The 129,431-nt window shown below is 43.8% G+C and overlaps 2 protein-coding genes across 2 annotated transcripts in view; both read left to right on the forward strand.

Moving 5' to 3' along the window:
* The first annotated feature begins 12,765 nt into the window (after positions 1 to 12,765).
* On the forward strand, positions 12,766 to 51,341 carry LOC309560478 (granzyme A-like). The gene is made up of 5 exons (XM_082264111.1): positions 12,766 to 12,835; positions 36,410 to 36,551; positions 38,852 to 38,993; positions 44,657 to 44,917; positions 51,104 to 51,341. Exons 1-5 carry the CDS (start codon positions 12,781 to 12,783, stop codon positions 51,260 to 51,262), a joined length of 759 nt encoding a protein of 252 aa, XP_082120237.1. The 5' UTR covers positions 12,766 to 12,780; the 3' UTR covers positions 51,263 to 51,341.
* Positions 51,342 to 119,513: 68,172 nt separating this feature from the next.
* The window catches only part of LOC309543547 (uncharacterized protein), a gene marked incomplete at its 3' end in the record, with an annotated part of 142,719 nt that continues 132,801 nt past the window's right edge, over positions 119,514 to 129,431 (forward strand). Inside the window, exon 1 of the mRNA XM_082242968.1 lies at positions 119,514 to 119,678. Within this exon, the coding sequence (XP_082099094.1) occupies positions 119,609 to 119,678 (70 nt within the window). The 5' untranslated portion in view covers positions 119,514 to 119,608. The remainder of the gene's footprint in view (positions 119,679 to 129,431) is intronic.

A 129,431-nucleotide genomic window follows, 5' to 3' on the forward strand; every position in this document is an offset into this window, starting at 1 on the left:
CTTACTGTTCTGTGTACTGTGAATGCCTACTGTACCTCTAGCCATCATATACTACGTTCTTTGCTGTCAGTTCAACCCATGTGAGCTCATTTTTGCGGCCTACACAGCCCACCACCAACTTGTGTATACTGTGAATGCCTTCTGTACCTCTAGCCATCATATACTACGTTCTTTGCTGTCAGTTCAACCCATGTGAGCTCATTTTTGCGGCCTATACAGTCCGCCACCTACTTGTGTATACTGTGAATGCCTACTGTACCTCTAGCCATCATATACTACATTCTTTGCTGTCAGTTCAATCCATGTGAGCTCATTTTTGCGGCCTATACAGCCCGCCACCTACTTGTGTATACTGTGAATGCCTACTGTACCTCTAGCCATCATATACTACTTTCTTTGCTGTCAGTTCAACCCATGTGAGCTCATTTTTGCGGCCTATACAGCCCGCCACCTACTTGTGTATACTGTGAACGCCTACTGTACCTCCAGCCATCATATTCTACTTTCTTTGCTGTCAGTTCAACCCATGTGAGCTAATTTTTGCGGCCTATACAGCCCGCCACCTACTTGTGTATACTGTGAACGCCTACTGTACCTCTAGCCATCATATACTACGTTCTTTGCTGTCAGTTCAACCCATGTGAGCTCATTTTTGCGGCCTATACAGCCTGCCACCAACTTGTGTATACTGTGAACGCCTACTGTACCTCTAGCCATCATATACTACACTCTTTGCTGTCAGTTCAACCCATGTGAGCTTATTTTTGCGGCCTATACAGCCCGCCACCTACTTGTGTATACTGTGAACGCCTACTGTACCTCTAGCCATCATATACTACGTTCTTTGCTGTCAGTTCAACCCATGTGAGCTAATTTTTGCGGCCTATACAGCCCGCCACCAACTTGTGTATACTGTGAACGCCTACTGTACCTCTTGCCATCATATACTACGTTCCTTGCTGTAAGTTCAACCCATGTGACCTCATTTTTACGGCCTATACAGCCCGCCACCTACTTCTGTATACTGTGAACGCCTACTGTACCTCTAGCCATCATATACTACGTTCTTTGCTGTCAGTTCAACCCATGTGAGCTCATTTTTGCGGCCTATACAGCCCGCCACCTACTTGTGTATACTGTGAATGTCTACTGTACCTCTAGCCATCATATACTACGTTCTTTGCTGTCAGTTCAAACCATGTGAGCTAATTTTTGGAGCCTATCTGAGTATATCTGTATTTGTGTCATGCAACAATATTGCCTAGTTTGCTGAGTGAAGTCTGGTACACACAGCGTCAAACTCACTGGCCAATTTTTTGAACAACTGGTGTGATAAACCAGTGGCCCCCCAATACCACATATTGACGTGGGGTGTTATCTGAGTATACTTTTACAAGTGTATTTGTGTCCTGCAACAATATTGCCTCTTTTGCTGAGAGAAGTCTGATACACACAGTGCCAAACTCACTGGCCAATTTTTTGAACAACTGGTGTGATAAACCAGTGGCCCCCCAATACCACATATTGACGTGGGGTGTTATCTGAGTATACTTTTACAAGTGTATTTGTGTCCTGCAACAATATTGCCTCTTTTGCTGTGTTAAGTCTGATACACACAGTGCCAAACTCACTGGCCAATTTTTTGAACAACTGGTGTGATAAACCAGTGGCCCCCCAATACCACATATTAACGTGGGGTGTTATCTGAGTATACTTTTACAAGTGTATTTGTGTCCTGCAACAATATTGCCTCTTTTGCTGTGTTAAGTATGCTACACACAGTGCCAAACTCACTGGCCAATTTTTTGAACAACTGTTGTGATAGACCAGTGGCCCCCCAATAGCACATATTGAAGCGGGGTGTTATTTAACAGTATACTTTTCTAAGATTGTATTTTAGTCCTGCAAAAATTTGGCCTCTTTTGCTGTTAACTGTGCTACACACATTGACAACAGATACTGGCCAATTATTTGTAGAACTGGTGTGATAAACCCCTGGCCCCCCAATACCACAGATTGAAGCGGGGTGTTATCTACACAGACACATGGTCTAGCAAACACGGGCAGGGAAGGTATATCTCTTTTACTGCCCACTGGGTGAACCTTCTGACGGCCGTTAAGCATGTAACCCGTGGCACCCATGTAGATTTAGTTGTACCGCCATGGATTGCAAGCAGGCCTGCCTCTTCTTCTCCTCCTCCATCCTCCCTCTACTCATCGGCTGACTCCTCCTCTTCCGCTACTACAGTCTCTTCTCCTGCGCCACCCAAGATCCCCAGAACCTATTTCACATGCCAGGTGAGACGTTGCCATGCTGTGCTTTGTCTGTTGTGCCTAGAAGCCAAGAGCCACACTGGTCCTGCACTCCTTTCAGCTTTGCGTTCACAGGCAGATCAGTGGCTGAGACCGCTGAATTTGTCAGTTGGTAAAGTGGTGTGCGACAACGGTGCCAATCTGCTGAGTGTGCTGAAACAGGGCAAAATAATACACGTGCCATGCATGGCACACGTCCTGAACTTGGTGGTGCAGCGATTCATTGGCAAATACCCTGGGGTCTAGGACGTCTTGCGCGGCAGGACAGGAAAATCTCGGGCCATTTCCGAAGATCTTACACAGCCATGGCTCGCCTTGCTGCGATTCAGCGGCGACACAACCTGTCCCTCAGGCGTCTTATTTGTGACTGCCCGATGCGAACTCAACTTTGCTTATGCTCGATAGGCTGCTCTAGCAGAAATGTGCAGTTAATGACTACCTGTTCAAACTCGACGGCAGGACAGGTTCTGGGGAGCTTGGGTTTTTTTCACCTCGCCAGTGGCCATTCATGCGGGATGCATGCAGACTTCTGCAGCCATTCGATGAGATCACCAAACTGGTCAGTCATGGCCAGGGCGCCATAAGTGACATCATACCTTACGCCTTCTTTCTGGAGCATGCATTGCGTTGTGTCATTGATCAAGCCATCGAGGAACAGGAGCAGGAAGATCAGGAAGTCACAATGTTGGATGAATTCCCAGGGGGTGCTACTCCATCTGAGACAAATCAACAGCAGGAGTCTGAAGAGGAGTCAGAGGAGGAGGATGGTGCTGGGGGGATGAGGAGGAGCAAGAAGAGCATGCTTTAAACCTTTCTGGGATCCCTGGTGTTATCCGTGCATGGGGGGAGGAGAACGAGGACGACATTATCCTGGATGATGAGCTGGAAGCAGGCCACTACACCGCTTCCAGTTTAGTGTGAATGGGGGCATACATGCTGCAGTGTTTTAAGGGGACCCCCGTATAAAACACATAAAGGCCAAGGACCAGTACTGGGTGGCAACGTACTTAGACGCCACGGTACAAACACAAAATGGTGGAAATGTTACCACCATCACAGTGGGTGATCAGAATGCAGCACTTCCAGGCCTTGCTGCGGGAAATGCTGCATTCTGCTTTTCCGTGCGCTGGCAGAGGAATTTCCAGTCACAGAGAGACAGTTGCGGGTAGCAATCCAACAGTACCTGCAAGAAGAGAGCGGTTGGAAGATGTCTTGGTCACTTCAGATATGAGATCCTTCTTTCAGCCAAACCATCGACAGCTGTACTCCAGATCCAGCATGAGGGAACGCCTAGACCGACAGGTGTCCAACTACATCGGGTTAATGGCCGATGTGGACGCTCTGAGTAGTGATGAACCCCTGGACTACTGGGTGGGCAGGCTTGACCTCTGGCCAGAGCTTGCACAATTTGCAATGGAAATGTTGGCTTGCCCCCGTCCAGTGTCCTGTCCGAAAGAACGTTCGGCGCAGCAGGGGGGCTCGTGACCGATAAGCGCACTCGCCTAGCTCATGACAGTGTAGACTACCTCACATTTATAAAAATGAATGAGGCATGGATCTCTGAGGAAATCAACACATGTGACCAGTAGACCAGTTTTCATCGAAATTCCTCATGCCAAGCCACAAATATCCACCAGACTGCCATCCACCCACAACAATTCCTGGTCCTTGGCTTCGCTACATACAGCGGCATAAAAAGGCATTTCATGTCCATTGAATGGCAAATTTTTGGGGCATAGTTCTTTGCTGTCAGCTCAACCCATGTGAGCTAATTTTTGCAGCCTATACAGGCCGACACTTACTTGTGTATACTGTGAAGCCTTCTGTACCTCTAGCCATCATATACTAAGTTCTTTGCTGTCAGTTCAACCCATGTGAGCTAATTTTTGCAGCCTATACAGGCAGCCACTTACTTCTGTATACTGTGAACGCCCACTGTACCTCTAGCCATCAAAAACAAAGTTCTTTGCTGTCAGTTCAACCCATGTGAGCTAATTTTTGGAGCCTATAAAGGGCCGACACTTACTTGTGTATACTGTGAACACCTACTGTACCTCTAGCCATCAAAAACGAAGTTCTTTGCTGTCACTTCAACCCATGTGAGCTAATTTTTGGAGCCTATACAGGTCGCCACTTACTTGTGTATACTGTGAACGTCTACTGTACCTCCAGCCATCATATACTACATTCTTTGCTGTCAGTTCAATCCATGTGAGCTCATTTTTGCGGCCTATACAGCCCGCCACCTACTTGTGTATACTGTGAATGCCTACTGTACCTCTAGCCATCATATACTATGTTCTTTGCGGTCAATTCAACCCATGTTAGCTCATTTTTGCGGCCTATACAGCCCGCCACTTACTTGTGTATACTGTGAACGCCTACTGTACCTCTACGAAGTACTTTGCTGTCAGTTAAGCCCATGTGGGCTAATTTTTGGGGCCAATACTGGCCGAGACTTACTTCTGTATCTTGTGAATGCCTAATGTACCTTCAGCCACAGAATACTATGTTCTTAGCTGTCAGATAAACGCATGTGGGCTAAGTTTTGGGGCCTGGAATGGCCGACACTTACTTCTTTATCCTGTGAATGCCTAATTTTTCAGACTGGAAATTAAAAACAATGGGTCTGTAAAGGTTCCGCCAAATTGGGGAATGGATGCGGACCCATTTTACAGATGTGTGAATGGACCCTATATGTATTTGACATTTACAGGCTGCAGTCAGTTCTGGCTGATTTATGAAAAAAATATATTTATTTTTTGCTGTAAAAAAAGAAAAAATTTAGGGCAACATTTTCAATTGCAATACTTCTGTTATGACATTGTCCATGTGCTGGGACTATTTGTGCACAGCTAGTACGTGTTTTGTGGCTGCAAATGTGACCTAAAGGTTTTTAAAGTTCGCCTCCCATTAAAGTCAATGGGGCACGCCGCCAACACGCGGTTCGTGGACTTTTGAGAAAATTTGCGGCTGGCGTTCGTGAACCACCCTGGCTGATGTTCGTCCATCCCTACTCAGGGCACACAGCTAGTAGTCTCTTGCTGCCCTGGATCCCACCTGTCTCCTAGGTAGAGCCTTTCTGAATCTTGGGCCAGACCTCTTGTCTGACGGGGTAGAGCCCAGAACCATGGTCAGGTCCTTACTAAAAGCCCACTCCTGACCAATTAGTATGCTGGTGGTTCTGAATACCTTTGCATTTTATAGTGTGTTTTCAGATTTTCTGAAACACTACAGTCCATTTAACATAGTTTCCTATGGGTCATGTTCACATCTGTGCATTTTATGGAAAGGGTCAGGGACCAGCAGGTTGTGTTTTTGGTCCTTTAGACTTCAATGGATCAAAAACGTGTATTGAAAAACACAAAATGCACCTGCAATATGCATCAACTGCAACCTGCATAGGTGTGAACCAGGCCTTAAACTCAACTTCATAAAAGAGCTTTGTCAAAAAAAGCCAAAAGCTCCTAAACTCAAGTTTAGAAGCTGTAGCGTACACAAACCTTAAATCAGAGAGGCAGTTGTCTTCTGGTTTGTACAATACAGTAAAATCTGTCTGTATATGCAGTAAAGTTTGCTTGTTATACTCATGATGGAAGTTAAGGGTTTATTCCTGCACATTGTGTAAAAAGTCTGTTTGATCCTGTCTTCTCTGATCCTCTCCTTTACTGTCCCCAATGCATCTGCTAATAGTACAGAGCCTTGGAGGCACTCTGCACATGCTCAGTTTGTTGTGTTTTGCTAGAGAGTTCTTTTTTTTTCCGGGGGGGGGGGGGTGGGTGTGATCAGCACAGGGCCAATCAGTACTGTTTAGTACTGTTTAGACAGAGGGACAGAGGGAGAGGACATGCAGCCACATAGGACAATCAAAGGAGAATGAAAGCTCCACCTACAAGTTTTAACCAGACACTGATAGAAGATTATATATTTAGTAATAAATTTGCATTTCCATGTTCCGTGTACTGTGGGAGGTCAGATATAGTGAATGTAGTGTCCTGGGTTTAGTAACATGTTAACAGGTTTAAACCTACTGATTCAACTGTTTCTCTAAACAGGTATGAAATATTCAAGGCATGCCTCAGGTGATAATTGTCACAGTTGGCAGTGTGATTATGTCAGCTTTCAACTGAACTAAGATTATGTCAACTTTCAAGCAAAACTAAACCCATCAATTTACAGCAGAACTCAACCCAATGATTTAATGGTTTCCCAAAACAGTTACACTCAAAGCATTCCCTAATTGCTAGCTGTCACATTTGTTTGTGCTGTCAACTGAGCTGTCAAGCAATTGAAAGGCTGGTGTCATAAGTGATCACATATACAGCAGCATGGCAACTGCAGACCAAACAGAGGCTAAGATGGCAGTTTCCTTGGCTATAAAGAATAGGAGGGTTTAATTCTATTTCAAGCCCTCAAATGGCTAATGTCATAGCTGATCACATGTGCAGCACCATGGCAACTGAGGATCTAAATAGCATAGAGAGGGAAGGTACGTTAAAATCAGCTTGTGGGTGAATATATTTTTGTAGCACCCTCCTAGTTAGGTGCTAGGTTCAAAGCATTGTATGCTCCATCTGCCTATCAGGGGAGCTTGATCTATTAGGTTAAATATATAAAAGAAATTCCGCACTCCAAACAATGTAAAATGATGAAGTCCAAAGTAGGGCTGCCATCAAATTCTGATATAGACAACTCAGATCAAGCAAAAAAAATGTGTAGGGTCGCCACGCTCAAATAACAGTCCGTTATTAATGATAGGGACAGTCCAGTCTGCTTACCAGATGGAAAATCAAAATGAACCAGACTCTAATGGAAAGTACACAGTTGTACGCAGGTTGTAACTCCTCCCCACATCCAATAGCAGACAAACTCCAGAAATCAGGATATCATCTAATGAGAAACCACCACCAAGATCCCTGTGAGCTGCAAGAAATCAACTGTGGATGTAAATAAATGGGCTGCTTACCAGAAACACTGTGATGACATGAATACAGGTTACAGGGATCCAGGTGGATTCTTAGTGGTAAAGGGGATCTCATATGAAGGATGATCCAATATCCGGATAAGCCGATCCACCAGAGGGGTTAGTCACCAATGAATTTCAATACCCAAAAAGAGGAAAGCGGCTCATGGTGCAGTACATATAAACAAACTCACATTTATTGTAGTCACTTACATGTAAGACTGATAAAAACAGCAGGTGCACAGAGGAAAACCGCGGTGTAAGATCAAATAGCGTGTCCCAGGATCTGCAGGAGGGTCATCTGATGCATCTATTAGGTTGCCTTTTGCATGTTCCCAGGTGTGATTCACTGGGTCTAAGGGAGTGTCCCCACTGCATCCAATAGGGTAGCCTGTTGCACAGTGGAGGAAACCTGACCAGTGACACATTGGCAGTGCATCCTGGGATTTCTCATAAAAGCCAGGGGGACATGTGACAGGGCATCTTTGGAGGGGTTTGCGGCGAATTTTGCTTGCTCGCTAGCCGCCCGTTCGTGGCAGCCATATTTGTTTACATTGGGGGAGAACTTTGACCCGTGACACAGCCGTCAGGTGGAACGGGACAGCCAATTAAAACATTTCAGCACATGGACAGTCCCCCTACCCTATAAATAGACCCGATCTGGTGGCCATTTCACATTCTGTTTTTTGCCAGTGTAGGGAGAGGTCTACTGTGCCCATCAGGGAGAGTTTGCTAGACACATATAGCACACATATAGCAAATGTGACCTAAAGGTTTTTAAAGTTCGCCTCCCATTAAAGTCAATGGGGCACGCCGCCAACACGCGGTTCGTGGACTTTTGAGAAAATTTGCGGCTGGCGTTCGTGAACCACCCTGGCTGATGTTCGTCCATCCCTACTCAGGGCACACAGCTAGTAGTCTCTTGCTGCCCTGGATCCCACCTGTCTCCTAGGTAGAGCCTTTCTGAATCTTGGGCCAGACCTCTTGTCTGACGGGGTAGAGCCCAGAACCATGGTCAGGTCCTTACTAAAAGCCCACTCCTGACCAATTAGTATGCTGGTGGTTCTGAATACCTTTGCATTTTATAGTGTGTTTTCAGATTTTCTGAAACACTACAGTCCATTTAACATAGTTTCCTATGGGTCATGTTCACATCTGTGCATTTTATGGAAAGGGTCAGGGACCAGCAGGTTGTGTTTTTGGTCCTTTAGACTTCAATGGATCAAAAACGTGTATTGAAAAACACAAAATGCACCTGCAATATGCATCAACTGCAACCTGCATAGGTGTGAACCAGGCCTTAAACTCAACTTCATAAAAGAGCTTTGTCAAAAAAAGCCAAAAGCTCCTAAACTCAAGTTTAGAAGCTGTAGCGTACACAAACCTTAAATCAGAGAGGCAGTTGTCTTCTGGTTTGTACAATACAGTAAAATCTGTCTGTATATGCAGTAAAGTTTGCTTGTTATACTCATGATGGAAGTTAAGGGTTTATTCCTGCACATTGTGTAAAAAGTCTGTTTGATCCTGTCTTCTCTGATCCTCTCCTTTACTGTCCCCAATGCATCTGCTAATAGTACAGAGCCTTGGAGGCACTCTGCACATGCTCAGTTTGTTGTGTTTTGCTAGAGAGTTCTTTTTTTTTCCGGGGGGGGGGGGGTGGGTGTGATCAGCACAGGGCCAATCAGTACTGTTTAGTACTGTTTAGACAGAGGGACAGAGGGAGAGGACATGCAGCCACATAGGACAATCAAAGGAGAATGAAAGCTCCACCTACAAGTTTTAACCAGACACTGATAGAAGATTATATATTTAGTAATAAATTTGCATTTCCATGTTCCGTGTACTGTGGGAGGTCAGATATAGTGAATGTAGTGTCCTGGGTTTAGTAACATGTTAACAGGTTTAAACCTACTGATTCAACTGTTTCTCTAAACAGGTATGAAATATTCAAGGCATGCCTTTTTAAAGTTCGCCTCCCATTAAAGTCAATGGGGCACGCCGCCAACACGCGGTTCGTGGACTTTTGAGAAAATTTGCGGCTGGCGTTCGTGAACCACCCTGGCTGATGTTCGTCCATCCCTACTCAGGGCACACAGCTAGTAGTCTCTTGCTGCCCTGGATCCCACCTGTCTCCTAGGTAGAGCCTTTCTGAATCTTGGGCCAGACCTCTTGTCTGACGGGGTAGAGCCCAGAACCATGGTCAGGTCCTTACTAAAAGCCCACTCCTGACCAATTAGTATGCTGGTGGTTCTGAATACCTTTGCATTTTATAGTGTGTTTTCAGATTTTCTGAAACACTACAGTCCATTTAACATAGTTTCCTATGGGTCATGTTCACATCTGTGCATTTTATGGAATCAGGGCACACAGCTAGTAGTCTCTTGCTGCCCTGGATCCCACCTGTCTCCTAGGTAGAGCCTTTCTGAATCTTGGGCCAGACCTCTTGTCTGACGGGGTAGAGCCCAGAACCATGGTCAGGTCCTTACTAAAAGCCCACTCCTGACCAATTAGTATGCTGGTGGTTCTGAATACCTTTGCATTTTATAGTGTGTTTTCAGATTTTCTGAAACACTACAGTCCCCCTACCCTATAAATAGACCCGATCTGGTGGCCATTTCACATTCTGTTTTTTGCCAGTGTAGGGAGAGGTCTACTGTGCCCATCAGGGAGAGTTTGCTAGACACATATAGCACACATATAGCAAATGTGACCTAAAGGTTTTTAAAGTTCGCCTCCCATTAAAGTCAATGGGGCACGCCGCCAACACGCGGTTCGTGGACTTTTGAGAAAATTTGCGGCTGGCGTTCGTGAACCACCCTGGCTGATGTTCGTCCATCCCTACTCAGGGCACACAGCTAGTAGTCTCTTGCTGCCCTGGATCCCACCTGTCTCCTAGGTAGAGCCTTTCTGAATCTTGGGCCAGACCTCTTGTCTGACGGGGTAGAGCCCAGAACCATGGTCAGGTCCTTACTAAAAGCCCACTCCTGACCAATTAGTATGCTGGTGGTTCTGAATACCTGGACCCAGGCTTGAATATTTTATCCCACCCGGATCACTTTTAAATCTCCAGGCTCCAGGTCCCAAAACTGACTTTACCAAACACTGAGGAAACTGCAAAGACAGTTCCCTCTTCATGACACAAGCTCCCTGGAGCCCCTCAACCTGCCTGGTTGAGAATTCTGGGTTATACTCTATTTCTAGGCCCTGGCAGGGCCACAACATCAATGGTGGTACAGTAGGACCAGGGCAAGATTTACACTTCTTTCCTTTTTTAGACCAAACTATTTGTGTTTACCCACTTTTAACCAGTCCTGGCTAGAGGTGGGGAAACTTTCCCACCATGTATCTGCACATGGACAGCTCTCTGCTACAAACTCTGCTACAAATTTGGTTTTAGGTGCAGTGACCTACACTGAGAAAGGCCGACCATGGGTGGAGCAATTTTCTGTCCTACAACTTATGATAATCGCTTGATTCCCCCATCAACAAAGTCAGTGTTGATGTGGAATCCCTCCTGCTATTTTGTTCTCTGTCAGGGGTGAGCAATCCCTGTCGGGAGAACACACAGTGATAATTGCTAGTGGCTACAGCCAGCAATAATCACATGACAAATTCAACAGGCAGGATGTACCCAAGTTGATCAATCAATCAACTTGGGTACAATAAGCATGCCCATACAGGGTTAGAATCTTTGGCCAATCTCTGGTGAACTGGCCGAGATTTTAAACCGTTGATGGCCATAGGCTGTAGCTGTAAAGACAATATTCCACCAATAATAGTGTACATAATATGAAAAGACATCAACAGGCAAGGTGACATTCTGGAACCTTTGTCAGGGTTGGTCTAGTGCTACTTAACGAGACACCTATTTCTTTGTGCTCAGAAGCTGCTTAGCTGTCAGTTAATTACCAGCCGCTCGTTGTTACCTTACAGCCAGCCCCTTTTTGCTAACTAAGCAGCTTAGCTCATTTTCTTGCCCTTGCGTGGTCTATGATCTCTAAGTGCTTCCTTTCTGTGCTCCTGTTTATGACTTGGCCTGGCTGACTTCCCTTCCAATTCCTGTTCCTGATTTTTGCTCCTGACTATGCTAACTTCTGGTTTCCTGACCCCGGCTCGTCTGCTTATCTGCTCTGGCATCCAAACCCTGGCTTCTTTTTTGTGACTACGTTCCTGAACTGTGTTGTTTTTGCCATTTTATTAAAGGTGTGATTTTAACTGCACTTTCTTCTTCCATCTGGTTTATGGTTCCTGACGACCTTGAATTATTTTCAGGAATCTTGCCCTGAGTCTGGGTTGTCTCATGGCTCTATCATGGTGTGCTATATGTGCTTTGTTCAATCCCTTTCTACATGTGCATTTTAAAGTGCGCTGAGGATTTATTCAAAGCAGAGTTCCACCCGTTTTTGTGTTTATTAAAAGTGAGCAGCTACAAAAAGTGTAGCTGCTGACTTTTAATAAACACATATTCACCTGTCCCAAGGCCCAGCAATGCAGCCGCCCAAAGCCTCGGATCTCTCCCTTTTTCTTCCCGCGGCGCCGGCATCTCTAGTGTGGGTATCTGGCTGTGAAAGCTTGCGGATTCACAGCAGAGCGCGCACTGCTCATGCTCGAGTTGCGCTGTGCATCATGAGTGGAAGGGCAATCTTCTGGGAACTGTGACGTATCCTAGAAGATTTCAGGGAGGGTGGAGGAGAGGAGAACTTCTGCTCGAGCCGCCTAAGTGGCCCGAGCGGAAGTGGGAGCGGGTACCTGTCAAATTTAGGTACCCCCCTCCCAAAAAAAAAAAATGGTATGCCAAATATGGCATGTCAGGGGGTCAGGAGGCCTTAAAGCAGAAGTTCCACTTTTGCTTTAAGCAGTCTTGTTTGAACTTCAGTATATTCGTGCACTTGTGTTTTTATCGATCACATACTGTAGTATCCTATAGTATAGTAATATATACTGTATGTATTGTTCAGAATGCCAGGGATGGGTCTCCCTTATTTGAATTATTTGGTCCTTTTACGAGAATGACAAAAAACAGAAGGGGATACTCAAACCTTCTCACCCCTGCAGGGTGAGGTGTTTCCGGGATGATCCAAGAAAAAGTAAAGAACTGATTTACAGCTTTTCTAGTTTTGGTAAGTTCTGGCAGAGGATCTGAATTGGAGGCTCTGAGACCATTTAGGTGGGAAAGAGCCTCCAACCCTGATTACAGGTATTTTGGTCCTGAAAAAGTTAACCCAACTGTTTGCTTTTATAAAGTTGGCTTGCTGGTGATCCAGAACCCCTCATTGTTACAGTACGTATTTCATATCTATCTATAGTATATCTCAAACACCTATATGAATGTGTCAACTGCATTCTTGTTACAAAGGAAACTGAAAAGGGAAGTGATATAGATGATAACATATATATTCGCCTCCACATGCCCAGAGTCCATTTATTGGTATCACACATTATCTTCCTTTCATTTCACAAGGGCCGAAGAGGAAAAAATACATTTGCTGCAGAAGAAATCCATCATGAGAACGGTCCTTAGCCTACTTCTGATTGCAGCTTTTCTACAGACCTGTTTGAGTAAGTTTTAGTTTACCTTATCTGTAACAGGGAACAGTGCATGTATAATGTGTAGAATATTCGTTTTTTTATGTTTTTTTTATTGGGTTTTTCATAGAAGCGAATAATAAAACAAGACATTGCATGTTCTTTATACAAATGATAAGCTACAAAGAGATAGGATAATGGAAGTATTTCTTACAAAGAGGAGCATCTGTCATTCCTTAATGAAAGTTTAGATATTGAGCCCTCTCAGTATCTCAAGGCTGGTTAAACCACAATATCAGAAGTCAGAATGTTTAATGATAGACATATCCCCCTGTTAGGGACCGTAGACCCAAATGGGAGAGAAGGTTTCCTCTTCCGTTTTTATTTGGATTTCAAGAACATACAAGTGTGCAAAACAGATGGTGTTTCAATGTCTATGCGATAACAACAATATGCGTACGCTTACCAAGTTTAAACCATATAACAGAAGTAAACAAACAACACATAAAGAAAAAGAATGTAAAAGAAAGAACAGAAGGTGGATGAGTCACCTAAACCACTAATGTAGTTATCAATTGCCAGAATAAACAGGGTAATACATCTAATATTCGCATCGGACACTATTAGTAAGAGAAAGTAATGCTACTAAAACTTAAAGGAATTCTGTAGAATATTAGTTTAATTACCATTTTAATGGCTTGTATAGAGGGGGAAATACTGCATGCTTTCAGGTAAATTTAGCTAAACTCTGCTTTTTACTCATATGTCATGAAAGATAACTAAACTGAAGAACAAAAATGCAATATATTGCAGCTTACAGGCCCTTGATGTGGTGTTTTTTTTTTTTTTTTTAAGTAAATCTTATTGCCCTAAAGCTTTCAGCAAATATAGAAAATACCTGTTGATTTGGCCAGAAATGCAGTGTCTTTGCCACTTACGGTAAGCTGAACCAAAGTATCTCTTTCTTTCTAGCTATCTAGATGTGTAAGAGCTGCAGGGTAACTAGGTTGAATTAAAAAAAAAGAACCCATCCATTATCAATGGGCTGGCAATACATCACAATGAGAAATATTAAAATATTATGATCCCCGCACTATGTGGAGTGTGGAATGTGTTTACAAGACTGGGATGTAAGGTGTATATTCCTCGCAGGTATTTTTATGTGTACCCCCTGCCCTGTCTAACCATAAAATGCTTAACCACTTCAATACAGGGCACTTTCACCTCTTTTCTGCCCAGACCAATTTTCAGCTTTCAGCTCTTTCACATTTTGAAGGATAATTATTCAGTCATGCAACGCTGTACCCAATCAAATTTTTTATCATTTTTTTCATACAAATAGAGCTTTCTTTTGGTGGAATTTAATTTTATTTTGTGCGATATAAGTGAAAAAAGAACAAAATTAAAGAAAAAAAAAACATTTTGTTTTAGTTTATATTATAACATTTTGCAAATAGGTCATTTGTTTCATAAATTTGGTCAAAATTTATACTGCCATTTATCTTTGGTAAAAATAACCCAAATTAGTGGATATTATTTAGTCTGTGTGAAAGTTATAGAGTCTACAGGCTATGGTGCCACTCACTGAAAATTGATCACACTTAAAGAGGAAGTAAACCCTCCTCTGACACTTGTACCTATAGGTAAGCCTATAATAAGGCTTACCTATAGGTACTGTAAATATCTCCTAAACATGTACCGTTTAGGAGATATTAACCTTAGATGCATCCAGTGACGTCACTGGCGCATGCGCTCTGAAGGAACGGCCGCTGGTGCCGTTCCTTCAGAACTCCGTGCCGTCACCGCGGCTCCGGCTAATCAGATGGCCGGATGCTGCAATCCCGGAAGACGGGCGACATCCAGCTAAGCGGGCGGCACGGCAGGGGCTCGTTCTAAGGTAAGTATTTCATAATGTGGTAAGTATTTACCTCATTATTTCATAATGAGCTAGTATGCGATGCATACTAGCTCATTATGTGTTTCTCTTGCAGGGTGTAAAAAAAAAAGGGTTTACAACCTCTTTAATCACACCTGATGTACCAACGGCCTATCTCATTTCTTGAGGCCCTGAAATGTCAGGACAGTACAAATACCCCTCAAATGACCCCTTTTTGGAAAGTAGACCATCCAGGGTATTTAGTAAGAGGCATGGTGAGTTTTTTGAAATTGTAATTTAATCCCACAGTTCTTTGCAAAATGATTTTTTTTTTTTTTTGTCATATTGCCAAGTTATTTTTCACACACAGTTCTTGGGAAAATGAAGAAATACATTTTTTTTTTTACACAAAATTGTCATAATAACAAGTTGTTTCTCACACACAGCATATGCATATTTGCAATTACACCCAAAAATACATTCTGCTACTCCTCGATACCAGATGTGTGAGACTTTTGCACAGCCTGGCCACATACAGAGGCCCAACATCCAAGTAGCAGCTTCAGGTGTTCAAGGAGCATAAAATACCAGGACAATGGAATTACCAACAAAATGACCCAATTTTGGAAAGCAAACACCCCAAAGTATATTCTATGAGTCATTTGAACATCTCATTTTTTTTCCACAAGTTTTTGGAAAATATGGAAAGAAAATGAAAACCTATTTTTTTACACACAGTTGTCAATTTATAAGATATTTCTAACATATAGCATGTACATAGCAAAAATTACACCCCAAAATACATTCTTCTACTTCTCCTGAGTATGGCGATACCACATGTGTGAGACTTTTGCACAGCCTGGCCACATAAAGAGGCTCAACATCCAAGTAGCAGCTTCAAGCATTCTAGGAGCATAAATTAAACATCTAATTTCCTTACAACCTATTACACTTTTGAAGGCCCTGGAGCATCAGGACAATTGAAACGTCCACAAAATGACCCCATTTTGGAAAGCAAACACCCCAAAGTATAATCTATGAGGCATGGGCTGCAGATAGGTGCTCAGATACTTTGATGAGCTGCAGATAGTTACTCAGGTACTCTGATGGGCTGCAGACAGGTACTTAGGTACACTGATCGGCTTCAGAAAGGTACTTGGGTACTCTGATGGGCTGCAGAGAGGTACTTGGGTAATCTGATGGGCTGCAGATAGGTATTTAGGCACTCTGGGCTGGAAACAGATACTTGGGTACTCTGGGCTGGAGACAGTTACTCGGGTACTCTGGGCTGGAGACAGGTACTCGGTACTCTGATGGTCTGCAGATAGGTACTCAGGTACTCTTGGCTGCAGATAGGTACTCGGATACTTTGATGGGCTACAGAGAGGTACTCGGATACTTTGATGGGCTACAGAGAGGTACTCAGGTACTATGATGGGCTGCAAAGAGATTTTCAGCTACTCTGAGGGGCTGGAGACAGGTGCTTGGGTACTTTGATGGGCTGGAGACAGGTACTCGGGTACTCTAGTGGGCTGAAGACAGGTACTCAGGTACTCTGATGGGCTGCAGATAGGTACTCAGATATTCTGAAGGGCTAGAGACAGGTACTCAGGTACTCTGATGACAGGTACTCGGGTACCCTGATGACAGGTACTTGGGTACTCTGATGGGCTGGTGACAGGCACTCGGGTACTCTGATGACAGGTACTCGGGTACTCTGATGAGCTGGTGAAAGGTACTCCGTTACTCCGATGGCAGGTAATCAGGTACTCGGTTACTACGATGACAGGTAATCGAGTACTTGAGTACGCCGATGACAGGTACTCGGGTACTCCGATGACAGGTACTTGGGTAATCCAATGACAGGTACTCATGTACTCTGATGACAGGTACTCGGGTACTCTGATGGGCTGGGGACAGGTACTTTGATGCGCTGGTGCCAGTGTCAAGGTCCTTCCTGCTGGCAGCCATCTTGGACATGTGCAGGCTGCTGTCTCTTATAAACTCTGTTTGCATCATCACTTGTCTGCTGCCTGGGCGTCATTTAGTGATGATGTTGCACACCTGACTATATATATATCATCTGATGGCTTTCAGACTTTGCCCTTGCGTTTGTGCTCCAAGGTGCATCACTGCCAGCAGTCCTCTGTTCTCTGTGTTTCCTCCGTGCATGAATTGGCTTGGCAGACGACCTTCCTGGCTTTTGATTCCGCATCGGCAGACAATCCCACATCAGTTGACAACCCGGCTTCAGCACACTACTCGCTTCTGGACTTGACCCCGGCTAGGATGACTACCTGCTCCTGGACTCGATCCCGACATAAATGACGACCTACTCCTGGACTCGATCCTGGCTTGGATGACTACCCACTTCCGAACCTGACCCTGGCTGTTCTTAATTTCGCTCCTCTCTCTTGCTGTGCATTTATTATTGTTGCATTAATAAACTGCTTTATTTTACTTGCATCTTCATGTGGTCTGGTTTCCTGGCACCCTGGTGGTACGCAAGGGCCATGAATCCTGACGATGCAAGTGCCCCTACACTTCCCATGCTGATTACCAGGCTCGATCAACAAGATCACCTTTTGGGTCAGTTCACTCACGCCTTGCAGACTTTGCTTGCACGCACAGCACACCTTGCTCCTGGTACTGCTAGGCTGGTGGTTCCTCCTGTTGTTGCACCCGCTGCTGCTCCTGTTTCCGCTCCTGCAGCTGAAGTTGCTGTTACCAGAGAGACAACAGCCACTCTTCTGCAACGCTATGGGGGTGAACTGAGTCAGTACCGTGGCTTCCTAAACCAAGTGGGCATTTATTTTGAGATGGCTCCTCAGGCGTTTCCCTCTGACAGGTCCAAGGTGGGCTTCCTACTCTTGTTTCTCTCATAAAAGGCCTTGGCCTGGGCGAATCCCTTATGGGAGAATGATAATTCTGTGATTCTTGATTACCCGAGTTTTGTTGCCTCCTTTCATAGGGTATTTGATGTGCCTGCTCACTCTGCTTCTGCTGCTAAGCTGCTCCTTTCCATTCAACAGGGTATACGCCCTATGTTGCCGAGTATGCCATCAAATTTCGTACCCTGACAGCAGAAGTGGGCTAGAATAATGAGGCTCTGGTGGCGGTCTTCTCTCATGGTCTCTCCGATGCATTGAAGGATGAGATTGTGGCCAAGGATCTCCCTGATGAGCTTGAGGCTCTCATTTCTTTCCTAATTTTGATCAAAACCAGGCTCAGGGAGAGACATTCATTTAAGGAGCACCTATGGAGGCCTCCTATCAGATTGGCTCCTACGTTTTCTTTTCCACCCATTCCTCCCTCACCTCCCATGCCTCATATGGGTGTTGCGCCTTGCTGTGAACCCATGCAGCTAGGGTTCACTCCCCTTTCTGAGGCTGAGAGGGCTTTTAGCGGGAGGGAGGACCGATGTCTTTATTGCAGCCTTGGTGGACATTTCCTGAAATTTTGTCCTACCCGTCCAGAAAACGCTCGCATCTAAGATCCTATCAGGGGCAGATCTTAGGTGGAATTTCCTCATCCCTGGTTTCCGTAAAGATAAACCACTAATCACAGTGATCCTCTCCTGGGCAGCAGGCTCGTGGTTACCCAGGCTCTGGTAGACTCCGGTGCTTACTTTATTGACAGTACTTTTGCTGCTGCGAATTCCATACCCTTGCAGCCCGGTGTTGCTCCACTGGTCATCGAGGCTGTGACAGTGGCGGGTATCAGATCCCTGCCCTTCTCACTAACTCGTGACCAAGGACCAGCCAATCTCACACCCTGCCGTCACTTGCGTAACAATGCCACTCTCAGCTGCACCCGACGCAAAGATTTTCCAGCTTGCGGGACCCCAATCTAGATGCCAACAGGCTGAGAGCGATTGTCAGCGGGCTAATTTAAGCAATTAACCCTTTCACTGCCACCACCGCTACGTTATGAGCCCAGCGGACGCTCGTAATTTTAGAAATACCAATTATGACTTTAGAATAATCATCTGTAACACGCACTGTCACCACAGACAGGAATGTTCAGAGGATTTATTCTATACAGTAGCACTCTTCAAGAGACAGGTTTGTTATTAGTTTGCATTAAGAGCTTAGGGACAAGATTAATACTTTTCAAAATAAAGTTTAATAACAAAAAGGTTAAAATTGGTGCAAATAAAATATTTACAGAAAAAGGTGTTTCAAAGAAATAGCGACATAATTCAGCAATTAGAAGAATAAGATAGAATTTAGAAATAAGAATACTTGCATTCAATGTCCTTGGTGTTACCAGAGTTCAGAGCTGAGCCAGTGATCGGTTCTTAAACTTGATAGATGTTCTTTCTTGATGTTACCATGAGAACTCTAACCCCATCTGCCTCTCTCTCTTTTTCTCTGAGACCGCAGGGGGTGGTAACAGATGCTCCTGACCAATAAACACAGTGGCCATGGGCTGCCCCTAAGGTTTATGACCATACCAAGGAACCTCCCGTATAGACAGATTTATAACATAATTCATATCTTCCAATATCTACCAGTTGCCTTCTTGAAACTGATAGATTATTGTGCAGCAGTGAATTTTATATCCATAGAGACCAAACACCGGCTATCTCAAAGTAACCTCTGACCCGTAAGGCATCTGACAGCTAACTTGTCTCCCATAGGAGCTAAAGTGGTCATGTATGATCTCGTTCCGTTCAGTATTTTATTTTGCATATAACTAAACACTTTCTAGATACATATCTTGTTTGTGTTTAAAGTTATGAATTTGTGTGTGCATGTGTTCAATTAACAGAGCTCTTGAATGGCTCTGTTTTACGATCCATTAGCCTTTATCTTTCTTTGCCCGGTTATGGCTTTACGACCGGCCTGAGTATCAGAACAGATATCCGTCCAGACATCTTCTCAGATAACGGCTTGTTTGAAGTCGAAACTCTCTGCATTCCAGGAATTAATTGAGGCAGGGAGAGAGGGGGAAGAAAAATATCTGAGTATACATTTACTCTGCATGTCATGGCAGAGCTCTGAACAAAATGGTTGTCCATGACAAAATGAATGCTTGCGACAGCTTCTAGTATATCCAGTGCAGGATATCATTACAGAGGCGATTGATGGCAGACTCCTGCAACCGACACAGGTTAAACAGGTTATATCTTCCCCACACTACTCTGTTGTTTTGGGGTATCCTTGGCTTCAGAAACATAATCCGACCTTTAATCGGCAGTCAGTTGAGATCCTCTCTTGGTCTCCACAGTGTGGCGCTGTTTGTATCCATGGGCCTGTTAAGGTACTTTGTACCTCCTCAGATTCAGTATTGCCTACTGTATATTATGAGTATCAAGATGTATTTGACAAGGTGCGCGCTGGTACTCTTCCTCCTCCTCGTCCGTACAATTGTGCTATAGACTTGAAACCTGGTGCCATTCCCCCTCATGGCAGGGTTTATCCTCTCTCGGCAGCAGAGAATAAGACCATGGAGGAGTACGTGGTGGATGCACTTGCCCAAGGGTACGTTTGCAAGTCCACTTCTCCAGCGGGTGCCGGATTTTTCTTCATAAAGAAGAAGGGGGGTGAGTTGAGACCTTGCATTGATTATAGGGGTCTCAATCACATCACGTTTAATAATGCATACCCGATTCCATTGATTACTGAATTGTTTGACCGCCTCAAGGGAGCAACGGTCTTTACCAAGCTTGACCTGAGGGCCGTGTATAGCCTCGTAAGGATCAAGGAGGGCAATGAGTGGAAGACCGCGTTTAATACCAGAACTGGCCATTACGAAAATCTAGTAATGCCCTTTGGCTTGTGCAATGCTCCCGCTGTCTTCCAGAAGTTCATCAATGATGTCTTTCCTGATATGTTGCAGCAATGCGTGGTAGTCTATTTGGATGACATCTTGATTTATTCAGACTCCATTGAATCACACTACCTGGATGTCAGACGGGTACTGCAATGGTTACACGGGAATGGGCTTTTCTGTAAGCTTGAGAAATGTGAATTACACCTGTTTCAGGTTGCCTTCTTGGGCTACATCATTTTTGCTGAGGGGTTCTCTGTGGACCCTCAGAAGGTTTTGGCTGTTCTACAGTGGCCTCGCCCTAGTGGTCTCCGTTCCACTTAGCGTTTCCTTGGGTTTGCCAGCTACTATCTAAAATTTATCAGGAACTTTTCCTCTTTGGCCAAACCTATCTCAGATTTGACCAAGAGGGGCAGCGATCCCCACAATTTAACACCTGCTGCTATCCAAGCTTTTGAGGCCTTCAAGTCTGCTTTCCCTTCGGCTCCCATTCTGTTTCATCCCAATCCTGGTTTCCCCTTTGTCCTAGAGGTGGATGTGTCTGAGACTGGAGTAGGCGCCCTCCTGTCTCAGCGTCGGACACCTGATGGACCCTTACTTCCTTGTGGGTCCTACTCAAGAAAAGCTGTTTCCAGCTGAATGCAACTACGAGATTGGAGACAGAGAGCTCTTGGCCATTATCCTGGCTCTCAAGGAGTGGAGACACTTGCTCGAAGGTTCTGTGGTTCCAGTTCTCATTCTCACCGATCATAAGAATCTGACACATCCCTCGGAGGCCAAGAGGTGTACATCTAGTCAGGCCAGATGGGCTTTATTCTTGTCTCGTTTTAACTACGTCGTCTGGCTCCAAGAATGTTAAAACTGATGCCTTGTTTTGCCAGTTTTCTGAGTTGTCCAGGGAGGACTCCGTGCCGACATCGGTCATACCTTCAGATCATATCCTGGATTCCATCGGCACCAACTTAACCTCTCCTCTTAAGGAACAGATATTGGCTACCCAACCTGTTTCTCCCACTGAGAGACCTGCTGGCAAATGTTTTGTACCTGAGGGATTGCGCAATAGACTGTTGATGTCCTGGGCTATTTCCTGTCAGTTCTGGTGGCCATCTTGCCGCACTTTTCTTGCTGCGTATGTGGCTGCTTCTTCGGTCTGTGCCCAGAACAAATCTCCTGCCTACTTCATCCCATTCCAATGTGGAGCATCCCTGGTCTCACCTGCCCATGGATTTTATTGTGGAACTTCCCGCTTCTCGGGGTTACACGGTTATCCTCATGGTTGTCAACCGGTTTTCCAAAATGTGCCACTGTTTTCCTTTTAAGTGGCTGCCTACCACTCAGGAGCTTGGCTCAGTGTTGGCCAGGGAGGTTTTCCGCTTACACGGGTTGCCTAAGGAGATTGTCTCGGACCTTGGGAGTCAGTTTGTCTCCAGGTTCTGGCGCGCCTTTTGCTCCCAGTTGGGTATTCGACTCTCCTTCTCCTCTGTCTACCATCCCCAGTCCAATGGTGCCACTGAGCGTTCCAACCAAGCTCTGCAGCTATTTCTCCGCTACTATATCTCTGACCATCAGGACAATTGGGTTGATCTGCTACCCTGGTCAGAGTTTGTCAGGAACTCTGCAATCAAATTGTTTTCCGGAATGTCTCCATTCATGGCCAATTATTGGTTCCAACCGGCTGTGTTGCCCGAGTCGTTCTCGCCACAGGACATTTCGGCTGTGGAGGATCACCTTCGTGCCCTCCGTTCCGCTTGGGTGCAGATTCAAGAGTCTTTATGGGTCTCTGCACAGTGTCAGAAGCTCCAGGCAGATCGGAGACGTTTATCTGCTCCTTCGTACCAGGTCTGGGAGAGGGTATGGCTGTCGACCCATAATCTCAACATCAGGGTGCCCACTCCTAAACTGGCACCTCATTTTGTGTCACTAATCGTTATTTCTATGACTCTACCTTTCTATCTTTTTCCCACTTACTTTGTATGTAAACTGTTTCACAGTGGCATTACACTTCTCCACATTCACATGAGTCATAATTACCTAATAAATGTGCAAAATTATAAACAACAATGAAAATAATAAAAAAAAAAAAATATATATATATATATATATATATATATATATATGCTTTTAAATATATTTAAGTTAATCATCATAATTTTTTTTTCAAACAAATGTTGATATGTTACTATCAATTTTTTTATATCAATAAAAACATAATTGTACATATGAATATGAATGTGAGTCTTCGAAAAAAAAAAAAACCTGAGTTTTATAAAAAATGTGAGTCTGTAAAAATATATACAGTAAAACCTCCCCTTGTTTATCCATTGTTCTTACTCTTTGTTCTATATTACGTTTAGATGCTCATAGATGATTTATTTCATATTTCTTATTATGAATTTTGGTTTCGTCATAGTATTGAGCCTGTGTATCCAAAATGTTTCATTTTGTGAAATTGCCTGTTTTTTATGAACCCCCCACCCAGCCAATAATCATCAAATCTATCTATGATTTATTTTATATTTTGAATTTTGGTTTCTACTCCCTAAACTTTGTGTATGAAACAATTTATATCTATTTCAACGTTTAGACCCACAGGCGTCATAGTATTGAGCCTGTGGATCCAAAATGTTTCATCTTGTGAAATGGCCTGTTTTTTATGAACTCCCCACCAATGATCATCAATTCTATCTATTGCACAAATTTTCAGGTCTTTTGGATATTTATTATTATGTTTCCCAAAATGTTCTGGCACGCTATGGTATTTTAAACCTTTTTTAATATTGTTTATGTTTTCTCTGTTTTTTAATCTGACTCTCAATGCTCGGGCAGTTCTTCCCACGCACTGTAACCCACACCTAAATTCTAATAGATAAGGGACTTGCGCGGTACAGCATGTGATAAATTTTTTAATCTCAAATGTATCTCCCGTATTATTAGATTTAAACTGTGTGATTTTTCTGTTGTTATTTTTGCATGTCCTACATGCCATGCATCTTCCGCATTTGTGAAAATCAATCTGATCTAAAAATGTAACAGTTTTGCATGGTGGTTCCAGAATACTTTTGACCAGTCTATTCTTTAATATTGATGGTCTTTTATATATGAATTTGGGGCCTTTAGGGAGGATTTTCTGGAGTATAAGATCTCTACATAGTATTGGCTATGTTTTTTAAAAGCTTTTTCTATCTGTTTTCTCCTGTCTATTGAATTCCGTATTAAATGCTATGCTTTAATCCTTTGGTTGTTTTTGTTTGGGTTGTAACAATTGTTCTCTGCTCATGTTTTGTACTTGTTGCTTTATTTTTCCAATTTCTGTGCCTTATATCCTTTCCCTATTACTCGATTTATAATCGTATCTGCTTGGGATTCAAAATCACTTTGTCTTGCACAATTCCTTTTTATTCTGATTAGCTGGCTTTTAGGTATGGCTTCCAACCACCTATGTACCCATTTCGGTCAGTTTTTTTTAAATGGGTTTTTGTACCCAGTTTTTCTTTCCAATGGAATATTTCCAAATATAAGTATTGTACCTTATATTTATCATAGTTAGCAGTAAAAGACGTGTTATTATCGCAATTATGTTATATGCAATTATCGCGGGAATTCTCACCAAAGAGGATATGGGCCCCCTGATACAACAAACCTAGGGAAAGAGGGGGTTATTGGGGACCACCGCGAGGCCTGAACAATCATTGGAGACCTCAGGGTCCAAACTATTACCAGAACCAAACAAGAGAAAATACAAGGGGAAATACAGAGGGTGCAGAAGGGGGCAGAGAAAAAAGAAAAAGGGAAACATAGGCCTAGGTATTTACAATCTTAGTAACACAATATTTACAGAAGAGGAACAAAAAGTATTACAAATAGGTCCTAAATATGCCCCACAGCAAAACATAAATATATTTAAAACATACAGTATATAGATCTTCTAAAATTTATGGGAAAATTAATATTAAAAAACATTTAGCGGAAAAAGATTGCATTAGCAACCAGGAAGAAATAGAGTACTGTATGTACACAGTGGTCTTAGAAACCAATCGAAATTTAACCCTAAAAAGAACAATAGTCATTGTTTAGAGGTTTTCAAAATGATGATGGAAAAAGAAATAGAAGCCATTAGGAAAGGAATAGAACAACTGGAAAAAAAAGAAAAATATAATTATTAGGCTGGCAGATAAAGGAGGAGGGATTGTGGTCCTCAACAAAGAGGACTACATAAAGGAACTTAATCGATTAGTTTCAGACACATATGAAAAATTAAAAGGAAACTCCACCAATAAACTGAAAGCCAAATTAATTAAATTAGTGGAAAAAAGCACAAAAAGAAGTAATAATTAATTAAAAAAAGAGGTACGCTATTTGATATCTGTAGTCCCAAAAATTCCTATAATATTTCAGGTCCCCAAAATACATAAAAATTAAAAGAACCCACAAGGGAAAACTATTATTACTGGAATTAATTCCATATTTTCTAGGATAGGGGAGTATTTGGACCATATTCTACAGCTGATAGCACAAAGCTATCCATCATACATCAAAGACAGTGCAGATCTTATTAATAAAATAAAAAATATTAAAATAAGTGAAAATTGCATACTTGCTAGCATTGATGTTAACTCACTATATACTAATATAGACCAACAGGATGCTCTTTAGGCTATAGAATGGGCTCCCAATAACAAAACCCAATTAAAGAGAAAACAAAAATAATTTATTATCAAAACACTTAAACTAGCCATTGGAGGAAATTTCTTTTGGCATGAGAAACAGTTTTTTTGCCCAGAAAAGGGGCGTGGCAATGGGGGAGAAATCTGCCCTGATGGTAGCTAATATTTCTATGACCAGGTGGGAAAATGAAGAAATTCATGAAAAAAAAACAGACAAGAATTAAAAGCATATTACAGATAGATTGATGATATTTTTATAATTTGGGAGGGATCAGAGAATAATTTAACCACTTGCCTACCGGGCACTTTCACCCCCTTCCCATCCAGGCCAATTTTCAGCTTTCAGTGCTCTCACGCTTTGAATGACAATTGTGCGGTCATGCTACACTGTACCCATATGAAAGTTTTATAATTTTTTTTTCACACAAATAGAGCTTTCTTTTGGCAGTATTTAATCATCTCTGGGTTTTTTATTTCTTACAAAAAAAAAGACAGAAAATTTTGAAAAAAAAAAGTTTCTTATTTTCTGCGAGTAAATTTTGAAAATAAATACATTTTTCTCCTTCACTGATGTGCGCTGATAGGCTGCACTGATGGGCACTGATGAGGTGGCACTTATGGGCATTGATGAGGTGGCACTTATGGGCACTGATGAGGTGGCACTGATGAGGAGGTACTAATATGCCGCACTGATGAGCACTGATAGGTGGCACTGATGAGCACTGATAGGCGGCACTGATGAGCACTGATAGGTGGCACTGATGAGCACTGAGAGGTGGCACTGCTGAGCACTGAGAGGTGGCACTGCTGGGCACTGAGAGGCGGCACTGACAGGTGGCACTGATGGGCACTGAGAGGCAGCACTGCTGGACACTGATAGGTGGCACTGATGGACACTGACGGGTGGCACTGATGGGTGGCACCATCAGTGCCCACACTCAGTGCCCATAGTGCTGCCAGTCAGTGCTCATCAGTGCCTAGATGAGCAGGCACTGATGGGCACTGACTGGCAGCACTATGGGCACTGATTGTGGGCACTGATGGGGGGCACTGATGGCGGGCACTGTGGGCACTGATGGTGGGCACTTAGTGTATTTTATTTACCTTGTGTAATCAGGGCACTGGTGATCAGTGCCCTGATTACATTCCTCTGTGTCCCCGAACGGCTGATCGGCTCTGCTCCTTCCTCACTCGCAGTCTCTGTGTGAGGAAGGAGAGCTGGTGATGAGAGATGATCTCATATGTTTACATATGAGATCATCTCTCATTGCATGGGCCGATCACGTGGTAAATGGTCGCTGTGATTGGCCATTTACCACGATCTGTGATTGGCTGTGTCCAAGGGACACGGCCGACACAGATTTTCCCCGATGTGCGCTCGCGGGAGCGCACGGGGAGCCTGTTACTGGGAGGCCGTTTAAAGACGGCCTCCCGGAAATTCGAGTACGCACTGTAGCCATCTTTCGGCTATAGCGCGGATCTGAAGAAGTTAGGGAATGTTTTGGAGGAAATCAATCAAAATAAAAATAACATATCTTTTACTGTTAACTATGTTAAAGATAAGGTACAATACCTAGATTTGGAAATATTCTACAGGAAGGAAAAACTGGGTACAAAAAATTAAAAAAAAACTAACCGAAATGGGTACATTCCGGTAGGAAGTGGCCACCACCCTAGGTGGTTGGAATCCATAACTAAAAGCCAGCTAATCAGAATAAAAAGGAATTGTGCGAGACAAAGTGATTTTAAATCCCAAGCAGATATGATTATAAATCGATTCATAGGGAAAAGATATAAGGCACAGTGTCAGGAACACACCAGACATGTTTCTGTAACATCTCAGAGGCGCACTGGAGTGCGCAGGCGTGAACTCGCTTGTGCCCGTTTAGCCGCAAACAAACATTCGCCAGTGCGCATGCTTATGCGCAAAAGCGCGCACACACAACCACGCACAAATGCGCACACGCGCACGCAATAGCCATTATGTTTGGCACCTAGTGGCCTGTATAAGGGCAACAGGCACACTTGTCCTTTGCTATTTTGGCTGCTCCTGTACTCCTGAACCTGATGTATCCTGATTGACGACCCGGCCTTTCTCCTTCCTTTCTTGATTGCTGCCCGCCCAGACCTCAGCTTGTTCCTGTGACTACTCTTCTGCCTCATCCCTATCTGTTTATCTGCTACCAGATCTGGACGTGCTCACCCCCTGGTGCGGCGACTGAGGACCGCGACCTGGTGCTAAACACGCAGCGAAATCCATCTTTACCATCAGGATGTCAGGGATCCACTGCTATACACAGGCGCACTGGTGCCGCAAACCGGCAAACGCCTATACGCATGTGTGTACGAAGAGGCGCCTTGAATAGCCAGAGGCTACCTTAGTATGGTTCCAGGCTACCTCAGTATAGCTAGAGGCTACCTCGGTGTGGTTCGAGGCTACCTCAGTATAGCTCGAGGCTACCAAATTGGCCTATTTAAACACAGCTGTCACTACAGGAAGTTGCTGTGTTATCTTCAGCTCTTCCTTGTGATCCGTGTTCCTGTGTACCTGTTGTTCCTGATTATTTGACCCGGCTTCCTCTTGTCTTTGCTACTTGCTGCCCGCCCTGACATTTGGCTCGTCTGACTACTCTCTTGGTTAACCCTTGTCTGCTTCTCTGCTTCTGGACCAGAACCTGCGCTCTGCCTGGCTGGGTGATCCTGGGGACCGCGACCTGGTGCTAGCTTGCAGCGTAGTCCAACCCCACCATTAGGGGCCATGGTGAAAACCAGCTAACACTTAGACTCCGCACCTCAGGTGAACCTGTGTCCTTATCAGAGTACTTACCTTGGTGTCCATACGGCATCCAGCTCTGCTACCACGGCCTTCTCATCAGGTGAGAGTTCTCTCTATTAGTCAGGCTCCACCTGCCATCCTGACACAGGAGCTCTGGTGAACACCAGTTGGCACTTAGATTCCGTACCTCAGGTTAGCCTGCGTCTTCTGCCAAGGGGACTTGTCTGTGTTTCTATACCACTGGATCCTGTGAGGCTTCCCTCTGCATGTCAGGCTCAGCCGTGAGGGGCGTGACACACAGAAATTGGAAAAAATAAAGCAACAAATACAAAACATGAACAGAGAACAATTGTTACAACCCAAAAAAAAAAAAAAAAAAACAACCAAAGGATTATAGCTTAGCATTTAATACGGAATTTAGTAGACAGTACAAACAGATAGAAAAACTTTTAAAAAACATTGGCCAATACTATGTAGAGATCTTATACTCCGGAAAGTCCTCCCTAAAGGCCCCAAAGTCGTATATAAAAGACCATCAATATTAACCACTTGCCGTCTGCTCACGTTGAGCCTACTGCGGCTAAGTGGTTCGTTATCATCTGACGACGTAGACCTACGTCGTCAGACAATCCCCTTTCTCGGCGGCGCGCGCGCGCCGCCGGAGGCTCGCTCCCGCTGTATTCAGTCACAGAGGGAGTCGGGCCAGGGGAGGAGCAGCGGCGATTGCCGCTGCTCTTCCCCGATCGTCGGGGAATCGAGTGTGGAGATCCGCCCGCCTGTGTAAACACAAGCGGGCGGATCTCTGAAGTGACAGGCAGGGTCAGATTGTAGGGCTCAGCATAGTTGAACCCTCGATCTGTCCTTGTGTCACACAGTCACCTCCCCCCCCCCCCTACACGTTAGTAAGCACCAGGCATACATTAACCCCTCCCTCTCCAATAAAATTAACCCCTTCCCTGCCAGTGTCATTTCTACAGTAACAGTGCATATATATAGCACTGATTACTGCAGTAATGTCACTGGTACCCCCAAAAGTGTCAAAAATGTCAGTCAAGGGTCCGATCTGTCCGCCGCAGTGTCGCAGTCCCGCAAAAAAAAACGCAGATCGCCGCCATTACTCGTTAAAAAAAAAAAAACACCAAAAATGACAGAAATCTTTCCCTTTGTTAGTAAACGCAATAACTTTTGCGCAAACCAATCAAAATACGCTTATTGTGATTTTTTTTACCAAACATATGTAGCATAAAACAAATTGGCCAAAAATTTAAAAAAAATTGGATTTCTTCATTTTTTTGGGGGGGGGGGGAATTTCATATAAAAAAATGTGAAAAGTATTGTTATTTTTTCAAAATAAGCGCTCTTTTTTTGTTTATAGCGCAAAAAGTAAAAATCGCACAGATGATCAAATACCACCAAAAGAAAGCTCTGTTTGTGGGGAAAAAAGGACGTAAATTTCGTTTGGGTACAGCATCGCACGACCGTGCAATTGTCCGTTAAATTCGCACAGTGCCGAATCGCAAAAAGTGGCCCAGACGTAAGACAGCAAAATCCTCTAGTGGTAAAGTGGTTAAAGAATAGATTGGTCAAAAGTATTCCGGACCAACCATGCAAAACTGTTACATTTTTAGATCAGATTGGTTTTTACAAATGCGGAAGATGCATGGCATGTAGGACATGCAAAAATAACAACAGAAAAATCACAACATTTAAATCTAATAATACGGGAGAGACATTTGAGATAAAAAAAAAAATGTATCACATGCTGTACCACGCATGTCACTATGAGAATGTAGGTGTGGGTTACAGTACGTGGGTAGAACTACCCGAGAATTGAGAGACAGATTAAGAGAAAACATAAGCAATATTAAAAAAAGGTTTTAAATACTATAGCCATACTCAGAAAATTTTGGGAGACATAACAATAAAGATCCAAAAGGCCTGAAAATGTGTTCAATAGATAGAATTGATGATCATTGGCGGGGAGTTCATAAAAAACAGGCCATTTCACAAAATGAAACCTTTTGGATCCACAGGCTCAATACTATGACGCCTGTGGGTCTAAACGTTGAAATAGATATAAATTGTTTCATACACAAAGTTTAGGGAGTAGAAACCAAAATTCATAATAAGAAATATGAAATAAATCATCTATGAGCATATAAAAGTAATATACAGTCAGGTCCATAAATATTAGGACACCGACACAATTCTAATCTTTTTGGCTCTATACACCACCACAATGGATTTGAAAAGAAACAAACAAGATGTGCTTTAACTGCAGACTTTCAGGTTCAATTTACATCCAAATCAGGTGAAAGGTGTAGGAATTACAACAGTTTGTATATGTGCCTCCCACTTTTTAAGGGGCCAAAAGTAATGGGACAGATTAACAATCATAAATCAAACTTTCACTTTTTAATATTTGGTTGAAAATCCTTTGCAGTCAATTACAGCCTGAAGTCTGGAACACATAGATATCACTAGACGCTGGGTTTCATCTGCCAGGCCTCTACTGCAACTGTCTTCAGTTCCTGCTTGTTCTTGGGGCATTTTTCCTTTAGTTTTGTCTTCAGCAAGTGAAATGCATGCTCAATCGGATTCAGGTCAGGTGATTGACTTGGCCATTGCATAACATTCCACTTCTTTCCCTTAAAAAAATTCTTTGGTTGCTTTCGCAGTATGCTTTGGGTCATTGTCCATCTGCACTGTGAAGCGCCGTCCAATGAGTTCTGAAGCATTTGGCTGAATATGAGCAGATAATATTGCCTGAAACACTTCAGAATTCATCCTGCTGCTTTTGTCAGCAGTCACATCATCAATAAATACAAGAGAACCAGTTCCATTGGCAGCCATACATGCCCACGCCATGACACTACCACTACCATGCTTCACTGATGAGGTGGTATGCTTTGGATCATGAGCAGTTCCTTTTCTTCTCCTTACTCTTCTCTTCCCATCACTCTGGTACAAGTTGATCTTGGTCTCATCTGTCCATAGGATGTTGTTCCAGAACTGTGAAGGCTTTTTTAGATGTTGTTTGGCAAACTCTAATCTGGCCTTCCTGTTTTTGAGGCTCGCCGATTGTTTACATCTTGTGGTGAACCCTCTGTGTTCACTCTGGTGAAGTCTTCTCTTGATTGTTGACTTTGACACACATACACCTACCTCCTGGAGAGTGTTCTTGATCTTGCCAACTGTTGTGAAGGGTGTTTTCTTCACCAGGGAAAGAATTCTTCGGTCATACACCACAGTTGTTTTCTGTGGTCTTCCGGGTCATTTTGTGTTGCTGAGCTCACCGGTGTGTTCTTTCTTTTTAAGGATGTTCCAAACAGTTGATTTGGCCACAGCTAATGTTTTTGCTATCTCTCTGATGGGTTTGTTTTGTTTTTTCAGCCTAGTGATGGCTTGCTTCACTGATAGTGACAGCTCTTTGGATCTCATATTGAGGGTTGACAGCAACAGATTCCAAATGCAAATAGCACACTTGAAATGAACTCTGGACCTTTTATCTGCTCCTTGTAAATGGGATAATGAGGGAATAACACACACCTGGCCATAGAACAGCTGAGCAGCCAATTGTCCCATTACTTTTGGTCCCTTAAAAAGTGAGAGGCACATATACAAACTGTTGTAATTCCTACACCTTTCACCTGATTCTTGTTTTTTTTTTTTTGTTTTCATTTTAAATCTATTGTGGTGGTGTATAGAGCCAAAAAGATTAGAAGTGTGTCGATGTCCCAATATTTATGAACCTGACTGTAGAACAAAGAGTAAGAACAATGGATAAATAAGGGTAGGTTTTATATATTTTTTTACAGGGAAAAGTTCTAAGACTCACATTCATATTCATATGTACAATTATGTTTTTATTGATATAAAAAAAATCATAGTAACATATCAACATTTGAAAAAAAGAAAAAGCATGATGAATGATTTTTAAATGTATTTAAAAACATATTTTTGATTTTAATTTAATTTTTTTATTTTCATTGTTGTTTATATTTTTGCACATTTATTAGGTAATTATGACTAATATGGAGTGAGTATTGTGGATATGTGAATGTGAATGTGGAGATGTGTGATGCCGCTCTGAAACAGTTTACATACAAAGAAAGTGGGAAAAAGATACCAGAATACCCCAGCTTCTGAGGACGCTTCCTGGGTGGAGCAAAATGCATTAAAAGGGTGGATACTTCTGAATATGTCACGTCCGCTCTTTGGAACGCAAATCGTGACTTTTGAATTCCAGAACGGCGTCATAACATGCTCAAATGCAAGAGGAGAGTTTTGTTCTTTGACCCACCGGAGTCACAAAAGAAAGAAAAAAACTTTTTTTGCCACTGGAGGATTATTTTTGAAACACATGGGTTTAACCCACCACTAGTTGGTGAGTAAGGGAACATAAGGAGGGTAGCACAACAGCATTTGTTGGAACATACTGGCACTGGAAGAATAAGATAACCAGCACTTTAAAGGACTTATTGTTCATGCACATTTTTTGCACAGATTGCACTTACATTTTTTAAAAAGTATTATGTATTGTGATTTAAATATTATGTTTCTGCACAAATAATGAACAGAGATACATATTAAGCACTTTATGGTTATACAGCGCTGGGAACACACATTAAAATACACCACAATGGGTCAGAAACCGCCCCTGACCCTTTTCCTGTGCAGTACACACAGTGGTGTATTTAGGTTTTGTGCTGCCCTAGGCCTGACTAATCTCGTGCACCCCCTAATTTAACTATGACCCACCCCTTCCTGTCAAGACCACACCCCTTCCTGTTTAAGACCCGCCCTGTCATCTGTAAACCACGCCCATTCCTGTATGTAAAATAAAATTCACCAAAAAAGAACTGGCTCTTTAACTGGAATTTCAGTAGCGCAGGGATGGTGATGACCTCCCACTATAACACACTGCCAAGTGCTAATACAATGTGATTACTCAAAATAACTGGATCTGATAAGATGCATAAATATGAGATAAATAAAATCCCATCCATAAGAGTCCATAAAGTCCATTAATAAAGTGCATAGAGCATTTCAAGGTGCATTCATGAGGAGTCCAAAGTGCAATCATGCAGGATCATTGGTGTGAATTATAGGACCACCCTTGCTTGCCACCACCTGTCCTGGCACTGAAGGTGGTGGCAAGCAAGGGTGGTCCTATAATTCACACCATTAATCCTGCATGATTGCACTTTGGACTCCTCATGAATGCACCTTGAAATGCTCTATGCACTTTATTAATGGACTTTATGGACTCTTATGGATGGGATTTTATGTGATTTTATTTATCTCATATTTATGCATCTTATCAGATCCAGTTATTTTGAGTAATGTGGAGCTTGTGGCGGTGGGAGGCAGCATGGGACAGGTCAGGGAGGGGCTTTTTTGTGTGGGGGGGCTGCAAAAAATCCCTAGAACAGCCATCGGCCTGGGCCTTGTCGGCCTAGGCCAAGATACAGGCAGCGTAGTAATAGTTAGAGCATACTTTGAAGTACATTTTTTTTTTTTTTTTTTTTTAGTTTTATTTTTTTTTACAATTTTTTTACAGTACTTTCACAGAATGTAAACTGTTTAATGATTTTTCATTGATTTCAGCATGCATGAAACACTTGATGAAATCACAATGTAACATCATTAAACAGTTCACATTCTGTTAAAATGTACTGCAATCAATGCACAGCTGCAGCACAGTTAGGTTATTTTTACAGTACCTGCTGCTCCGCTCCTGGCTCCTGCTGTCCTGGCCTGGGGGTTGCCGGGTTCTCCTCTGCTCTGTGGACTCCATCCCCTGCTGTCTCTCTCCTCTCGTCCAAAACTGTGTGCAGGGCAGCCCAGGGCAGGGATGTGCAGGGATGGCGGCCGCGCGGAGGAGGGTGGGCGGAGAATTTACTGGCAGCATCTATGGGGGTGGCACTGTCCCTCCCCTCCCTCCCCCCTGGCAAAGTACGCCGCCGTTGCCGCCGTCGCCACCCTTCAGCAGCTGAAGTGAAAGGCGAGCCGCAAGTGAAAAGTCTGTTTTTTTCTTCAAGCCGCCGGCCGCCTGGGACTGCTTGTGTGCGACGGGCGGCGGAGGGCGGAAGGATACAGAACGTTGCCGGTACCCGGCCGGGACTCGGGAAGACGGGTTGGGGGGGGTTTCGTGCGGGGGGGGGGGGGCGCTTTTTTGCCGCCCACCCGCAAAGTGCCGCCCTAGGCCTGGGCCTTGTCGGCCTAGGCCTAGATACAGCACTGAGTACACACCAAATCGCACGGCAGCACAAATAGAGAGGGTTAATCAAAGGGGGCCACAGATTGTGGGCCCACCGTCATGGGTTTGAAGCCACTGTCCATCTGCTCCCACTGTAAATGCACAGGTGAGGTTACCCTAGGTTTTTGGTGCTATCGCTCCTTTAAGATTTGTGTTACCTGTTCAGGTAAACAGTAATTGGTGTATTAAGCCACATGTTGTTTCCAGATTTTTCCAGAATTCAGGAATCTAGTATAAAAGGCATCATTCCATTGGGATCTTTTGCAGTTGGTCAGCAACACAGGGCAGTGAGCACTCCACCCTCTCTTGCTTGTCGTAGGCGCTTTATGTGTGTAACCTACAGGTGGGTGCTAGGTAGGGTATAGTGGGCCTTGGCTGCCTAACAGCAGGGCCATGATTTCAGCTGGCTGTCATGTCTCTCAGGTGTGTCTGCTGAGAGGGGAGTCCCCCCACTGGCTCCATGAGAGGATTCTCATTGGGCAGTGGAGGAAACCCAATCAGAGACACACTCAGGCCTGTGTTTACTCCAGAGGGCAGATTCTGCCGCAGAGGATTCTGGGAGTGGGTATAGGTTCTGAGGGGATGCATGGCATGGCATCTTTGGCAGGAAGCAGAGTCTCAGGAGGGAGAGTACGGCTGTCTCTCCTCCTGTCAGAGGAAGCGGGTGTCCCGGGTGGCGGCCTGGCAATCCAAAGAGAGTGGAACTGGGCTGTGGAGGGGATCCGGTGTGCCGAGAACCAGTGGAGAGAGAGAGGGGTCCAGTCCCAGGAAAGCCTACAAAGGTCATGAGTGCTGTGGATTGCCCCTGGGGGTCTGCCTAGTGTCAGAGGGGACCACTCCGGAGAAGGTTCTAGGGATCCAGGAGTCAGCTAACTGTTAAGGGGGGTGCCTAGTCAGAGGTCCCTGAAGTATTAGAGGGGGTACCTGCAGTTTGGACCCTGAAGAGTCAGTGTACAGTGTGAAGTGTACAAAGTTGAGAGTTGCAGCAGCACAAGTAGTGGCAAGGAGCTACCTCAGCCAGTGAAGGGTTAGAGGGAGCTGTCAGTGACTTTTTAAGCTACACTAAGTATCAGGAGTCAAGAGTTCTACAGTTCTGGAGCCTCTGAGCTAACAATCCAAGTTAAAGTTGAGGTTTCAGCACTAAGTCAGTCAAGCAGCATTTGAAGCGTGAGGAAGCCCTGGTCGGCATTCAGCTGGCACCAAGTCAGCGTTCGTGAGCATTTTTTGTACAAAGTCTGAGTTAAGCCTAGAAGAGCCAGAGGAGTATCCCACTCATTCCCTTCTCCCATCCCCTAAATACAATAAAACAAAACAAACCACAGATAGCAGAATGGTCACTGTCTCAGTTCTCACACCTGGGTTCACAACTTAAATGTGTTGGAAGTGTTACCGGTACTGATGGCAGACCCAATATTGCTGCATGTGGTTTGTCACCCTTGATCAATTTAATTGTATTTTTACCTCTCATTATGTTATATTTCAATACTCATGGAACAATTCATTTAAATGTGTATTCTGTTTTATTTTAACAAACCAATAAAGTGCCGTGGCCAATTTTCTTGCCAAATGCTTGTCTGGCACAGTTTATTCTTACATGTAATGTTCATTGTGGTATTGGGGGAGGGGCGCGTGGCCTACAATTCCATGCCTAACCCTTTCCAGATCTATCCAAAACTATAAAAAAAGTATTGCCTTTACATATACTTTAATTAGCATGGATCAATTTTCTCATTGTGTGTAGTGAATCTAAGCAGACAAAATGTAGTAACTAGTTCATCTGTAGAGCCACCTTTGTTTTTTGTATATTGAACCCCCTTTATGTCTTGATGGAAAACTAAAAAAGAAGATTGAATTTTATACCAGGTTGCCGGACCATCATATGTTTACTACAACAAATAAAATGTAGGACAGTAGACCCATATATTTTATTATGTAATGTATAAATTACCATTTAATGCTAAACATGTATAAACTTGGAATTTCATTGTGTTAAATGTGCGTTTCAAGTGAAATTTAGAGGCCTACTGCAACACTATTATCATAATAATTAGACTATAGTATTTCTGTGAACAGTCTAGCATTGTCATAATAATCTGTACATATAAAATCTTAACCGTCCATTATTTCTGTGGAGTTGTCTATGTAATATAAGTTGTAGTTAGGAGTACTCATGGAAGCTTAGCTCTTTCAAGTGCACACATTTAACTGTAATTCATAAATGGTGCTCAGTAATAATTCTTATGCATTTTTCCAGATGTCTGTTCTGCAATTGTAGGAGGGAGAGAAGCAATTCCACACTCCAGACCTTACATGGCCATAGTACATTCTGGGAACTCATTCTGTGGAGGCATTTTAATTAAAGATAACTGGGTTCTAACTGCTGCCCATTGTATTTCGTAAGTATTCTTTTTTTGTTAGTAAGATAATATATCTGTAAGGAAGAGGTGCAACTCGTGGTTGTTGCAGGACACACAGATACAGAACAATGTATAGGACAGCAACTAGGGTTGAGCGAACGCGGACTGTATTGTTCGGGATCGTACCAGACTTTTGGGTTTTCGGTACCTGGACATGAACCCGAACATTTTACTGTATATTCGGGATACAGTCCGTTGTTCGGTTATTTTTGGTGTGGTTTTAATGGCGCGCTTTCACCAGCTGCAGGGCAGCCAATTAACAAGCGTTTAACTAGTGTGCCCTTAGAAGCCATCACAGCCATGCCTACTAATGGCATGGCTGTTATTGCCCAGTGCAGCATGTGACCCAGCCTCTATATAAGCTGGAGTCACGTAGCGCCGCACGTCACTCTGCTCTAACGAGTGTAGGGACAGGTTCCTGCTGCTGCTGATTTGAGGGAGAGATAGGAGATTATTGTAGGGACAGTCTGGAGACATTGCTTTCAGGGAAAGAATAGGACACAGAACAGAAGAATCTTCTTTAATCAGATCTACATCGATTTTATTGTGTGGGGGTGCAGTGCACGATTTTTTTGCCCTGACCTGAGCCCAGTGAGGAGGAGGGAGAGAAAAAAAAAACTTTTATCAGTCTGTTAGGTGGGCGGCGTGCGGCGTGCGCTGTGCAGCGGACATTTAATGCAAGCTCAGTGCATATGTGTCTGCTTAACCTGGATTTTTAAAAGAACAAAGAATTTTTCCTTCATATTTTACTGTGACATACAGCGTTTATACACAGTGCTGTTCTAATCTGCTATTCAAAAATCACCAATTTAAAAGGGAATTTTTTTTTTTCAGTTTTTCCTTTATATGTTACTGTGAGATAAAGCCTTTAAGCTGGATACACACTATCCAACTTTTGTGGTTAGATTTCCTTCAGATTTACCTTTTCTATGTAGTGGAAGGGCCTGCCGGATTGCATACAAATTGAAAGTGTTTAGGTTTGACCTCATATTATATGGTTTTGGTAAGTCTAAAGGAAAAAGTCTTCAGAAAATCTTATAGTGTGTATGGCCCTTTAGACACTGCTGTGTTCTAATCTGCTATTCAAAAATCACCAATTTAAGGGAAAAATAATTATTTTTCAGTTTTTCATTCATACGTTACTGTGACATACAGCCTTTACACACAGCCTTTCCACTGCCGCTTCCACCTACACCGCTACATCCACCGCCACCTCAACCTCCCACTCCATATGGGCTTCGCCCTCCTAGATCAAGATGATTATTTATTATTTTTATGTTTTTTTATGTTATTTTAAGTTATTTCCCTATCCACATGTTTGCAGAGCACTTGCCATGCTTTTAACAAGATTTTGCTGCCATTTGCAGCCCTCTAGCCCTTTCCATGTTTTTTTTAGAGCCATTTTAGTGCTCAAAAGTTCGGGTCACCATTGACTTGAATGGGGTTCGGGATTGAGGTCAAGTTTGGGTTAAGTCCGGGTCATGAACCCGGACTTTTTTTTCAAGTTCGGCCGAACCCGGACATCCAGGTGTTCGCTCAACTCTAATAGCAACATATTTATCTGATCAGCCAGCAGACTGGCTGCATTAGGGTACAAAATCCATTTTTAGGTACAAAAATACAAATAATTAGAAGGGGGTATAGGAGGGTTCTTCTGCAAGAAAATCAGGGTGAATGGGACTTTCTATTGTGTTAGCACAATGACTAGACTGGCTTCGAAGGACTATAGCTTGAGCCTGGGTTCACACTATTGCGATGCCAGAACCAGAGCGATTCCACTGAGGGTTCCCGCAAAGCATCTCCCTTGCAGACAGTTCAGTTCACGCTTCCCTCTGCGAATGGCTGCAGGTGCCAGTACAAAGGTAATGACACCCCCAGATCGGTTCATAGATTGCAGTGCGAACTGTAAATTTGAACATGGATCGGATCGCCTGGGTGTGAGCACCCATGCTATCCGATTCCAGTGTGGAAAAAAAGGTTCCTGCAGCACTTTCATGTGAATACAATGCAAGTTCAGCCATACAAACTGTATGGCTGAATTTGCACCGCACACACATCCCATGTGATCTGCACAGCAATGTGGTGCGAATCACATGCAATGTCTGTGCTCGCAATAGTGTGAACACAGGCTCCAGAGTAATATGAGTATAACAATTAGGAAAGGCTAGGACACCTATACCTGACCTTTGCCAACCATTATTATTTTTTAGGCAAGGTATTCTGGGGTTTACTATCTTCTATTACATGTAAAGTTCATATTTCTAACATCTTATTTCCAGAACTGAAAATAAAACCACAGTGACCCTGGGTGCACATTACAGAGACAGTGGACCCCATATACAGATTATTGGTGTAAAAAGATCTGTCACACATGAGCATTTCAACAGGAAAAACTACCATAATGACATTCAGCTTTTGCAGGTATGACCTGTCTGTCTATCTGTCTGTCCCTCTGTCCATATATACAATTTTAACAATATACTTTGCAACAGGCAAAGTGCATGCATAGTTTAGTCTCTATAGGACCCTTTAAAAACAGAGTTTCTAGCTTAGATTCACTACTTTCGTAAAACAGTTCAAAACACAAACAACATCCCTCTTAGTGAAGTCAAGGGTAGCTCTCAAAACACAGGTTAACAGCTGTAAAAATCCAAGGGCAAATGGTCACCCACTGGAAATGGAGAACCCTGGAAGCAATTAGGGACCTCCCCACATTATCTGGGTCTTCTGGAGAAGCTGCATGCAATCTGGTTGCCCACACACTGGTTCTGACAGTGGAGAGCCACCACTTGCCTAGCTACCTCTTCATCAGGTATGTCCTCTTCATCAGGTATGTTCCTCCCTGTCTGAGGGAGGAAAGCTGAGAAACCTATGTAGCAGTATTTCCAGCATCCGTGCTGGATATGGGTCTGCCATGGTTACCGTTAACACCAACAGCACATTTAAGCTGGTTGCCCAAGTGTGAATACTGAGACAATGACCAGTCCAGCATCTTTGGTTTTAAGTTTTATTTTAGGAACTTGGATGGGAGAAGGGAATGAGTGGGGTACTCCTCTGGCTCAACTAGTTACAAGAATGGGACACTTGAGAAAAAATGCCTTCTAGCGCTGACCTGACGCCAGCTGAATGCCGACCAACGCTTACTGGCGCTTGTGAACACTGACCTGCTGTCACTAAACTGAAACTGACTTCTGACACTCCTGTTAGCTCAAAAGTTATTTTTCACTGCTTTCTCCAGTCCTCCCTGACTGAGGTAGCCACTTGCAATTGCTGGTGCAACACTTAACACTTTACACTTCAGGGCCCAGGGCCGGACTGGCCTACCGGGATATTTCCCGGGGGGGCCACCGGCCCTGGGGCCGCTTTAAGGGCCGACGCAGCCGCAGCGCCGCTTTAAACATTGGGGCTGCCTGTGACGGTCCGTCCATCCGATATTACCCGCGTCACGCGTGACGTCAGCCGATGTGAGCTGATCCCAAGCCCGGGCAATATTGGCAGGAGGGGATAAATCAGGGATTATTTTTACATAAGTCTCCCAGAACCCCAGCTTTTGTGCCAATTCCCCTCTTTCCATAGCTTCCTTGGCCTCCTTATCAAAGGTAACTGCAAGTTCAGGACCTGGGGAGCTGCTCCCAGCTTCTTACCCCCAGTCCCACGCTGTCTTTTCAACTGACCCCCAATTGTTCATTCCTTCCTCTATGTATCCGTATCTGCACTGGAAGGATGGGGATCCTATATTCACAGCTCCAGTATCCTCTTCACCCCCAGAGCTTGTGGGTGAGGCTTTAATGGCCGCAGACTGTGTATGCTGCGGAATGGTGATGGGAGCAGACCCGGCTACTTCTGCAGTAGATGCACCTTCCGGCCATCCGCTTGCCACTTGTGCTGGCATGCATCCTCTCCCCAGAGAGCCTAGGGACCGAGTCCCCCTCACAGATAATGCTGACCCACTGTCAACTAGCATGGCCTCCAGCTTCAACATTATACTTAGCATGACCCTTCCACCTCCGCGAAGGAACCTGGACTCTGTACCAGTCACCTCCTGAGTGAGTCCGGACTCCCAAGTCACATATAACTTCTTGGGCCGGCCCTCGCTCCTCTATGTCTGCAGCAGCAGATAGCCACATTGCCCACATTGGACCTACGCTTGCACTCTCAAAGTTATATTTGCACATTGGGGACATACCGCTCCCAGGTACTCCAGGTCGCCTCCCATGCACATCGCAAGTCCTCCTTCAGGCACCATCCAGATGCCTGTGTCCCAAACGACAGATGGGCTGGGCTGGGCTGGGGGATCTGCTCCGGTGTCTGCCAAGCTGGGTCTCTGCCGATGGATGCCATGATAGCGGTCACACTCTTTCGCTCCTTCACAAACGCCATGTTGCTCTCTCCTACATGTGTCTCCATCGCAGCCACACCCGAAGGAAGGGGTATTAATAGGACTTCCTTGGTCACTCCTGGTTGGCTGGATGTTTCTGCAATCTCCACCCCCTTTCCTTGTTGGGCGTTGGCTCCTCCTGTGTGGATCAGAGGCATACCTAGGGTCTCCAGCGCCCTTGGCGAGGAACTGTATCTGCGCCCCCCCCCGGTAGAGAGAGTTTGATAGAGAGAGACGGGGGGGTCTACAGAGAGAGGGGGTGACAGAGAGAAGGGATGACAGAGAGAGAAGGGGGGATGAGAGAGAGGGGGGTGACAGAGAGAGAGTGAGAGAGAGAGAGAGGGCGGGTGACAGAGAGAGAGAGGGCAGGTGACAAGGCGAGAGAGAGAGAGAGAGAGAGGGGTGACATGGAGAGAGGGGGAGCCCGGGAAAGAGAGGGGGTGACAGGTAGAGAGAGGGGGTGACAGGTAGAGAGAGGAGGTGACAGGGAGAGAGAGGGGGTGACAGGGATAGAGAGGGGGTGACAGGGAGTGAGAGGGGGTGACAGGGAGAGAGAGGGGGTGACAGGGAGTGAGAGGGGGTGACAGAGAGTGAGAGGGGGTGACAGGGAGTGAGAGGGAGGGCCTGATACACTGCCCCCGGTCCTTGTACCTCACCACATCCCAGCCCGGATCCCCGCACACACTCTCTCCCCCCGTGAACCTGTCACCGGGCACGCTCCCCCTCACCTTCAATCAGCACAGCTGCAGCATCTCGTGGGAACACGCTCCGGCGCTCATCTCAGCAGCCGCGAGCAGCCAGGTGGGTGGGGACAGTCACCTTCCAGCGAGTACAAACACAGAGCATGGGCGGAAGGCGAGGTGAAGAAAAGGGGGGGGTAATTCACTGCTACAGTGCCAATGTTTTTGCGCCCCCCCTCGGCCTGTGCCTCTAGCGGACGCCGTTCTGGCCAACCCCACAGTATGCCCCTGGTGTGGATCGCGCTTTCCTGCACGGTACAGTAACTCTTCCCCTGCCATGCTCTCTCTCTCTAGCCCACAGGGAAGTTACTGTAAAGCGGACCACGTCACTTGCCAGATGTGCATCCACTCGTCTTACTTGCACCCAGGCCACAACTGCGCCTTCCTCTCCTGAAGCCAACTGTCCCTCCTTGCTAGGCAAGAGAAATATCCCACTGACATAAGCATGGTCAATAGTCCACCCCCCAACAACACATGTGCAAGTAGAGCCCTCCCGCCTCTCCCGGCATGGCCGACTGCAATCTTCACAGTATCCATGCACTCACTGTATAAAATAAATGTCCCGCTGTCATGAGCACGGTCAACATCAGTCTATATAGCTTGTACACACACCTGGCCCTGGCACCTTGCTCCCTGTGCCCCCGGTCGCCATCTTATCCGTCTCCACCGGGACCTCTCCCTGTTAAGCAGTTGCAGCATTTGTACACTTTCCCTCCTTTTCCCCCTGCTTTCCAATGCCTGATAGCAGAGTACATGTCATAGTCCATGTGGAAGGTTCCCATCATTTTACAGGATTTGCTTGAACACTTGCGTTGCCATGGGCAACTTTCCATGTGCACTTCGATCTTCATCCGGTCTCACACTTGGCTTGACTTTTGAATAACAGTTCTTGGCACAAAAATTTAAGTTTCCGACATTTTCTTTGGCCGTTCCTAGGGGCAACCAACCCAGTAACCCATGGCAAAATCTCAGACAAGCCCCCAAATGTAGCAGTATTTCCAGCATCAGTGCTGGATATGGGTCTAGACAAAGAAAAGCCACTCAGGTGAGACAGAATTTCCTGGTGCGAGTCGGATCCGCCATCCAAAGAACTTCACAGTCAAAAGAAAATGATTGCACTCAGGATCTTAATGAAAGCATTGAAGTCTTTATTCCTCACCACAAGTAAAATGTAGACAGTACATCACAGGAACATGTAAAGGTTGACGCGTTTCATAATACTAGAGATCGTTTACTCATAACCACCTACTGTATATATTTATATATATATATATATATCCCCCTCCCAGAATGCTGTACGGCAGAATCTGCCCTTCCAGGATGGATACAAGCCCTGGTGTGCTATTGGTCAGGTTTCCTCCACTGCCCAATGAGAGCCCTCATTGGGTTACAGTGGGGAGACTCTCCAACACAACAGACACACCTGAGAGCACATGTCAGCTTAGCTGAACAATATGGCCCTGCTGTTAAGCAGCCAAGGCACCACTATAATTTACTTAGCACCTACTGTGGAGGGTGCTACGCCTATAATCTGTGGTTGTGTTCAGGAACCCAGGGAGTTTTGGGAAATGGAGTTAACCACTTACGACCCAAGCCAATTCTGGCATTTCTCTCCTACATGTAAAAATCTTTTTTTTTTTTTTTTTGCTAGTAAATTACTCAGAACCCCCAAACATTTTATGTATATATATATATTATATATACATACACAGTATCTCACAAAAGTGAGTACATCCCTCATATTTTTGTAAATATTTTAATATATCTTTTTATGTGACAACACTGAAGAAATGACACTTTGCTACAATGTAAAGTAGTGAGTGTACAGCTTGTATAACAGTGTAAATTTGCTGTCCCCTCAAAATAACTCAACACACAGCCATTAATGACTAAACCGCAGGCAACAAAAGTGAGTACACCCCTAAGTGAACATGTCCAAATTGGGCCGAAAGTGTAAATATTTTGTGCGACCACCATTATTTTCCAGCACTGCCTTAACCCTCTTGGGCATGGAGTTCACCAGAGCTTCACAGGTTGCCACTGGATGTCTCTTCCACACCTCCATGACAACATCATGGAGCTGGTGGATGTTAGAGACGTTGTTCTCCTCCACCTTCAATTTGAGGATGCCCCAAGAATGCTCAATAGGGTTTAGGTCTGAAGACATGCTTGGCCAGTCCATCACCTTTACCCTGAGCTTCTTTAGCAAGGCAGTGGTCGTCTTGGAGGTGTGTTTGGTGTTGTTATGTTGGAATACTGCCCTTTGGCCCAGTCTCTGAAGGGAGGGGATCATGCTCTGCTTCAGTGTGTCACAGTACATGTTGACATTCATGGTTCCCTTAATGAATTGTAGCTCCCCAGTTAAATCTGCTGGTGCCGGAAGTGATGTAATTAGGTTCCTTCTGGCCTCCAAGGCTCATAGAGATGTCCAGCTCTATAGTAAACTACCACCGCCGATTTTTTGGCTCCCTGATTTATTTTCCAGCTACCCGATCGCACAGGCGAGCCTGGAGAAGCACCGGAGGGCAGCGGGAGGGGACATTTCCCCTCCCCCCTCCCGCTACATGTAAAAGCAATTAAGCAGCTAAACAGCCGCTATGATGGCTTTTACATTTCAGGCAATCACCTTCTGAAAAAAGATATCTGGATGATGCCGGTAGCTGTATGCATCATCCAGATATCCCCACTCAAACTCCCCAACGTCATATGATGTCAGTTAAAAGGGGCCTACGCCTGCATTTGAGCATGGTTAGTGAATGGTCACTCAGCTACTCTGTAAATTATTCTCAATACCTATCATTGATGACTGATTGATTCATTTAATTTACCAGGTAGAATCACCCCATCACGCCCTAGGGTACACATACCAAACCACAGCTCTACAGTAAATAGTGAAACAAATTGTATGATTTACCATTATAATGGACAGATCTATTAAGCCCTAAATTATTTTTCATCGATTTCAGCTGGCAAATAAGGCAACGCTGGGAAAATATGTCAATTACACAATACTGCCAAAGACATATGAAGATGTTGCAGATGGAACAGTCTGTGAAACTGCTGGCTGGGGGAGAATTGAAAATAGCAGACCTGCTGATAAGTTAATGGAAGTCAATGTCACAATTCTAGACAGAAAGAAATGTAGCAGAAAATGGAAAAAGAAGTATGAAATAAATAATGAAATGCTGTGTACCATTGTAGGACCTGAAAGGAAAGATGTATGCAAGGTAAATGTAACTATTTGTATTAATATAATCACCCAACTCAATGCTACAGACATACAATACTCCAGAAATATTGTTACAATTAATACAATGTGCAATTTTGCTGCAGCCTGCAATTCAATATACGCAAAATAGTAAACACAATGTAACAATAAAAAAGGTGCTACAAACATAAGGCGTTATAACAAATACTGTAGGCACTGATGTAAAAACCAAAGCGACCAGGTGTATAACCAATAAAGAAAAAGAAAAACTGCGCTAAATATCAAAACCCTAATAGCTGCAACTGAAATGTGACAAACATATGTGTAACAAATAATGGGAAAAAGCTGCGCTAGATGACATAGACCATATATGATAAGATCTATTAGATTAATGTTGTGAGTCCCAGAAAATAATAATCCAAAGCATAAAATAATGGATAAAATGTAAAGTCCAATTCAACAAGACACAGATAAATTTAATGTGAATAGGTACTGCTTACCAGAAGTAGCAGTAAAGTGAGCGTTGATATAAGCAAAACCAAATCAGTGGAACTCTGCAGATGACTCCTTACAGATGATATCCGCTCAGAATTGTGGATCGGTGAATATGGTGATGAAACAAAAAATATACATAGCGTGATACTGTATAAAATTCTAATCTCCCGTGTGAATAAAGGAAATAGTAGGTGTACACTACCACCAACATAGGCCGCTTACCAGAAGTATGAAAAAAGTAAGCATAACATATCTCAGTGGAAGATTGGGAATAAAGAACCACCTCCGTGCTATCAGAATAATTACCAAAAATTGGTAGGCAGATCATGCGACATAAATCACTCAAATGGATAAAACCACCACCAGGAATTCCTGCTTACCAGATGTCAGCAACCAAATGCATGTATCAATCAGGGAAACTGATGTATGGCAGTCCACAGGTGAGTAGACTTGGACACTCCCTTAGCAATATAGCTGATCCACATAGATACTCCGCGATATTACATAGGATAAATAATAAGGGGGGGAGAGCCCATAGTGTAAAACCATTTATTAAAAATATATATAAAACAAAAGATTTGCACTTACAAAAGTACACGGGATTAGCGCTGAATTGGAGCCGCCGGCCAGTCGGCGTTCTCAAGGTACCTTGAGAACGTCAGTTTATGACGAAACGTACGTCGGTCGCGGCGTGCTGACGTCACCTCTACGAGACGAGACGATACTCAGGCGGGTGTTTGAAGCCGACTGGCCGGCGGCTCCAATTCAGCGCTAATCCCGTGTACTTTTGTAAGTGCAAATCTTTTGTTTTATATATATTTTTAATAAATGGTTTTACGCTATGGGCTCTCCCCCCCTTATTATTTATCCTATGTAATATCGCGGAGTATCTATGTGGATCAGCTATATTGCTAAGGGAGTGTCCAAGTCTACTCACCTGTGGACTGCCATACATCAGTTTCCCTGATTGATACATGCATTTGGTTGCTGACATCTGGTAAGCAGGAATTCCTGGTGGTGGTTTTATCCATTTGAGTGATTTATGTCGCATGATCTGCCTACCAATTTTTGGTAATTTTTCTGATAGCACGGAGGTGGTTCTTTATTCCCAATCTTCCACTGAGATATGTTATGCTTACTTTTTTCATACTTCTGGTAAGCGGCCTATGTTGGTGGTGGTGTACACCTACTATTTCCTTTATTCACACGGGAGATTAGAATTTTATACAGTATCACTCTATGTATATTTTTTGTTTCATCACCATATTCACAGATCCACAATTCTGAGCGGATATCATCTGTAAGGAGTCATCTGCAGAGTTCCACTGATTTGGTTTTGCTTATATCAACGCTCACTTTACTGCTACTTCTGGTAAGCAGTACCTATTCACATTGAATTTATCTGTGTCTTGTTGGATTGGACTTTACATTTTATCCATTATTTTATGCTTTGGATTATTATTTTCTGGGACTCACAACATTAATCTAATAGATCTTATCATATATGGTCTATGTCATCTAACGCAGCTTTTTCCCATTATTTATGTATAACCAATAAAGACTTATCCATTCTGCCACAGTTCTAAATAAGCTTCTCAAGAAAGTTCAATCTCTCCACCATGAAAAAAAAATGAAAAGTAGAACTATAGGCAACTATAGTTTTTTTTTTTTTTTTGATAGAATAAGTGAGGGCATTACCCCTGTCAGATTTTTTTTTTTCGCCATCTGTGTCCAATTTCAGAGATTTCCCTTCACTTTCTGTCCCAAATCCAACAGTAAGTGAGAGGAAATCCATGCAAATTAAGGGAATTCTTAGGGGACCCCCAGTTTACCAGAACTAGTGTCTCCATTGGAAGATTTCCCCTTTATTACTTTTCTGTGGACAACCCAAAATTTGGGATTTTCTTTTACTTTCACTTTCAATGATAATGGTAAACAGGACAAATAGAGAGGGGGGATCTCCTAAATGGGGGCACAGACAGCAATAAAAAATAACAGGTGTTCTCCACTCCAAAAAAAAAAAAAGTTTTGCCTTTTGTTATACTTTAATCTACCTTTACGTAGACTATCCTCCCTTCAGTCCATCATGAATGCCGCTTCTAGACTTCTACACCTCATCAACCTTTCTGTGTTTGCTATCCCTTACTGCCAATCCCCCCACTGACTTCCACTAATCCAAAAAATTTAATTCAAAACACTAACACCAACCTACAAAGCCATTCACAACTCTGCAACCAGCTACATCACTAATTTTGTCTCAAAATTCCAACCAAACTGTTCTCTTCACTCCTCCCAAGACTTATGTTCTCTAGGTCTCTTGTCGCCTACTCCCACACTCACCTCCAAGACTTCTGCATTCCCTCTCCTATCCTCTGGAAGGTCTTACCCCAAACTGTCCAACTATCCTCTATTCTACTGTGACCATAGACTGTGGGAAAGACCCCATGGCTAAGCCCTGTGGGTGGGGCGAAACACGCCAGGGTGTGGCCTGGGAGGAGCTAGGCTAAAGCTGTTTTGACTCTTGTATATACTCGATTGCTTTTCAGGTGCCCAGTGCTTCCTTCTTGCCTTCTCTACAAATCTCCTAGTCTAGCAACCTTTAACCACCTCCCACCCGGGCCATTGTACATATACGGCCAGGTGGGAGTCTCGTCCTTCTGATCGGACGTTCCGGCGCAATCTCGATGTGCCTGTGTCCCTAGGACACAGAGCAACAAGACTCAGCAGGAGGGCCCTGTGATTGGCCCTCCTGATCACATGACGGCTGTGTCCAATCACAGCCGTCATGTAATGTCAATACAGCCGTTGTAACGGCTTCGATCTCTTCTCCTCCTGACAGATCCTGTCAGTGAGGAGAAGAGGATCGATTCTGCAGCCGGGGTGATCAGTGAGTATTTCTAATTACTCACTGATAACAGGGGGGGTCTGTGCTGGTAATCAGATGATTGATTACCAGTGCAGCCCTGGGGGGAGGGGGTGCCACTAGAGCCACCAGGGATGCCCACCCATGACCACCAGGGATGCCCACCATGGCCACCAGGGATGGCAAACAGGGCTCAGAGAGCCTGCCAGTGGTGCCCCCTATCAGTGCTGCCCACCAATGCCATCTATCAGTGCTGCCCACCAGTGCCCGTTATTGCCATCTATCAGTGCTGCCCACCAGTGCCCATTATTGCCCACCAGTGCTGCCTATCAGTGCCCATCAGTGCCCCCCATCAGTGCCGATCAGTGCCGCCCATCAGTGCCACCTATCAGTGCCCATCAGTGCCGCCTATCAGTGCCATCAGTGCCGCCTATCAGTGTCCATCAGTGCCACCGATCAGTCCCCATCAGTGCTGCCTATCAGTGCCCATCAGCGCTGCCTATCAGTGCCCACCAATGCTGCATATCAGTGCTATCTATCAGTGCCACATATCAGTGCCCATCAGTGCTGCATATCAGTGCTACCTATCAGTGCCCATCAGTGCTGCATATCAGTGCCACCCCATCAGTGCCACCCCATCAGTGTCTCCTCATCAGTGCCTGTCAGTGCGGCATCATCAGTGCTCATCAGTGCAGGAAAAAAACGTATCTATTTACAAAATTTTATAACCTAAACAAAAAAACTTTTTTTTTTTTTTTCAAACTTTTCGGTCTTTTTTTATTTGTGCACCAAAAAAGAAAAAACCTGGCAGTGATTCAATACCACCAAAAGAAAGCTCTATTTGTGGGGAAAAAATTACATAAATTTGGTTTAGGTACAGTGTTGCATGACCGCGCAATTGTCATTCAAAATGCAACAGCGCTAAAAGCTGAAAATTGGTCTGGGAAGGAAGGGGGTTTAAGTGCCCAGTATTGAGGTAGTTAAAGCGGTTGTAACCCCCAGGAAAAAAAACAAGAACAGAAAAAAACCTGTAAGACAAAGGCATAATGAGCTAGTATGCATCACATTCCAGCTTATTATGAAATACTTACCTTAGAACGAAGCCCTCCCATGGTGCCTGCTCACTGCTGAGACAGCTGACATCTTCCCCAGTGTTTCTTTCAGGTTTGTGGGCTTCAGCGCTGTGAGTGGCTGGAGGCGCGATGACATCACTCCCTCACATGCTCGCTGGAGCTGCTGTTTACGGCATGGGCTCTGAAGGTCGGGCACGGTAAGCCGGACCTTCAGAGGGCATGCGCCAATGATGTAATTGGCTGCATGCACTCTGAATATCTGCTAAACTGTGCAAGTTTAGGAGATATTCACAGTACCTACAGGTAAACCCTATTATTGGCTTATCTGTAGGTACAAGTAAAAACTAAGACTTTACTTTCACTTTAAGTGATCCCTGAAATCCTATCTCTTCAGAGAGAGGCCTATCCAGCTTCTAATTAATAACTGTACTTTTATTTCTCCATCAGATCATCCCCCACAGTTATTACCTTATGTATCACTGAACCCTTCTTTTTAGCCCTAACAAACAAGGTCTGCGATTTCTCTTGTATTGAATTTTATTGTAACTGTACTGTCTCCTGTCATTTTGTTAAGCGCTGTGCAAATTGTTGGTTTATATAAAACCTGTAAAATTATAATAATAGTCACATGACACTGGTATTGCAAATGCTGAGCTCATCATAGGTGACAGGAAAGAGTATACGCGCGCATGCGCAGCACAAGAGGGCAGGACATTGCTCCTTCCTGGGACACTAGGGAGCACCAATCCCATAAGCTGCTCCATCCCTAAAATAACAGTGGAGCCGTCACTGGCTACAGAGCTTCTTTTAAATGTAGTTTTGGATTACATTGTAAACTCTGCCTGGTTAGTAGGATTAGCACACAATGCTTCTCTGCCCATATGGGACAGCTTTTTTTTTGTAAACCTGAACTTAAATTTTAAATGTATGTAGCACTACTGAGAATACACAGGTTCTCCAACAATAGGACAGGGGCTGCCAGTCACAAGCACAGGTATATGCACACTAACAACACAGGCTTAGTCTAGAAGATGTTTTTTTAGAATTTATTGCTGAATAACTTGAAACCTGAGAGGGGTTCGGGTGGTTCAGGATATTTCAAAATAATATTAGAATCAATAGGAAGACAAACTTCTTAGCACAAATCCTTATACTAAGAGGCACGCAGGAAAGTCCCAAAACCAGGTGTTGCCCATAATGTCCTAGAAGCTATCCGCCACCCAGCTTCCACTTCATCAATGAGGGAGATACAGGATCTTTTCCAAGGTCAGGTCTCCAAAGCAGTGCCCTCCAGCAAAAAAACAGTAAAAAAAACAATCCTGTAGCAATCTTCTCCAGGCCCTTTGCCCAGAACATGCTGAGGCCCAAACTGCAAAACCTATCTTTCATTATCTGCCTCCCATGGGCAGCAGTCTCAAAAAAATAGGAACCCTCCCAGCGGAGGAAAGAATACTCTGTCCAGGCCTCCCAAAAAATGTATCACCTCCCCAGCCACCCTCTGGACATCTCTTACCCAGGGACTGGTTGGAGTCTGATAAATTTTCATGAATCAGGGGTTGATCCTCCTGCTCTTTGTTCTGGAAGCTTTTTCCAGAGGCAGAAAGGAGCAATCAACTACTGACCTTAGGAAAACCTGACCAGACCAAAAAAATTGATCACTCCACTGAGTACAGTGAAGCTAAAGACTAAATTTAGTCTAACTTTAAGGGCAGGACACTACATGTATCCCAAAATTTTATTCAGCCTCATCTTGAAATTGTTTATTTTTTTCCAGGGAGATGCAGGAGGTCCATTAATCTGCAATGGAGTGCTCAGAGGAATCACATCATTTGGAGTCTTTCCATGTGGCCTGATTGGAGATGCAAGTGTCTTCTCTCGTCTTACAGAGGACTATCTCTGCTGGATTTATAGAGTTGTCAGTACATGGTCTTAGGGCTCTTTAAGATCATGCATTTTTAAAATGTGTAGCAGATGCATTTAAAGCAGAACATAACTATCTGAGCGCCACAAAATGAAAATGTTATTTAATTTATTTTTAATATTCAAAGCAAGCTTACCCTTCCATTCCTGTCTCCATGCTTTATTTTTCAATAAATCACTTAAAAAAAAAAGCCCCCAGCAGTACTAGCTACAGCTATCTTGAGTAGGGGAAAGGAATCTTGTAGCATTTACACTTCCTGAAATTCATCTGCCCTTAGCTCAAAAATGCAGGCAGGAGGGTGTGCTTAGCTGAGAAAACCCTTCCTCCCCTCCTCCAGATGAAAAAAAAATGACCATGAAGACTCCTGGGAAGAATTACATCATTTTAGCCTAGGCCAGAATCCAGGAAGCAACTGAAGAAATGTATAAAAAAATGTTTAAAGCGGAGTTCCGGCCTGAAAAAAAAAAAAAAAAAAAATTTAGATAAAAATACCCCCAGGACAGTCAAGGCTAGTGCATTTCAGCAATGATAGCCTCTGAACTGTCCCCGGGTTCACTTACCTTTTAGAAGAAATACTTACCTTGAACATTTCTTGTCCAGCGCTGCCATTTCAAGTGTGGGCAGCTGAAGCCAGGGCATCCTCTTTGCGTCCTCTTCGGTCCCAGAATGCCCTGCACCGGGCCCCGATTGTCAGTTCCGGCGCAAGCGCGTCATCCCTGCACAGCTTCTGGGCATGCCCAGAAGCTGTTTAGCAGGGAAGGACGCGCCTGCGCCGGAACTGACGAGTGGGGCCGGTGCAGGCACATTGATTCCTGGGAGCGATGACGTTCAGCTCCCAGGAATCAACGCAAGAAGGAAGTGATGGCGGCGGCCGTGTCCACAGAGGCAGGAAGAGGAAGTAAGGTAAGTATATTTTCTTTAAAAAGAAGGTAAGTGAATAAAAAAAAAATGTAATAATCCATTTGTTTTACAGGTTATTAAGAGCAAGTGGACAGTGAAAAAATGTTTTTAAGGGTGGAACTCCGCTTTAAAACAAGTAAACATAATACACCTTCCTATCTATTTACTAAGGCTAGCAGCATATGAATTAGACATTGTTGATTGAGAGAGTTTAGCTCCACTTTAAGCAACTTTTTACACTTAGGGCCTTTTAGGCCTAAGGACAATCTGTCCTTAGTGCACCATAGTGCACATGCCTTGTGTTGGTGCACTTTAGTTTAAAAAGAGTGTACAGGGCACATTAGGAGTTAAATATCACACACTAACATGCATACATCTAACATGCAATGGACCACAGAGGTATGACGAGGGCCATATGCGCTTGCAGTAACATGATTTCCAGGGACACTTTGCAGCACAGCTATCAACTACCACACCCTCTTCCCTGAAGCTCCGCCCACTCTGCATAATAAATCTTGCCTACTTATCAGATTATAGAGAGAATTATACAGTCTACTCAATATAGAGAGAATTACAGGAAATTAAAAAGGGAATTTCAAACTTAAGGCCACAGTAGCAGAGTTGTAATAAGTCTCCCATTCAGCTGCACTACTTCTGCGTAACATTTATGGGCAGCCTGATTAACAGGCGCTTCCAGGGACAATATAAATTACCTGGGACAGGCCTCTATTTGCAGGGACTGTCCCAGGAAAAAAGGGACAGTTGGCAAGTATGCTGTTTCTGCATGCACTTATGCACATTTTATGTTTTTATAGACATTACTTTTTACTTTATTATGCAAATCCAGCGAGTATTATTCCAGCGCCAATGTGGATCCTTTTTCTTATGCAATGGACCAAAATTGCACCATGCTTGGCTATTATGGTACACTGCAGCACAGGTGGGTTGGGGTACCATTCATAATGAATGGCACTGAAGTGTACCACCAAATTTAACATACATTATCGCAGTTCATTGATGTACCGTATATGTGAATAAAATGTAACAAGATCCTTTATACCCTTTTACACTGTTTATGATGCTATACAGTATATATTCACTGTAAACCCTACTGTATAATGCTTTGTGGCACAAAAGAAAAGGTATAAAAATAAAGATAATACCAATAACCCAAATCCTATCATAGACATTCTATGCCTCATTTTTCGATCAATTATTTTTAATGTACACTTTAAAGTTCTAAATGATTTAATCATGATAATTGTGAAAGAGTTTCCGTTGAGAGATGTGTAAAAAGGCAGATTGCCGAGATAAGATTGGTAGCTGTAACGTACAGATCTGTGGGGTATTTATAAGTATCACTGGGTAAAATCTCTGTATTATGCACAGTTCAATCATATGCAAGATTGTAACCTCCAGCATGAAGCAGCCAGTAACATTACACCTCTGCTATCTACTCACCGCTGCATGCTTCTTGCTGACCTGTGAAGGGAAGTGCTATGATATGTTTGTGGGTTGGGGGGAAGTTTTACTTGTGTTGACCTGGGACCTAACTTCCATCTAAATTGTTACACTTGAGAACTTTGCTATACGCTTTTTGCTAGCTATTTTGCTGATCTGGATTCAAAACATATGCCAGTGGCATAACTACTAACAAAAAAAGAAAAAGAAAAAAACCCAGGCGCATGTATTTTTGTCATTGTAGGTGGAAAATATGCTTTAATTATGGATGGGGCATAGGCGTGGTTCTACAAGAGGCACCTTGTAAAATCTGTTTAATTACTTGACCTCTTGAAGATTTAACCCCCTTCAAGACCAAGCCTTTTTTTTTGCTATACGACGCGGCATTATTTTAACTGACAATTGCGCGGTCGTGCAACGCTGTACCCAAATAAAGTTTATGTCCTTTATTTCCCACAAATAGAGCTTTCTTTTGGTGGTATTTGCACACCTCAGCGTTTTTCTTTTTTTTTGCGCTGTGAACAAAGACTGACAATTTTGAAAAGAAAACCAAAACAATATTTTTTGCTTTCTGCTATAAAATATATCTAATAAAAAAAAATTGAAAAAAATCAAATTTCTTCTTGAATCTGAGTAAATACGTATTCTGCTACATATTTTTGATTTAAAAAAAAAAATCCCAATGAGTGTATATTTATTGGTTTGTGCAAAAGTTATTGTGTTTACAAACTTTGGAATATTTTTATTTATTTATTTTTTAAGAATAGTAATAGAGGCATTTAGCTACTTATAGTGGGACTTTAATATTGCGGCTGACATTCTGACATTAACTGACACTTTTTGGGAACCAGTGACACTAATACAGTGATCAGTGCTAAAAATATGTACTGTCACTGTTCCAATGACACTGACTAGGAAGGGGTTAAACATCTAGGGTGATCAAAGGGTTAAATGTGTGCCCACCCAGTGTTTATGTGTACACAATGTGGTGCTTTTACTAGAGGAAGTAATTAATTTAATTCCCTGCTTTGTGGGAGTTGCTTCCCCGCTGACAGGACAGAGCTCTGCCTTGTTTACATAGGTAAAGCCCTTTCCTGTGTGTGTTCTGGATGATCGGCAGGTGCCGGAGGATAATCCATTGGCCGGCACCTGCTGATCGGCATCTCTTGTGTAAAATCACAGCAGAGCCGGGGGCCTCGGCAGCACGCCCCCTACCTGGAAGTGCCAGGTCTCATAATAGGTACGTGATCTGGCACAGCAGAGTCACCTTGCTGTCATTTATCTATGTTATACAGTCGGCAAGTGGTTAAAATACTGTATATACAGGAAGATTTATAATTTTTATGTACGTTTACATTGCCTTGAAAAAGTATTCATACCCCTTGACATTTTCCACATTTTGTCATGTTACCAACAAAAACGTAAATTTATTTTTTGGGGGGTTTTATGAGATAGACCAACACAAAGTGACACATAATTGTGAAGTGGAAGGAAATTATAAATGGTTTTCAAAATTTTTGACAAATAATTATTTGAAAAGTGTGGTGTGCATTTGTATTCAGCCCCCCTGAGTCAATACTTTGTAGAACCATCTTTCCCTGCAATTACAGCTGAAAGTCTTTTTGGGTATGTCTCTACCAGCTTTGCACATCTAGAGAGTGACATTTTTGCCCATTTTTCTTTGCAAAATAGCTCAAGCTCTGTCAGATTGAATGGAGAGCGTCTGTGAACAGCAGTTTTCAAAACTTACCACAGATTCTCAATTGGATTTAGGTCTGGACTGACTGGGCCATTCTAAAACACGGATATGCTTTGATCTAAACCATTCCATTGTAGCTCTGGCTGTATGTTTAGGGTCCTTGTCCCACTGGAAGGAGAACCTCCACCCCAGTCTCAAGTCTTTTGCAGACTCTTAACAGGTTTTCTTCTAAGATTGTCCTGTATTTGGCTCCATTGATCTTCCCATCAACTCTGACCAGCTTCCCTGTCCCTGCTGAATTAAAGCATCCCCACAACATGATGCTGCCACCACCATGTTTCACAGTGGGGATAGTGTGTTCAGGGTTACAGGGTGTAAGTGAAGTGTTAGTTTTCCACCACACATAGCGTTTTGCTTTTAGGCCAAAAAGTTCAATTTTGGTCTCATCTGACCAGAGCACCTTCTTCCACATTCTTTGGTGTGCCCCACGTGGCTTCTCGCAAACTGCAAATGGGTCTTCTTATGGCTTTCTTTCAAAAATGTCTTTCTTCTTTTCACTCTTCCATAAAGGGCAGATTTGTGGAGTGCACAACTAATAGTTGTCCTGTGGACAGATTCTCCCACCTGAGCTGTGGATCTCTGCAGCTCCTCCAAAGTTACCATGGGCCTTCTCGCTGCTTCTCTGATTAATGCTCTCTTTGCCCGGCCTGTCAGTTTAGGTGGATGGCCATGTCTTGGTAGGTTTGCAGTTGTGCCATACTCTTTTCATTTTCAGATGATGGATTGAACAGCGCTCCGTGAGATGTTCAAAGCTTGAGATATTTTTTTTATAACCTAACCCTGTTTTAAACTTTTCCACAACTTCATCCCTGATCTGTCTACTATGTTCCTTGGCCTTCATGATGCTGTTTGTTTACAGAGGTTCTCTAACAAATCTCTGAGGGCTTCACAGAACAGCTGTATTTATACTGAGATTAAATTACACACAGATGGACTCTATTTACTAATTAGATGACATCTGAAGGCAATTGGTTCCACTAGATTTTAGTTAGAGGTGTCAGAGTAAAGGGTACTGAATACAAATGCACTCCACACTTTTTACATATTTATTTGTCAAAAATTTTGAAAACCATTTATCATTTTCTTCCACTTGACAATTATGTGTCACTTTGTGTTGGTCTATCACAAATAGTGTTGAGCGAACACGGACTGTATTATTCGTGTTCGTACCGAATAATTGGATTTTTTGTACCCGAACACGGACACGGACACTTTACTGTATGTTCGGGTAAAAATCCGTGTTCGGTCGTTTTATTTCCGGGTTTTGCATGCTTTGGCGCTCTTTTCATGGCGGGCTTTCAACAGCCAATCAACAATCGTTTAACTGGTGTGCCTTAAGCCATCCCAGCCATGCCTGCAAATGTCTCAGTAGCTGTGATTGGCCGTCTGAAGCATGTGACCAAGTCTTTATAAGTTCGAGGCAGCCGCAGCGGCGTCATTATGCTGCTTAGATTCAGGGACAGAGCACACATCAACGTGCTGGCTGCTGATTAGGGAAAGATAGGCAGGAAAAAACCATTTGTGTCCGGATAGAATTGAGGGACAGGTCGGAGTGTTTAGGCAGGGCGAGTTGTAGGCATTTTAGGGATAGAGTCTGCTGAATTATATAGGGTCAGTGTCTTCTACAAACTACAATCGATATTGCTGTGTGGGGGGTGGGGTCTGCACTCAATCCTGATCTACGATCTCTTCTCAATCCTGTTAGGGACAGAGTCTGCTGAATTTTAGGGAAACTGTGTTCTACAAACTACAATCGATATTGCTGTGTGGTGTGGGATTGGAGATAGGCAGGTGTCAGTGATCCACATCCATTTTTCTGTGTGTGAGCTGCAGTGAACACAATCTTTTTGGGCTGCAGTGAACACAATCTTTTTGGGCTGCAGTGAACACAATCTTTTTGGGCTGCAGTGAACACAATCTTTTTGGGCTGCAGTGAACACAATCTTTTTGGGCTGCAGTGAACACAATCTTTTTGGGGTGCAGTGAACAAAATCTTTTTGGGGTGCAGTGAACACAATCCTTTTTGGTGTGCAGTGAACACAATCTTTGTGGGGTGCAGTGAACAAAATCCTTTGTGGGGTGCAGTGAACACAATCTTTTTGGGGTGCAGTGAACAAAATCCTTTTTGGGGTGCAGTGAACAACATCCTTTTTGGGGTGCAGTGAACACAATCTTTTTGGGGTGCAGTGAACAAAATCCTTTGTGGGGTGCAGTGAACACAATCTTTTTGGGGTGCAGTGAACACAATCTTTTTGGGGTGGAGTGAACAACATCCTTTTTGGGGTGCAGTGAACAAAATCCTTTTTGGGGTGCAGTGAACAAAATCATTTTTGGGGTGCAGTGAACACAATCTTTTTGGGGTGCAGTGAACACAATCTTTGTGGGGTGCAGTGAACACAATCTTTTTGGGGTGGAGTGAACACACAGTGAACACAATCTCATACTGAAGGTTTGAGGGTGCTGCCTGTTCCATACTCCCCCTACTCCTCATCTAGCCTTTTAGGGGTACAAACAATAGTAATTGGGGCCTAGTGTGGTTGTGTACGTGTGATATACATACACTTTTTTGGGATCATATTTTCTATTCCGCTATTTAATCAAAAACCTTTGGGGATCAGTTAAATTGGGGGATAGTCTGTGTTGGTACGTGTGAGAGAGATCCACCTTTCCAAGTTGTTGGGGTTCATCTCATACTTCTGAAGGTTTGAGGGTGCTGCCTGTTCCATACTCCCCCTACTCCTAGCCTTTTAGGGGTACAAACAATAGTAATTGGGGCCTAGTGTGGTTGTGTACGTGTGATATACATACACTTTTTTGGGATCATATTTTCTATTCCGCTATTTAATCAAAAACCTTTGGGGATCAGTTAAATTGGGGGATAGTCTGTGTTGGTACGTGTGAGAGAGATCCACCTTTCCAAGTTGTTGGGGTTCATCTCATACTTCTGAAGGTTTGAGGGTGCTGCCTGTTCCATACTCCCCCTACTCCTAGCCTTTTAGGGGTACAAACAATAGTAATTGGGGCCTAGTGTGGTTGTGTACGTGTGATATACATACACTTTTTTGGGATCATATTTTCTATTCCGCTATTTAATCAAAAACCTTTGGGGATCAGTTAAATTGGGGGATAGTCTGTGTTGGTACGTGTGAGAGAGATCCACCTTTCCAAGTTGTTGAGGTTCATCTCATACTTCTGAAGGTTTGAGGGTGCTGCCTGTTCCATACTCCCCCTACTCCTAGCCTTTTAGGGGTACAAACAATAGTAATTGGGGCCTAGTGTGGTTGTGTACGTGTGATATACATACACTTTTTTGGGATCATATTTTCTATTCCGCTATTTAATCAAAAACCTTTGGGGATCAGTTAAATTGGGGGATAGTCTGTGTTGGTACGTGTGAGAGAGATCCACCTTTCCAAGTTGTTGGGGTTCATCTCATACTTCTGAAGGTTTGAGGGTGCTGCCTGTTCCATACTCCCCCTACTCCTAGCCTTTTAGGGGTACAAACAATAGTAATTGGGGCCTAGTGTGGTTGTGTACGTGTGATATACATACACTTTTTTGGGATCATATTTTCTATTCCGCTATTTAATCAAAAACCTTTGGGGATCAGTTAAATTGGGGGATAGTCTGTGTTGGTACGTGTGAGAGAGATCCACCTTTCCAAGTTGTTGGGGTTCATCTCATACTTCTGAAGGTTTGAGGGTGCTGCCTGTTCCATACTCCCCCTACTCCTAGCCTTTTAGGGGTACAAACAATAGTAATTGGGGCCTAGTGTGGTTGTGTACGTGTGATATACATACACTTTTTTGGGATCATATTTTCTATTCCGCTATTTAATCAAAAACCTTTGGGGATCAGTTAAATTGGGGGATAGTCTGTGTTGGTACGTGTGAGAGAGATCCACCTTTCCAAGTTGTTGAGGTTCATCTCATACTTCTGAAGGTTTGAGGGTGCTGCCTGTTCCATACTCCCCCTACTCCTAGCCTTTTAGGGGTACAAACAATAGTAATTGGGGCCTAGTGTGGTTGTGTACGTGTGATATACATACACTTTTTTGGGATCATATTTTCTATTCCGCTATTTAATCAAAAACCTCTGGGGATCAGTTAAATTGGGGGATAGTCTGTGTTGGTACGTGTGAGAGAGATCCACCTTTCCAAGTTGTTGGGGTTCATCTCATACTTCTGAAGGTTTGAGGGTGCTGCCTGTTCCATACTCCCCCTACTCCTAGCCTTTTAGGGGTACAAACAATAGTAATTGGGGCCTAGTGTGGTTGTGTACGTGTGATATACATACACTTTTTTGGGATCATATTTTCTATTCCGCTATTTAATCAAAAACCTTTGGGGATCAGTTAAATTGGGGGATAGTCTGTGTTGGTACGTGTGAGAGAGATCCACCTTTCCAAGTTGTTGGGGTTCATCTCATACTTCTGAAGGTTTGAGGGTGCTGCCTGTTCCATACTCCCCCTACTCCTAGCCTTTTAGGGGTACAAACAATAGTAATTGGGGCCTAGTGTGGTTGTGTACGTGTGATATACATACACTTTTTTTGGATCATATTTTCTATTCCGCTATTTAATCAAAAACCTTTGGGGATCAGTTAAATTGGGGGATAGTCTGTGTTGGTACGTGTGAGAGAGATCCACCTTTCCAAGTTGTTGGGGTTCATCTCATACTTCTGAAGGTTTGAGGGTGCTGCCTGTTCCATACTCCCCCTACTCCTAGCCTTTTAGGGGTACAAACAATAGTAATTGGGGCCTAGTGTGGTTGTGTACGTGTGATATACATACACTTTTTTGGGATCATATTTTCTATTCCGCTATTTAATCAAAAACCTTTGGGGATCAGTTAAATTGGGGGATAGTCTGTGTTGGTACGTGTGAGAGAGATCCACCTTTCCAAGTTGTTGGGGTTCATCTCATACTTCTGAAGGTTTGAGGGTGCTGCCTGTTCCATACCCCCCCTACTCCTCATCTAGCCTTTTAGGGGTACAAACAATAGTAATTGGGGCCTAGTGTGGTTGTGTACGTGTGATATACATACACTTTTTTTGGATCATATTTTCTATTCCGCTATTTAATCAAAAACCTTTGGGGATCAGTTAAATTGGGGGATAGTCTGTGTCGGTACGTGTGAGAGAGATCCACCTTTCCAAGTTGTTGGGGTTCATCTCATACTTCTGAAGGTTTGAGGGTGCTGCCTGTTCCATACTCCCCCTACTCCTCATCTAGCCTTTTAGGGGTACAAACAATAGTAATTGGGGCCTAGTGTGGTTGTGTACGTGTGATATACATACACTTTTTTTGGATCATATTTTCTATTCCGCTATTTAATCAAAAACCTTTGGGGATCAGTTAAATTGGGGGATAGTCTGTGTTGGTACGTGTGAGAGAGATCCACCTTTCCAAGTTGTTGGGGTTCATCTCATACTTCTGAAGGTTTGAGGGTGCTGCCTGTTCCATACTCCCCCTACTCCTCATCTAGCCTTTTAGGGGTACAAACAATAGTAATTGGGGCCCAGTGTGGTTGTGTACGTGTGATATACATACACTTTTTTGGGATCATATTTTCTATTCCGCTATTTAATCAAAAACCTTTGGGGATCAGTTAAATTGGGGGATAGTCTGTGTCGGTACGTGTGAGAGAGATCCACCTTTCCAAGTTGTTGGGGTTCATCTCATACTTCTGAAGGTTTGAGGGTGCTGCCTGTTCCATACCCCCCCTACTCCTCATCTAGCCTTTTAGGGGTACAAACAATAGTAATTGGGGCCTAGTGTGGTTGTGTACGTGCGAGATACATACACTTTTTTTGATCATATTTCCTACTCCGCTATTCAATAAAAACCTTTGAGGATCAATTGAATTGCGGGATAGTCTGTGTCGGTACGTGTGAGAGAGATCCACCTTTCCAAGTTGTTGGGGTTCATCTCATACTTCTGACGGTTTGAGGGTGCTGCCTGTTCCATACTCCCCCTACTCCTCATCTAGCCTTTTAGGGGTACAAACAATAGTAATTGGGGCCCAGTGTGGTTGTGTACGTGTGATATACATACACTTTTTTGGGATCATATTTTCTATTCCGCTATTTAATCAAAAACCTTTGGGGATCAGTTAAATTGGGGGATAGTCTGTGTCGGTACGTGTGAGAGAGATCCACCTTTCCAAGTTGTTGGGGTTCATCTAATACTTCTGAAGGTTTGAGGGTGCTGCCTGTTCCATACCCCCCCTACTCCTCATCTAGCCTTTTAGGGGTACAAACAATAGTAATTGGGGCCTAGTGTGGTTGTGTACGTGCGAGATACATACACTTTTTTTGATCATATTTCCTATTCCGCTATTCAATAAAAACCTTTGAGGATCAATTGAATTGCGGGATAGTCTGTGTCGGTACGTGTGAGAGAGATCCACCTTTCCAAGTTGTTGGGGTTCATCTCATACTTCTGAAGGTTTGAGGGTGCTGCCTGTTCCATACTCCCCCTACTCCTCATCTAGCCTTTTAGGGGTACAAACAATAGTAATTGGGGCCCAGTGTGGTTGTGTACGTGTGATATACATACACTTTTTTGGGATCATATTTTCTATTCCGCTATTTAATCAAAAACCTTTGGGGATCAGTTAAATTGGGGGATAGTCTGTGTCGGTACGTGTGAGAGAGATCCACCTTTCCAAGTTGTTGGGGTTCATCTCATACTTCTGAAGGTTTGAGGGTGCTGCCTGTTCCATACCCCCCCTACTCCTCATCTAGCCTTTTAGGGGTACAAACAATAGTAATTGGGGCCTAGTGTGGTTGTGTACGTGCGAGATACATACACTTTTTTTGATCATATTTCCTATTCCGCTATTCAATAAAAACCTTTGAGGATCAATTGAATTGCGGGATAGTCTGTGTCGGTACGTGTGAGAGAGATCCACCTTTCCAAGTTGTTGGGGTTCATCTCATACTTCTGAAGGTTTGAGGGTGCTGCCTGTTCCATACTCCCCCTACTCCTCATCTAGCCTTTTAGGGGTACAAACAATAGTAATTGGGGCCCAGTGTGGTTGTGTACGTGTGATATACATACACTTTTTTTGGATCATATTTTCTATTCCGCTATTTAATTTAACTGGGCCTCCATGCGAGACCTGTGTGCCTTGTTGCGCTGTTTTGAGTACTCCACCAACATGGCCAGTGGCAATGACGCCGTTCTCAGCTTAACTATCCCACTTCCATGCCTCCTTGAAAAAACAATTCGGGCGATGATGGAAGAGGATGTGGCACAGGATGAGGAGGAGGAGGAGGATGAAGAGGTAACATTTCCAAGGCTTTCAGGGCAGTCATTTGCAAGGGGCTCCGAGGGTGGGTTCCTGCACACGCAAACGCCAGGGACGCAATTGTCCAGCAGGGGCACAGTTCTGGAGGATGAGGAGGATGAGGAGGAGGAGGAGCTGGAGGAGGAGATGGAACCATGTTCACAGCAGGGTGGCACCCAGGCCAGCTCATGGCCATCACTGGTGCGTGGCTGGGGGGATACAGAGGACACGGACGATACACCTCCCACAGAGGACAGCCTTTCGTTGCCTCTGGGCAGCCTGGCACACATGAGCGATTACATGCTGCAGTGTCTCCACAACGACCGCCGAGTTGCCCACATTCTAACTTGTGCTGATTACTGGGTGGCCACGCTGCTGGATCCCCGTTACAAGGACAACGTACCGTCCTTAATTCACTCACTGGAGCGCGATCGCAAGATGCGCGAGTACAAGCGCACGCTGGTAGACGCCATGCTGCTGGCATTCCCATCTGACAGCGGGGCCACAGTGGAAGCACAAGGCAGAGGAGGAGGAGGAGGAGGTCGCCAACGCAACCAGGGCACCGCCAGCACCTCAGAAGGCAGGGTTAGCATGGCCGAAATGTGGAAAAGCTTTGTCAGCACGCCACAACAAACAGCAGCACCAGCAGCTCAGATGGAACGTCTTAGCAGGAGGCAGCATTTTACCAACATGGTGGAGCAGTATGTGTGCACACGCCTACATGTAGTGAATGACGGGTCTGCCCCCTTCAACTTCTGGGTCTCCAAATTGGGCACATGGCTTGAGCTTGCCCTTTACGCCTTGGAGGTGCTGGCGTGCCCTGCAGCCAGTGTATTATCTGAACGGGTATTTAGCACGGCTGGGGGCGTTATAACAGACAAGCGCAGCCGCCTGTCCAGAGACAATGTGGACAAGCTCACGTTCATTAAAATGAACCAGGCATGGATCCCACGGGACTTTTCCGTACCTTATGCAGAATAGCAATGGATACCGACCTTACCCACCCATTGTTCCATTTTTGCTCTTTCTCACTCTTTTGGGGTGTACCCTCATTTAAAATTTTTGAAAAGAAGCAGTGTTGGCTACCTCGTCCTCCTCCTCAGGGCCAGATTAATGTAGGGGCTATTGGAGCTGCAGCTCCAGGCCCCTACCTTTTATATAGGCCCCGGGTTGGCCATATTCACTGTTACCGCTCTTCTGTCACTTGTAAACACAGAAGTCTGACTTCTATGCTCGCTTCCCCAGGCAGCACCCTCAGAACCTCCCCACACAGCGTGAAGGCCGGACAAGGAGGGACAGTTGGCGATGCATGGATGTGTTTATGGGCTTCAGAGACAGCATCCCATGTTGAATTAGGCATGCATGGCTGCACCCTTCCTCCTCTGGGTGCATGGCAAGGCACGGCCCTTAAGGCCCTTCAAAATCCTCAGCACCAAGCCCATGATGCTGTTAATCCGGCCCTGGTCCTCCTCCACCGCCGCTTCCACCTACACCGCCCATAGGTGTGCGCAGCCTATTGCATTAAGGTGTGCACCCCAAAGTTGAAATACACATGCATGTGTTTGCCAGCAGGGAGAGTAATGTATCGGGGCCATGTACCTGTAGGCAAGGAGAAATAGAGCAGAGCAGGTCCCAGGGAGATCTTTCCCATCTCCTCACTGGCAATGCTATGTGCCCTAGGTGATTAGGGTGTGCCCAGGCACACCCAGCACACCCTGTGCGCACGCCTATGTCACCGCTAGGCTTGTGACGGTATCAGATTTTCATGCTGCGATTAATTGATTAAGGTTTTGCCACGGTATACGGTATTATCACGGTATTCTATTATTAAATTTAAATTATTAAATTTCCACCTCACTTCAATTTCATTGCTGAATTTAGGGGCTTTGGTTCACTTATGCACATTATTATATAGTCAGTCAGTACAGACTCTGTGAACCAGGCCTAAAATAGGTCATCAAGCAGTGTCTGGCCTAACTGGTGATAACTGGTTCTGGCGCTCGGCTCCGATCCGATGGCCTGGTCATTAAGAGGGCAAATCCTTGTGGTCAAGAAGTGGTTAAACCTGAAGGAGGTGTTGTTTATAAATTACTTTACTATTGCTTTAGGCCTGGTTCACATGTATGCGGGTTGGTGGTTCACATTTGCACAGGCATAGCAGCCCATTGATTTGAATGGGCTGCTATGCCCTCATTTTCCGCAGAAAAAAGGTGCATGCAGCATTTTTTTAAAATTCAGTGGCCTTGAAATCCATCCTGCTTTTGCACCATGCGACTAACCTGCAGTTCCTGCTCTGGCAAGCTTTCTGCATTTTTTGTATACGTGGGCACGGCATTTAAAAATAAACAGTTTGCGTGTGCAGCAACGGCAGGTAAGTCGCATGGTGCAAAAGAAGGATGGATTTCATGGCCACTGCATTTTTTTAAATTCTGCATGCACCTTTTTTCAGCTGAAAACGCAGGCATAGCAGCTCAAGCCCATTCACATCAATGGGCTGCTATGCCTGTGCAAATGTGGGCCCCCAACCCGCATACATGTGAACCAGGCCTAAAGCAATAGTAAAGTCATTAATTGGTTAAACCTGCAGGAGGACCGGTGTTTTTATCTATTAATGACTTTACTATTGCTTTAGGCCTGGTTCACATGTATGCGGGTTGGGGGCCCACATTTGCACAGGCATAGCAGCCCATTGATGTGAATGGGCTTGAGCTGCTATGCCTGCGTTTTCAGCTGAAAAAAGGTGCATGCAGAATTTAAAAAAATGCAGTGGCCATGAAATCCATCCTTCTTTTGCACCATGCGACTTACCTGCCGTTGCTGCACACGCAAACTGTTTATTTTTAAATGCCGTGCCCACGTATACAAAAAATGCAGAAAGCTTGCCAGAGCAGGAACTGCAGGTTAGTCGCATGGTGCAAAAGCAGGATGGATTTCAAGGCCACTGAATTTAAAAAAAATGCTGCATGCACCTTTTTTCTGCGGAAAATGAGGGCATAGCAGCCCGTTCAAATCAATGGGCTGCTATGCCTGTGCAAATGTGGGCCGCCAACCCGCATACATGTGAACCGCCAACCCGCATACATGTGAACCACCAACCCGCATACATGTGAACCAGGCCTAAAGCAATAGTAAAGTCATTAATAGATAAAAACACCGGTCCTCCTGCAGGTTTAACCACTTCTGGATCGCAAGGATTTGCCCCTTTAAAGACCAGGCCATCGGATCAGAGCGCCAGGACCAGTCATCACCAGGTAGGCCAGACACTGCTTGATGGCTATATAATAATGTAATGTGGGCTGCTAGGCGTGTGTGTGTGTATATATATATTTATTAGAGCTGCACGATTCTGGCCAAAATGAGAATCACGATTTTTTAGCTTGGAATAAAGATCACGATTCTCTCACGATTCTCTGTGTAACAAAAAAAAAAAAAAATGGGATAACTTTACTGTTACGTTTTTTTTTTTTTTTTTATTCATTAAAGTCTAATCATTGCGTTTGAAAGACTGCTGCGCAAATACAGTGTGACATAAAATATTACAACAATCGCCATTTTATTCTGTAGGGTCTCTGCTAAAAAAATATATAAAATGTTTGGGGGTTCTAAGTACTTTTCTAGCAAAAAAAAAACTGATTTTAACTTGCAAACAGCAAGTGTCAGAAAAAGATCCAGTCTTTAAGAGGTTAAACTTCCTTTCTCCCTGGCAGAGGGAAGGAAAAGATACAAATGTAATCATTTTTGTTTATAGTTAGGAGACTTAATGCTGAAAGGTGTTAGCTGAGTGAGTGAATGAGTCATCCAGCTCACTGAAATGTATCAATTCACAAGTCAGGCAGACTTGACAGAGAAACTCGGTATTTTAAAAATGCCACAATAACAATACCGTGGCTATGCAATACCGTGATATATCGAATTACCGAAAACCGGCATATGTCTAGTCACCGCCACATCCACCACCACCTCAACCTCCCTCCTACTCCATATGGGCCTCGTCCTTCAGAGATGAAGAAGAACATTGTTTTATTTTTCTGTTTTTTTTTGTTGTTTTAAGTTATTTCCCTATCCACATTTGTTTGCAGAGCACTTGCCATGCTCTTAATTACGTTTTGCTGCCATTTGCAGCACTCTAGCCCTTTCCTTTGGTGTTTTAGAGCCATTTTAGTGCCTTAAAGTTCGGGTCCCCATTGACTTCAATGGGGTTCGGTGTCCGGGAAAAGTTCGGTAAAAGTCCGGGACACGGACCCGGACTTTTTTTTAAAGTTCGGCCGAACCCGTCGAACACGGACATCTAGGTGTCCGCTCAACCCTAATCACAAACAATCCCAATAAAATACATTTACGTTTTGGTTATAACATGACAAAATGTGGAACAATTAAATAATGATAAATACTTTTTCAAGGAACTGTATGTATTACAGGGCCGGATTAAGAGCATCATGGGCTTGGTGCTGAGGATTTTGAAGGGCCTTAAGGGCCGTGCCTTGCCATGCACCCAGAGGAGGAAGGGTGCAGCCATGCATGCCTAATTCAACATGGGATGCTGTCTCTGAAGCCCATAAACACATCCATGCATCGGCAACTGTCCCTCCTTGTCCGGCCTTCGCGCTGTGTGGGGAGGTTCTGAGGGTGCTGCCTGGGGAAGCGAGCATAGAAGCCAGACTTCTGTGTTTACAAGTGACAGAAGAGCGGTAACAGTGCATATGGCCAACCCGGGGCCTATATAAAAGGTAGGGGCCTGGAGCTGCAGCTCCAATAGCCCCTACGTTAATCTGGCCCTGATGTATTATGTTTAGCTAGCTTCAAATTGAATTTTACCAGTCTATATAAAGTGCCACAACCCAATAGCTTGTGAACAGAACACAGTGTTAAAAACCAGTTAAACAGCAAACACATTTGGCATAAAATATTTAGAAATCTTCATTGGACATTGATTGTTCTGCTGAACAAAATAGGGGAACATGCTACATTTGCCGTAGGCTTTGTGGCAACAAAAAAAAAAAAGTGTAATAAAACTAGTCAGAACTTAAAGAAGAAGTTTGTGGTATGTTATAAAAAAGCACACATACTTCATTGCTGGTAAAAGAGAGCTGTGAATGAGTGTGTGCACCTCTTCCTGTACCAGACCACATGCTTCTCAACACTGTGCATGTACCTTAGCAGAGCCTTGCACCTTGCTTACCACCTTTTGTTTCAATATTAAGAGACAGACACCTCTTCCCCACCTACAGTTCCTCAAAGTAGGAGGTAGAGGTAATGGGGGGGGGGGTCTGGAGGCCCCCTATAATTAGGGAGAGACCAAACATCTGCCCACTGCCAGGGGAATGAGTACAGGGGTATGTTTGTACTACTTACCCATACCAAAAAAAGAGTTAAAAGTTGTTATACACATTAAACAAAAAAGTCCTTTATTTAAAATAAAATGTCAATAAATACTTAGCTATTTTCAAAGTATTTTTTAATGCCCAAAAAAGTAACTCCATATCAATCATGCAATTCAGCAATATAAATCCAGGGTCAGTCATGCGCAAAGAACTGTCCCCTGCTGATGTGTAAACACTGCATCCCCATACCTAATTGTCTGAGGAACAGGAAACTGACAGCCAGGAATCCTGGGCAATGTCATTGACTAAATGTGGTCTGATGCCCTTATCATGAGGAATATCATTGTACAAGCTTTCAATATCAATTGCGACCAGCTATGTATTTTTTAGAAGATAAAGTCCCTCAATTGTTTTCAAAAGTTCTCTAGTATCCTTAATATAGGAGAAGAGAAACGTTTCATGAAGGCTTGAGCAATTATCAATAAAGATGGCCTTGCGGTTCGTGGCGAATTTTGCTTGTTCGCTACCCGCCAAATTTGCGAACACATGGCGTCGTTCGCGGCGGCCATATTTGTTTACATTGGGGAGAACTTTGACCCGTGACACAGCCGTCAGGTGGAACGGGACAGCCAATTAAAACATTCCAGCACATGGAAGTCCCCCTACCCTACAAATAGACCTGATCTGGCGGCCATTTCACTTTTCGCTTTCTGCCAGTGTAGGGAGAGGTTTTTTTTTTTTTTTTTTAAGCCTGTGGTGTGTGAAACACACTCAAAAGACTTACACCCAGTGCATAAAAAAGTGCACACACGCAAAACGTGAGACACACAAAAAGTGCACAAGGCGTACACATAGCCCTCCTCCGAAGAGGTACTCACTATGGCCTGCCCAGCCGAAGCCAGGCAGACCCTGTTCTCCAGGGGGACTGCCGAAACAGCCCACCCCAAGTACTTGATGGGGCTCCCCCGAAGGGAGACCCCATGAGAGAGGGTGAACTAAGCCAGAAGGCCATATCCACCCCCTCCCAAGACGTTCAGGGCAGGCCCGAGGACCTACGCCATACTAATCGTGCAGTGATCAACCAAAAAAAAGGGACAAACGTGACACACGACAAAGAAAAAGAGTGGGGAAAGGGGAAGTGGAGAAGTGCTGGGTAGTGTCAAAGTGCGAGACCTTGACAGGCCCCCCCCGGCAAGGAATAAAAAATTCCTCTGGTGCTGGCCAAAAGGCCCGTCCCAAGAGGCAGGTGCAGAAAAAGTGTGATGGTGCAGTGACCAAGGTGCCAAAAAACTCAGGAGAGCTGCCCCTCACCAGTGAGAATTGAGGCACTCCTGGGCTACCACCCCAGGGGCACATACACCACGGGCTTTTTTTGGACCCGGCCCCCAGCCAGACCCAGTGTAGCCCATCCTACCTGGAGGCATCAGAATTTTGGACAGCTTAGGGAGAGCCTACCTTCAACTGGGGACAAGCCTTTTGCAAGGCCAGATTCAACCCAGGAGGAAAGGCCCTCCCACCGCCATTCCTTACTAATCACATCCAGGAGCAGTACTAGCCAGAAATTGGCAAACCCGGCTTTCTCGCTCCCTTCAAACTGATAGGGGCGGACCCATCGGGCTTTCTCTGACAGTGCCTACTTCCCGGTCCCCCAGTTACGCCCAGGGCGCCCCGGTTCATTTCAGCCCCTGTCGATACTAACCATCAAGGTCCATACCAACTTATAAGATTTTTTTTTTTTTTTTTTTTACTACTCAGACTGGATATCACTGCCAAACTCTCATCTCATCAGCTCTCCCATGAAAGCTTAGCCGGCTCTAGCAATGATCCCATCATCATCATCATAGTTCATTTATTTTCCAAAACAACCATAAAAACACACGACCAAAAAAACTATACCTCACCACTAGACATAGACCAACTACTCTAATCCACCACACCCCACCACTACACCAAAGTCTTCCATTTACTCCTTCTCCAAAAGTCCATTGCCTCCTCCTCCCCCATTATCTTCACATCCCACAGATACACCATATACAGTCTAGCCATACATAATTTGACACAATCCGCTGGAGTTAGTATTATATTTTTCCTTACATACAGGCATCTTGCATTCCAGACCACTTCCTTCATAACGCACGAAAAACACCATACTCTTCTTTCCACTTCCCTACTCCCTTGTACCATACAAAACATCCATACCTCCAAGGAGAGTAAGTTTGCACCCAGCACTTCTTTCACAAACATGTCCAATCTCCTCCTCAACGCCTTCACAAATTGGCAATCCCAGAACACATGATATACTGATTCCCCTGCAGTGCACCCTCCTCTAGGACACCCCTCTTCCCGACTTAGATCTCTTGCTCTCAAAAAAGATTTTGTCAACAGGCATTCATGAAAGGTCTGTCAGGCAATTCCCTTTTGTCGATTAGACACTCCCCCCCAACTTAATTTGTTCCAAATGTTTTGTGATACTTTTGAAGGAAAACTAAAAATATTACATACCGTTTCTTCCCTCCTCAACCATCTTCTTAGCTTCACCTTATCCATTGCTCCTTCTTCCATTTCATTTAGTTTATTACTCACAAAATTTTTTTTTAATTTAAGATAAAAGACAGGGGTAACAAAAGCTCATGGTTTCGTCAAATCTGCCAGACACCATCTCCACTTTACTAACTCCCATCTACCAAGATACTGCATAAACTTTGCTGTTCTATTTCCACTCTTGAAAATTTTATAACAATTTAACCAATAATACATATCCAAAAAATTCCTTAGATCAGGAACATTATATCCACCATTTTTACACTCTTTTTTAATTGTTTCACGCCTTACCCTTTCCATTTTAGAGCCCCAGAAGAATCTACATATACACATTTCAAACGTCTTGCAAAAAATATTATTTGGTGGGAACACCATAGCAAAAAACAAAATTAGTGGTAGCAATACTGCTTTAGACACCTTTAGCTTTGAACAAAATTTATTTTCCTCTTTGTTTCAGTTCTTCATTCCTCCGCTCCCTTACTTCTCTTATTTCTTCCTCCACATCTAATCCTAAACCTTTACATTTATACAAGAAATGCAACTGACTCACTGTTTTGGCATTTTCCTCTCTTCTTTTTTTTGCCCTCTTCATACCCATCTTATTGAAAAAGTTCCGCACCTGTACTTTCACATGATCCCACCATTCAAATATATTTTCAAAGTCACTTTTTCCCGCCACCAACTTCTTAAAAAAAGACATAAATTCATTGTATACACATGGATCCTGCAAAACGGAAGTATTCAGTTTCCATACACCTTTCCCAAATTGCATTTCTGTATCTATCTCCATCTTACAGCACAAAGCCACATGATCAGAAAAAGAAACTTTATAACTTTGACATCCTTGAATCTTTATATCTTCTGTTACCAGCACTAAATCTATACGCGATTTACAAGTTCCTTTATCTGAAAAGTAGGAGAAGCGCTCCCCTTCCCCTCCTGCCTCCATCGCTACATCTTTTAATTAAAAATCATCAACAATTTCATTCAATTTTCTTGATGTTACATCCAGCTTATATTCTCCCACACCTTCCCGGTCACGTAATGAACGTATCAGGTTAAAATCACCTGCCACAATTGTTGGGACTCTTCCCATCAAGTGCATATTCAACTGTTCCAACAAACCCAATCTTTAATTTTTATCCGTGTAAGCATAAATATTAAATAATCTAAACGTTTTCCCTCGATATTCCAACTGACACACCAGCAGTCTCCCAGGTACAATACATTCATGGGATATAATTCTTATTTCCCTATTTTTACACATCACACCTACCCCTTCATTATGGGCAGCACATAAAGGGGACCACACACAATCTCCATAGCCCCACTCTGACAGTTCAGGCGTGTTCTCAATACAACATTCCTGTAAACAGAAAATATCTGCATTCAATCCTTTTAACTCATCAAACACAGCCCTCCTTCTCCATGCAGCATTCACAATTCTCACATTAACAGTACATACTGTAAGGAACATCAAGCATTGAAAAATAAAGGCAGCCATAATTTCATACAAAAAAAGGTATTACTTCTTCTCATCACGCCCACTCAAGCTTTTCCTTACAAACACAGGTGAACCGGCAAGGCCTTGGGATAACCCTGACCCCCCGTGAAGAGATACTGGTATTGCCCCGCTCTCTTCCCCCTCCTCCTCTTTCCTCAATTTCTTTGCAGACGACCCCCCTTCCTCCTGGGAGCTGCGCACTACCCCTTGAGCACACGCCAAACTACCTTGGCTCTCTTCCCCCATCACTTCCTCCTCCTCTTCCTCTTCTTCCTCTTCCTCTTCCTACACATCAAGCTTTTCCTTACAAACACAGGTGAACCGGCAAGGCCTTGGGTTAACCCTGACCCCCCGTGAAGAGATACTGGTATTGCCCCGCTCTCTTCCCCCTCCTCCTCTTTCCTCAATTTCTTTGCAGACGACCCCCCTTCCTCCTGGGAGCTGCGCACTACCCCTTGAGCACACGCCAAACTACCTTGGCTCTCTTCCCCCATCACTTCCTCCTCCTCTTCCTCTTCTTCCTCTTCCTCTTCCTCTTCTTCCATATCACTTGATGACAAGTTTCTCAACTCTGACAAGGAGGATGGGCTACACCCCTCCCAAGAAGGTCTCTCCCCCACCTCCACACTATTCTCAGTCAATCCAACCTCCATGCCCTCCTCTCCTTCCTTGGTCTCCTTTTTATTTTTGCCTTGCTCCGTGTCCGTGGTAAGGAGCCCAGTACCACCGTCATCCACTTCCACACGAACAGTGGCTTTACCGGCTTCCTGAACCCCCTCCACATCATTCACATCCTTGCTAGGCCCAGCACTTGCCACACTCGAGATTCCAGGTTCACCAGTTCCTCCCACACCCTCTGTGGCACTTGACTCAGTTCCCTTTTTTCCCTGAGATCTCACCACCGGTTCTACTGCCTCCTCATCCTCCGATATTGAATCTCTATGTTTGCCGCTCACCATCTCTGAAAAAAGAAAAATGCTTTTGTACATCTTGTATTCCCCACATTGTCGCGCCAAGTGTCCAGATTTCTTACATATATCGCACACACAACTTTCCCGACATTGTGCAGCCTGATGGTCATTTTTCCCACAAAATCTGCATTTCTCCTCCCCCTTACAGTTTTCTTTCGTATGGCCATAACTTAGACACTTTCGACAGTACATTGGTTGACCTGGATAGAATAGGAACCCTCTTTCTCCCCCCACAGAGAATACCGCTGGGGGTCTCTTCACACCACTGATACAGTCTGGGTCATCCTTAAACCGTCCTACAAAACGATATTTACCAGACCAGATTCCGAATCTGTTGCTCACCTTTTCTCCAACCCTAAGGTCATCACAGTAAGATGCCAGGAACGCTTTTATCAGTGCCACATCCGCAAATGGATTGTATAAGTGAACCGTTATCATTTTCTCCTCTCTCTGGAACATTGGTAATATCAGGAACTTCTCCAGCAATGGTACATCCTCCTGTGATCTTGCTCTCTCGTACACATTCCAGCAAACCTCGGAAGAGATGAAGGTCACATCATAAATTCCCTGGGAAGGGAAATCCTGTAAACATAATATCTGTCTCACCTTTACACTTAGAATCTTCTGCAGCAAATCTACGACAACTTCTTTCAGAGTAACTTCCGCTCCTGCCCTCACACGAAACCGGATTGTGTCCCGAAGACCATAGCTGGCCATTCTGCCCACGGCAGGAAGATGACGCCGTCAATTCTGCAGAGTCCGGCAGAGCCGGACCCCGAAAAGCAACCAGAAATGCGCCCTTAATAAGCTTAGTCCAAGATACGCATCCAGGATCCAGACAATCACAACTCGTACACATTAAGCAGCGACCTGCCCAATAGCAGCAAAAAGCGCAACCCTCGGGAAGCGCCTTAAGGCCGAGCAGGTCTGGTGCTAGACGTTACCCAATGACAAGACACTTGGTCGAAGCCAAAAGGCTGAGAAGCGATTTTGCTAGACACATATAGCATTGTGAAGATCCACAAAAGTCCTTTCCAGGGCTGGTATTTTTCAGTATAGGTCTACTAGAATCTTTTGAGCTTAGGGAGAGGTATCCAGTGGTTGCTTTAGGGGCAGTTAGAGATCGGCTGCAGTCACAAATCGCTCTGTCAATGTCCACAAAAGTCCTTTTCAGGGCTGGTATTTCGGTATAGGTCTAGTATCTTTTGCGCTTAGGGAGAGGTATCCTGTGGTTGCTTTAGGGGCAGTTAGAGATCGGCTGCAGTCACACAGAAATCGCTATGTCAATGTCCATAAAAGTCATTTAAAATGCTCCAATGTCGTTTTAGGGTCTATTACAATCTCTTTACTATAGGGCCAGGTATCCTGTGGTTGCTTTAGGGGCAGTTAGAGATCGGCTGCAGTCACACAGAAATCGCTTTATCAATGTCCACAAAAGTCATTTAAAATGCTCCAATGTCTTTTTAGCGTCTATTACAGTCTCTTTACTATAGGGCCAGGTATCCTGTGGTTGCTTTAGGGGCAGTTAGAGATCGGCTGCAGTCACACAGAAATCGCTTTGTCAATGTCCACAAAAGTCATTTAAAATGCTCAAATGTTGTTATAGGGTCTATTACAGTCTCTTTACTATAGGGGCAGGTATCCAGTGGTTGCTTTAGGGGCAGTTAGAGATCGGCTGCAGTCACACACAAATTGCTCTGTTAATGTCCAAAAAAGTCATGTAAAGGGCTGCAAATTTTTTGGTATTGCTGTGCAGTGCACTAAAAAAGGGGGGGGGGGGTGGGGGAGGGGGGTAATCCACAGTATAATATACGTTGTAGAAAGCATATTATAGTGGATTAGTACTATTATTTTGCACTGTGCAGCATTGTGACAGGTGTGGAGGTGAGACTGAGCGTTTCTGCAGCAACACTACACACAGTGACAAAAGCACTTATAATGTATTATAACTGGTGTGATAGACCAATTGCCCCCCCCCCCCCCAATGCCACATATTGAAGTGGGGTGTTATCTGAGTACACATTTTCAAGTGTATTTGTGTCATGCAACAATATTGCCTAGTTTGCTGAGTGAAGTCTGGTACACACAGCGCCAAACTCACTGGCCAATTTTTTTAACTGGTGTGCTACACCAATGCCACATATTGAAGTGGGGTGTTATTTAACAGTGTAATTTTCTAAGAGTGTATTTTAGTCTTGCAACAATGTGGCCTCTTGCTGTGTAAACAGTGCTACACACAGTGACAACAGTTACTGGCCAATTATTTGTAGAACTGGTGTAATAAACCTTTGCCCCCCCCCCCAATGCCACATATTAAAGTGGGGTGTTATCTGAGTAAACTTTTTCAAGTGTATTTGTGTCATGCAACAATATTGCCTAGTTTGCTGAGTGAAGTCTGGTACACACAGCGCCTAACTCACTGGCCAATTTTTTGAACTGGTGTGCTACACCAATGCTCCCCCCCAATGCCACATATTGAAGCGGGGTGTTATTTAACAGTATAATTTTCTAAGAGTGTATTTTAATCTTGCAAAAATTTGGCCTCTCGCTGTGTAAACAGTGCTACACACAGTGACAACAGTTACTGGTCAATTATTTGTAGAACTGGCGAAATGACGGACCGGCAGATAGGGAGGAGAGGCAGGCAGAACTTGCATTGCAGAAGAGGTAGAAAGCAGACTGCAAATGTATCAGGAGCGAGCCATCAACCATGTACAGTCACATCTGGCGCTCCCAGGACGCCGTCACATGGCTCCGCTGTGTGGGCTTTTTTAAATGTGTCCGTTGCTGACACCAGCTTTGCCATCTGCAGCCTTTGCAGTCAACGCATAAGTCGCGGTAAGCCCAACACTCACCTAGGGACAACCGCCTTAAGAAGGCACCTGAAATCCCATCACCAAGCCCAGTGGGAGCAAAACTGTCAGAACCCACAAAGTCACACTCCATGCTCTCACCGTCCAGCCTCTTCTCCTTCTCCTCCCCTTCTCCTTCTCCTGTCTCCTCACAGTTGTCCAACAGTCCACCTTCCATGATGCCTTCGTCACGTTGTTCTGGAAAAAGGCAGGCTTCTGTGGCTCAAATGTTGGAGCGTAAAAAAAGGTGTCCGACAGGTGTTAACGGCCGATGTGGACGCTCTGAGGAGTGATGAACCCCTGGACTACTGGATGGGCAGGCTTGACCTCTGGCCAGCGCTTGCACAATTTGCAATGGAACTGATGGCTTGCCCCCCGTCCAGTGTCCTGTCCGAAAGGACGTTCAGCACAGCAGGGGGGATCATGACCGATAAGCGCACTCGCCTAGCTCATGACAGTGTAGACTAACTCACATTTATAAAAATGAATGAGGCATGGATCTCTGAGGAATTCAACACATGTGACCAGTAGACCAGGTTTCTTTGAAATTCCTCATGCCAGGCCACAAATATCCGAAAGACCGCCATCCACCCACAACAATTCCTGGTCCTTGGCTTCGCTAAATACAGCGGCATAAAAGGAATTTAATGTCCATTGAATGGCTAATTTTTGCAGCCTATACAGGCCGACACTTACTGTTCTGTGTACTGTGAATGCCTACTGTACCTCTAGCCATCATATACTACGTTCTTTGCTGTCAGTTCCACCCATGTGAGCTCATGTTTGCGGTCTAAACAGCCCGCCACCAACTTGTGTACACTGTGAACGCCTACTGTACCTCTAGCCATCATATACTACGTTCTTTGCTGTCAGTTCAACCCATGTGAGCTTATGTTTGCGGCCTAAACAGCCCGCCACCAACTTGTGTATACTGTGAACGCCAACTGTACCTCTAGCTATCATATACTACGTTCTTTGCTGTCAGTTTAACCCATGTGAGCTCATGTTTGCGGCCTAAACAGCCCGCCACTAACTTGTGTATACAGTGAACGCCTACTGTACCTCTAGCCATCAAAAACGAAAATTGGCCTCTTTTGCTGTGTTAACTGTGCTACACATATAACTGTGCTATACATATGCACTGTTACTGTAAAAATGACACTGGCAGAGAAGGGGTTAACTTTATTAGTGATCAAGGGGTTAAGTGTGTCCCTAGGGGCGTGATTCTAACTGTAAAGGGGCGTGGCTAGTGATGTAACCACAGAGACATACGATCCTACATAGCAGGATCGTATAGTCTCTGCAGTTATATCAGGGAGAATGACAGGAGGCTTTGTTTACATTAGCCGCCTGCCTTTCTCCCTCTCCAGCGAGTGACTGGCAGCTCCGATGTCCGCCAGTCACTCGCGAGGACATGTCAGGGAATGAGCGGGGGCGGGTGCGCGCCTTCGGCGGCGCGCGCTCGCCCCCTAGAGGCTCGTAGGCAAGCGACGTAGCCTTACGGCGGTTTGTCTGTACGGGGCTGACTGCCGCAGTAAATAGTCATGCGGCGGTCGGCAAGCGGTTAAAAGGTGCATTTTATATACAACTATATAGATCAGACCAAAATGAGGGACACATGAGGAGGCAAGAAAGACAGAGGGACTTTGTTCCAAATTAAGGACAGTTCCTCAAAATCAGGGACAGCTGGGAGCTATGTGGTAATGTTGGAACCACTGAGTGCCAGCCAGATTTCAGCATTTCTCATCCAGCTACCTTTATAAGAGCAGTTCCTTACTGTGAATAAAGAGGAAATGCTATGACATCATCCCTGACTACCCCCACCCAATTTGCATGTAGCAAAACATTATTGCACTAGATAGTTATTGTTTGCTGATAACATATTAGAAACAATTTTAAACATATATTAAAGCAGTCATAAACCTGCACAGGGGGTGTGCACTGCAAACGGTGCAGATTTCCCCTAGTGCCCTCTCCCCCCCCCCCCCGTGTTGTCCCCTCTCCCCTCTCCCCCCCCCCCCCACAATGCTGTTGGCTCCCCTCCTCCCACCTGCTGTGTAGGATGATTCAGTTTGGAGATCGGGGGAAGGAGCTAGTAAATATGTTCTTTTTCTAAATGAACACAGTGAACACACTCACTGAAGCATAGTAAACAAACTGTGTTTACTATGTTTCAGTTTGCGAATGAACAGGAAACCGCTCAGCACAGAGCACATTCCATTCATTCACCTCTTATGCAGCTGAGACTACAGAGTAAAGCATGTGTGTTTGAGCTTTGGGGTGCACACCCTAATGCAATCGGCTGCACACACCTTCGAAAGCAGTTCAGATTTAAAGCTGATTTTCATGTTTCATTAAAGTATAAATAAAGGCAAAACTTTTTTTTCTTTTAGTTTTGGACAGAGTGGAGATGGATTAGAGCCTCTGTCAATTTTTATTGCTGTCTGTGCCCCCGTTAAGGAGATTCACTCTCTCTATTTGTCCTGTTTACCATTATCATTGAATAGCTCAAAAGTCTGGTGAACAGCTCCCTCCAACCCTTCACTGACTGAGGTAGCTCCTTGTAACTGCTTGTGCTGCTGCAACTCTCAACACTGTACACTGCACGCTGTACACTTAACTCTTCAGGGCCCAACTGCTGGCGCCCCCTTTACACTTCAGGGTCCTCTGACTAGGCATCCCCCCAACACTTAAGGGTCCTCTGACTAGGCACCCCCTTTACCGCTAGCTAGCTCCTGGATCCCAGGGACCTTCACCGAAGTGGTCCCCTTTAAGCTAGGCAGACCCCCAGGGGTAATTCACAGTACTCATGAACTTGGAATGCTTTCCTGGAACTGAACCCCTCTCTCTCCGCTGGTCCTCGGCACACCGGATCCTCTTTGCAGCTCAGCTCCCTCTCTGTAACTCAGGCAAGCCACCCGAGACACCCGATCCTTTTGACAGGAGGAGAGACAGCCGTACTCTCCCTCCTGGGACTCTGCTTCCCACCAAAGATGCTGCGTCATGCGCTCCCCTCAAACTTATACCCAGTCCCAGAATCCCCTGCGGCAGAATCTGCCTTCTGGGGTAGATACAGGCCTGAATGTACCTCTGATTGGGTTTCCTCCACTGCCCAATGAGAATCCTCTCATGGAGCCAGTGGGGGGACTCCCCTCTCAGCAGCCACACCTGGGAGACATGACAGCCAGCTGAAATCATGGCCCTGCTGTTAGGCAGCCAAGGCCCACTATGCTTTTGCCTAGCACCTACTTTGTATGGTGCTACACTAATAACTACTTCCAGAGCGCCTGCTGTATATATCCTACACAAAATCACGTACATGTATGTGAGTTTGTGCACAGAGACCCGCCGATCAATCGGCAGAATGACAGAACGACCGCTGTTCTGTCAGGCAGGAAAAGAGAGATCTTGTGTTTCAGCTAAGCTGAAACACAGATCTCTCTTTTCCGCTAGTATATCCACTACTACTACAGTTAGAAAGCACTCTATAGGAGCACACTTAACCCCTTGATTGCCCATAGTGTTAACCCCATCCCTGCCAGTGTCCTTTATACAGTTACAGTGCATTTTTAGTTATCACCGATTACTGTATTTGTGTCACTGGTTCCCTTAAAGTGTCACTTAGAGCCAGATTTGTCCGCCGCAATGTTGCAGTCCCGCTAAAAATTGCTGATTGCTGCCATTACTAGTAAAAATAATTAAAAAAATGAAAAGTCCATAAATGTATCTGAAAGTTTGTAAATGCTATACCTTTTGCGCAAACCAATAAATATACACTTATTGGGATTTTTTTTTTTTACCAAAAATATGTAGCAGAATACATATTGGCCTAAATTGATGAAAAGATTTGATTTTTAAAAATTTTTTATTGGATATGTTTTATAGCAGAAATTCAAAAATATTGTTTGTTTTTTTTTTTTTTTGTGGTTCTTTTTTTGTTTATAGCGCAAAAAAAAAAACACAGAGGTGATCAAATACCACCAAAAGAAAGCTCTATTTGTAGGAAAAGAAGGACATCAATTGCAGTGCCGTATCGCAAAAAATGACCTTGTCATTAAGGGGGTAAAACCTTCCGGAGCTGAAGTGGTTAAACATCATCAGAATCTAAAATATTAATCTAGCTTGCACACAAGAACAAGGACCATAACAGAAAAATGGGAATGACATACAAACTCCATGAAGATAGCAAATTTGTGCTAACTAAACCTCTGTTTTTAACCACTTAAGCCCTGGAAGATTTTACCCCCTTCCTGACCAGGGCCTATTTTGCGATTCGGCACTGTGTGACTTTAACGGACAATTGCGCGGTCGTGCGAAGCTGCACCTAAACAAAATTGACGTCCTTTTTTTCCCCACAAACAGAGCTTTCTTTTGGTGGTATTTGATCACCTGTGCGATTTTTTTGATCATGCGCTATAAACAAAAAAAGAGCGACAATTTTGCAAAAATAACAATATTTCTCACATTTTTTTATATGAAATTCCCCAAAAAAATGTAAAAATCAAAATTTTTTAACATTTTAGGCCAATTTGTTTTCTGCTACATATGTTTGGTAAGAAAAATCACAAAAAGCGTATTTTGATTGTATGTATATACCCAGCGTATATACATTCTCACTCAATGCCTTCACTTGATGCTTCTTCTTGTAAGTAGACATCTTGAGGGGAGAGGGGCTTAAGTTTGCTGTTTGCTGTGTGTTTTAATAAACGTTATTGGCGGAATTACACTATTGTTGCCCCCACTCTGTTCACTTACATGCACTTTTGAACGGAGAAAATTTGGAAATTTAAGAGGAAAGAGGGTCCAGTGTCCAGCTTAACAGCCGAGTGGTGGAGATTTTGAAGGATCTTTATTCACCTTGGTCTGGTGAGTTTTGAGTATAGGGGGGGAGCACAAAGCGGTGGTGGAAATCTGGTGTTGCAGTCAGGATCTCTCACACCCTTACCTCGCTTAAAGGACTGTGTATAACCCACTTGCTCTAGGACCGGAATACCCATCTGTATGTTGAAGGACTTGTGTTAATTCACCAAAGTTCGTTTATAGCGCTGCTAGTGTTTGAATATATTTTATTAACCGTTCAATATCCTCAGACACCTTTGTTCGAGTAAAATGCAAGTGTTTCATGTTCGGTTGTTTGTACATTGTGTTATAATAAAGACAGTCAATGTTTTGTAGATATGTGCGTTTTGCAACAAATCAAGTTTCATCCAAAAATTTGATTTTAAGTGCCCATTCACACTACCGCGACTTGTCAGGCGACTGGTCAGCCTTACCAGTCGCGGTCCATGCAGTGCTACGGGAACCGTTCTAATAGGAGCGACTCAAGTCGCTCCGACTTAGAAAATAGTTCCTGTACTACTTCGGGGGCGACATCGGAGCGACTTGCATTGACATTCATTATATTAAGTCCGTGCAAGTCGCGCCGAAGTCGCGGTGCACGCGACTTCATAGGTCGCCCCTGAAGTCGTGCCGTGGTAGTGTGAACTGTAACTCAGAGATTCGTTGTATACAAATTTCCAAATGGACATAGTAATTAATGTAAACAAATAGGAAAAAAGTTATAATTAAGTTATTGAATGCATTTGTTTCAGTCAGATGACATCCCGTGAGTCTTAGAAATTCAGGGCTATGGGGAAATAAATTACATTTTCTAATTTGTTCAATACTTCCGATTTAAGTAAATTTGTGATTAAAATTGAATTTGTAATTGTCACAGTCAGTCAGTTCATTTCCACAGTCTAATGCAACTCTTAAGTTTCAAAGAGTTGGGGCAGCTGAATTTTGAATTATTTATTCAGCTGCGTGCGAAAAATTATTATAGCCTTCTGAATAGTTTTGATATATAAATAAATAATCCACCTGAAATATCAAATTTGAAAACGAATATATGCCAAACTTCTGAAAAAAAACTGCAAAATATTTCAAATTTACCCGGATCAATGAATGTATGAAACAAATTCTAAACAAATTGAATCCAGAAAACCAATCAGTTCAACATAACGAAACAAAATTCTTAAATGAATGAATACATCTGAAATTAAATGAAACAAAACAAAAATTTCAGGCGTGCACGTCTAGTGTTTTGGTGGTAGAAACCAAAAGCTCCTAACTAAATTACTGTAGAGGGTTGGTGAAATTCTCGCGCTGTCTCTCTAATTATTGTCTACAAACTAGGCACCTTTAATGCTGCAGGTACTAAAATTGGTAACCTACACAATACAGATAAATAAAGTTGGGGGGAGTACCGCGCTTTAAAAGTGCTTAAATAACATAAATAAAAATATAAATATGTAAATAAGTGAAAAAGTGCCAAAGTGCTTCTTAAATAATATTAAAATTAATGTGTCTTAATGTATACAATAATACAATCCAATATAATTCATACAATAAATATAATAGGTGATGAAATATTCATTAAATAAAAATAGATCTTATTGAAACCAACTATATCAATCCATTATACAGTGAAAAATTTATATAAAATTAAAATCGGTGACTTATTTAAATATAAAAAGTGCTCTAAATAGGTGATATCCAATAAAGTGCTGAAGTGTCCTTTTAAAATTATTTTTATAAATATATAATGTGATGAACACAATCTTCTTAATCCAAATTTCACATGCAGGTGCTTCGTGCGGTGCCCACTAGGTGTCCTAAGCGCTCACCTCACTGCTCCTTTAAAAGAGCCTTAGGTTGTATTCCCCAGTATGCTGTTCCTTCCTCCTTATTGGCATATATGTACCATTATAATTCCTTGGTTATATCTCCCTTGTAAATGCAGCTATCTTCCAGGGGATATATGCGGTTCTTTGTATCTCCAAAAAAATCAAATTGGGCCCAACATAGTGAAGTACGTCCCATAAATTTTATTTAGAAAAGTAAGAGTAACACTCACATTGCTTTGCGTCTTGTTTCTAGCATAACATACGATCCTTTGCCGATACGTCACTTCCGGTTTAGCTATCCTACGCGTTACGCTGCGTCATCACGCAGCTTCTTCCAGCGATCCCTGGAAGAAGCTGCGTGATGACGCAGCGTAACGCGTAGGATAGCTAAACCGGAAGTGACGTATCGGCAAAGGATCGTATGTTATGCTAGAAACAAGACGCAAAGCAATGTGAGTGTTACTCTTACTTTTCTAAATAAAATTTATGGGACGTACTTCACTATGTTGGGCCCAATTTGATTTTTTTGGAGATACAAAGAACCGCATATATCCCCTGGAAGATAGCTGCATTTACAAGGGAGATATAACCAAGGAATTATAATGGTACATATATGCCAATAAGGAGGAAGGAACAGCATACTGGGGAATACAACCTAAGGCTCTTTTAAAGGAGCAGTGAGGTGAGCGCTTAGGACACCTAGTGGGCACCGCACGAAGCACCTGCATGTGAAATTTGGATTAAGAAGATTGTGTTCATCACATTATATATTTATAAAAATAATTTTAAAAGGACACTTCAGCACTTTATTGGATATCACCTATTTAGAGCACTTTTTATATTTAAATAAGTCACCGATTTTAATTTTATATAAATTTTTCACTGTATAATGGATTGATATAGTTGGTTTCAATAAGATCTATTTTTATTTAATGAATATTTCATCACCTATTATATTTATTGTATGAATTATATTGGATTGTATTATTGTATACATTAAGACACATTAATTTTAATATTATTTAAGAAGCACTTTGGCACTTTTTCACTTATTTACATATTTATATTTTTATTTATGTTATTTAAGCACTTTTAAAGCGCGGTACTCCCCCCAACTTTATTTAACTAAATTACTGTGTTATGTTCAGTTTTACCAGAAAGAGGCTGATTTGTAAAAACCAGTGAAAAAATAAATAAAAGCAAAAATAAAGTATTTGCCATTATACTAGGTGCGACAATTAAAAGGATAGTTTCATCTTTTTAAAAAAATATTAAATACACATTTTTTTGCAGATAAAAAAATGTGCAATTATTATTTCTTTTATTATGAGCCTGTAAAGCATTGCACCTGCAATGAAAGTCTTCTACAGACTGACAGTGTAAGCTGTCTGCTCACCAGTGCCCTAGTAATTCATTGTCAACTACAAGTCATCAGATGCAATTAATGATGGGAGTTGTAGTTCTCTCATTCACAAAACGCTGTGAATGAGTGATGCGGTCAGGTGGGCGGAGCCCTACACTGCCGCATTTTTAAAAAATTGTGACTGGGGGGTGTGGGGAGAAGATATCTGGCCTACTGTCGCAATGGAGGCTTGGGGGGGTCTGATTATTTAGTAACATGTTACATGTTACACCCTGAATACGGGTGTAACATAACATGTTGTGAAAGGTAAACTTATCCTTTCATTCCCGGAATGCCCTTGGCATAGCACTATGGTGGTAAGTCACAGCCATTCACAGTTGAGTGTGTGCCGACATGTTCTAACTTGCACTCGCCTGAGTTGCAGACCAGTTGACTCCATCTTCATGGAGTAAAAGAAAAAATAACGTGTGTGCATTGCACTGTTGGAAAATGAGTGAAAGGAATCTGAAGCAGCAGATTAACATCAAATTTTGCGTGAAATTTCCAAAATTGTGAGTGAATCGTTTAGCTCTGTTACAATTGGCTTATGGTGAACATTCCATGAAGAAAAGTGTTTTTGAATGGCATAGGAGGTTTAAGGATGGGGCAGGAAGATGTCCACCATGATGCAAGATTTGGGCAATCAAAGATGTAAAGGACGGATGCAAATATGGAAAATGAAAAGATTATGGGAATTTTTTCTGAGAAAAAGACCGGAACTCTGGCCTGACAAGTGGTTTTTCCACCACGACAATCCTCTTGTACATGATGCGGCAAGTGTTTGCGAGTTACTGGCCCAGAAATCCATTCCAAAACTCGACCAACCACCAACTACCTTATTACCCTGACTTAGCACCCTGCTGTTTCCAAAATTAAACAAATGCCATAAAAGAACACAGATTTGATGACATTCCGGACATCCAGTGTGCCGCAATTAAGATACTGCGCAGTGTTCCGGAAAACAAATTCCAGAAATGTTTCCAGTAGTTGCACAGTTGTCTAGAAAAGTGTGTTGTTTCAGAAGGGGACTGCTTTGAAGATGACAACAGCTGCTAGTGATTATAGGTAAGCAACATTTTTTTTCAGTCCATTCAGGGAATTAAATTGTCACACCTTATAGACCAAAATGTTAGGTCCAAATGGTTTCTGCCGATAACAGCTTGACTTTTGCACTCACCACTGCCTCACAATTAGCAGCATTGATTTTTGACCTGCTTTATGCACTCCTTTAGTTGGCCATTGGGCTACTTATCTTAGGGACCTGATTTTTGAGCATTAGTGAATGAAAGTTTATAATTTGGCTATCTATAGACATAGTGGTCTGTTTATAAAAGATTTGATGGCTGTTCAACAGCGAGTTTGTAATAACAATTTGCCATCTTGACCACATTCACAGTCTAGCATGTTAATATTTACACCAAAAAGGAGAATCATAATCAACACAGCATGCCAGGTATGCAGACTAATATCTCTGCAGTAGGTGGGCAGCCAACCTGCAGCCCCGGCCATGCTGATACCAAGTCCACATTCCTTTAAGACTGAGGTCCCCAAAAAAATGGGGATACATATCCTAAAGCAACGGTGCTTATGTGCAAGCTACATGCCTCCAACAGGAGACAAGTAGGTGGCTGCTACTTCCCTGGAGAACTGGCTTAAGGGGTCCTTTTGTACCCACAACCAGCTCACCATGGTTGCTGATGTGAAAGTGTAAAGAATAACACAGTTTTAGAGCAAATTTATAATTGCTTATTTTACTAATACTTAATTTTCAGGTTCTAGTTTGGAATTCTAAGAAATGGAACACCGCTTCCTTTAACCTAATATGTCTTCAGCCACGGTTTTGGTGTTGTTTTAGTGGGTAGTTGATTCCCCAATACTGTAGCTCATCCCAACTTTCCTGCTAGTATAAGGTGTGTAAAAACACCATATTTTGCCCCCCCCCCCCCTTCATTGTTTCTTGGGATGTTTCCATGTCGCGGGTGCAGTGACCCATTGACTATCAGGTGGATGGGCGTTTTCCACCTTCCTTAGCAGGATTTGATATTTCTGCATTCGCTTCAGGGCAACTCCTTGAAGCATTTCTTTATAACATCGTTTCTTTTTTTTTTTAAATCAGATAATTTTTATTGAGAAAAACTTTTTCACATACAATACAAAACCAAAATCAAACTTACAAGACAAAAACAGACAAGGAAGTCTCCAATTCCCAAAAATCTTACTTAGAGTGGCATAGACTATGTTTATGCGGCAGCGGGGGATCCGCCGCCTCGGACATCACAGTACGGTAATACATTATCTAGCAAGAAATTGCAGTGAAGTATCAACAATCTTATACTTTAAGCGTCCTACATATAGCACAGACTTCTAGGAGAAGACACCCCCCGCCACTGACAAAACACAAAACAATACACTGAAATTCCGGTGAGGTACTCCACGCACGTGTGCTACGGGGAGCCCCCAAGTACCAGCCGCAAGGAAAATGTGGTAGACAGTTCGAGGAGCCCCCCGGCGCAGACCCAGAGAAAAACCCCCAGGGTCGCAGCCACCTTATGTCGGAGGTCGTCGAACCCCACCCATAATCCTATTGGACACCAGGTGAAGTGGGGCTAGACCCGGGACATCCAACCACGGGCCCCATATGCGCTCAAATTTCATCACATTCCCTCTGTGTTTATAAGTGAGATGTTCCCTGTTCAAGAGTACCTTAACCTCCTCAACCCAGGCCTCACGCGTGGGAGCCTGAGCAGAGATCCATTTTCGGGCTATCAGCTTTCTAGCAATAAAAAGTACTCTGAGGATTGCAGTGTGTATCTCGGGGGGGTAGAGTTCCTCATCCAACCATCCCAGGATACACAATTTGGGTTCCACAGACAATGTCAATTTCCAGACATCGTTAATAGAGCGTATTATCCCATGCCAGTAGCGATGCAACTTCGGACAGCGCCACAGCATGTGCAACAGATCGCCCGTGTGAACTTTGCACCGAGGGCAGAGGGGAGTATCCCTCCTCTGCCAACTGTGCAATCGCGATGTAATATAAACAATTGAGCGAGTCTCTGCGAGGAAGACAGCGAGACCCTGAGTACATTGTCCAGGATGCCGGTCCATTCCTCAGCGGATATGGGACCCACATCCTCGGCCCAGGATTCCCTGCACTTAAATGTCATAGCCCTTGATATCTGTCCCATGAAGGCCATATAGAGTGAGGAATCCTGCCCTTTCTTGCTTGTGGTGTTAACCAGACTCAGGAGGATAGCAGGCTGGCATAACATCGTTTCTTTACTGATTACAGTTAAACCGCTTCTCTTCCAATTTCTGTGAATGGCCACGTGTATTTTTAAACTCCCTTTCACTGAAACATTTTTTTCCAGATGCTAAGGTTACAATTGCGGTATTTGTATATTGCTATCATATCTCCTCTCAAGCGTCTTTTCTCCAGAGAAGTTCAGTGCTTGCAGTTTTCCCCCATAGATGAGATTCTCTAGTCCCTTTATTAGCTTTGTTGCCCTTCTCTAAACTATTTCCAGTTCTAACACATCCTTCCTGAGGACTGGTGCCCAGAACTGGAGGCAATATGAGTCTTGTAGAGGGGGAGAATTATCGTTTTATCTCTGGAGTCAATCCCCTTTTTAATGCATCCCAATATTCTGTTGGCTTTGCTTGCAGCAGCTTGGCATTGCATGCCATTGCTGAGCTTGTCATCTACTAGAACCCCCAGGTCCTTTTCCATCCTGGATTCCCCCAGAGGTTCTCCCCCCTAGCGAGTAACTTGTGTGTGTATTTTAGGCACCCAAATGCGTTACCCTACATATTTCAACATTAATCCTCATTTGCCATGTCGTTGCCCACCCCCTGATTTTATTTAGGTCTTCTTGTAAGAATTTCGCACCCTGCAAAGAAGTTATTGCCCTGCTTAGCTTTGTATCATCCGCAAATATCGAGATTGAACTATTTATCCCATCTTTCATATTGTTTAGTAATAAATTAAACAGAATTTGTCCCAGGACAGATTCTTGGGGGACCCCACTTACCACATTGGACCATTCCGAGTATTAGCTATTTATCGCCACCCTTTGGACCTGCCCCTGTAGCCAGTTTTGAATCCAGGTACATAAGCTATGGTCCATACCAACAGATCTCAGTTTGTAAAGTTTTCAAATGCCTTTGCAAAATCCAGATATACTACATCCACAGGTCTTCCCTTATCTAGATGGCAGCTCACTTCCTCATAGAACGATAATAGATTGTTCTAGCAAGAATGATCCTTTACTTTCGGCCTTCTCTCTGTCTTTTGTAACCAAACTCCCTTCATCATCCTTTATAGGGCCATTATGTTTTAGCCTCACATTCTTACAGCATATATATTTAGAAAACATTTCTTGGGAAAATTCTTGGGATATTAATGTGCATACACTGACAAGCATGGGGGATCTTTAAAAAAAAAAACATATTAGGGGGACTGGAGCTCCGCTTTAATCTTACCCAAATGTAGCAGATAAGGAAGTAAACAAGCATCTATTATATGTTGCACCATACACACTATATTACCAAAAGTATTGGGATGCCTGCCTTTACACACACATTACATTTAATGGCATCCCAGTCGTAGTCTGGAGGGTTCAATATTAGATTTGCCCACCCTTTGCAGTTATAACAGCTTCAAATATTTCAGAAAGGCTGTCCACAAGGTTTAGGAGTGTGTCTTTGGGAAAGTTTGACCATTCTTCCAAAAGCGCAATTGTAGGGTCAGGCACTGATGTTGGACGAGAAGGCCTGGCTGGCAGTCTCAGCTGTAATTCATCCCAAAGGTATTCTATCGGGTTGAGGTCAGGACTGTGCAGGCCAGTCAAATGCCTCCTGATTTTTGGTTTTTTATTTTTGTTAAATTTGCAAAGATTTCAAACAAACTACTTTTACTTTGTCATTATGAGGTATTGTTTGTAGAATTTAAGGAAACTAATGAATTTAAATAATTTTGGAATAAGGCTGTAACATAACAAAATGTGGAAAAAGTAAATTGCTGTGAATACTTTCCAGGTGCACTGTATATCACTTGTAATAGATTAAATAAAAAAGGACCTAGTTCAGAGGCTTGTACCCTAGGCATACCACTAGTGACTGCTCTCTATTCTGAGTGAACCCCATTTACAACCATGCTCTGGTATCTATCCTTTAGCCAACTGCATATCCACTGAACCACCCAAGGGTTAAGTCCTAGCTTGTACAACCTTTGTATCATTATGTAGAACTGTATCAAATTTCTTGCTGAAATCAAGATATGCTGTCCACAGCACCACCCTGGTCCAAAACATTGGTCAAAAAATTCAAAAAAGTAAACGAATCTGATTAGTTTGACATGATCTGTCCTCAGTAAAGCCATGCTGCTTTGGGTCCAGAAAGTTGTGCACTTAAGTGATCAATAATCCTTCTTTTCAGGAGTGATTCCATTAACTTGACTACAACTGATGGAAAACTCAGTGGCCTGTAAGCAGGGCCGGTACATGGGGTGGGCAGGAGGGACAGCTGCCCTGGGAGGTAAAGGGGGTGCTTCCAGGAGAGTTTCTGTACCCATTAGCTGACAGGAGAGAGCGGGATGTGCTCTCTTTCTCTCTCTCCTCTCTAGCTTCACACTCCTGTTGCTGTAGCACTTGTCAGATCAGGATTTCTCCTTTGGCTCCTCCTCATCTTGATATGTCTGAGCGGAGGAGGAGCCTAGGAGAAGCCAATTTCTAAAGCTTTGCACGGACAGCTGGCGGGAGAAATGCTGAAGGGGAACAAGATCATGGCTCAGGGATGCTACTGGATGTCAGATCGAGACTATACAGAGTTTGTTACCCTATCTTCTACAAGCAAACAATGTGGTTAGGGGGCGAGTAACAAACTCTGTATAGCACCGATCTGACATCCAGTAGCATCCCTGAGCTGCGATCTTGTTCCCCTTCTGCAGCCGCATCTCTCCTGCCAGCTGTCTGTGCAAAATTTTAGAATTCGGCTTCTCTTAGGCTCCTCCTCCACTCAGACATATCAATATGAGGAGGAGCCTCAGAAGAGGGGCATCACAGAGTGATGTGCCGTGCTGTATCTGAAGTCTGCGTGCCTGAGGAAATCACTTCTAGGTGGGATCAATTTGGGAGGGGGAGGAGGAGGGGGAGGAGGAGGTGGAGGGGCAGTTGTGCTGGGATGGAGAATTTGAGAGGTGACAGGATAAGGTTTTTTCTAGCAGGGGAATTGGGGGGGAGTGCTAGGAGGGAGGATTTGTGCTGGGGGAAGGGGGGGATTTGTGCCAGGAGGGGGATTTGGGGGATTGTCCTTGAAGAGATTATTGGGATGGGGGATTTGTGCTAGAACAGGAAATCTTGTGGCTGTTAGAAAGGGGCATTTGATGGGGGGGTTGTGCTAGTAAGAGTGATGGGGGTGTATTTTGATGGGGGTGATTTAAGAGGGGTAAGATTTGTTCTAGGAGGGGACATTTTGGCGAGGGGGGTGCTAGGAGGGGAGATATGGGGGGTTGTGCTGGGGGATAGAGGGAAGAAGATTTGTGCTAGGAGGGGGGATTGGGGCAAGAAGGGTAAATTATTTTGGGGGCATTTAGGGCAGAGGATTTGTGTTAGTAGGGATGATTGATGGGTATTTGTACTAGGAGGAGGGGGTTATGCTAGGAGGGGACATCTGGGGGAGGGGAACATTTGTGCTGGGAGGGGGGATTTGGAGAGGGGAGAATTTGTGCTTGGAGGGGAAATTTGAGGGGTGAGAATGTGTGCTAACGGTGCTTTTTTTTGGGAAGGGATAGTTGTGCTAGCAGGGAACATTTGGGAAGAGATAGGCTTTGAGTTTAGAGAGAGGATGGGGGAAGATTTGTGTCGGGAGGGGGGATTTCAGCAGGGAGAGATATGTACTGGAAAGGAGGAATATTTGTTTGTGGAAATATATGGCTTGCAAAGGCAATATATGCTTAGGGCTAAGTTTGCCAATTAGTGCTCAATTTTTTTTTTGGGGGGGGGGGGATCTTTGCTAACACATTATGCTCCTGCATCTTGTGGGGGGCGCAGTTTGGGGGGGCACTGCCTGTAAGTGCCAGCTTTTACCTTGCTGCTCTTCTTGTGGATAGGTACAATATTAGCTGTCTACCAGTCATGGGGAACTTCTCCTGTTAGAAGAGACTGATTCAAAAGATCCGTTATTGATCCATAAACTATACCTTGAAGTTCTCTTAGAACTCTGGGATGAATACCAGGAATGAATACCATCAGGGCCCATTGCTTTATTAAGCTTTAACTGAGCCATTTCCTCTACTACCTGTCTCTACAAATCCTAAAAATAAACTGTCATTACTAGAACCAATATGATTCCCCAACTTGTTATTGTTAGTATAATTTATTTCTGAGAAGACTATACATACGAAAAATTTGTTTAATTGGTTTGCTACATCCAGTTTTAGTGATTCCATTGTTTTTTTCCTTTTATCACTAATGTACATAAAAAAGGTTTTATCTTCTTTTCTTAATAATTTTAGCAATTTACTCCTTATTCTGTGCTTTGGCAGCACTGATAATGTGTTTGACCTCCTTTTGTCTATTTTTATACTCTTATACTTATACTGGTTATACTTATGTAAAGTATTAGTACTGTATATATAGATCCATGTTATGCATAGTACCATAGTGAAACTTAACCACTTAAGCCCCGGAGGATTTTCCTGCTAAAAGACCAGGGGGTATTTTGCGATTCGGCACTGCGTGACTTTAACGGACAATTGCGCGGTCGTGCGACGCTGTACCTAAACGAATTTGACGTCCTTTTTTTCCCACAAACAGAGCTTTCTTTTGGTGGTATTTGATCACCTGTGCGATTTTTTGATCACGCGCTATAAACAAAAAAAGAGCGACAATTTTGCAAAAATAGCAATATTTTTCACATTTTTTTATATGAAATTCCCCCAAAAAAAAAAGTAAAAATCAAAATTTTTTAACATTTTTGGCCAATTTGTTTTATCCTACCTATGTTTGGTAAAAAAAATCGCAAAAAGCGTATTTTGATTGGTTTGCGCAAAAGTTATCGTGTTTACTAACAAAGGGAAAGATTTTTGTCATTTTTGTTGTTTTTTTTTTTAACGCGTAATGGCGGCGATCTGCGATTTTTTTTGCGGTACTGCGACATTGCGGCGGACAGATCAGACCCTTGACTGACATTTTTGACACTTTTGGGGTTACCAGTGACATTTCTACAGTAATCAGTGCTATACATATGCACTGTTACTGTAAAAATACACTGGCAGTGAAGGGGTTAACTTTATTTGGGAGGGAGGGGCTGTGTGTGTCCCTAGGGGCGTGATTCTTACTGTGATTGGCTGTGGCTCTAGCTGTAAGGACACTGATCAACGGATCTACATACTAGATCCGAGTAATCAGTGTCTTTACAGCGATGAGAATGACAGGCAGCTTGTTTACACAAGCTGCCTGACATTCTCCCTCTTCCCCCGACGATCGCCGAGTGGCCGGCGGACATCGGGTCCGCTGGTCACACGCGCGGGGGGGTGCGTGACCGCGCGGGAGCGGGAGCGCGCCTCCGCGGGCGCGCGCTCGCTCCCCAGACCCTCCCAGGCTAGTGACGTTAATTAACGTCACTCTGCCTGGCAGGGGCTGACCGCCGCAGTAAATCTACTTGCGGCGGTCGGCAAGCAGTTAAATTGCCACCCATAAAACATTTCTCCAAAAAGGTGAAAAAAGAGAATTGCATAGGCATAAAAAAAAAAAAATCTGGATCAGAATACCAAATGGTATCTGAATACAAACTTTTTTCAACAAGAATACATTTTCTCATAAACAGCTCACTTGACGAACTCCACTCGAGGAGTGGGAAAAAAAATAACAAAAAATATGTAAACCAAAATGGTCTATCCTTTAACCTGAGTCTAGAATCCATCAAGTGAACTGAGCGGGGTCGCACTGCACCAGCACAGGAGGAAACAGCAGACCTTATATAATGTAAACTTTTAGGTATGTCAACTGCAAGAAAGGAATTCCTCAGTTAAAGAGGTTGTAAACCTCAGAAAAAAAAAAAAAAAACCTGAAAGACAAAGGCATAACGAGCTAGTATGCATCGCCTACTAGCTCATTACGAAATACTTACCTTAGAATGAAGCCCCCACAGTGCTGCCTTCTCTCCGGTGACACGGCCGACATGTTCAGCCATCCTGCTTCCTGGTTCGCATCCTCCAGCCATCTGATTGGCCGGAGGAGCGATGATGTTCACAGCACAGGGCTATGAAGGAACGGCACAGGTGGCCATTCCTTTAGAGCGCATGTACCGATGACGTCATCAGCTGCATGAAATGTCAATGTCTCCTAAATTACTCAAGTTTTAGGAGATATTTAAAGTACCTACAGGTAAGCCTTATGGTGCTTATGGGGTTTACTGTAGGCTTACCTACAGTAAACCCCCGTTATAACACGTATCAGTTTTCGCGGTCCCGGTATATCGCGCTTTTTTCTGTAAGACCTATTAATTCTGATATTGCATATATTTTGCCATTTCAGGGCATTTATGATTTTAAAATCTCGTCACAATAGAATACAGTAGTCGTACGTACCGATTCAGCCAATCAGGTATTGTTTTCTCGGCTGCTGATTGGCTGCTTACCTTGCTCTGTCTCAGTTCCGCATGTCTCCCTACAATGTACAGTAAGGTGTTCTGCATACTGTGACTTTGAGTGTGTTTTGGTGTTTTATTGATAACCCCAAGGATGCCACCCAAACGCCCATCATCTAAGGCTTCTGGTGAGCCAAAAAGAAGAGGAAGTTCCTGACGATTCATGAGAAGGTGAAACTTCTCAATATGATATAAGAAGGACAGAGTTACGCTGCCCCAGCCTGTTATGGTATGAATAAATCAACGGTTCGCTACATCAAGAAGGATGAGAAGAATATCAGGGCAACCGCTTCGCTGTCTATCAATCAAGCTGCAAAATTTGTTGTTTCTACCCGCAATAAAAACATTGTCAGGATGGAAACTATCTTGGCCATTTGGATCCAAGATTGCCTAAAGAAAAACATCACATTGGCTGGTAACACCATCATCCAAAAATTGAGACCGCACTCAAGGTAGTAAGATGAAATCAAATGAACTCCTTTATTCCTCATAAATGAAGCAAACAGACAGTGCACAAACAGACATGTCGGGTTGACGTGTTTCACGATGCTGTAGATCACTTACTCATAACCACACACGTGGGTGGTTATGAGTAAGCGATCTACAGCATCGTGAAACGCGTCAATCCGACAGGTCTGTTTGTGCACTGTTTGCTTCATTTATGAGGAATAAAGGAGTTCATTTGATTTCATCTTACTACCTTGAGTGCAGTCTCAATTTTTGGATTTTTCTGCGTTTGGATGACGGATCTGATCTGCACCAGGCTTAGAACTTGCACCTGAGCGGCTTTCCCTTTGTTCGTTCCATGCTATACTTCTCCCTTGTTGTCAGGAGATTGTGTATCAGTGAGCCTTTAGGAGAATTCTTGTGCTTTTTCTTTGATGCAGACATACACTGTGTTAGTATGCCTTGTGGGGGGTGTATAATGTAGCATTCTGAGCGGGTTATACATCCCCCAGGCTTATATTTATTCCTTTGCTGGACAGAGCTCTCTATTTATCTATCTAAGCCGCCATCCCGTCCCGCGCTACAAATGCGCCCCCAGATTTACAACTTTTTTAAACCAGTTCAAAACACAAACAGCTACTTGTGATTATCCTCATACAACATCCCTCTCAGTGAAATCCAGGTTAGCTCTCGAAGCACAGGTTAACAGCTGGAGAGATCCAAGACCCAAGGACAAAGGGTCACTGGAAATGGAGAACTCTGGTAGCAGTTAGGGACCTCCCCACAATATCTGGGTCTTCTGGAGAAGCTGCATTAAAAATGTGGTTGCTCACACACTGGTTCTGACAGTGGAGAGCCTCCACTTGCCTAGCTACCGCTTCATCGGGTATGTTCTCTCTAAATTACTGAGGGAGGAAAGCTGAGAAACTTACAATCCCTGGTTGTGTTCCAGAACCCAGGGAGTTGTGGGGAATAGAGTTAAAATGTGCCTACACCTGTATTTGAGCATGGTCAGGGAATGGTCAATCATCTACACTGTAATTCATTTTTTATTAATACCTATCATTGACGATTGATTGATTGATTGATTGATTTAATTTACCAGGTAGAATCATCTCCTAGGGTACACATACCAAACCACAGCTCTATAGTAAACAGAGCAGCTTCATTATATGCTTTACCATTAAAATGGACAGATCTATTATGCCCTAACTATTTTTTTTTATTTTATTCATTTCAGCTGGAAAATAGGGCAAAGCTGGGAAAATATGTCAATTACACAATACTGCCAAAGACATATGAAGACGTTACAGATGGAACTGCTGGCTGGGGAGAATTGAAAATAGCAGACCTGTTGATAAGTTAATGGAATTCAATGTCACAATTCTAGACAGAAAAAAATTACCAGAAAATGGGGAAATAATGAAATAACTGATAAAATGCTATGTACCATTGTAGGGCCTGAAAGGAAAGATATATGCAAGGTAAATCAAACTATTTGTATTATTATAATAAGCCAACTCAGCACTACAGACATACAATACCCCAGAATTATTATTATAATAAATACTATGTGCAATATCGCTGCAGCCTTCAATTCAATATACGCAAAATATGTAACACAATAAAAAAGGCTTTGTGCGTTATATCAAATAAGCACCAATGTAAAAACCAAAGTTACCAGCCAGATGTTTAACAATTAAAGATTAGTCCATCCTGCCACAGTTCTAAATAAACTTAAATGTTCAGTCTTTCCACTGTGAATGAAAAGTGCTCAAGTAAAGATTAGTCCATCCTGCAACAGTTTCAAACAAACTTCTAAAGAAAGTTCAATCTCTCCACTGCAAATTAAAAGGTAATCTACCTTTACATAGGCTATCCTCCCTTCAGTCCATTATGAATGCCGCTTCTAGACCTGTAAACCTCACCAACTATTCTGTGTCTGCTATCCCTCTCTGCCAATCTCTCCACTGGCTTCCGTTAACCCAACAAATATGATTCAAAATACTAACAGCAACCTACAAAGCCATCCACAACTCTGCAACCAGCTACATTATCAATTTTGTCTCAAAATACCAGCCAAACAGTTCTCTTCACTCCTCCCAAGACTTCCTGTACTCTTGTCGGGTGTTCTCACACTCACCTCCAGGACTTCTCCATATCCTGGCTCTGTCAGGGTCTTACCTTGCCCTCCTGTTGGCAGCCACCTTGGACATGTGCAGACTGCTGTCTCTTATGACTGACGCTGATGACTTTCCTGGCTCTCGACCCCGCATCGGCAGACGATCCGGCATCAGCAGACTACCCGCTACTAGACTCAATCCCGGCTTGGGTGACTACCCGCTTCTAGACTCGATCCTGGCTTGGATGACTATCCGCTTCTAGACTCGATCCTGGCTTGGATGACTACCCGCTTTTGGACTTGACCCCGGCTTTCCTGATTTCGCTCCTCACTCTTGCTGTGCGTTTATTATTGTTGCCTTAATAAACTGCTTTATTTTACTTGCATCTTCGTATGGTCTGGTTTCCTGGCACCCTGACAGGCTCATCCTCTGGAACTCCTTACCCCAAACTGTTCTACAGTGACTATAAACTGTGGGAAAGACCCCATGACTGAACCCTGTGGGGGTGAAACGTGTCAGTGGGAGAAGCCAGACTGAAGCCATTTTGACCCTTCTTTATACTCGGTTGCTTCTCTGGTGTGTTGCGCTTCCTTCTTGCCTTCTTTACATATCCCCTATTCTAGCCACCTTTAGATGATCCCTGAAAACCCATCTCTTCAGAGAGGCCTATCCAGCCTCTAATTAACAAACTGTACTTTGTTTCCCATGAGCTCATCCCCCACAGTTATTTCCTTTTGTATCACTTGACTCTTCCTTTTAAATTGTAAGCTCTAACGAGCAAGGTCTGTGATTCCTCCTGCATTGAAATTTATTGTAACTGTACTGTCTTCCTTCATTTTGTAAACATGACACTACTGTAGTGTTGCAATTGATGAGCTCATCATAGGTGCCAGGAGAGAGTACACATGGGCATGCGTGCCACAAAAGAATAAGACATTGCTCCATCCTGTGGCACTAGGGAGCACTAGTCCCATCAGCTGCTCCATTCATAAAATAACAGTGGAGCCATCACTGGCTGCAGAGCTTCTTTTAAATGTGGTTTTAGTTTACATTGCAAGCTCTGGCTGGTCGGTAGGATTAGCACACTATGCTGCGCTACCCAAATAAGACAGTTTTTTGCAAACCTGAATTTAAACTTTAAATGTATGTAGCTCTGCTGAGAATACACTACTTCTCCCACAATAGCTCAGATGATGCTAGTCACAAGCACAGGTACATGCACACCGAAAATACAGGCTCAGTCTAGGAGATGTATTTTTATAATTTATTTCTGAATAACTTAAATCATGAGAGGGGTTTAGGAATCAATAGGAGGACAAGCTTCTTAGCACAAATCACATGAGAATCCTAAAACCAGGTCTTAAGGTTCTGAAAGATTGTATTAACATGCCTTATCACATTTCATATATATTTCAACTTATGCCCATTCCATGATGAAATATGGGCCCTTGCATTTACATAGTAACGAGCTAAGACTGACAACCATTCATAACAACCTTGGACAGCAGCCAGATGTATTTTGCATTTAGACGACATGTTAAACCGCCTCTCCATTCATTCATTTGAACACTTGACAGTTGGATACTTTGCATTTAGATTACAAGACATTTTGCATAGAGATTGCTGACGCCACCCATAAACAATTGACAGTTGCTTACATTAACACATGACAATTGAATGCAGACGGGGCGACCCTCCGACAAAACACAGAACACCTCATATTGACACAGATGCATGGCGAAAGCAAAAGGCCCTTTCATGTACTGTTCTGTCTGAGATGTGCTATTGTTAATTTGACTGATGAATTGTAAACCAGTTTGGATCAGTTTTTCCCGCTCAAAACATGCCTTAAATATGAGCTTCACTTGCAATAAAATCAGTTGTGACTGCACTAAGTTTGAGTGCTATGTGTCGTCATAACTCCCGGCCGGACGAGGGTGAATTCACTATCTATTGGGGGGTTAGCAACTGAAAGGCTGTATATCATCGTGATTGCCTCCTGACGAGATCTGAGCTAACAGGTTCATACACACTTGACGAAAATCGGATGAAATATCCTCCGATTTTTCTCTCTCATGCTCAGTGGTCATAACCGTTTTTAGTTGACAGTGCATAATGTTTACGAAATTTCTCGTCCATTTTTTTTTGGGACATTTGTTCCTAGACTTCCGGGTCATCAGCAACTTCAGATCATGCGCGGTCTTTCGTATCCGTTTTTTTGCAGATGTACTGCATACACATTAAACGAAAATTGGTCGTCTGGGGACAGACGATAAAAATGTTGGTGTTTGTTCCTCCTGTTTTTTTTCGTTGAAAATGTTGGCATCGGCTGCTAAAAGTTGTGTACACACTAGCCGAAAATCGTACGATTTTACCTCGGACGGGAATTTTCAGCAGATTTTCTACTAGTGTGTACCCCACTTTACCCACAATGTCTTAGGGGCTATCTGCCACCAAGCTTCCACTGGTAGTTAATCAGTGAGGGAGATAAAGGATCTTTTTGCAGGCCAGGTCTCCAAAGCAGTGCCCTCCAGCAAAAAAAAAAAAAATCTTTAGCAATCTCCAGGCCCTCCAAGAAATTAGGAACCCTCCCAACAGAGGAAAGAATATTCGGTCCAGACCTCCCAAAAAGGTATCACCTCCCCAGCCACCCTCTGAGCGCCTCTTACCCAAGGATTGGCTAAAGTATAATACATTTTCATAATCAGGGGTTGATCCTCCTGCTCTTTGTTCTGGAAGCTTTTTTCAGAGGCAGACAGGAGCAATCAACCACTGACCTTAGGACAACCTGAACAGATCAAAAAAATAGATCACTCCTTTGGGTACAATAAAGCCAAAAACAAAATGTAGCTTAACCTCAAAGGCAGAGCACTACACAGTGGTGTATCATCCATGTGTTCAGGGTGTTCACTGTGAGGGGGGCCTACTGTGACCCACCCTGCACACATGGATGGTCCCCTGGTTCACAGACGGTGTGGCGGGAACGGAAGGACAGCTGTGAGTACCGATCTTCATGCATGGCTCTCCCTGCCGCTTCCCCTTCTCTCCCTCCCGTGACTGTCAGCGGAAAAGCAATGCTGGGAGATCAGTGCTCACAGCTGTCCCTCCTGCCGCACCAATCCCCAGCTGTTCCTAGTGTCCTCCTCCTCTGCCGCCCCTCGTGTGTTCCTCCGGCCCCCTGTCCCCCGCCCCCCTCCATGTCCTCCTCTTCTTCCTCCGGCCACCCCCCCCGTCCCCCTATCCTCCTCCTCCACCACCCCTTGCCCCCTACAGCCGACTTCCCTCCTCTCCAACCGGCTGCTGGGGGGATGTCAGGATGGAGAGTGGAGGAAGGGAAGGGTAAAAATGTAATTTACCGGCCCCTTCCTTTTCTCAATTTGGCACAGTGAGCGATTGCTAACGATCGCTCCTGTGTCCTGTGTTAACTGAGCAGAGAAAACCATGTTTACTCTGCTTGAGTTTATGAATGAACAGGAGCCTCTGTCTCCTGTCCATTCATTTTCAATGCTGAGGCTGCTTAGAAAGGGAATCTGTGTCCTCTGTTCCCTTCTCTGTCTTAAAGAGGAGATGTCAGGGGTCTGTTTAGACTCCTGATATCTCACCAAAGCCCACCAAAAGGGCTGATTAAAAAAAAATATATAAAAAAATTAATAAAATGGTAAAAAAAAAAACTACTGAAAAATACATGGCTGGTAGTAATTGATATTGAAAGCTTGTATAATGCTTTTCCTCGTGATAAGGGCATTAGTGTTGAGCGAACACGGACTGTATTATTCGTGTTCGTACCGAATAATTGGATTTTTTGTACCCGAACACGGACACGGACACTTTACTGTATGTTCGGGTAAAAATCCGTGTTCGGTCGTTTTATTTCCGGGTTTTGCATGCTTTGGCGCTCTTTTCATGGCGGGCTTTCAACAGCCAATCAACAATCGTTTAACTGGTGTGCCTTAAGCCATCCCAGCCATGCCTGCAAATGTCTCAGTAGCTGTGATTGGCCGTCTGAAGCATGTGACCAAGTCTTTATAAGTTCGAGGCAGCCGCAGCGGCGTCATTATGCTGCTTAGATTCAGGGACAGAGCACACATCAACGTGCTGGCTGCTGATTAGGGAAAGATAGGCAGGAAAAAACCATTTGTGTCCGGATAGAATTGAGGGACAGGTCGGAGTGTTTAGGCAGGGCGAGTTGTAGGCATTTTAGGGATAGAGTCTGCTGAATTATATAGGGTCAGTGTCTTCTACAAACTACAATCGATATTGCTGTGTGGGGGGTGGGGTGAATCTGCACTCAATCCTGATCTACGATCTCTTCTCAATCCTGTTAGGGACAGAGTCTGCTGAATTTTAGGGAAACTGTGTTCTACAAACTACAATCGATATTGCTGTGTGGGGGGTGGGGTGAATCTGCACTCAATCCTGATCTACGATCTCTTCTCAATCCTGTTAGGGACAGAGTCTGCTGAATTTTAGGGAAACTGTGTTCTACAAACTACAATCGATATTGCTGTGTGGGGGGTGGGGTGAATCTGCACTCAATCCTGATCTACGATCTCTTCTCAATCCTGTTAGGGACAGAGTCTGCTGAATTTTAGGGAAACTGTGTTCTACAAACTACAATCGATATTGCTGTGTGGTGTGGGATTGGAGATAGGCAGGTGTCAGTGATCCACATCCATTTTTCTGTGTGTGAGCTGCAGTGAACACAATCTTTTTGGGCTGCAGTGAACACAATCTTTTTGGGCTGCAGTGAACACAATCTTTTTGGGCTGCAGTGAACACAATCTTTTTGGGCTGCAGTGAACACAATCTTTTTGGGCTGCAGTGAACACAATCTTTTTGGGGTGCAGTGAACAAAATCTTTTTGGGGTGCAGTGAACACAATCCTTTTTGGTGTGCAGTGAACACAATCTTTGTGGGGTGCAGTGAACAAAATCCTTTGTGGGGTGCAGTGAACACAATCTTTTTGGGGTGCAGTGAACAAAATCCTTTTTGGGGTGCAGTGAACAACATCCTTTTTGGGGTGCAGTGAACACAATCTTTTTGGGGTGCAGTGAACAAAATCCTTTGTGGGGTGCAGTGAACACAATCTTTTTGGGGTGCAGTGAACACAATCTTTTTGGGGTGGAGTGAACAACATCCTTTTTGGGGTGCAGTGAACAAAATCCTTTTTGGGGTGCAGTGAACAAAATCATTTTTGGGGTGCAGTGAACACAATCTTTTTGGGGTGCAGTGAACACAATCTTTGTGGGGTGCAGTGAACACAATCTTTTTGGGGTGGAGTGAACAACATCCTTTTTGGGGTGCAGTGAACAAAATCCTTTTTGGGGTGCAGTGAACAACATCCTTTTTGGGGTGCAGTGAACACAATCTTTTTGGGGTGCAGTGAACACAATCTTTGTGGGGTACAGTGAACAGAATCTTTGTGGGGTGCAGTGAACACAATCTTTGGGGGGTACAGTGAACACAATCTTTGTGAGGTGCAGTGAACACAATCTTTGTGGGGTGCAGTGAACACAATCATTGTGGGGTGCAGTGAACTCAATCTTTGTGGGGTACAGTGAACACAATCTCATACTGAAGGTTTGAGGGTGCTGCCTGTTCCATACTCCCCCTACTCCTCATCTAGCCTTTTAGGGGTACAAACAATAGTAATTGGGGCCTAGTGTGGTTGTGTACGTGTGATATACATACACTTTTTTGGGATCATATTTTCTATTCCGCTATTTAATCAAAAACCTTTGGGGATCAGTTAAATTGGGGGATAGTCTGTGTTGGTACGTGTGAGAGAGATCCACCTTTCCAAGTTGTTGGGGTTCATCTCATACTTCTGAAGGTTTGAGGGTGCTGCCTGTTCCATACTCCCCCTACTCCTAGCCTTTTAGGGGTACAAACAATAGTAATTGGGGCCTAGTGTGGTTGTGTACGTGTGATATACATACACTTTTTTGGGATCATATTTTCTATTCCGCTATTTAATCAAAAACCTCTGGGGATCAGTTAAATTGGGGTATAGTCTGTGTTGGTACGTGTGAGAGAGATCCACCTTTCCAAGTTGTTGGGGTTCATCTCATACTTCTGAAGGTTTGAGGGTGCTGCCTGTTCCATACTCCCCCTACTCCTAGCCTTTTAGGGGTACAAACAATAGTAATTGGGGCCTAGTGTGGTTGTGTACGTGTGATATACATACACTTTTTTGGGATCATATTTTCTATTCCGCTATTTAATCAAAAACCTCTGGGGATCAGTTAAATTGGGGGATAGTCTGTGTTGGTACGTGTGAGAGAGATCCACCTTTCCAAGTTGTTGGGGTTCATCTCATACTTCTGAAGGTTTGAGGGTGCTGCCTGTTCCATACTCCCCCCTACTCCTAGCCTTTTAGGGGTACAAACAATAGTAATTGGGGCCTAGTGTGGTTGTGTACGTGTGATATACATACACTTTTTTGGGATCATATTTTCTATTCCGCTATTTAATCAAAAACCTCTGGGGATCAGTTAAATTGGGGGATAGTCTGTGTTGGTACGTGTGAGAGAGATCCACCTTTCCAAGTTGTTGGGGTTCATCTCATACTTCTGAAGGTTTGAGGGTGCTGCCTGTTCCATACTCCCCCCTACTCCTAGCCTTTTAGGGGTACAAACAATAGTAATTGGGGCCTAGTGTGGTTGTGTACGTGTGATATACATACACTTTTTTGGGATCATATTTTCTATTCCGCTATTTAATCAAAAACCTCTGGGGATCAGTTAAATTGGGGGATAGTCTGTGTTGGTACGTGTGAGAGAGATCCACCTTTCCAAGTTGTTGGGGTTCATCTCATACTTCTGAAGGTTTGAGGGTGCTGCCTGTTCCATACTCCCCCTACTCCTAGCCTTTTAGGGGTACAAACAATAGTAATTGGGGCCTAGTGTGGTTGTGTACGTGTGATATACATACACTTTTTTGGGATCATATTTTCTATTCCGCTATTTAATCAAAAACCTCTGGGGATCAGTTAAATTGGGGGATAGTCTGTGTTGGTACGTGTGAGAGAGATCCACCTTTCCAAGTTGTTGGGGTTCATCTCATACTTCTGAAGGTTTGAGGGTGCTGCCTGTTCCATACTCCCCCCTACTCCTAGCCTTTTAGGGGTACAAACAATAGTAATTGGGGCCTAGTGTGGTTGTGTACGTGTGATATACATACACTTTTTTGGGATCATATTTTCTATTCCGCTATTTAATCAAAAACCTCTGGGGATCAGTTAAATTGGGGGATAGTCTGTGTTGGTACGTGTGAGAGAGATCCACCTTTCCAAGTTGTTGGGGTTCATCTCATACTTCTGAAGGTTTGAGGGTGCTGCCTGTTCCATACTCCCCCCTACTCCTAGCCTTTTAGGGGTACAAACAATAGTAATTGGGGCCTAGTGTGGTTGTGTACGTGTGATATACATACACTTTTTTGGGATCATATTTTCTATTCCGCTATTTAATCAAAAACCTCTGGGGATCAGTTAAATTGGGGGATAGTCTGTGTTGGTACGTGTGAGAGAGATCCACCTTTCCAAGTTGTTGGGGTTCATCTCATACTTCTGAAGGTTTGAGGGTGCTGCCTGTTCCATACTCCCCCTACTCCTAGCCTTTTAGGGGTACAAACAATAGTAATTGGGGCCTAGTGTGGTTGTGTACGTGTGATATACATACACTTTTTTGGGATCATATTTTCTATTCCGCTATTTAATCAAAAACCTCTGGGGATCAGTTAAATTGGGGGATAGTCTGTGTTGGTACGTGTGAGAGAGATCCACCTTTCCAAGTTGTTGGGGTTCATCTCATACTTCTGAAGGTTTGAGGGTGCTGCCTGTTCCATACTCCCCCTACTCCTAGCCTTTTAGGGGTACAAACAATAGTAATTGGGGCCTAGTGTGGTTGTGTACGTGTGATATACATACACTTTTTTGGGATCATATTTTCTATTCCGCTATTTAATCAAAAACCTCTGGGGATCAGTTAAATTGGGGGATAGTCTGTGTTGGTACGTGTGAGAGAGATCCACCTTTCCAAGTTGTTGGGGTTCATCTCATACTTCTGAAGGTTTGAGGGTGCTGCCTGTTCCATACTCCCCCTACTCCTAGCCTTTTAGGGGTACAAACAATAGTAATTGGGGCCTAGTGTGGTTGTGTACGTGTGATATACATACACTTTTTTGGGATCATATTTTCTATTCCGCTATTTAATCAAAAACCTTTGGGGATCAGTTAAATTGGGGGATAGTCTGTGTTGGTACGTGTGAGAGAGATCCACCTTTCCAAGTTGTTGGGGTTCATCTCATACTTCTGAAGGTTTGAGGGTGCTGCCTGTTCCATACTCCCCCTACTCCTAGACTTTTAGGGGTACAAACAATAGTAATTGGGGCCTAGTGTGGTTGTGTACGTGTGATATACATACACTTTTTTGGGATCATATTTTCTATTCCGCTATTTAATCAAAAACCTCTGGGGATCAGTTAAATTGGGGGATAGTCTGTGTTGGTACGTGTGAGAGAGATCCACCTTTCCAAGTTGTTGGGGTTCATCTCATACTTCTGAAGGTTTGAGGGTGCTGCCTGTTCCATACCCCCCCTACTCCTCATCTAGCCTTTTAGGGGTACAAACAATAGTAATTGGGGCCTAGTGTGGTTGTGTACGTGCGAGATACATACACTTTTTTTGATCATATTTCCTATTCCGCTATTCAATAAAAACCTTTGAGGATCAATTGAATTGCGGGATAGTCTGTGTCGGTACGTGTGAGAGAGATCCACCTTTCCAAGTTGTTGGGGTTCATCTCATACTTCTGAAGGTTTGAGGGTGCTGCCTGTTCCATACCCCCCCTACTCCTCATCTAGCCTTTTAGGGGTACAAACAATAGTAATTGGGGCCTAGTGTGGTTGTGTACGTGCGAGATACATACACTTTTTTTGATCATATTTCCTATTCCGCTATTCAATAAAAACCTTTGGGGATCAATTAAATTGCGGGATAGTCTGTGTCGGTACGTGTGAGATCCACCTTTCCAAGTTTTTGGGGTTCATCTCATACTTCTGAAGCTTTGAGGGTGCTCCCTGTTCCATACTCCTCCTCCTCCTCATCCATCCTTTTAGGTGTACAAACAATAGTAATTGGGGCCTAGTGTGCTTCTGTACGTGTGAGATACATACACATTTTTTGATCATATTTCCTATTCCGCTATTCAATAAAAACCTTTGGGGATCAATTAAATTGCGGAATAGTCTGTGTCGGTACGTGTGAGATCCACCTTTCCAAGTTTTTGGGGTTCATCTCATACTTCTGAAGCTTTGAGGGTGCTGCCTGTTCCATACTCCTCCTCCTCCTCATCCATCCTTTTAGGTGTACAAACAATAGTAATTGGGGCCTAGTGTGTTTCTGTACGTGCGAGATACATACACTTTTTTTGATCATATTTCCTATTCCGCTATTCAATAAAAACCTTTGGGGATCAATTAAATTGCGGGATAGTCTGTGTCGGTACGTGTGAGATCCACCTTTCCAAGTTTTTGGGGTTCATCTCATACTTCTGAAGCTTTGAGGGTGCTGCCTGTTCCATACTCCTCCTCCTCCTCATCCATCCTTTTAGGTGTACAAACAATAGTAATTGGGGCCTAGTGTGCTTCTGTACGTGTGAGATACATACACATTTTTTGATCATATTTCCTATTCCGCTATTCAATAAAAACCTTTGGGGATCAATTAAATTGCGGGATAGTCTGTGTCGGTACGTGTGAGATCCACCTTTCCAAGTTTTTGGGGTTCATCTCATACTTCTGAAGCTTTGAGGGTGCTGCCTGTTCCATACTCCTCCTCCTCCTCATCCATCCTTTTAGGTGTACAAACAATAGTAATTGGGGCCTAGTGTGCTTCTGTACGTGTGAGATACATACACATTTTTTGATCATATTTCCTATTCCGCTATTCAATAAAAACCTTTGGGGATCAATTAAATTGCGGGATAGTCTGTGTCGGTACGTGTGAGATCCACCTTTCCAAGTTTTTGGGGTTCATCTCATACTTCTGAAGCTTTGAGGGTGCTGCCTGTTCCATACTCCTCCTCCTCCTCATCCATCCTTTTAGGTGTACAAACAATAGTAATTGGGGCCTAGTGTGCTTTGTACGTGTGAGATACATACACATTTTTTGATCATATTTCCTATTCCGCTATTCAATAAAAACCTTTGGGGATCAATTAAATTGCGGAATAGTCTGTGTCGGTACGTGTGAGATCCACCTTTCCAAGTTTTTGGGGTTCATCTCATACTTCTGAAGCTTTGAGGGTGCTGCCTGTTCCATACTCCTCCTCCTCCTCATCCATCCTTTTAGGTGTACAAACAATAGTAATTGGGGCCTAGTGTGTTTCTGTACGTGTGAGATACATACACTTTTTTTGATCATATTTCCTATTCCGCTATTCAATAAAAACCTTTGGGGATCAATTGAATTGCGGGATAGTCTGTGTCGGTACGTGTGAGAGAGATCCACCTTTCCAAGTTGTTGGGGTTCATCTCATACTTCTGAAGGTTTGAGGGTGCTGCCTGTTCCATACCCCCCCTACTCCTCATCTAGCCTTTTAGGGGTACAAACAATAGTAATTGGGGCCTAGTGTGGTTGTGTACGTGCGAGATACATACACTTTTTTTGATCATATTTCCTATTCCGCTATTCAATAAAAACCTTTGAGGATCAGTTGAATTGCGGGATAGTCTGTGTCGGTACGTGTGAGAGAGATCCACCTTTCCAAGTTGTTGGGGTTCATCTCATACTTCTGAAGGTTTGAGGGTGCTGCCTGTTCCATACTCCCCCTACTCCTCATCTAGCCTTTTAGGGGTACAAACAATAGTAATTGGGGCCTAGTGTGGTTGTGTACGTGTGATATACATACACTTTTTTTGGATCATATTTTCTATTCCGCTATTCAATAAAAACCTTTCTAGGGCAAGATCTTAAATTACAGAAATATGAGGAGACCGTCAAATAAGGGCCGTGGCCTGGGTCGTGGTGCTGCTGGTAGAGCTCCTGTTGCAAGGAGAGGACATGGTCGATCTGTGCCAGCTACACGCACAAGTGAAACACCTTCCTCAAGTGTGAGTAGGCGACAGAACCTGCATCAGTATTTGGTAGGGCATCAAACGCCCCTAGAAGTGATGAGGCCAGAACAAGTTGAGGCGATAGTAGATTGGTTTGCTGCTGACAGTGCCTCCAGTTCCTTCACATTGTCTCCCACCCAGTCTACTGCAGAAAGGTCAGAGTTGGCACCTGCAGCCAATGTCCAACCGTCTTTCACCTCACCCCCTTGCAAATCAGGCCAGCAGTCTGAGCCCCAAGCCATACAGCAGTCTCTTATTCTTTTTGAGGACTCTGTCAGCAGGGTTTCCCAGGGCCATCCACCTAGCCCTGCCCCAGAAGTGGAAGAGATTGAGTGCAGCGATGCCCAACCACTTATTCCTCAAGATGAGTACATGCAAGGATCATCGCAGCACGTCTCCGATGATGACGAAACGCAGGTGCCAACTGCTGCGGCGTTCAGCATTGTGGAGACCGACAAGGAGGGCAGGGGTGAAGACTGGGTGGAAGATGATGTGGAGGACGATGAGGTCCTCGACCCCACATGGAATGAACGTCATGCAGGTGAACTGAGTAGTTTGGAGGAAGAGGCGGTGGTCGCACAGAGCCACCAGCACAGCAGAAGAGGGAGCAGGGTGCAGAAGCGGAGCGGCCGTGCCCTAGACACTACGCCCGCTACTGCCCAACGCAGCAAGGGAACGAGCGCACCAAAGTCAGCTCAAAGGAGTTCTCTAGCGTGGAAGTTCTTTAGAAAATGTGCTGATGACAGGACACGAGTGGTTTGCACCCTGTGCAATCAGAGCTTGAAGCGAGGCATGAACCTTCTCAACCTGAGCACAACCTGCATGATCAGGCATCTAAGTGCAAAGCACGAGCTGCAGTGGAGTACACACCTTCAAAACCAAGAAACGTCTCTGGCTCATCCTGCTTCCTCTTCTGCTGCAGTCTCGGCCGCTCCAGCCACATCTGTAGTGATACCGGCACCTGCCACCCTGCAAACAGACGATCTGTCAGCAACACCACCACCTGGGTCACCAACAACCATCTCCACAATGTCCCGTGGAAGCGTTCAGCTTTCCATCTCCCAAACACTTGAGAGGAAGAGGAAGTACCCCCCTACCCACCCGCGATCCCTGGCCCTGAATGCCAGCATTTCAAAATTATTGGCCTTTGAAATGCTGTCATTCCGTCTGGTGGAGACGCACAGTTTTAAAAACCTTATGTCGGTGGCTGTCCCACAGTACGTCGTGCCCAGCCGCCACTACTTTTCCAGGCAAGCCATCCCTTCCCTGCACAACCAAGTGGGGGAAAAAATCAGGTGTGCACTGCGCAACGCCATCTGTGCCAAGGTCCACCTAACTACGGATACGTGGACCAGTAAGCACGGTCAGGGGCGTTATATCTCCCTAACGGCACACTGGGTAAATGCAGTGGCGGATGGGCCTGAGGCGGATAGCAATTTGGCGCATGTCCTTCCACCACCGAGGATTGCAGGGCGCTTCAGTTTGCCTCCTGTTCCTAACTCCTCCTACTCCGCTTCCTCATCCTCTACCGCCTCCTCATCCGGACAGCGTAACACCTTCACCACCAACTTCAGCACGGCCAGGGGTAAACGACAGCAGGCAGTTTTACAACTTGCCTGTTTGGGGGACAAACCACACACCGCGCAGGAGTTGTGGAGGAGCATGGAACAGCAGACAAATGAGTGGTTGCTGCCAGCGAGCCTCAAGCCCGGCCTGGTGGTGTGCGATAACGGGCGAAATCTCATAGCAGCTCTGGGCCTAGCCGGTTTGACGCACATCCCTTGCCTGGCGCATGTGCTGAATTTGGTGGTGCAGAGGTTCCTTAAAAACTACCCCGATATGTCAGAGCTGCTGCAGAAAGTGCGGGCCGTTTGTGCGCACTTTCGGCGTTCTCACCCTGCTGCTGCTCGCCTGGCAGCGCTGCAGCGTAACTTCGGCCTTCCCGCTCACCGCCTCATATGTGACGTGCCCACAAGGTGGAACTCCACCTTGCACATGCTGGAAAGACTGTGCGAGCAGCAGCAGGCCATAGTGGAGTTTCAGCTGCAGCACGCACGCGTGAGTCGCTCTGCGGAACAGCACCACTTCACCACCAATAACTGGGCCTCCATGCGAGACCTGTGTGCCTTGTTGCGCTGTTTTGAGTACTCCACCAACATGGCCAGTGGCAATGACGCCGTTCTCAGCTTAACTATCCCACTTCTATGCCTCCTTGAAAAAACAATTCGGGCGATGATGGAAGAGGATGTGGCACAGGATGAGGAGGAGGAGGAGGATGAAGAGGTAACATTTCCAAGGCTTTCAGGGCAGTCATTCGCAAGGGGCTCCGAGGGTGGGTTCCTGCACACGCAAACGCCAGGGACGCAATTGTCCAGCAGGGGCACAGTTCTGGAGGATGAGGAGGATGAGGAGGAGGAGGAGCTGGAGGAGGAGATGGAACCATGTTCACAGCAGGGTGGCACCCAGGCCAGCTCATGGCCATCACTGGTGCGTGGCTGGGGGGATACAGAGGACACGGACCATACACCTCCCACAGAGGACAGCCTTTCGTCGCCTCTGGGCAGCCTGGCACACATGAGCGATTACATGCTGCAGTGTCTCCACAACGACCGCCGAGTTGCCCACATTCTAACTTGTGCTGATTACTGGGTGGCCACGCTGCTGGATCCCCGTTACAAGGACAACGTACCGTCCTTAATTCACTCACTGGAGCGCGATCGCAAGATGCGCGAGTACAAGCGCACGCTGGTAGACGCCATGCTGCTGGCATTCCCATCTGACAGTGGGGCCACAGTGGAAGCACAAGGCAGAGGAGGAGGAGGAGGAGGTCGCCAACGCAACCAGGGCACCGCCAGCACCTCAGAAGGCAGGGTTAGCATGGCCGAAATGTGGAAAAGCTTTGTCAGCACGCCACAACAAACAGCAGCACCAGCAGCTCAGATGGAACGTCTTAGCAGGAGGCAGCATTTTACCAACATGGTGGAGCAGTATGTGTGCACACGCCTACATGTAGTGAATGACGGGTCTGCCCCCTTCAACTTCTGGGTCTCCAAATTGGGCACATGGCCTGAGCTTGCCCTTTACGCCTTGGAGGTGCTGGCGTGCCCTGCAGCCAGTGTATTATCTGAACGGGTATTTAGCACGGCTGGGGGCGTTATAACAGACAAGCGCAGCCGCCTGTCCAGAGACAATGTGGACAAGCTCACGTTCATTAAAATGAACCAGGCATGGATCCCACGGGACTTTTCCGTACCTTATGCAGAATAGCAATGGATACCGACCTTACCCACCCATTGTTCCATTTTTGCTCTTTCTCACTCTTTTGGGGTGTACCCTCATTTAAAATTTGTGAAAAGAAGCAGTGTTGGCTACCTCGTCCTCCTCCTCAGGGCCAGATTAATGTAGGGTCTATTGGAGCTGCAGCTCCAGGCCCCTACCTTTTATATAGGCCCCGGGTTGGCCATATTCACTGTTACCGCTCTTCTGTCACTTGTAAACACAGAAGTCTGGCTTCTATGCTCGCTTCCCCAGGCAGCACCCTCAGAACCTCCCCACACAGCGTGAAGGCCGGACAAGGAGGGACAGTTGGCGATGCATGGATGTGTTTATGGGCTTCAGAGACAGCATCCCATGTTGAATTAGGCATGCATGGCTGCACCCTTCCTCCTCTGGGTGCATGGCAAGGCACGGCCCTAAGGCCCTTCAAAATCCTCAGCACCAAGCCCATGATGCTGTTAATCCGGCCCTGGTCCTCCTCCACCGCCGCTTCCACCTACACCGCCCATAGGTGTGCGCAGCCTATTGCATTAAGGTGTGCACCCCAAAGTTGAAATACACATGCATGTGTTTGCCAGCAGGGAGAGTAATGTATCGGGGCCATGTACCTGTAGGCAAGGAGAAATAGAGCAGAGCAGGTCCCAGGGAGATCTTTCCCATCTCCTCACTGGCAATGCTATGTGCCCTAGGTGATTAGGGTGTGCCCAGGCACACCCAGCACACCCTGTGCGCACGCCTATGTCACCGCCACATCCACCACCACCTCAACCTCCCTCCTACTCCATATGGGCCTCGTCCTTCAGAGATGAAGAAGAACATTGTTTTATTTTTCTGTTTTTTTTTGTTGTTTTAAGTTATTTCCCTATCCACATTTGTTTGCAGAGCACTTGCCATGCTCTTAATTACGTTTTGCTGCCATTTGCAGCACTCTAGCCCTTTCCTTTGGTGTTTTAGAGCCATTTTAGTGCCTTAAAGTTCGGGTCCCCATTGACTTCAATGGGGTTCGGTGTCCGGGAAAAGTTCGGTAAAAGTCCGGGACACGGACCCGGACTTTTTTTTAAAGTTCGGCCGAACCCGTCGAACACGGACATCTAGGTGTCCGCTCAACCCTAAAGGGCATCAGACCACATTTAGTCAATGACATTGCCCAGGATTCCCGGCTGTCAGCTTCCTATTCTTCAGACAGTTAGGTATGGGGGTGAAGTGTTTACACGTCAGCAGGGGACCGTTTTTTGCACACGACTGACCCTGGACTTATATTGCTGAACACCATGATTGATGTGGAGTTACTTTTGTGGACATTAAAAAATACTTTGAAAACAGCTAAGTATTTATTTGCATTTTATTTTAAATAAATGACTTTTTTATTTAATGTGTATAACAACTTTTTACTCTTTTTTTGGAATAGGTACAAACATACCCCTGTACTCATTCCCCTGGGCAGATGTTTGGTCTCTCCCTAATTATAAAGGGGGTCTCCATATTTCCCCCTCCTCCCCCCATTACCCCTACCTTCCATTTTGGGGAACTGTAGGTGGGGAAGAGGTGTCTGTCTCTTAACATTGAAATAAAAGGTACTAAGCAAGGTGCAAGGCTCTGCTAAGGTACACTCACAGTGTTGAAAGGCATGTGGTCTGGACTGGTACAGGAAGAGGGGCAAGCACTCATTTACAGCTCTCTTTTACCAGCAATGAAGTATGTGTGCTTTTTTTTTAACTTACCACAAACTTCTTCTTTATGGTTCTGACTAGTTTTATTACACATTTTTTTTTTTTACCACAAAGCCTTTGGCAACCGCAACATGTTCCCCTATTTTGTTCAGCAGAACAATTAATGTCAAATGAAGCTTTCTAAATATTTTATGCCAAATGTGTTTGTTGTTTAACTGGTTTTTAACACTTCAGATCAAAAGCTATTGGGTTGTGGCACTTTATATAGACTGGTGAAATTCAATTTGAAGCTAGCTAAACATAATATATACAGTTCCTTGAAAAAGTATTTATACCCATTTAATTGTTCCACATTTTGTCATTTTACAACCAAAACGTAAATGTATTTTATTGGGAATTTTTGTGATAGACCAACACAAAGTCACACATAATTGTCAAGTGGAAGAAAATGATGAATGGTTTTCAAACTTTTTGACAAATTAATATCTGAAAAGTGTGGAGTGCATTTGTATTCAGTACCCTTTTATTCTGATACCCCTTACTAAAATCTAGTGAAACCAATTGCCTTCAGAAGTCACCTAATTAGTAAATAGAGTCCACCTGTGTGTCATTTAATCTCAGTGTAAATACAGCTGTTCTGTGAAGTCCTCAGAGATTTGTTAGAGAATCTTAGTAAACAAACAGCATCAGAAGGTCAAGGAACACACCAGACAGGTCAGGGATAAAGTTTTGGAGAAGTTTAAAGTAGGGTTAGGTCATAAAAAAATATCTCTTCCCACCTCCATACACTCTACACCCCTCTCCCGCACATACTACACACCGCTGTACACTCCGCACTGTACATTCCCTATTTAACATTACCACTTTCTGCACAATGTAAGGCATCTCAGACTCTATTAAACCACACCCCCTTAAGCCATGCCCAATATTTAACACAATTTAATTTTACATTTCGCTGCGGCGCCGCTTTTTTGCCTGGGGCCCATTTTTTATCTTGTACACGGGCCTACTGATTTCATGATACACCCCTGGCACTACATGTATCAAGATTTATTTCAGCATTATCTGACATGTTGATATTGTTTATTTTTTCCCAGGAAGATGCAGGAGGTCCATTAATCTGCAATGGAGTGCTCAGAGGAATCACATCATTTGGAGTCTTTCCAAGTGGCCTGATTGCAGATGCAAGTGTCTTCTCTCGTCTTACAAAATACTATCTCTGCTGGATTTATAAAGTTGTCAGTACATGGTCTTAGGGCTCTTTAAGATCATGCATTTTTAAATGTCTAGAAGATGCATTTAAAGCAGATCATAACTATATCTGAGCACCACAAACTGAAAATGCTGTTTAATTATTTTTTAATATTTCAAGCAAACTCACCCATTAATGTCAAAATGCTTTATTTTGTCCAGAAATCCCTTTGAAAAACACCACCCTAACATTTCTAGTGACAGCCATCTTGAGTAAGGGCAGATGATCCATGTAGATGTAGCACCCTCATAGGTAGCTGTGCTAGAAAAAAGCATCCATTGCTCCTTCTGCTTATAAGGGGAGCCTGATCTGTTAGGTTACCTGTTGCATGTCTCCAGGTGTGATTCACTGGGTCTGAGGGAGTGTCCCTACTGTATCCAATGAGGGAGCTTGTTGGACAGTGGAGGAAACCCGTCCAGTGACACATTGGCTTTTGTGGGAGTTCCAGTGGGAGGGCATTCTTGCAATGCATCCTGGGATTGCTCATAAAAGCCAGGGGGACATGTTACAGGGGGTCTTTTGGCCAGAAGCAGAGTCCCAGGAGGAGGCAGATGGCTGGTTTCTCCTCCTGCTGTGTATGAGGAAGGTGGTCACAGGCAGTCGGCCTAGTGAACCAGGTGTGGAGCTGCAGAGGATCCAGTGTAGCTGACGGTGGAGTTGCTGGCAGAGTCTCTCGAGAAAAATAGTGTCCGTGAGTACTAAGGGACTTGCCAAATGGTCGGCCCAGGAAGGAGACCCCTCCAGTGATCAAGGAGCTAGCTCATACAGAGAAAAGTACAGTAAAGGGGGTGCCATGTAGAACCCTGAGGAATAGGGATAAAGGTGCCTAGTTGGGCCCTGAAGAGCGATTCACAAAGCAATACGAGTTCATTAAATTCTTCTTCACTGCTAGTGACAAGGTGAAGCAGTTATATCTAGACGTCCCAGCTAATTGTGCATAGTTTATTCAAGTTGGTGTATCCCATTCATCCCTTCTCCTATCCAAGTTCTCAAATAAAACTACAGAAAACCAAAACCCCTTGACTGAGCCAAGCACTTTGAAAATGCTAAACCGTGATGTTGTTGCTATGGCTAACCCAGGGGAATCCGTAACCAGCAGCTCCCAAGGGAGTAGTGTTACATAGAATTCATACTTCCTGGAATCCATCTGCCCTTAGCACAGAAATGCAGGTAGCAGGGTGTGCTTAGCTGAGAAAACCCCTCCTCCAGATGAAAAAAAATGCCCATGAAGGCTCCTGGGATGAAAAACATAATTTTGGCCTAGGCTAGAATCCAGGAAGCAACTGAAGAAATGTAAAAAATAAGTTTAAAACAAGTAAATATAATATCAAAAGAAGGACTGAGAACCAAGGTAAGCTTAAAACTCAATCACCCAGCGCTCTTCACTACCAAGAAGTTGGTGTGCACCGTCACACAAACACTTTGACTCAAACAGCTGCCGCCTAAATAAAACTAATAAATAAATGAAAGGTGCATATCAATCATGAAGAATCTTAATCAATATACACAAGCAGAGCTATGACCATAATAAACTCAGTCTAAATGAATGTCTCTAAAATCACATGTATTAACATATAAAATAGAGAGAAGTCCAATAGTGGAGTCCGTCACAAGCAGAGTTCTTGCGGGATCCCAGTGAGGGATATATCTCCGGTGTGGAACATAAGCTGACACTGTGTCCCTTCACCTCACCACGTGTGAATCACCCAAAATAAACACGCTTACCAGATCCCACTGCAATATGAGCCTGCAAAGATATCCAAATCACGTCCGGACCATCCAGATACTAGAGCTCTGAGAGCCCTACTCGCGGCTGTGATAACCTCATAGACGTAGTGCATAGGAGGGAGTAAAAAACGCACATAGAGAAGTACCGCCAGATATAAAATGCACGCCTGGGGACCATTGCCTGGGTGACCGCGCAAGTCACCGCCCTAACGCATTTCGTCAGAGGACTTCAACGGAGAGCCTCGTTGTGGGTTTTGATCTGTTTGATGTGAGTGTTTATAATGCTATACACTGTTTATAATGCTATACAGTACATATTCACTGTAAACCGTCGTGGCTGGTGCTCCATCAGGTCCGTCTGCAACCCCCCCCCCCCATATCACTCCAGCCTGCACCACCATATGACAGGTGGCGGCAGCTTCCCCCTTAGGCTCCTTCGCGTCCCTTCTCTGTGGCCGTCTCCTCCCCCCTTCATGGCCAATAGCATAGCATTCCTTCTCCTGTTGGCCAATCGGGAAACAGGTCTCAGGACCCGCTTCCTGATTGGCCGGGAGGAGAATCCGTGTGGCAATAGCGAATATTCATTTGCTATTGTCACACAACTGGGTGGGTTCAGGTCACAGTGCTCTGCTCCCCGAGCCTACCCTTTTTTGAAGTGTGAAAAAATGATATTAAACCCGCGCTAAATAAATACGTGTAAATATTGCCTGCAGCTGCTGTGCACTTAGAAAAGAAAACAGTGTAAAACAATATTAAAACAGTGCTACCAGGTATATAAGAATAAATATAAGGTGCACCAAAGTTCTCTAAGATATTGATAAAAAAAGTGCATCAATGCTGACAAAAAATATATATGCTCATAAACTCACATAAATGAATGCAAATAAAGTGCCACATACATGGTTAAAGTACAAAAAATATGCAATGAATATAAAGTACCAAGATGTGCAAAAAAGTGCAAAACAAATATATAGATAAAGTGCAGTCCAAAAAAAAGGTGAATAGTCCACTTGTATATAAAGTGCTAAATATCATGCTCCACACAAAAAAGGTGCCCAGTGAAAAATTACCAATTAGATAAAAAACAATTAAGATCCAGATCAATGTTGAGCCCCTCAGGTTGGAGGGTCCTCAAACGGTGTATCCACTGACTCTCATTACGAGAAATTGCTCTCTTAAGGTTCCCTCCCCTCCAGTGGGCTTCAACCTTGTCTATGCCGCAAAAGGTGATGCCCCTAGGATCGCAGTTGTGCATCAATCTAAAATGATCAGACACACTGTGGTGGCGAATCTAATATTACTGACATGTTCCCGTAGTCTAACCCGTAGTTCCCTCGTGGTTCTACCCACATACTGATACCCACAAGGGCATGACAGCAAATAGGTAACATGGGTAGATGCACAAGTAATTAATTTATTAATCGTATATTGTTCCATTCACCTGTGATTTAAATTCCAAAGTTTTCCTTTTGCGGTACCTAGAAGTCTTACAAATTACACATCTTCCACAACTATAAAAACCAGTCTGATCCAGAAAAGTGCAAGTTTTTTCAGGAGGATTGACTACATTGTGTGCCAATTTCAATCTCAATGTTTTCGGTTTGGTGTATATAAACTTGGGTCTGGTAGGTAAAAAAGTTTTTAAAATATTGTCTTTTAAAAGCAAAGGCCAATGTCTCCTTATTATGCGTTCCAGTTCTTTGTGTTGCCTTGTAAAACCCGTCATAAAAGCCAAACCATAACCATCCGTATTGTTGGAACTGGATTCCTTGTCTTTCAATAATTTTTTCCGGTCGATCATTCTTATGTTTTCTTTAATCTTATGAAGTTCCTTAGATTTGTATCCCTTCTCCTTTAACCGTCCTATCAACATATCCGCTTGTTGGTTACAATGACTCATTGCTAGATCAAGTGCTTGCTAAAGGAACTCCTTTTGTTTTCTCTTAATTTGGTTGAATCAAGGGCCCATTTTGTTGCTTCTAAGGCATGATCTTGTTGGATGTTTGTATAGAGTGAGTTCACATCTATACTTACTAATAAATCCTCTTCATCTATTTCCATGCCGCTAATTATTCCCATAAGGTGCTTACTATCCCTTAAATAGGATTTTCCTTGTTGTGCCAAGGGTTGAAAACGCAGTCCAAATACTCGCCGACTCTTGAAAATAGGGAGTCAACCCCCCCCCCCGCTTGAACAAACCCCCAGGGAGACCTATAATTAGCGGGGTTGACTCCCTATTTTCCAGAGTCGGCGAGTATTTGGACTGCTTTTTTCAACCCTTGGCACAACAAGGAAAATCCTTAAATAGAATAAATAAAATATTTTATTTTTATTTATATTTTAATTTTATTTATTTTCATTTTTATTTTTATTTTTATTCTTAATTTTATTTTTATTTATTTTTTATTTTTTATATTTATTTCTATTTATCTTTATTTTTATTTTATTATTTTTATTTTCATTTATTTTTATTTCTATTTTTTATTTCAAATTTTTTGTCATATTAATAGGTTTTCCACACAATGAGAATAGTATTATAATGCATTTTTATATCTTGGAATTTTAATATTATTTTTATGTCTGATATGTATTTTAAATGATAAGAGAGGTGATGTATTGGATAGAATAATGTATGCTATTTTATACCATTTTTAGAGAGATGTTTTACTGGAGAGAACATTATACTTTATTTTAATATTTTATTTGAACAAATCTCCCGTTAAAGACCATATTTTATTTCCTGTTTGACATAACAAATAACAGGAATGGATTTTACATAGATTTCTCTCCTCTCCAATCGATCATTCTCCTTGTTCTTATTATGTTATAAATAATTGGATTTGTTTATGAAAATGTTTATAGTTTATAGTTGGGAAGAAAGTGAGGTGGTGGACTATTGATAGCAACTTTGCCATATTAAATTTTAATGCCTATTGCTGGTTAGCATGGTAGTATTCTTCCTGTTTGCTATGGGGACACCCAGCGCTCTTTTGTAAATTACAGGAAGCGATCTGAATACAATAGGCGTTCTCCTTTCCCAATTGGCTTAAGCGAACGTCAGTCTAGTATAAATAGGTTCCGCTGCTACAGGAAGTGATGTCCTTGATGACGGCCAAGATAGGCGGGCGAAACGTGTTGACGTAATTTCCTGTTAGCTACACGTCACACCACATCACTTCCGCAAACCACCGTGGAACGCACGCCGGCAGCGTACCCGGAAGTGTATCGGCTGATGGTGACTACCGATCTTAACAACATGCTATGAAAATTTGTTTGTTTGTGAGTAATGTTTTATACCTTTTTACAATAAAATTACCCTACTGGCTTCAATATTTGCGGCTCCTTCCCCTTCTTTTGTCTGAGACCCTATGTGCAAAGGTATCTTGGAGGCATATGAAGGTTCTTTCGAGGCTTATTCCCATTGTTATCCTGGGGGACACCAAGGCTTTACAGCATCCGGTATCTGAGGCTGGAGGCTAATCTGGAGGTGTTGCTTGTCATACATAAGGCTCTTGATTTTCCTAAGTCTGGTGAGTGGATCCCAAGAGGGTTCTTTTGAAGCACTGGGCACCTTTTTTGTGTGGAGCACGATATTCAGCACTTTATATACAAGTGGACTATTCACTTTTTTTGGACTGCACTTTATCTATATATTTGTTTTGCACTTTTTTGCACATCTTGGCACTTTATATTCATTGCATATTTTCTGCACTTTAACCATGTATGTGGCACTTTATTTGCATTCATTTATGTGAGTTTATGAGCATATATATTTTTTGTCAGCATTGATGCACTTTTTTTATCAATATTTTAGAGAACTTTAGTGCACCTTATATTTAGTCTTATATATCTGGTAGCGCTGTTTTAATATTGTTTTACACCCTTTTTTGAAGCCTATTAGAGCCTCTGGCTCTAATCAGGTGCTTAAAAAAAAAAAAAAAACCCAATTGGAATCCATGCGTCCAGCGCCCTGCATGTAGATTAGGGGGCCGGATGCATGGATGGGGGGGGTGGCGCCCCTGCGCCCCCAATGGACGGGCCTCCACTGCTGTAAGCCCTACTGTATAATGCTTTGTGGCACAAAAGAAAAAGTATAAAAATAAAGAAAATACCAATAACTCAAATTCTATCATAGACATTCTGTGCCTCATTTTTTCGATCAGTTATTGTTAGTGTACACTTTACAGTTCTAAATGATTCAATCATGACAATTGTGAAAGAGTTACCATTGAGAGATGTGTATAGTTCTAAATGATGCAATCATGACAATTGTGAAAGAGTTACCATTGAGAGATGTGTATCAAAAAGGCAGATTGCCGAGATAAGATTGGTAGTTGTAACGTACAGATCTGTGGGGTATTTATAAGTATCACTGGGTAAAGTCTCCGTATTATACACAGTTCAATCATATGCAAGATTGTAACCTCCAGCATGAAGCAGCCAGTAACAGTACACCTCTTCTATCTACTCACCGCTGCATGCATCTTCCTAATCTGTGAAGGTAAGTGCTATAATTAGGGGGGATTGTAGACAAAAGTTACAAAAGAACTGGCAAAATTCCTGACTGGACACCACATCACAGTTGCAGACATTTACATAAATGATCATACACACTACATTTACTAATAAAATCCATGAAGTAAAAAATGTTTTACTTGTGTTCACCTGGAACCTTACTTCCAACTAAATTGTTACACTTGAGAACTTTGCTATTTGCTTTTTGCCAGCTGTTTTTGCTGATCTGCATATAAAATATATGCCAGTAGCATAGCTACTAAAAAAAAAAAAAATAGAAAATCCAGATGCACTATTTGATGTACATCCAAGAAGTCATTGTAGGTGGAAAACATACGCTGAGCCCAGCCTTTGCGTGGCGTTTGATGATCACCCACCCATAGCCTCTCGGCACCACTGGGTGTTTATTATCAGACCATTGGGGCTTTCCTTGATCTTCTTATTGGGATGGTATCCTTATTCACATTTCTATTATGGGTCTTTACATCAACAACATTCAGATAGATACAGCCTGGAGGCGCTATTACAACTTCTCTTACTTTGGACTCTTGTTACCTGGTCCACCCTCTGTTTGCCCAGGAGTCCCATTGGGTTACTCCGCCACAGTCCCTTGGATAGGCGTTTCTCCTTGATCCCCTGCTCCATGGCTGCTGATTTTATTATTTTTATTATTATTTTTATTTTTTCCTTCAGTTTTTTTATTATTCTTTTTGAGCTGATCTATATATTTCTTGCATCTACTCCTGAAGTGTGGACCAGTTCCAGGAAACGCGTATAGTGTTTTGATGACAAGCGATTATTTTAATATGCGACAATATTTATGCCTATACTGTGATGAATATGAAATTATATTTTTATACCTATTTATTGATTGTGATTTAGCTCATTATATATAACAATTTTGAGTGTTAGAATGACAAGCAATTATTTTATTATGCGATAATATTTATGCCTATACTGCGATGAATATGTAATTATATTTTTATAAATATAGCTCCAGGAAACGCGTAGAGTGTTTGGATGACAAGCGATTATTTTAATATGCGAGAATATTTATGCCTATACTGCAATGAACATGTAATTATATTTTTATACCTATTTATTGATTGTTGATTAGCTCATTATATATAATAATTTGATGTCTATCATTTGATTGTACCATTAAATCTATTTTTTTTACCATGTAATAAAAGTATTAATATGCTTATTTTGTGTGTTGCCTCATCTTAAGTCCCATGACCCATGTATTTTCCATTGTATACTTTATTTATGGATGGGGCATGGGCGTGGTTCTACAAGAGGCATATTATAAAATTTGTTTAAAATACTGTATATACAGAAAGAATTATCATTTTTATGTTCATTTATGTATACAGTAAAACCTTGGATTGCGAGCATAATTTGTTCTGGAAACATGCTTGTAATCCAAAGCACTCTTATATCAAAGTGAATTTGCCTATAGAAATAATAGAAAATCAGATGATTTTTTCTACAACCATTTATTCATAATCATAAGTCCTTCAGTTTATAGTCCATATAAAAAAGATTATAGCAATGTGATAGGTTGTGTAACCATAAAATGTCCATCCACAAATGGCGCCTCCACAAGAGGATTAGAAGCAAAATCCAACAGGAACTACAGAGTATAAAAGAGAAGAGAGGCGCCTCTAAGTGTAGCAATGTTTACATTTAATTAAGGTCTTTGCAGATGAATAACTTCCTCACAGGATATTTCCAATTTACAAGCCGACCTCAATGCACTGTTTAATTGGGCAACTATGTGGCAAATGAGGTTTAATGTTGATGAATGTAAAGTTATGCACTTGGGGACTAAGAATATGCATGCATCATACATACTAGGGGGAGTACAACTGGGGGAATCCTTAATGGAGAAGGATCTGGGGGTTTTGTTAAATCATAAGCTTAAAGTGATTGTAAAGTCTCTCTTTTTTTTTTATAACAAACATGTTATACTTACCTCCTCTGTGCAGTTGGTTTTGCACAGAGCAGCCCAGATCCTCCTCTTCTCGGCAGACTTGTATAAAGTACTCGAAATTTCTACTTGAGTAAAAGTACAAGTGCTCGATCAAAAAATGACTTAAGTAGAAGTGGAAGTGCTCGCAGAAAAAGTTACTTAAGTGGAAGTACTAAAGTATTCAACATTTTTTTTACTCAAGTATTGCAAGTAGTTTTTTCAAAAAAATTGCTACTTAAGTACTAAAAGTAAAAAGTACCAGTAGTTTTGAAAAAAAAATTCTACTCAAGTACTAGAAGTAGAAGTACTGTGTTATGTAGTTATTAAAGAAAGAAGTCAAAAGTTTGAACGTCATATTCAAATGATTAACCTAAAGGACAATCACAATTCCTTAGGCTGTAACTTTTTGTAAACAAAAAACAGATAAAGTATGTCCCTCCCTTCCCCTTTTAAAGCATCCCTCCTTCTCTTCCCTGCCTGTTTTTTTTTCTCCACAGCTTATTGGTGCGCAAAATCATATATAAACCAATGTGATATACAACAATATATTCCAATAATGAAATAAAGGAAGAGTGTATGAAATCTAAGTCAATAAAAAGTTCAAAATATTGTGAATCTTCAAATATATATATGTGACAAAACAAGATGAATATCATTTCATATCTGCTGTTAATGGGAAAGAGAACCTCCCAACCAGGGCCTGCCTTAGGTGTTCAAGCGCCCTGTGCGAGCTGATCCTGTGGCGCCCCCACCAGCGCCCTGCACATTTTTTCTTGCACTTTTTTTGCACTTCATTTGACTTTTCTTTTTTATGATCACTACAAACATAGCCCCCCTTACATTAGAGACCCCCCTTACATCAGAGACCCCCAATGGAGCCCCCTTACAACAGAAACCCCCCACAGAGGCCCCACTTACATCAGAGACCCCACACACAGAGCACCCTTACAGCAGAGACCCCCCAGCCCCCACAAAGAGCCCCCTTTACATCAGAGACCCCCCACACAGAGCCCCCTTACATCAAAGACCCCCCACACAGAGCCCCCTTACATCAGAGACCCCCATACAGAGCCCCCTTTACATCAGAGCCCCCCCCCACACAGAGCTCCCCTTACATCAGAGACCCCCCCACAGAGCCCCCTTACATCAGAGCCCCCCACACAAAGCCCCCTTACATCAGAGACCCCAACACAGAGCCCCCTTACATCAGAGACCATCCCCACACAAAGCCCTCTTACTTTAGAGACCCCTCACACAAAGCCCCCCTTACATCAGAGCCCCTCACACAAAGCCCCCCTTACATCAGAGACCCCAACACAGAGCCCCCTTACATCAGAGACCATCCCCACAGAGCCCCCCTTACATCAGAGCCCCCCCCATAGAGCCCCCCACAAAGCTCCCCTTACATCAGAGCCCCTCCACACAGAGCTCCCCTTACATCAGAGCCCCCACATCAGAGCCCTCCCACACAGAGTCCCCCTTACATCAGAGACCCCCCCCCATACAGAGCCCCCTTACTTCAGAGACCCCCACACATCAGAGACCCCCCACACAGAGACCCCTTACATCAGAGACCCCCACACAGAGCCCCCTTACACCAGAGACCCCCACACAGAGCCCCCTTACACCAAAGACCCCCCACACAGCGCCCCCTTACATCAAAGACCCTCCACACAGCGCCCCCTTACATCAGAGACCCCCATACAGAGCCCCCTTTACATCAGAGACCCCCACACAGAGCTCCCCTTACATCAGAGACCCCCCCACAGAGACCCCTTACATCAGAGCCCCACACACAAAGCCCCCCTTACATCAGAGACCCCAACACAGAGCCCCCTTACATCAGAGACCATCCCCACACAAAGCCCCCTTACTTTAGAGACCCCTCACACAAAGCCCCCCTTACATCAGAGCCCCTCACACAAAGCCCCCCTTACATCAGAGACCCCAACACAGAGCCCCCTTACATCAGAGACCATCCCCACAGAGCCCCCCTTACATCAGAGCCCCCCCCCATAGAGCCCCCCACAGAGCTCCCCTTACATCAGAGCCCCTCCACACAGAGCTCCCCTTACGTCAGAGCCCCCACATCAGAGCCCTCCCACACAGAGTCCCCCTTACATCAGAGACCCCCCCATACAGAGCCCCCTTACATCAGAGACCCCCACACATCAGAGACCCCCCCACACAGAGACCCCTTACATCAGAGACCCCCACACAGAGCCCCCTTACACCAGAGACCCCCCACACAGAGCCCCCTTACATCAAAGACCCCCCACACAGCGCCCCCTTACATCAGAGACCCCCACACAGAGCCCCCTTACATCAAAGACCCCCCACACAAAGCCCCCTTTACATCAGAGACCCTCCACACAGAGCCCCCCTTACATCAGAGATCCCCCACACAAAGCCCCCTTACTTTAGAGACCCCTCACACAAAGCCCCCCTTACATCAGAGCCCCTCACACAAAGCCCCCCTTACATCAGATACCCCAACACAGAGCCCCCTTACATCAGAGACCATCCCCACAGAGCCCCCCTTACATCAGAGCCCCCCCCCATAGAGCCCCCCACAGAGCTCCCCCTACATCAGAGCCCCTCCACACAGAGCTCCCCTTACATCAGAGCCCTCTCACACAGAGCCCCCCTTACATCAGAGACCCCCCTTACATCAGAGACCCCCCCACACAGAGCCCCCTTACATCAGAGACCGCCCACACAAAGCCCCCCCTTACATCAGAGACCCCCCCATGTTTCCCTTAACCAAGATGGCCGCCAATGCCTCGATCGCACTGCGCATGCGCACGTGCCTCTACTGCGCGGCCGCCGGAATCCCCGCCTCCCAGCGCTGACCCGTCAGCGAATGGAGACAAGGAGGGGAGGAGCGGAGTGGCCTAAGGCCGCCACACATGTCAGAGAGGCACATGTGGGAGCACTCCACGCCGGCCCAGCGGAAGCCTGGAGCGGAGCAACGCTACCCAAATGGCCAGAGACCAGGTACCCATGAAAAAGGGGGGTATCTTTACCTTTGCCTTCCTATAGAAAAGGGGAGGGGAGGGGGGAAGGCAGAATAGGGAGGATAATTGAAAGAGTAGGAGAGAGCAGTAAGAAGGGAAACCAAACAAAAAAGAAAAAGGGAAAGGCAGAGAAAAGTAACGAGTAACGATGCAGCACAAAAAAAATATATCGGAGTAGAAGTATCGAAATCATCGAAAAAATGTAGTGAAGTAAAAGTAGAAGTAGGAGAAAAAAATTCTACTCTAGGAAAGTACAGATACCGCATTTCGGTACTTAAGTACAGTACTTAAGTAGTTCTACTTCGTTACTATACATCTCTGCTTCTCGGGTCCCTCTCTACTATCGAGTGCCCCCACAGCAAGCAGCTTGGGGGTGCTTGGGAGGCTGCCATACACAGAAGTTTTTTTTATCCTAATGCATAGAATGCATTAAGATTAAAAACCTTCTGACTTTAGAACTCCTTTAATAATAGCATGCAATGCCAAGCTGCAGTTTCCAAAGCGAGCAAAGTCCTTTCTTGTGTTAAGGGAGGCATGGACTCCAGAGAGAGAGATAATATTTTGCCCCTGTACAAATAATTAGTAATACCTCATCTGGAATATGCAGTTCAGTTTTGGGCGCCAGTTCTCATAAAGGATATCGGGGAACTGTAGTACAGAGAAGGGCAACCAAACTGATAAGAGGCATGGAGGAGCTTAGCTATGAGGATAGATTAGAGGAACTGAATTTATTCTTTCTTGAGAAGAGGAGATTAAGGGGGGATAAGATCAAAATCTAAAAATACATAAGGGGTCCATATAACAACATCACAGAGGACAAGGGGGCACTCTTTCCGTCTAGAGGAAAAGAGATTTTGCCTCCAACTATGGGAAGGATTCGTCACAGTAGGAGCTGTGAAAATGTGGAATTGACTCCCTCAAGAGTTGGTTCTGGCTGGCTCAGTAGATTGCTTTAAAAAAGGCCTGGATTCTTTCCTAGATACACATAATATAAATGGGAATTAATATTTACAGGTAAAGTTGATCCAGGGAATATCCGATTGCCTCTGGGCGGATCAGGAAGGAACTTTTTCCCCTGCTGAAACAAAATGGATCATGCTTTGCTGGGGTTTTTCGCCTTCCTCTGGATCAGCTGGGAATATAGGATTGTGTATATGAGATTGTATGATCGTGCGTGTTTTTCTTTTTTATTGGTTGAGCTAGATGGACTTGTGTCTTTTTTCAACCTGACTAACTATGTAACTATATAAGGTACAACATTAAGCAACTCACATGGTTGGTGATTAAAAGAGGCACATTTAAGTATGCAGGCATCTGAGGTAAAGCTGTCCACATAGACCGTCCTCCGCAACGCCGGTTCTCTCCGCTGTCAGTCCCCAATCATTACCGGGAAGACTACCCTGCAGTAGAGTGATCTGAAAGCATGGCTTAAAGCGATCGTGGAGCGCAGCGTGGAAGGGATGATGTCGATGGTGGCGAGAAGGACGGTTTATGTGGACAGCTTTACCCCGGATGCCTGCATTCTTAGATGTGCCTTTTTAAATCATCAACCATGTGAGTTGGTAAATGTTGTATCTTCAATAAATGTAACCATATTGCTACTCTTAGAGGCGCCTCTTATCTCTTTTATACTCAGTTGTGACGTTACGATACTTGTATATGAAGACATCGCTTGTTTATCAAGATTTATAAAAAATGTATAAAAATGTTGCTGGTCTTGCAAAACACTTTCAGACCAAGTTACTCTCAATCCAAGGTTTTACTGTATATGTTTAGCTAACTTCAAATTTAATTTCACCAGCCTATTTAAAGTGCCTAAACCCAACAGCTTTTGAACAGAATACAGTGATAAACACCAATTATACAGTAAACACTTTTGGCATAAAATATTTAGAATACATCATTTGACACTGATTGTTCTGCTGAGTAAAAGGAACCCGTTGTGGCTGCTGAAAACCTTGTGGCAAAAAAAAAAAAAAAAATGTAATAGTCAGAACTTAAAGAAGTTTGAGGTACATTAAAAAAAAAAAAAAAACATACATAGTCACTTCAATACTGATAAAAGAGAGCTGTGAGTGAGTTTTTGCCCCTCTTCCTGTACCAGACCACATGCCTTTCAACACTGGGGGTGTATCTTAGATTGTTACAGTGTTGAGTTGAAAGTTGTTATATACACACACACATTTAAAAAAAAAGCCTTTTATTTAAAATAAAAAATGCAAACACATGCATGTTTTTTAATGTCCGCATTAGTAACTCCACATCAATCTTGGCGTGCAGAAATATAAGTCCAGGGTCAGTCATGCGCAAAGAACTGTCCCCTGCTGATGTGTACACACTGCACTCCCATACCTAAATGACAGAATTCCTGTCTGAAGAATAGGAAACCGACAGCTGGGAATCCTGGGCGATGTCATTGATTGGTTTGCGCAAAAGTTATCACGTCTGCAAACTAGGGGAAAGATTTATGTAATTTTTTTTTATACATTTTTACTAGTAATGGCGGCGATCTGTGATTTTTAGCAGGACTGCGACATTACGGCGGACAGATCAGACCCCTAACTGACATTTATGACACTTTTGGGGGGACCAGTAACATTACTACAGTAATCAGTGCTAAAAATATGCACGGTTACTGTAAAAATGACACTGGCAGGGAAGGGGTTAACACAGTGGTGATCAAAGGCTTAAGTGTGAGCCTAGGGGAGTGTTTTCTAACTGTGTGGGTGATGGGCTTGGGAAATGACCATAGACACCTGTGCTCCTATATAGGAGGATCACAGGCGCTCTGTGATCATTTCAGAGAGAAGAAAGGTCAGCAGTGTTTACAACTTTCTCAGTGGGGAGCGATCACAGGTGCCCGGCGGCAATCGCGGCCGCCGGTCCTGTGGATCAGAATCCCCGCTGCCTAGTGGGGGGCGGGAGCGCACCCCCCAGCACCATGTGTGCGACCGACGTAGGGCTTTGTCATTTCGCGCAGTCGAGCCAGCCTGCAACAGCAAAACTGGTCGACAAGTGATTAAAGCGGAGTTCCGGGCACAAAAACAATATTTTTTTTTGTGCCCCTCCGCTAGGTAGACCTGACCTGAAAAGGAATTGGATAGTTATTTTTTTTTTTTTTTGTTCACTCACCTTTAAATTGAAGATCGTAAATACTCACCTCAGGGTACTTCCTCCCTCGGAGCCGCGGCTCACCCCGTCACTTCCTGTCTCGCTATGATTCCTGGGAGCTGAACGTCATAGCTCACAGGAATCAATGCGACGGCACCGGCCCCGCTCGTCATTTCCGGGCGACGCCGGAAGTGACGAGAGGGGCTGGTGCAGGTGCATTCTGGGACGCGGAAGAAGACACAGAAGAGGACCGCGCCGGCTTCAGCTGCCCACAAGAGAGATGGAAACGCTGTGGAAGAAATTTTATAAGTAAGTATTTCTTCTAAAAGGTAAGTGCGCACCGGGACAGATCAGAGGCTAGCCATTGTGGAATGTGCTAGCCCTGACTGTCCCGGGGGTATGCTTATTGAAAATTGACTTCTGTGCCCGGAACTCCGCTTTAAATATCTTTATATTTGTTGTTATTCATTTTCGGGGTAGCTGCTTGTGTAGCTTAGAAAGTCTTAAGCTAGACAAACAGCTTCTTCCTGTTCTTCACCGACAACACTATCTCCCTTTATCTCAATTTGATAAGCTGTTTTCCACTTCCTGAAAAGGTTGTCAGTCTTTCTTAGACAGGCACGCCTAGACCTGTCCAGCCCCACCCTCATCCCTACTATCCTTCACAGAACATGAGAGAGAGAAAGAGGGAAAGAGGGGGTAGGGGGAGGGGGGTGACGTGACCGGCACAATATATGAAAGAAATAAAGTACAAAGGAACGTTTTTGAAAGTTTAGAAGGATACAGATCCATTTTTATTGTTCATTACATGTGAGTAATGAGTTTTAGGCTCCCTTTCCACCAGTGTGACTTGTCATGTGACTTTGGACACATTAAGTCACATGACAAGTCATAGCCCATTGATTTCAGTGGCACCCATTCCCATCTATGCCACTTTGAAAATCAGCGACTTTGAGAAGGTGCCTGCACTACCTTGATGCAACTTTGATCAAGAGAGTGTAAAGTTGGATCACAGCTGCACTCAAAGTTGCACTCTTAATCACACAACTTAAGAGTCGCACTAGTGGAAACATAGCCACTAGGCTAGAGTATGACTTTGGAGTGCAGCTTTATTCAACTTTACACTCTATGGATCAAAGTCGCATCAAAGTAGTGCAGGTACCTTTTAAAAGTTGCTGATTTTCAAGGTTGCATAGATGGGAACGGGTTGCACTAGTGGAAACTGAGCTTTAGTCTACGTTTTCACTATTGCGACTTAGAGTGCGTATTTGATCCAACTTTACACTCTCTGGTTCAAAGTTGCATCAAAAGTTGCATCAAAGTAGTGCAGTCACCTTTTCAAAAACGCATAGATGGGAATGGTGCCGTTGAAATGAATGGGCTGTGATTTGTCATGCGACTTTGTGTGTCTAAAATCTTATGATAAGTCGCACTAGTGGAAATGGAGCTTTAGTCTATTTTTCCAATATTGCGATTTATAGTGCAACTTTGATACGACTTTGTAGTGCAAGTAGTGCAAGTACCTTTTCAAGGAACCTATAATCAGCTCCTCCCATTCCGTGTATACACACTGGCTACACAGGAACATTGCCCCTCCCCGGAAGTGATGTCACTGGCTTTCAGTAACCACACCCAC

Source organism: Pelophylax lessonae, assembly GCF_965119305.1.
Source record: "Pelophylax lessonae genome assembly, chromosome: 1".
Classification (NCBI taxonomy): Eukaryota; Metazoa; Chordata; class Amphibia; order Anura; family Ranidae; genus Pelophylax; species Pelophylax lessonae.

Coding starts and splice junctions, on each gene's coding strand:
- LOC309560478 (XM_082264111.1), top strand. CDS start 12,781: ATGAGAACGGTCCTTAGCCTACTTCTGATTGCAGCTTTTCTACAGACC. Junction 12,836..36,409: donor TTTTCTACAGACCTGTTTGA/GTAAGTTTTAGT, acceptor GCATTTTTCCAG/ATGTCTGTTCTGCAATTGTA. Junction 44,918..51,103: donor AAAGGAAAGATGTATGCAAG/GTAAATGTAACT, acceptor ATTTTTTTCCAG/GGAGATGCAGGAGGTCCATT.